Here is a 144179-nt window from a genome sequence, read left to right as displayed (position 1 = left end):
CACGCGCAACGATTTGGCAGTTTATTTAGGAATAGTCCATCTATATTCTGAAAAGAGGAGGGGGGAGACGATTTTTTTTTATAATGTATGCTGTCTGAAAGCCACTGTAAGCGTGAACAATCAATTAAGACCTTAAATGGTTTTTCAAATCTTTCCAATGATTGCTAAGATAGAATCCATCTTCTTGGTTGAAATTGTCTCTGTGCTTGTATATGTGGATAGCCTCATGAACGAATCTCTCATGGAAGCCAGATGGCTTACAAAGAACCTCTGTCTTGGAAAAGTCAATGGAATGTGAGCCTACTGAATTAGAACAATGATCTGCCACGGCCGAGGTGTTGGTCCTACCGTGTTTAAGGTCTGCTTTGTGTTCACGAATGCGGTCCGAGACATGGCGTTTGGTTTCTCCAATGTAACTACTACCACAGAGGCAACTTAGTTTGTAGACACCAGGGTATTGTATGTCCAGAATCACATCTTTTACAGACGGAACCAGATCACGGATTTTATGTAATGTGTTGAAACGGACCTGGATCTTGTGTTTATTCAAGATTTTGGAGATCTTTTTTGTGATCCCCGCAATGTAGGGTAAAGTGATGGTTTTGAAAGGCTCCTCAAGAGGGTTCTTCTTCATGGTTTGAGTGATAGCTTTGCGGATTGTATAGTCGGAGTAACCATTAGCCCTAAGAGCTTGGTGTACGTGTTTGAGTTCACTGCTTATGTGTTCCTGGTCGGATATGCATTGGGCTCTATGATACAGAGTCTTGATGAGAGAATTCTTCTGTGATGGATGGTGGTGGGAATCCGGTTTCAGATAAGCATCCGTATGGGTAGCTTTCCTGTAGACAGAGTGGCTCATTGAACCATCAGGTCTCTTTTTAATTAGGACATCCAAAAAAGGTATCTTGCCATCTATTTCGACTTCCATGGTAAATCTGATGGCTGGGTGTATGGAATTGATGTGGTCGAAGAATTGGTCTAGAGCAGGCCGGCCATGTGGCCAAATGACAAAAGTGTCATCCACGTACCTCTTCCATAAGGTTGGGCGCAGAGTGGCAGTCTGGATGGCGTCAGTCTCAAATTTCTCCATGAAAATGTTAGCTATAACTGGAGAAAGGGGGGAGCCCATTGGGGTGCCCTCAGTTTGTTTGTAGAAAGTTCCATTCCAAGTGAAGTATGTATTGGTTAAACAGTGTCTCACCAGGGGGGGTACCTCAGTGTTTAGTCCTTGATGAACCAAGTCTTCAATGATTGCAATGGTGTCAGGTACAGGAACCTTGGTGAATAAGGAAACTACATCAAAACTGACAAGCAGGTCGTCTGGGGACAGGGAAATACCCTTGATTGTCGATACCAGGTGAGTAGAATTTTGTACCGCAGAGGTGGTCTTTCCAGTGAAAGGACGCAGGATTTCAGACAAAAAACGAGCTAGTTTGTAGGTGGGGGAACCGATAGTAGAGACTATGGGACGAAGGGGTGTATCTACTTTATGTATTTTTGGTAAGCCGTATAATCTTGGTGGCCTGGCAGCAGAAGGTTTCAACGAAAACTGTTTAGATTGATCAATTAATGCGGTTGAATCAGAAATTATTTTGTTGGTTTGTGTGACGAGGGTGTTGGTGGGATCTCTTTTTATTTTTGTTTAACTACCATCGTCGAGTAATTCTTTAATTTTGTTGTTGTATTCTATTTTATCCATGATGACAGTAGCATTGCCTTATGGAAGAGGTACGTGGATGACACTTTTGTCGTCTGGCCACATGGCCGGCCTGCTCTAGACCAATTCTTCGACCACATCAATTCCATACACCCAGCCATCAGATTTACCATGGAAGTCGAAATAGATGGCAAGATACCTTTTTTGGATGTCCTAATTAAAAAGAGACCGGATGGTTCAATGAGCCACTCTGTCTACAGGAAAGCTACCCATACGGATGCTTATCTAAAACCGGATTCCCACCACCATCCATCACAGAAGAATTCTCTCATCAAGACTCTGTATCATAGAGCCCAATGCATATCCGACCAGGAACACATAAACAGTGAACTCAAACACGTACACCAAGCTCTTACAAGCATGGTTACTCCGACTATACAATCCACAAAGCTATCACTCAAACCATGAAGAAGAACCCTCTTGAGGAGTATCTACTTTATGTATTTTTGGTAAGCCGTATAATCTTGGTGGCCTGGCAGCAGAAGGTTTCAACGAAAACTGTTTAGATTGATCAATTAATGCGGTTGAATCAGAAATTATTTTGTTGGTTTGTGTGACGAGGGTGTTGGTGGGATCTCTTTTTATTTTTGTTTAACTACCATCGTCGAGTAATTCTTTAATTTTGTTGTTGTATTCTATTTTATCCATGATGACAGTAGCATTGCCTTATGGAAGAGGTACGTGGATGACACTTTTGTCGTCTGGCCACATGGCCGGCCTGCTCTAGACCAATTCTTCGACCACATCAATTCCATACACCCAGCCATCAGATTTACCATGGAAGTCGAAATAGATGGCAAGATACCTTTTTTGGATGTCCTAATTAAAAAGAGACCGGATGGTTCAATGAGCCACTCTGTCTACAGGAAAGCTACCCATACGGATGCTTATCTAAAACCGGATTCCCACCACCATCCATCACAGAAGAATTCTCTCATCAAGACTCTGTATCATAGAGCCCAATGCATATCCGACCAGGAACACATAAACAGTGAACTCAAACACGTACACCAAGCTCTTACAAGCATGGTTACTCCGACTATACAATCCGCAAAGCTATCACTCAAACCATGAAGAAGAACCCTCTTGAGGAGCCTTTCAAAACCATCACTTTAACCTACATTGCGGGGATCACAAAAAAGATCTCCAAAATCTTGAATAAACACAAGATCCAGGTCCGTTTCAACACATTACATAAAATCCGTGATCTGGTTCCGTCTGTAAAAGATGTGATTCCGGACATACAATACCCTGGTGTCTACAAACTAAGTTGCCTCTGTGGTAGTAGTTACATTGGAGAAACCAAACGCCATGTCTCGGACCGCATTCGTGAACACAAAGCAGACCTTAAACACGGTAGGACCAACACCTCGGCCGTGGCAGATCATTGTTCTAATTCAGTAGGCTCACATGCCATTGACTTTTCCAAGACAGAGGTTCTTTGTAAGCCATCTGGCTTCCATGAGAGATTCGTTCATGAGGCTATCCACATATACAAGCACAGAGACAATTTCAACCGAGAAGATGGATTCTATCTTAGCAATCATTGGAAAGATTTGATAAACCATTTCAGGTCTTAATTGATTGTTCACGCTTACAGTGGCTTTCAGACAGCATACATTATAAAAAAAATTCGTCTCCCCCCTCCTCTTTTCAGAATATAGATGGACTAGCCCTAAATAAACTGCCAAATCGTTGCGCTAACGTTTTTTTATAAGTAAATAAATGCTCCGTTTACAAATAAATTTATGCAAACCAACACACCTGAAGACGACCGTTTGAGTTATGGTCGAAACGTCGTGAGAATTTTTCATTGTTTTATATATATATTATTATTTTGTTGTTTCCCTTCAACGTGACTTTACCGAAAAAACGAAGAATATGTAATAAATACTGTTCCTTGACAACTTTAAAACCCCACTTTAAGGAAATCAACAGTTTAAATGAATATCAAAAGGTCATACAATCCATTTTAGTTTTTGCCCAGTAACAACGTTAGTATTTTACCATTCATATTAATGTGTTTTGGGTTAAATCGCGTAAATACAATTGTGCTGTGAACCCAACACCACTCGACAAGTCAATCGGTAAGGGTTGGTAATGCAGTCACACTCTGGCCTATATGAAAATTAGTGCTCTGCTGCAGCTGAACTTTAGCCCGGCCTTGGGGTGACATGGGTTAAAATTCATCCAGAGCCAAGTTGCAAATAAAAATACAGCCCGTCTATGACATTGTGGGGTGGTGGCGAGGGGTGAGTGAGGAGGGTGATGAGGGATGTGGGAGGGGTGGTGGGGGAGCGATGATAGTGAAGGGTGGAGGTGAATGTTGGAAGGGTGTTAGGGGATGGTCTGCCCAATGTTCCCCTTGGACCTTTGCACTCAAGCAATGCAATCACCGTTTTTTTATTGGTTTGGCTCTGAGCTTGGTCCCAGCCATGATTTATGCTCTTCGAAGGAATATGTTTTTTCTTTCAGAATAATTATTTCAACCTATAATGCGAACAGTGTTCACTCACTTTCAAAGAACGAGAACGACTCGGATGCGTGAGGCGGCACCACAGGCAAGATGGAAGGCAGCCACGCAGTGAGCCAGTGCCATCAATTGCCCAATATTTGCGGTCCTCTATATACTAACGTGTTATAGGTAAATTAATCAGTGTTTGCATCTCGGAATAAAATCACGCATGCGAGTGGGAAACGCCTTACCCCATGCAAACTGAACGTGTGGAGTCCACATTTGTTTTCTACTGCCATCTCCTGGTGAGTCTGAGTATAGCTCCTTAACGGCCACGGAGAGAGTTTGACATTTTGTGCGACCCACCAACCCTTACTGTGTCCCTAGTGCTGGAATCCATGCTTGTGTAGTGATGGTAGTATCACTACTGTGTACACACGCACAAGCGTGACGTCACTATGCGGGGGAGCGTCATGACCACGCGGGTCTACACACACGCATGACGTCATCCCGGCTGGAGGCGGGAATGACGTCAAGGCCGGTTCTGGGCGCGGGAGGCCACGAGGGTGGTGTGAGGCCGTGGCACTCTGTGACCCCGGCTGGACACGTAACTGGACCCTAGTGGGGGCCGGGGGCCTAGGGGGCACCTCGGAGGGCACGTGGACAGCAGGGGGGCTTCGAGAGAGTTCTCGAAGGGAGGCGTGGCCGGGCCGGGGCCCGGGCACGCCGAGGCCCATATAAGCAGCCTCCTCACGAGGGTCGAGGCTGCTCGTATCAAGAGCGAAGATGCATCGTGAAGACGCCAAGAAGAGTCAAGCCTCCAGTCAGCGGAACTGGCAGTAGCCCACCTGGCTGGGTCACGCTAGAGTATTTGAGAAGTATGTGTTAGCTAGAGCAGGTCGGTGGTCACCACCTTATGTGCAGTGTTATATTACTTACCGTTCTAATAAATCAGCGTTGCCTCCCAAGGAGTCGTGTGTGCACCTAATTCGAACCCACTACACTTGTGCCACCATGCGCCTTTTATGAAAGATGTCATGGAGATGGTGCGTGTTGCAGAATGTATTTTGAGTTGTTATACATTCTGGAAGACACGGAATGGTCTCATGGCTATTTTTTTTCATTCAGAACGATATTCCAGAAGAGTAAGACGTCTTTTTTCGTTAAGAATGACATTTGGAAGGTACGGACCCGTTCTACCATTCGTGTTATTGGTCAGAAGACTATTCTGAAAGGTTATTTCCACACTGAATAATCTCCCACTTGTTATTTTGTTATCACAGTGTGTCCCCTAAATAGTATATAGGTGGATATACCGAGTCCCACATATCAATGAGTGCCTGGGGGGGGGGGGGGGCATAAAATGTGACTCGACCATCGGTAGCCGAATGGTTTAGTGAACTAAACGGTTCTGTCTCTCAGCGTGGCAGTTAAAACAATGAGGCGAGCGTCTTCAATGCGACTCACGCAGAACTTGTCCACCCTGCCGTACGAATGGGGTTCACCACAGTGAGGCCGCACTCAGCAGATCGCGTGCGGTGGGGTGAAGTGTGGGTACATCCACCTCTCCCAACGCCTGCTGGCCGGCACGGCAGAGTCGACCCCGGCGCCACCTGGAGGGGCTCTCTCTGCCTGGCGGAGCTCCTTCTGCCAGCGGTGCTGCCCCGTCACCCCGCTCCGTCTCCGACACTCGCGGCGCTGTCGCTCCTCCAGGCGGCAGCGCCTCGCTGCCGCCTTGGAGGTCGGAGGGCTGCGAGACGACGCCGTGGAGACGCCCTCTGGGCTCGCGCTCGCCACGTGACTCGCTCATTGGGGGCTCAGCTGAGGCAACGTTTTGCGACTAAAATAAGCAACGTTGATTATCACGAAATAATCACGAGTTTTTTGGATAAAATTAATCTTAACTGGAGCGAAGAAAGTCACGTAGCAGATAGAAATAAAATAAATCACGATGTTTCAATCGCAACACAAGCGACCTTCATCAGGTGGGACAACCACAGCAAGAAAATGTAACAATTTGGCCTCCGGAATGAAAACCCCCCTCATAGAGGATGTGGCTTAATCGGTTTAAACCGGTTATGAACGAATGCACACTGCGCTTTGCAGCTCGGAGGGCGAAAGTGGAAGAGGCGGCAGTAGCTCAGGCCGTGACGCTAGCGGGCACACTGAGTGAGGTCACTCCGCGAAACGTCTCAGACACAGAGCTGCTGCTGCTGCAGCACGGCGACTGTACGCTGTCAGCACGCGCTGAAACTCCTCAACCATACAATTGTAACATAGACACAGATACTTATATATATATTTATATACGGCTAGGCAATGTATGTGAGTGAAGGAGGCCAATTGTGTGCTTGGGCATCGGTTTTGAAGGGGGGGGGGGGGGGTTGGCGGTAAGAGGGCGATTTTGGAGTAACTCATGCAGCCAGCTATGGCTCTAGGATTTGGTTTTACATGTTATTTAGGTAATTTATTGTAAAAATCCGGTCACAGTCCCTGTGATCACTGTTACGTTGCAATTATGGCTTTATTTTTTGGTGATTTCGAAAAGTTTTTTGGTTTGGACATGTTTGTTTAAATGATTGTAGTACGGAGTTAGACTGAATGCCTTAATGTAAGTGTAGTGCCTTGGAGTCACTCGGACGACAATCGCCTTTCTTCCACCGTCACTTGTATTTCCATCGTTCCGCACACACACACACACTATATAATTTCACACAAACACACACTATAATTTATCCTCTCCGCGCTCCGCCAACTCGAACACTCGAATTCCCCTCAGCACCGTCCGCTCATACTCCTTGTCTCCCCACACAATCTCTTCTTCTCTCACCGCACACACAGTGGTTCTATCTCTATCTCTTCACACACAGGCACTTGTCTATCTCTTCACACGCAGTGACTCTGTCTATCTCTCCACACACACTGACCTGTCTATCTCCTCACACACAGTGACTTCTCTATCTCTTCACACACAGTGACTTGTCTATCGCTAACTCTCCCTGTACCTACCTATACCGTAATCTCCACTCTGCTAACGCTAACTCTCGCTATCGCTATTTATTGTCCTCTGGGTTCGGCTCTCAATCTATTTCCCACTAACACTTACCGGCTTCCACTCTTCGCATCTCTCTCTACCCGCTGCTGTCTCCACTTCTCGCCAACTCCCCCGCCGTCCAAATCACCTAGCGTTTTTATCCCCTTTCCAATCAGCATTAATTAATTGCCACGTGCCTCGCTGGCATTTTCCCGCCAGCTCCGCACCTGTCCAACGGCCCAGACTCCGTGACGCCGCCACTTAACACTAACAGCCTCTCGACCAATCACACGCCTCGTCCCTTGACTCCCTTAATTACTTTGGCTTGTTTATGCCACCCGTGACTTCATTACCTGCCCGACCTTACATGACCCACACTGTTTGTATGTACTGTATATGGCCACTATATCAGAACCCCCCCCCCCCCAGGATGAAAGAACCTAGCCGTCCCCGGCTACGCTATACTCGAATTGGAGTAGTGGAGTGAAGCGGACGGAATGATGATAACATATATACAGAACGCACTCGCAACACATAACCATTTTGTACAACCACCCGACACGTACAACCCAACGACACTCACACAACACCTTTATACAGAATCCCCAAACCCCCCAAAGTCAACGTAGTGTACTTCTCCTGGAACGGGTTCCTGCTGCCGGCCCATCTCCCCTGCACGGGACACCCTGCGGTAAGGGAGGGCCTCGCTCGTCTCGCCAACGAGGGGCGCTCCTGGGCTCCACCCTGCACCCCTCCCTGTCCCAGCGACACTGCTGGAGGGGCTGTCCGTCGTTCCCGGTCGGGACGGACATCGGTCCGGATCTGTGGCCGTTCAGTCGGTGTCCGGTCAGCAACTCTGCCCAAAAGAGGCGATCCTGCAGGCACACGGGGGGCAGATCTCTGGGACACGCGCACTTGTGACCTCCCCACAGGTTCGTCGGACACATCCAATACAGGCCGCTCTCGGATGGGGGGATGACGCGTCATATGGTAACACAAATTTCTTCAGGTGCGATGGGTGAACAAACCATGTCCAACGACCGAATTTTATTCGCACACTCTGATTCCGTAAAACCTCCACAATATCAACGGGCCCCTACCAGGGGCGGTGAAACTTTGGGGACGTTCCCACCGGCACCATGGGGCAGTGCAACCAGGCTTTATCGCCAACACTCCACGGCTCTCGTGGCCGCTGCCTGCCGTACAATCTTTCGTTAGCGGCTTGTCGTCGTGCCGTATTTTTCAATGCAGCCTCCCGGGCTTCCCTCAGACGGTCTAAAGCCACCTGCATTGGAGCAGGCACCGTCGTAAATTTCTCTCGCTTCCGAATTCCCAATTTAACAATAGCCGGCGCTTCTGGTTCCCGTCCATACATTGAAAAAATGGCGAGTACCCCGTTGAGGCATGCGGGGCCAATCTATACGCGGCCAGCGTCGCTGCAACACGCAGGTCCCAATCATCTTGAGCGGTGTTTACTTCGTGACAAAGCATGGACGTCAGCGTCCTATGCAGCCGCTCGACCATCCCGTCAGTCTGCGGGTGGTATGGGGACGTCCGGATTTTTTTGGTCCCCAGCGAATCACACACGTCTTTAATCAATTTCGATGAAAATTTTTTGCCTTGGTCAGTAAGCAATTGTTCCGGGGCCCCGTTATCTAAGACGTACCCTTTCAAGAAAGCCTCAGCGATCGACATCGCTGACTGGTCTACAGCGGCCATGCCATCGGCCAACGAGTTAAGTATTCCACCCCGACGAGTAAATATTTGTGCCCTCGTGGGGTGACAGGGAACGGACCCAAAATATCTAGTGCCACAATTTCGTTCACTCTCGAAACTTGAATCGATTGCAAAGGGACACGATATGGCCGTGTCGGCGCTTTCTTCCGCGCACATTCTTGGCACGCTTTTACATGCTGTTTCACATCATTAAACATTCCCGGCCAGTAAAATTCATTCCCCACTGTCAACGCGGTCTTCTTCTCCCCCAAATGCATCAATTTCTCATGTATCTCGTTAATGAGTTTCCCCCGCAACACCCTCGGGACAACAATACAACATTTTTGTGCTGCCACATCCCAGCGAACAAGCAACCCCTCCGTCAACATCAAAAATGAGCGATCCTCTGATCCCCTTGAACGTGAGGCACGCAGCCTCATCCTGGTCAGCAAGGAATCCTCTACCTGCAGTTGCTTCCACTGTTTCAATGACAACCCCAATAATCCAATTTCTGCTCCAGGACTTATCCCTGGCACTCCCGAACCCGCTGCAGCGACCGTTTGCGGACCCTCCTGCAGCGGCGGGCTGCAACGCAGTGAGCCCTCTGCGCACCGACTCGTCTCAGCCGGTCGCGGCAACCTCGACAAAGCATCCGCGTTTACATGGCGCGTTCCTTTCCTATGTTGGATCGTGAAAGAGTACTCCTGGAGGGTCTCAAGTCAGCGAGCCATGTGCCCCGATGGCTGATCCACGCGCAGCGAGAACTGTAGTGCCGCGTGATCAGTGCGGATCAAAAATTCCCTGCCGTACAGATACGGTTGGTACTGCCGAACAAAATGGACAATCGCCAACAATTCTCTACGCGTCATACAGTATTTTTGCTCTGCCGGCGATAACACCCGGCTGCCATATGCCAACACTGTCTCGACGCCCTCAACCATCTGTGACAAAACCGCACCTATGCCCGTATGACTGGCATCCGTGTCAAGTATAAATCGCTTCGTAAAATCCGGGTATCCCAACGGCAGTGCATCCGCCAATACGGCCCGCAATGCTTCGAACGATTTTTGTTCTGCAATCCCCCATTGAAACTTCACACCTTTCCCGGTCAGCGCATGCAATGGTCGAGCAATCGTGGCAAAATCCTTAACGAACCGCCGATAATACTACGCAAAGCCCACAAAGCTACGCACTTCCCCTGCTCTTCTCGGCACTGGCCATGTTCGCACACAACTCGTCTTTTCCGGATCAGTGGCCACTCCTGACGCGCTAACAACGTGCCCCAAATAATTCACCGATGTTCTTAACAATTGGCACTTCTTTGGTTTAAATTTCAATCCGGCGCGCCGCGCTCTGCCAAAAACGGCGCGCAGTCGTTGCAAATGTTAATCGAAATTCCTACTGAAAACAATCACATCATCTAGATATATCAAGCATGACTCCCACTGTAGGCCCGACAACACGAGTTCCATTAATCACTGGAAGGTCGCCGGCGTGGAGTGGAGTCCCATCGGGAGCACGTTAAATTGATACAATCCTTGTGATGTCCGAAATGCCGTTTTAGGTCTTGACTCCTCATCCAGGGGCAATTGCCAAAAGCCCGACAACAGATCGAGGGTCGAAAAGATTCTGGCGCCGGACAGGGCCCCGGTATCTACAATAACCCATACCATAACACCTTGAATGCATGCCATCACATCCGATGATCCCGGCGCGGCCCCCAACACACGATGTACCAATGCACCCCACGTATCCCGGCCATGCGTACTATCCGAACTCGATGAATACGGGTGAGATAACGCGGATGAGTGATGTGGATAGGGCGGCCCTGTATTGAATGCATCTCGACTCACCCGGGATCCTTGGTCTTGGGGGAACCGCCCACTGTAGTTGTTCAGCGCCCTTGGAGGACCACCTCTCCGTCTCCAGCAGCCGCGGGCAAGATGACCCCTCAGCCCGCACTCATAGGATGTCCGATGCACGCCGTCTCCATACACCCCGGGACGACGCCGTCGTTCTCCGGTCGACACCCCGGCCGCCGCTGCCATCGGCGGCGTCTCGTCCACCACCACCGCCACCATGCTCCCGGCCCCGGCAGGGGTCGTCAGCGACGGCTGCGCCACCGCCGCCGCTGGTCCGTCTCGTATGTCAAGGTTGACTTGTATGTTCCTGCCGATCAGCAACGACGACACGTCGTTGTCATCGTCGTTGTCCGGGAGTGACAAGACGACTTCAGCTCCTTCGCCAGCTGTAACATCTTCTCCTGCAGCAGGGAGTCCCAGCCCTCCTCGTCCATCGCCGGGTACGCAACCTGGGTGAGGGCCAGCAAGGCGCTGCGGAATGCCAGGGGGGACTCCGTGGCCTCCCGTTTCCTCTGTTGAAATCGACGTTTGGCGACCGACCGCGGCTCGTAGACTTTCCTCATTGCCGCAATAGCACCATCCAATGTTTTTCTGACAGCGGCAGGGAGTCCATTAAAAGTCGCCAAGGAGTCATCATCCAATGCCATCGGCAGTGCTCGTAACACGGCACTCTCCGTCCATTTCAGAGACTCATAAGCCGCACGGAATCTTCGTATGAACGCCGTCCAATCTCCCACTTTGGCCTCAAATCGTTGTACGTGTAGCCGTCGTGGCGGTCCCGCCGACCGGTCGTCTTTGTCGTCAGAGTCCTCCACCCGCTCCGGCTGAGCGGCAACCTCCGGCGGTAGACCCGGTACTGGTTGTTGAATGCGGTTCTCCGTCAAAAAGTTCCGGAACTCCTCCGACAACTTCTCCATCCTGGCCTCCCACTGGTTCATGAGGACTCGCCAATCCTCTGGCGATCCCGGGCCCTCAGCACCACCCGAACCGCTGTCCCGGTCAGGAGTACTGCCGGCCATCTGGCCAGGCTGTACATCGTCGTTGTTGCTGTCGCCGCCCGAGTCCACTGGCACATTTGTTTTCTTTGCCGCTTTTTTTGACATCGTGGCGTGTTCAGTACTTTTTCTGACACCAAATGTAGTGCATTGGATTCACTCGGACGACAATCGCCTTTCTTCCACCGTCACTTTTATTTCCATCGTTCCGTACACACACACACACTATATAATTTCTCCTCTCCGCGCTCCGCCAACTCGAACACTCGAATTCCCCTCAGCACCGTCCGCTCATACTCCTTGTCTCCCCACACAATCTCTTCTTCACTCCCCGCACACACAGTGGTTCTAGCTCTATCTCCTCACACACAGTGACTCGTCTATCTCTTCACACGCAGTGACTCTGTCTATCTCTCCACACACAGTGACCTGTCTATCTCCTCACACACAGTGACTTGTCTATCTCTTCACACACAGTGACTTGTCTATCTCTTCACACACAGTGACTTGTCTATCGATAACTCTCCCTGTACCTACCTATACCGTAATCTCCACTCTGCTAAGGCTAACTCTCGCTATTGCTATTTATTGTCCTCTGGGTTCGGCTTTCAATCTATTTCCCACTAACACTTACTGGCTTCCACTCTTCGCATCTCTCTCTACCCGCTGCTGTCTCCACTTCTCGCCAACTCCCCCGCCGTCCACATCACCTAGCGTTTTTATCCCCTTTACAATCAGCATTTACTTAATTGCCACGTGCCTCGCTGGCATTTTCCCGCCAACTCCGCACCTGTCCAACGGCCCAGACTCCGTGACGCCGCCACTTAACGCTAACAGCCTCTCGACCAATCACAGCCCTCGTCCCTTGACTCCCTTAATTACTTTGGCTTGTTTACGCCACCCGTGACTTCATCACCTGCCCGACCTTACATGACCCACACTGTTTGTATGTACTGTATATGGCCAATTTACCCATGTGTATTTTCTACTCCACTACATCAGTTTTCTTGTGGTTGTTGTTGTTTGACTTGCATCCCACTGGGATTTTTTGCACACAGCGTTGGTGTACGGTGCTTTTTTCAGGAATATTTTGCCGTTTTTTTTCATGGATTTTCTGTTTGTACAGGCACATAGTCACTTTAAGATGTTTTTTCTTGTTCGTGTTTTAGTTTTTGTTTGTTTGTTGTGGTTGCACCCAATTCAAGAGCCGAATGGCTCACAGGGCTATACCAAAATAAAGAAACTGAAACTGGTCTCACGCCCAGTCGGTTCAATGGGCGCCGTCGTCGTTGCAGTTTTCCTGCCCTCACGCCTCGACCGTCAGAACGACTCCTCTCCTCGCATTGACGTCCATCAAGCGACTCGAGTCACGGTAACGCGATGGATAACCCCTCCATTTGTTTTTAAACCCCTCGATTGGTTTAATAACAAGTTGTGCACTTACCAACGTAATGGAACGGCTGTCCCTGCGACTTGTTGATTGTGATAGCGAATGTGGGGAGAATGGGAAATCTTCGTCGTCATCGGTGGTGAGGGCCTCGTTCTCTCTCAAGCGTTCATGATATTCATCATATACAGATAGAGAAAGTTGTTTATGTATAATTATCATTTCACATCTGGGAAGACTTCTTTGAAAACGACATTTCGTGTGAATTTTCTGTCGTCGTATTAAACATTTCTGTTGCTTGGGGAGCGATTTAGAGCTCAAAGTTTTAACTGAACTCGGCCCCCTCAGACGGAGCCTGAATCCACGTGAGGCAACGATTGGCGAAGCTTCTGTTGTATATATAGGTGTTATGAAAATTGATGAAAATAATGAAAATTTAATGATATTTGAGATTTGCATAATTTATCTGAAATTATGTTAATCAGTGTAATTATGCGCATGAATTATGCTGATTCGAGAGATAGTCGTATTAATTTATGCGAGTGGGCGTGGTTATGATAATGCAGGTCGTTATGAATTATCAGGTCGAGCGTCGGTGACGAGGATTGTGTTATGAATTGGAATAACGCAATTAATCGTATGCAGTGACGCAGGCGTTGTGAGCGTGAATGAGAGAGAGTCGATTCGACTCTGCTCTTTAATTCCGTATTATCGATAAGGATACGATTACTCTCGATTGAACATCATGAATTATGTGTGTTATGGATTATGTGTGGTGATAGTGTGCTTATGATAGGTCCCCAGGATTCAGATCTCATACGCAGAACAATATTATGCAGAATTTCAGGAAGAATCACACACAAACCTGCTTTGATCAATTTTATTTTCTAGCTAACTTTAATTTTTGGATAATATGAAAACTCAATCTCGGGATGTTGGAATTTCAACACAGCGTTAACATGATACCATCACGATTGCGTTGTTTCACCTCGATAGCGGCACCTGTGGTTAATTCCCGACGCATAACGCAATCGATCGGTTGTTGAGAGAGAGATTAAAAACAAGCAAACTATTCTATCAAAACCTTAACCTTATAATATGCAAACTCGTATTCTTGAATGATTACACAACACGGCACTCGGTCTTTGATTCGTATCCAATCCTTAACACATTCTGATATGCGAAATTATTATGCTTGAAATCGTCAGCACAGTACCACGGCGATGTTCGTTCATTGATTCATCAACGATTATGCAAATAAAGCGTTCGACTGAAATAATTCTGATTGCCTCATCAACGTAACTCAATGGGTGGCGATGTTTTTCGTTATCAGCTAATAGTTGACGCAGTTATCATGAGTCTTGTATGTTTAATGGGAGGGTTGTTGATTTCTTGCGTTGAGCAAACGCCTAGGTTGATTTCCTTGTCAAAAAAATGTTTGTTCGTTGTGTAGCGGTGGGGGAGTGAGGAGGGAGTGTGGGGGAGGGGCATACGAACGACTGCCAGTTTCTGTCCACCGCTGGCTGGATGAGTCAGCACGACGCTCGCCGTCGTCGCGCCGATGGGTGTTGAGTGCAGGGCCGCTTCCCTCTCAGCCCTGGTGACGCGAAGTTGCGCGCTGTAGCACGCTGGTGGCACGCTGTGGGCACGCGCTGGTGCTGGTGGCACGCTGGTGGCGCGCTGTTGGCACGCGCTGGTGCTGGTGCTGATGGCACGCTGGTGGCGCGCTGTTGGCACGCGCTAGTGCTGATGCTGGTGCTGATGGCACGCTGGTGGCGCGCGCTCCCTCTCCTTGAAGATGCGCGAACGCGCCCGTGCTGGTTCGCTGATAGCAGTTTCTCTCCACTGCTGGCTGAGCTGCTGCACGCTCTTGCTTGGCGTTGCTGGCCGCGCTCTTTCTCCTTGAAGATGTGCGAACGCGCCCGTGCTGGTTCGCTGATAGCAGTTTCTCTCCACTGCTGGCTGAGCTGCTGCACGCTCTTGCTTGGCGTTGCTGGCCGCGCTCTTTCTCCTCGAAGATGCGCGAACGCGCCGATGCTGATTCGCTGACAGCAGTTTCCTCCACTGCTGGATGAGCTGCGCCGGTGCGCACTCTTTCCGCTGCTGTAGTATCTGACGCTGCGCTCGCGGGCGACAGGTCAAGTTTTTCTTCTGCTGAGTGAGCCGAGTCGCACGCGCTCTCTTTGTTGAGGTTGTTGGCGGCTCTCTGACAGCAGGTTTCCTCCACTGCTGTATGACTCAAGTCGCACGCGCTTGGTCACTGGTTTGCTGAAGTTGTTGGCGGCTGCTCGTGCTTTTCCGCTGCTGGTTGAGCCACGTTGCACGTGCTTTCTTTGTGGAGATGCTCGAGCGCTCTCAGCGCTGATTCGCTGATACTTTATTGGCGGCTGGCCAAGCTTTTTCTTCAGTTGAATGAGTTGAGTCGCACGTGCTCTCTCTGTTGAAGTGCGCGAATGCGCCCGTGCTGGTTCGCTGACAGCAGGTTTCCTCCACTGCTGTATGACTCACTTTTGTTGATACATCGCGACTCAGCGATCTTCGCTACTCAGCGAGGCTCGGAGCCAGCCGCTCCATGCGACTGCTCGTCCTGTGGACGTCTTGACTCGCTGATCTGTCTTGACTCTTGACTTAACTTCACTGACTTTTGAAAATGCGGCTGACCGTTATATTCAAAGACAATTCTCTCTGCGCAGTGGAAAAGGGGGGGGGGGGCGGGGTCTGTGTGTGTGAGTTCGTGTGTGTGTGTACAGATGGCTCCTGTGATATCGATCTGTTTGCCCTGGTGTGAAATTCCTCTCTCGCACTCTTCGGGAGAGACAAAGGTAGTCGGGAGTACCTATGTCTTTATACTTTCGACTTTATATTTCTCAAATACAATTAGGTCCCATGTTCGCCAAGACTCGTGTTTATAACTACGTCCTCCCGACACCCCTCTTGGGTTACCGAGGTTCACATTGATATGATGGAGTTATTAGAAAGACAAATATTTTTCATCCTGAGTTTAAGAGGTCCGTTTCCAGATTGTTGGAATCCATATCCCTTGGTTCTGTAAGGTTCTATAATGGAATATCGTTTAAGGTTAACACGTTGTTATTATTAATATTATATTGCAATTTTCTTTAAAACTTTGTTTGCCTGGTTGCTGTGTGTGGGGTGGGGTGTGTCTCCTCATCAAACCCGGCTGGCTTTTCCTGATGGCCCCTTGTGATAAGGTGTAATTCCTGCTTTTCCGCGCTGTGATAGAGACAAAGGTGGTCGGGGTTGCTTGGGATATTGTTTAAACTCTTTCGTAAGTTTGCCCGTTCGCCTCATTCCTTCTCGATAACCTTTGATGTGACTCGGTATTTTGTCTCCAAGCTTTGTTTTAACAGTAAAAGTATTAAAGGTGAAAATCATTTGATAGCGAATTAATTATTGGATAATAATTCACTGATGTATCTGGTGGCCTGGTCTTGATTGGAGTGAGCGCAAGGACCGCTAACTTTAGCTTATTCTTGTTATTGCATTTTAAATTTGAACCGTTGTTTTAATGACAAAGGCAAAAAAATATATATGGTTTAACCCGTGGGCGTCCTCGTTTCTGGCTTGCGGAGGGCTTCCCTCTGCGTGACCTCCCTTAGGGCACATCAAACTCTTGTTCATCTGGAGATCTTCGCAGATAGCTGCTAACATCCTCGCCTCCAGAGTTTTATTATTTCTTTATTTTTTAATGGTCTGTTTATGATCGACATCTGGTTTTTCGTGTGCCTGGCTTACGGGTTTTATTGATTATTTTTTTTGTTTGTTTAAAAAAAATATTATATATAACGCAAATGTTGTTAATATCAATCTTGGAAAAGGCTCATATACAACACTTCCCTCCAGCAGTAGACTGAGCATGGCTGCTGCTGGTGATTAATGGGGAGCGGTGGTGCAGCAGTTAGCGCGCTGCGATACGAACCCGGCGACCCAGTGATGATTATCTGAGCCAGGCCTGGTCCTCCCCTAGGTCAACTCGGCCACAAACAAGTACAAAAACATCGCCACGAGGGAGACAAAGGCGACCGGGCGTGCCGTGGCCTCCACAGCCGCTCGCTACGAACATCGCTCACCCCGAGTTTGTTAGTTTCAAGTTTTCAAGTTTCCTGTATTATCTTCTTTGGTTCTTTCGGTAAAGTCACGTAGAATGATAATAAAATAATAAATTGATAAAATAAAATAACACAATAATATTCTCACGACGTTTCGGCCACAACACAAGCGGCCTTCATCAGGTGAAGGGGGCGAGACTGTCTGGTAGGCAGCGCTGGAGTGAAAGAGCCAAGATCGCGCTGGAGTGAAAGAGCCAAGATCTCCAAAATCCTGAACAAACACAAGATCCAGGTCCGATTCAACACAGTACATAAAATCCGTGATTTAGTTCCATCTGTAAAAGATGCTGTTCCAGACATACAGTACCCGGGCGTTTACAAACTAAAGTGCCTCTGTGGTAGTAGCTACATTGGAGAAACCAAAATTCATATCTCGGACCGCATCCGCGAACACAAAGCAGACTTGAAACACGGTAGGACGAACTCCTCTGCCGTGGCAGATCACTGTTATAATTCAGTGGGCTCACATGACATTGACTTCTCCAAGACGGAGGTTCTTTGCAAACCAACCGGCTACCATGAGAGATTCGTTCATGAGGCCATTCACATATACAAGCACAGAGACAATTTCAACCGAGAAGATGGATTCAGGCTTAGTAACCACTGGAAAGATGTTTTAAATAATTTCTGTTCTTAATTAATTGTATTTTTACGATGACCTTCAGACCGCAGCTCTTTCGCCAGCATTGCCTCTTAATACCTCTCACACCACGGTTAATGGTATAGTTTTACAATATGGAGCATACTAGGGCCTCGCAGCTGTCTCTCTCCCCCTCCTCTGTTCCGACCATGGACGAACTCGTCCGTCTGAACGGGACCCGTAGCTATCCGTGGGGCTGAAATTTGAGGGTAAGAATCCACCTATTTTTTCGCCATATAGCATTGTGATATATAACGACTTATTGTTGGTAACTTAGCTGATTGGAGAATATAGAGTTTATTGATAACATGAAGGTAATTTATATTTTAGTTTTTTATTGGTTCACTATATAGTACTGTGAATAGCTCAGATGTGTAGTCATTTCTGTGACCAGTCACTAGCTAATCACTCAGTTGTTTCAATGCTGGATTCGCCTAGTTATTTCAATGCTAAATTCTCCTGTTTGATTTGTACTAAGGGCCTCGGTGAATGTGTATGCTCTGACTTTAACGTAGCTATTTCTGCAGCAGGTACAAGCTAACCACTCAGCTATCTCAATGCTAAATTCTATGCTAATTCCATTGTCAAGATGTGTATGCCTTAACTTAGCTATTTCAATGCTCAATTCTATGCTAATCCCTTTAACAATGGGTGCCTCTGCGGGTGTGTATGCTTTAATTTTAACATAGCTATTTCGGTGACCAGTCACAAGCTAATCATTCAGCCATTTCAATGCTAAATTCTATGCTAATTCCTTTGTCAAGGCGCTTTGTTCCTCTCACACAGCTTAAAGGCCGTATCTGAACGTGGCTCTTTCACTCCAGCGCTGTCCTACCAGACAGTCTCGCCCCCTTCACCTGATGAAGGCCGCTTGTGTTGTGGCCGAAACGTCGTGAGAATATTATTGTGTTATTTTATTTTATCAATTTATTATTTTATTATCATTCTACGTGACTTTACCGAAAGAACCAAAGAAGATGAATCATTGCAGTCACGAAAGCTTTAAATCGAAATTTTCCTGTATTAGGTATAGCCCTGTGAGCCATGCGGCTCTTGAGTCGGGTGCAACCGCAACAAACAAAGTATGAACAGAGAACATCTTAAAGCGACGACGCGCAACAGAAACATCCTGGATAAACCAGCAAATCTTCAAGAAAAAAAAAACACCGTATTACAACGCTGTGTGCAAAAACCCCAGTGTGATGCAACACAAACAATAACAACCATAAGACAATTTAGATTCAAGTTATCAGGCCAACTCCGCACTTCCGCAAGAAACATGGCTTAACCATATGTTTTAGAAATCACCAAAATAAAGCTATAAAAATTACATTTCGTGTGTTAGAGGCTGCATGGTAGGAGGGGGGGTCTTTGGCGAGGGTGAAGTCCACGGCTGGCGAGTGAGGGGCCCTGCTGAGGGTGAAGTCCACGGCTGGCGAGTGAGGAGCCCTGCTGAGGGCGAGGCAGCAGCGCGTCGTGGTTCACCTCACGGAGCCGACGTCTCGGCCGCCCCGTGCAGCCGTGGCCGTGAGTGCCGCACCGAGCCGTGAGTGCCCCACGGAGCTCTCTGTGGGCGGCGTCGTCGTCGTCTTCGTGGCGGGTGCCACCACCCGCGCCTTGGCCATACTTCACCGCGCTGGTCGTGGATTAGTGCATTGTAAAGTTCGACAATATAATTTGATTATTTATGTTCAGCAGTCAGTGCGGTGATGGTGGTGATGTTGTCTCTAAGCTGCGTGCAGTGCCGGGTTAGTCCAGAGGCTCGTGAGGCCCTCTCGCGTTGCTGTGGGCCCAGGATCTCTGCATTACGATGGCATCACTCACGCACGACTTTGCTACAGCTATGAGCTAAACTTGTTTTGTTTGTATGACCTTGAGTCGAATAAATGTGTCAATTTTAACATTGGCAAATACTTCGTTTTTTTGTCCTGTATGTAATGCATACTTAGGCTGTAACCCCCCTATCAGCCTGAGCCCACTCGTTACTTTATTTCGGCCCTGCCTCTGTGAGTCGTCTAATCCACGTGTTCCTCGCTGTGATCCTATGCATGCATCTCTCTGTCATCATCATCGTGGTATATCCACTCCTGGATGGAGATCAACGTGAGGATGGTGTCTCTACCCTGCAAATATAATCGAATCCACGTGTTTACGTCTTTCAATTTAATAATAATCATGGTCTTATCCGCTGGTGGATGGAGATAAACGTGATAAATCTACCCTGTGTGTGTTCTCTACTCTACGTGTTCCTGTCTGTCTCTCAGTGTAATTGTCAATGTGACACCTTTCCACGTTTTTTTGCATCCTTTTCAGCTTGTCAGAGAATCCTGTTCCCACTACCTCATATATATTAAAATAAACTTAAATTGGAAAATATCACCTGTTTAATTTACCATGAATTGCATTTTACTCGATATTGTGTCAAACACTGTGCTGCTGCTTTAATATAGTTTGATTGTTCAATACCTAACTTTATTAAAATATTTGCTTTGGAGTAAAGTGCATTAATAATTTCAATGTACGGTCGACTCTTCCACATAGCGGGGGTTAGGGGCACAGGCCCCCTGCGATGTCCCCTTGGTCTCCTTGGCAAACGAAGCGAGCACCTGCTACATTAATATTATACAGTACTGTACATATATTTTATTCATGTATGAGTTACTAAACTTTTTGTGTGTCGTCTGCTGGCCTTCACATGTCGTCTGCGGCTTTCGCAAAACTCCCAAATAATTCCCATTTTACTTCTTATGCCGACCCCGCAATTTATCGAAACCGCCATGGGGAAAGTCGCGATGCAGAAGGGTCGACTGTAGATCGAGTTCCTCAGACTAAAAAGGTAATTGTGTATAATATTTGTCTGAGTTTGCTTTCCCTACTGATTGAAGCAAGGGTTAGGAACACTGGCTTGGCGCATGTGGCATAAAGTAATGGCCACGTAAACAACAATCAAGGGATGTCACAGGAGATCATCGTGAACGTGACTGGGCCCAGCAGCAGCGCGTTCACCACTTGTTGGGGAGGTTGGCAGTTTGAATCCGGCAGGCCGTCCTGGTCATTACTGTGGGTGTGTGCAATTATACGCTCCGTTTGATTCAGAGTGGACGTCAAAGATCCCCTGACACAAAGCCGTAGTAATAATAATAATATATATTGGTGGGGACACATACCCCCCATAATTAAATATGCTCAAAATGTCACCCCCAGTATATTGCTATAAAATAGATTTCTGTTTATATGATTGTGGTTATGGTTGTACTTTATTAATCCCGAATCTGTACCATTACATACAATGCTGACGTGTATGTATTTGCAGCCTATCACATAGGATTGCCTAGCGCCGACTGACCGGCCGATAGCAAGAGAGATAGACGTAGAACTAGCGTTATATTCTAAAATAGATCCTTGGTTGACGACCGAAAGTCAATATCAGTGTCGGGCGAAACCGAAAATAAACCGAAAGTTAAACATTTACTTTCGGCCGAAACCGAAAGTATGCCGAAAAAGGCCATTTGCCACCTTTCAGCGCTGAAACCAAAACCGAATTTCGGTCGGTCTCTACCGGCTACATTGTCCACATTTTCTAAGTGTAAAAATGTACACTTGCATTTCTGACCAACACCACCTGACCAGTGAATTGAAACACGTACATCTAGCCCTCAAGATGAACGGTTACTCTGACCGTATCATCCGCCAAGCTGTTTCTCCTACCATACAGAAGCAACCAATTGACACTCCGATCAAAATCATCACACTGCCATACATAGCAGGCGTCACTAAAAGGATTTCCAAAATTCTAAACAAACACAAGATCCAGGTTCGGTTCGATACAGTACACAAAATCCGTAATCTGATCCCATCCGTAAAGGATATCATTCCTGACTTAGAGTACCCCGGTGTTTACAAATTGAGTTGTATCTGTGGTGACTGCTATATCGGGAAGATGAAACGACATATTTCTGACCGAATTCGCGAGCACAAATCAGAACGAATTCTTCTGCCGTGGCTGATCATTGTCTCAACACAGCGGGTTCTCATGACATTGTTTTCTCCGATACCAAAGTACTATGCAAACCTTCCGGTTATTACCAAAGATTTGTCCATGAAGCCATCCAGATATACAAACAAAGACACAACTTCAACCGAGAGGATGGTTTTAAAATAAGCAACCACTGGAAAGATGTCATAAACCAAGTCAAAACTTCAGCTACCTTATAAGCGCACATCCTTTTTTACCATTTTTCATTGCCCCCGTGCAGTGAACCACCGCTTCCCCCGAACCCTCAACATAACAAAAGACGGATTAACTTACCCTCGTCGTCGTTCCTTGGTTGGCTCCCCCCCCCCCACCACCTTAACCTGAATATAAGCTCGAGGGTCTCAGAGCTCACCACTTGCTGCAGCTATCTTGCTATAACTGTTCCACCTGAAGACGGAAGCTTGTGTTGCCTCTGAAATGTCGTGATTTTATTTATTTGTTATCTTTATTTAGATTTTGTTTTATCTACGTGACTTTACCGAAAATAACAAAGAGTATGAATCCTTGCAGTCACGAAAGCTTCAAATCTAGAATGTAAAAATGTATCCACAAATTGCACAGCAACATCGCCCCCTGCTGTTAAACTATTGCAGCCTGTGTCTGTGAAACTTTGTGCCTTTGTGATGGCCGTCATGCTTGTGTAGTGACATAGAATCGGTCACGTAGCAGCATAGGGCTGGCAGGGAAGGGGATCTGATAAACCGGAGAGTTATCTATGCGAAAGGTTACGGGAGGGGCACATCAAGAACCCGCTAGTAGGTTCCGCGAGGGGGCGTGACCGGGGGCGGAGCCAGGCCATGCTGACAGTATAAGAGGGGCGCCGGGAGGGGACCTCGGGGCTGTAGTTTGGAGTGGGATCCCGTCATCCTGCTGGAGTCTTCAACGTCATCTCGGCGTCACCAGTCAGGCAGTCTACCAGCTGTCCTGACTGGGAACCATAGTTACCAAGTGTTAACTGTTAAGGCCGTTTTAATAAACAGTGCCCCCTACTCTTTTTATCTCTGAGTCAGTCACTACACATATGTAGTGAGTTCTTATGGAGACTTGAGACGTCTTTTTAGAGGCAACACGGTTTATTGTAACTTATTACAGAACTCCCTTAACTTCCCCCATCTAGGGAGATACAGCCTCCAGGCTAGCGTGTCCTCACACTGGGTAACCTGGCTCTCAGCCCTCCGGCTATCTGTGACCTAGGGGAGGCCAACTGACCCGACCCAGCCAAGGTACGGGTCCCGACCACTGGTCCAAGTTCGGTCCGGCCCTCACAAGGATGTCAAGTTCGAGATCCCAGGGTCCTAGCTAGGGAGGCTATTCTGACCCGACCCAGCCAAGGTACGGGTCCTGACCACTGGTCCAAGCTCGGCCCGGCCCTTACAAGGACGTCGGGCTCAAGGTACCAGGGTCCGAACCTAGCTGCTTTTCAGTCTTCAGGCTTCTGCCTTCGTCTTCCATAGCACTGCCCCAAGCTGTGCTTGAGTTGCCCCTTTTATACACCTCCAGGGGACTCTCCGCCCCCGCTACCGCCCCTTTTCTGGAACCTTCCAGAGGATCCTAGAAGCCCCCCCAGCCCCCCACCTGGGGTAGGGGAGGGGAACCCAGCCTCACAAGGGTCCGGCTCTCTCTCTCTATCCCCTTGTACAGGCTGGCACCCTCTACAGATCTCTGGCTGTAACTGCAGGCAAGTGGATACAGGTGTGTGCATACGCATTTCCGACGCTATAACAACCGCCATTCGCCACTAAGTGGCGGTGACGTCACCACGACGCTTGTGCCACCAGGCCATGTGCACCTTGAGGCCACATGAAGCATCAAACGCCCGCTGGCAGGAGGTCACGGGGCAAACCCAGGTGCCACGGGTCGACTGACTGAGATGCCCGAGATGACTGGCTGATGCACCACCTGTGCCCCCTACTGTGCCAACTTGCTGTGCTTTAGCCACCCGGCGCTCTGCTCTTTGTTGTGAGCATCGCTCCTCCGCCCTCTGTTGCTGTTGGAGGGTGACTGCCTCCAACTGCCCAGTAGCGTCCTTCACGAGCCTCCTCCACAGAGGCCGATCTTGACACCGCTGGTACCAGTCATCGGCAAGTCCACTCAACTCCACATCCTCCTGTACCATGTCACTCCATCTCTTCTCTAGCCCGTGCCGCGCCCGTTTAGCCCCCTCAATCCGGCCGAAAAGTTGATTGGGCATGCGGGCTACATGGCCCAGCCAATGCAGCCTTGCCTGCCTGAGGTGCTCACCGATGGGAATTTGTCCAGATCTTTCGAGGATTTGTGAGCTCACACAATCCAGCCTGGTTAAACCCAGGATTGATGATAGGCAGGCCAGCCTAAATGTTTCTAATCGGCGAAGATGTTCATTAGGGGGGGTCCACATTTCGTAAGCATAGAGAAGGGAGGGAATGACTGTGGCCGAGAAGACCCAAAGCTTCGTGCGGAGCGACAGACCAGGCAGTTTCCACACAGCGTCACGCAACCGATGAAAAGATAATGCCGCTCGACTGATTCGGAGTGAGACCTCTGCTGTTAAACCGGAGCCGGTCATAAGCACACTGCCCAAGTATGGGAAACTCTCCAATCTCTCTACAACTGCCCCATCACCAATTGGGAGTTGTGGAGGTGGAGTGCCCAATGGTACAAAATACCCAGGCAGGTGCTTCGTTTTGGTGGGGCTGATGGTAAATCCCACCTCTTAGTGGCACACTGCAGTTTCAGCAGCAGCGCCTCCAACTCCTCCTCTGAGTGAGCTGCAATTACCAGGTCGTCGGCATACATAATGTGGTTGACCAATAGGGAGCCATCCCTTGACCGCATTCGGGCATCGATCAGCCTACCATTGTATCTGTACCAGATGGAAATTCCTCCGGTACAGCTACTGAAGGCTTCACGAACTACGTGGTCGAAATAGATGTTCAATAATGTGGGAGCCCGAGGACATCCCTGTCGCACCCCAAGGTGTACAGAGAATGGCTCAGACTCCCGGCCACGTAGTTTTACTCGGACCCGCAAACCATCATGAAGGTCCGACGCTCCACATACATAGATTCACACAGATACCCAAAGACTCACACAGATACCCATAGTTTCTTGACGCCCCCGCACCTCCGAGTAATACGGTGGGCTACGTATGGTGCGAAAGAAGTTCAACATACGAACACAACATGCCGTACTATGCTATACAGTACAGAACTACACACTATACTATATATTACACGATATACTACTACACACTATACACTACACTATGCACTGCGACTGCATCCACTATACACTGCACTGTACACTACAACACTTATACAATTCTAGATTTGATGTTTTCGTGACTGCAAGGATCCATACTCTTTGTTTTTTTCGGTAAAGTCACGTAGGTAGAAAAATAAAAATAAAAAATGAAAACAACTTATAATCCTGATTAGTACTGCTACTGCGTGTTTAATTGAATAACAAACTATTTAACGTTCCGTTTCTCGGTATACAGTATTCATTTTCGGACACACCCAGTACATTGCAGTCTATTTAGAGCACCTCCCATGAAATGCACGCGAGTTCGTGTTTGTGTGCCGAGTTCTGACGTCCGTGGATTTTACATTCCCAAACTGGTCCGACCGGGTCCGTAAGGTAAATATTTCACGGTTGCCTGGGTTAAAATGGGTTAGGTTTATTTACCAATTATGCCCAGTTGGCTCAACACATCAAATAAATGAAGTAACACACAGAGAGGGACTCATAGAGACACCCAGCTATGCATAGAGGATTTGTGAAAAGTGGGCTAGTTTTTTCCCAGTCCTGGCCCAGTTCTATCAACAAACTTAATAAGTAAATTAACTAACATAGAGAGACTCATAGAGATACATAGCGATGTATAGAGACTCATAGAGATACATAGAGAGACTCATAGAGATACACAGAGAGACTCATAGAGATACATAGAGAGACTCATAGAGATACACAGACTCAGAGACACATAGCGATGTATAGAGATACATAGCGATGTATAGAGATTCAGAGATACATAGAGAGACTCAGAGATACACAGAGAGACTCAGAGATACATATAGAGATGCATAGAGATACATAGCGATGTATAGAGATTCAGAGATACATAGACTCATAGAGATACACAGAGAGACTCAGAGATACACAGAGAGACTCATAGAGATACACAGAGAGACGCAGAGATACATAGAGAGACGCATAGAGATACATAGCGATGTACAGAGATACATAGAGACTCATACATATACATAGAGAGACTCAGAGATACACAGAGAGACTCAGAGATACATAGAGAGACGCATAGAGATACATAGCGATGTACAGAGATACATAGAGACTCATACAGATACATAGAGAGACTCATAGAGATACAGAGAGACTCATATACATAGAGAGACGCATAGAGATACAGAGAGACTCATAGAGATACATAGAGAGACGCATAGAGATACATAGCGATGTACAGAGATATATAGAGACTCATACAGATACATAGAGAGACTCATAGAGATACATAGCGATGTATGGAAACTCATAGAGATACATAGAGAGACTCATAGAGATACATAGCGATGTATAGAGACTCACAGAGATACAGTGAGGGAACAAGTATTTGATCCCCTGCTGATTTTGTACGTTTGCTGACTGACAAATAAATGATCAGTCTATAATTTTAATGGTAGGTTTATTTGAACAGTGAGAGACAGAATAACAACAACAAAAATCCAGAAAAACGCATGTAAAAATGTTATAAATTGATTTGCATTTTAATCAGGGAAATAAGTATTTGACCCCTCTGCAAAACATGACTTAGTACTTGGTGGCAAAACGCTTGTTGGCAATCACAGAGGTCAGACGTTTCTTGTAGTTGGCCACCAGGTTTGCACACATCTCAGGAGGGATTTTGTTCCCACTCCTCTTTGCAGATCTCCAAGTCATTAAGGTTTCGAGGCTGACGTTTGGCAACTCGAACCTTCAGCTCCCTCCACAGTTTTTCTATGAAATTAAGGTCTGGAGACTGGCTAGGCCACTCCAGGACCTTAATGTGCTTCTTCTTGAGCCACTCCTTTGTTGCCTTGGCCGTGTGTTTTGGGTCATTGTCATGCTGGAATACCCATCCACGACCCATTTTCAATGCCCTGGCTGAGGGAAGGAGGTTCTCACCCAAGATTTGACGGTACATGGCCCCGTCCATCGTCCCTTTGATGCGGTGAAGTTGTCCTGTCCCCTTAGCAGAAAAACACCCCCAAAGCATAATGTTTCCACCTCCATTTTTGACGGTGGGGATGGTGTTCTTGGGGTCATAGGCAGCATTCCTCCTCCTCCAAACAGGGCGAGTTGAGTTGATGCCAAATAGCTCCATTTTGGTCTCATCTGACCACAACACTTTCACCCAGTTGTCCTCTGAATCATTCAGATGTTCATTGGCAAACTTCAGACGGGCATGTATATGTGCTTTCTTGAGCAGGGGGACCTTGCGGGCGCTGCATGATTTCAGTCCTATTCGGTAAAGTCACGTAGGTAAAAAATAAAACAACAAAAATCACGACGTTTCGGCCACAACACAAGTGGCCTTCATCAGGTGAAGGGACTGTACTGTCCAGAGGACAGCGTTGGAGTGAAGACAGCCAAGCCCAGGTCGCGTCCTTTAAGCTGTGTGAATCTGTTTAGAATTCGGTGAGGACACAGCAGCAGAAGTGAGTGTGACGGCGATGGGTATTACCTTGTGGTCGCGGCATCTTTTGAGGAAGGTTAGCGTCTCGATGAGCTGTGACTTCTTGTCTCGTCTGTTAAAAGCTCTAACAGATAGGTGAAAACCCTCCCCGTAGAGGCTATCAATTCTAGATTTGAAGCGTTTGTGACTGCAAGGATCCATACTCTTTGGTTCTATTCGGTAAAGTCACGTGGGTAAAAAATAAAACAACAAAAATCACGACTTTTCGGCCACAACACAAGTGTCCTTTTGTGTTGTGGCCGAAACGTCGTGATTTTGGTTGTTTTATTTTTTAACTACGTGACTTTACCGAATAGAACCAAAGAGTATGGATCCTTGCAGTCACGAACGCTTCAAATCTAGAAAGGATTTCAGTCCTTCACGGCATAGTGTGTTACCAATTGTTTTCTTGGTGACTATGGTCCCAGCTGCTTTGAGATCATTGACAAGATCCTCCCGTGTAGTTCTGGCCTGATTCCTCACCATTCTCATGATCATTGCAACTCCACGAGGTGAGATCTTGCATGAAGCCCCAGGCCGAGGGAGATTGACAGTTCTTTTGTGTTTCTTCCATTTGCGAATAATCGCACCAACTGTTGACACCTCACCAAGCTACTTGTCAATGGTCTTGTTGCCCATTCCAGTTATGTGTAGGTCTACAATCTTGTCCCTGACATCCTTGGAGAGCTCTTTGGTCTTGGCCATGGTGGAGAGTTTGTAATCTGATTGATTGTTTCTGTGGACAGGTGTATTTTACACAGGTAACAAGCTGAGATTAGGAGCACTCCCTTTAAGAGTGTGCTCCTAATCTCAGCTTATTACCTGTATAAAAGATACCTGGGAGCCAGACATCTTTCTGATTGAGAGGGGGTCAAAGAATTATTTCCCTCATTAAAATGCAAATCAATTTATACAATTTTTGACATGCGTTTTTCTGGATTTTGTTGTTGTTATTCTGTCACTCACTGTTCAAATAAACCTACCATTAAAATTATATACTGATCATTTCTTTGTCAGTGGGCAAACGTACAAAATCAGCAGGGGATCAAATACTTTTTTCCCTCACTGTACATAGAGAGACTCATAGAGATACACAGAGGGAATCATAGAGATACATAGAGAGACTCATAGAGATACATAGAGAGACTCATAGAGATACACAGAGAGACTCCTAGAGATACTTAGAGACTGCTTGAAAAGTGGGCTGGGTTTCTACCAAATTCTCACCCAGCCGGCTCAACGAAACTTAACACACTAACGAGCAAGTGTTTAGACGTCTGCTACAGGTTGCTTAGATGGTGGGGTAGCGTGTAAAGGTGGGAGTGGAGGTGGGGTAGGGTGTAAAGGTGGGAGTGGAGGTGGGGTAGGGTGTAGAGGTGGGAGTGCACGTGGGGTAGGGTGTAAAGGTGGGAGTGGAGGTTGGTAGGGTGTAGAGGTGGGAGTGGAGGTGGGGTAGGGTGTAGAGGTGGGAGTGCACGTGGGGTAGGGTGTAAAGGTGGGAGTGGAGGTGGGGTAGGGTGTAGAGGTGGGAGTGGAGGTGGGGTAGGGTGTAAAGGTGGGAGTGGAGGTGGGGTAGGGTGTAAATTTGGGAGTGGAGGTGGGGTAGGGTGTAGAGGTGGGAGTGGAGGTGGGGTAGGGTGTAGAGGTGGGAGTGGAGGTGGGGTAGGGTGTAAAGGTGGGAGTGGAGGTGGGGTAGGGTGTAGAGGTGGGAGTGAAGGTGGGGTAGGGTGTAGAGGTGGGAGTGGAGGTGGGGTAGGGTGTAAAGGTGGGAGTGGAGGTGGGGTAGGGTGTAGAGGTGGGAGTGGAGGTGGGGTAGGGTGTAAAGGTGGGAGTGGAGGTGGGGTAGGGTGTAAAGGTGGGAGTGGAGGTGGGGTAGGGTGTAGAGGTGGGAGTGGAGGTGGGGTAGGGTGTAGAGGTGGGAGTGGAGGTGGGGTAGGGTGTAGAGGTGGGAGTGGAGATGGGGTAGGGTGTAGAGGTGGGGAGTGGACGTGGGGTAGGGTGTAGAGGTGAGAGTGGAGGTGGGGTAGGGTGTAAAGGTGGGAGTGGAGGTGGGGTAGGGTGTAAAGGTGGGAGTGGAGGTGGGGTAGGCTGTAAAGGTGGGAGTGGAGGTGGGGTAGGGTGTAGAGGTGGGAGTGGAGGTGGGGTAGGGTGTAAAGGTGGGAGTGGAGGTGGGGTAGGGTGTAATGGTTGGAGTGGAGGTGGGGTAGGGTGTAAAGGTGGGAGTGGAGGTGGGGTAGGGTGTAAGGGTGGGAGTGGAGGTGGGGTAGGGTGTAGAGGTGGGAGTGGAGGTGGGGTAGGGTGTAGAGGTGGGAGTGGAGGTGGGGTAGGGTGTAAAGGTAGGAGTGGAGGTGGGGTAGGGTGTAGAGGTGGGAGTGGACGTGGGGTAGGGTGTAGAGGTGGGAGTGGACGTGGGGTAGGGTGTAGAGGTGGGAGTGGAGGTGGGGTAGGGTGTAAAGGTGGGAGTGGAGGTGGGGTAGGGTGTAGAGGTGGGAGTGGAGGTGGGGTAGGGTGTAGAGGTGGGAGTGGAGGTGGGGTAGGGTGTAGAGGTGGGAGTGGAGGTGGGGTAGGGTGTAGAGGTGGGAGTGGAGGTGGGGTAGGGTGTAGAGGTGGGAGTGGAGGTGGGGTAGGGTGTAGAGGTGGGAGTGGAGGTGGGGTAGGGTGTAGAGGTGGGAGTGGAGGTGGGGTAGGGTGTAAAGGTGGGAGTGGAGGTGGGGTAGGGTGTAGAGGTGGGAGTGGAGGTGGGGTAGGGTGTAAAGGTGGGAGTGGACGTGGGGTAGGGTGTAAAGGTGGGAGTGGAGGTGGGATAGGGTGTAGAGGTGGGAGTGGAAGTGGGGTAGGGTGTAGAGGTGGGAGTGGAGGTGTTGAGGTAAAATAATTCCGCCACCTCTAAGGAAGTTGACTCCCCAGAGCAGAGTTCTGAGAGACCGCGCATAGCGAGCAGGGGACTCAGGTGGGTGGCGTTCTCCCTCTTCGGTGCACGGACATGGGACGACATTTCCATGAGGATGATGATCATAGTGCATATGCCCAGACACGGGCCCACGGTTGTGTTTTAGTTGACAGCCTAAATAGTTGAACGTTTCAGCACCGTCCTGACTGCGAGGATCGTGCTGAGGTGGCACTGCATGAGTGGTGTACTCTGTGGGTGTACTGTACTCTGTGGGTGTACTGTACTCTGTGGTGTACTGTACTCTGTGGGTGTACTGTAATCTGTGGGTGTACTGTACTATGTGGGTGTACTGTACTCTGTGGGTGTACTGTACTCTGTGGGTGTACTGTACTCTGTGGGTGTACTGTACTCTGTGGGTGTACTGTACTCTGTGGGTGTACTGTACTTTGTGGTGTACTGTACTCTGTGGGTGTACTGTAATCTGTGGGTGTACTGTACTCTGTGGGTGTACTGTACTCTGTGGGTGTACTGTACTCTGTGGGTGTACTGTACTATGTGGGTGTACTGTACTCTGTGGGTGTACTGTACTCTGTGGGTGTACTGTACTCTGGGTGTACTGTACTAGGTGTGTGTACTGTACTCTGGGTGTACTGTACTCTGTGTTTGTACTGTACTCTGTGTGTACTGTACTCTGTGGGTGCACTGTACTCTGTGTGTACTGTACTCTGTGGGTGTACTGTACTCTGTGTGTATGTGTACTGTACTCTGTGTATGTATGTCTATTGTACTCTGTGTACTGTACTCTGTGTGCATGTGTACTGTGCTCTGTGTGTACTGACTGTGGACTCTATATACTGTGTGGTCTACTGTGTGTGTACCGTACACACTCTGTGTAGTCTGTGTATACTGTGTGGTGTAGTCTGTGTGTACTGTGTGGTTTAGTCTGTGTGTACTGTGTGCACACTGTGTATACTGTGTGGTGTAGTCTGTGTGTACACTGTGTGTACACTGTGTATACTGTGGTGTAGTCTGTGTGTACACTGTGTGCACACTGTGTATACTGTGTGGTGTAGTCTGTGTGTACACTGTGTGTACACTGTGTATACTGTGGTGTAGTCTGTGTGTACACTGTGTATACTGTGTGGTGTAGTCTGGGTGTACTGTGTGTACACTGTGTATACTGTGTGGTGTAGTCTGTGTGTACACTGTGTATACCGTGTGGTGTAGTCTGTGTACTGTGTGTACACTGTGTATACTGTGTGGTGTAGTCTGTGTGTACACTGTGTGTACACTGTGTATACTGTGTGGTGTAGTCTGTGTGTACACTGGGTGTACACTGTGTATACTGTGTGGTGTAGTCTGTGTGTACACTGTGTACTGTGTGGTGTAGTCTGTGTGTACACTGTGTGTACTGTGTGGTGTAGTCTGTGTGTACACTGTGTATACACTGTGTATACTGTGTGGTGTAGTCTGTGTGTACTGTGTGTACACTGTGTGTACTGTGTGGTGTAGTCTGTGTGTACACTGTGTATACACTGTGTATACTGTGTGGTGTAGTCTGTATGTACACTGTGTATACTGTGGTGTAGTCTTTGTGTACTGTGTGTACACTGTGTACTGTGTGGTGTAGTCTGTGTATACTGTGTGGTGTAGACTGTGTGTACACTGTATACTGTGTGGTGTAGTCTGTGTATACTGTGTGGTGTAGACTGTGTGTACACTGTGTACTGTGTGGTGTACTCTGTCTCTGCATCGTGTGCATACTATGTGTACACTGTTTATACTGTGTGGTGTGCTGTGTTTGTGTGTACACTGTGTATACTGTGTGGTGTGCTGTGTTTGTGTGTACACTGTGTATACTGGGTGGTGTAATCTGTGTGTACTGACTGTACACTATTTATGTTACATGGTGGACTGTATGAGTGTATATACTGTGTTTACACTGTGTATACTGTGTGTGCACTGACAATGTGTACACTGTGTATACAGCGTGGTGTACTCTGTGTATGTGCTGGCTGAGTGTACTTTGTGTATACTGTGTGGTGTATTGTGTGTGTGGACTAATGTGTGCACACTGCATACTGTGTGGTGGTGTACTCTGTGTGCATTGACTGTGTTTACATTGTGTAGACTGTGTGGTGTACTCTGTGTGTATTGACTGTGTTTACACTGTGTAGACTGTGTGGTGTAGTCTGTGTGTATTGACTGTGTTTACACTGTGTAGACTGTGTGGTGTACTCTGTGTGTACTGTGTGTACACTGTGTGGTGTACTCTGTGTGCATTGACTGTGTTTACACTGTGTAGACTGGTTTATTATTGTGTGAACTGACTGTAAGTACACTGTATACTGTGTGGTGTAATCTGCGTGTGTGTACTGACTGTGTGTACTGACTGAGTGTGGCATACTAACAGTATATATTCTGTGTGTATTGTTGTTTTGTATTGTTGTCGATTTAATTCTCTGATCCATAACTCTTTACTGGACATCTGAAACAAAGAGCTTCATAGCTCCATCCGGATTACTCCTTCAGTTGATAAATACAGATCCTCACATTGTCTATAACAGCGGCGCCAACCCGATTGGTCGCGTTAACCAGTAAACCCAAGGAATCATAACCTGGCCAACAATTACGTGGCCTTGAGGGGGGTGGTGGCTTTGACGGCTTCTTCGTTCTGTGGCAGGGTCAGATTTCGGCCTCGGCTAAGTGAGCTACAGATAAGTCAGCCTAGCATTAATTAACGACGGGGGCCCTCTTAAGTGTGAACAAAACTTACAATCGTACACACGTTCTACTTTTTTTTACATGGCCCGTTGAAAAATAGAGATATCTTAGGGCCCCAGCATTGTCATAAATCGCCCATGCTTGGGGCTCTGCGTATCTCCACTTCATGGTAGCTACGTAGATGTTGACTACCTCGCCCGGGATACAGGAGGTCGTGGGTTCCATCCCGACCCTGACGATGCCTGCTGCTGTTTATTTGTAATTTTTGTCTCTCCCCGTGGTTGTCACTGCGTGGATTTTTCTCCGGGTTCTCCGGTTGTTCCCTCACCTTCAGAATCAACGTGATGCGTTTAGAGTATTTGGCTGCAGCTTTAAATCTCCACATAATGGTGATGATAATGAGCCACTTCGTTGAGCTATAATTTGTGGTGGCCAGGTCGCTTCTGAAAAAGATCTACACAGCTCAGTGGACCTTACCTGGTAAAATTAACATAGATTAGTCTATATGTATCTCTGCATTTCTATGCATCTCTGTGGTGTCTCTATGGGTGTCTGTGTACTGTATTTTAATTCCGATATGATGGGGCCTCTTAAGCTCGACGTAGCTTAGGGCCCCAGCATTTTCATAACCTGGACCTGTTCCAGGGTGACATCGATCAATTAATCAGTCTTTGTTTTATTTGCTAATCTCGCCCTCAAGCAGGCACCAGTGCAGATTTCCCCGCACCTCCATGTAGCATGGTTGGCTATTTACGGTGTGAAATAAGTTTAATAAACATGCATATAAACCTGTATGGTTCTCATTGCCTATCTGTGCGTCTCTATGAATCCCTAGGCATTTTGATCACTGTAAATTTGGACGTGATGATAAGCTACTTCTTTGAGCTATAATTTGTGGCCTGGTTGCTTCTAAAAAATAACTACATAGCTCGGTGAGCCTTACCTGTTGAAATAACGAAAAAATATAGTTTAGTTGAAATAATTTTTAAACGGGAAATGAAATAAATAAAGAAGCAGATACAGGGTAGACGAGTCTGACCAGGTGCGTCTTGCACAGAGCACGGGTATTGAGCGCGATGCTCGACACGTTTTGGATGTCGCTATTGCAGATACGCAATTGCCCTTCGGAAGAACAAGTTTGATCTAAAGTTCAGCCATTCCGCAAACACCCTCGTGCTCAGCTGTTGTCAAGTCGCCCCACTTTTCCGGAGGACAGAACACAACGCAGAGATACACCTACTCAAAATTGTCTCCAAACTTTATGATTTTGTTGTTGTTGTCTATTTCGACCACCTGTCCCACCTCGTTAGGATTTGCTGGAGCAGAGGGACAGCAGACCGGATCGGCTCCACTCAGCATGGCAGCGGCGGCAGCAGCAGGTGGCCGGGACCGGGGCCTGGAGGAGGAGCTGACTTGCTCCATCTGCCTGCACCTCTACGTCGACCCCGTGCTGCTGGGCTGCCCACACACCTTCTGCAGAGAGTGCATCGTGAGCGTGTGGCGCGACGGTGCCTGCGCCTGCCCAGAGTGCCGCAGGGTCTTTCCCTTTGGCTCCAAGGAGGAGATGCGGAAGCAGCTCGAGAAAAACTTCAAGCTGGCCAGCATCGTGGACAGGTTCTGTTCCCGGGAAAAGATAGTTAGTTGGTTAGTTGGTCGGTTAGTCCATTGGTTTAGTGAATTACATTTGTTGAGCCAGCTGGCTCGGATTGGGAAAAATTTAGCCCACTTTTCACCCAGTCTCTGTCTATCTCTATGTGTCTCTATGTAACTCTGAGTCTCCCATGTGTCTATATGTATCTCTATGAGTCGCAATATAGCTCTATGAGTCTATGTATCCCTTTCTTATTCTTTTGTATGGCATTTTTGGGGACAGCAACAGATAACAAATTGATTTCGAGATTTGATATTGATTCGACTTCTCCAGGAGTAGCTGCATGTATTTGTTTCAGATCGCCATTGAATGATCTGATATGTTGCACGATCTGAGATCTTGGACCACAGTCACAAGTGTCCACATCTTCCACAGAGTGTCCGGATCTGATTCAAGGAGGACCAGATCTTCTCGGTAGATGAGATCCTGTTTGGAGGATTTCAGGGTCGCTGATGATGGGTTTCTGCAAGATTTTGGTGTTTGTCCAGGTTTCCTCTCATCGTGCTTTGGTGGTCTTGTCATCATCATGTATGTTCCTTGCATATTGCCAGAAAAGTTTTCTGGATTTGAGCCTGTGTGGTGGGGTCATGGAGATGTCTTTGTTTATTGGGAGGTTTGGATTTACGATGGCCTTGCAGTACTCCGTCATAGATGCAGCATCGCGACAGAGCTGCGTAGGATCGATATTTGCGAGGACCGAAAGCCACTGCAAGTGTGCTCTTTAGCATCCCTGAGATGATCCTCATGGATGCATTTACCTTTGTGTCCACCACCTTTGTGTGCACGCTTTTGTTCCAGGCTCAGGCACAATATCCTGCCGCAGAGAAGACTAGTGCTGTGGGGGCCGTCCGGAGGGTTGTTGCAATTTGCTCCCCATGTTGTTCCGGCCAGTTTATGAACGAGATTAACTCGCAATTTTGTTTTTACAGCAGTATTCTGCAGGTTTTGTGGAAGGTGAGGCTGCTGGCAAGAGTTACACCGAGGTATTTGATGTACTTGTCGTGCGCCACAGAAAGTGACGGCCAGTTTCTGGTCGGCGCTTGCATTGTTCTAGTGGAATAACGTTACAACAGTTTTCCTTGGGTTTGGGCGGAGCCTCCAGTACTTGAAGTACGTTTCAAGTTTCTTGAGGTCTTCGCACAGGTCATTTTGCACCTCAATTTTGAGTTGTTCTTTGGACGGCAAGTGCTAGGTAATCGGCGTAGCCAAATTTCCGGCCGACGGTGACAGGGAGGTCACTTATATCTATATGTTAAAAGTGCCACAGCAAGCACTGATCCTTGTGGGAGCCCGTTACTGAGGAAGTGGGCTCTGCTGACAGTGTTCTCTAGGTGGACACGGTATGGCCGGTTGGACAGTAGCGATGATAGAAGTCTGAGGGTTTTCTGGGATCTGATGACCTTAGCTTTAGCATGAAGCCTTTCCACCATACTGTGTCATAGGCCAGTGATTGGTCGATGAAAGCGGCCCCTGTGATGTTTTTGCACTTGTAGCCAGCTTTAATGTGTGTGGTGAGTTACAACACTTGATAGCAAATGCTGTGGCCAGGGCTGAAGCCAGCCTGTTCAGTTGGTATAGTTTCCTCGAAGATCGGTGACATACAGGTCAGTAGCATCCTCTATAGAAGTCTGTACACTGTAAAAAGCAGAGATATGGGGCAGAACTTATTTGGGTTTGCGGTTGATTTCCAGAATGGCAATGACCTTCATTTGTCGCCATTTTTGGGGAACTTGCCTAAGGACATAATGTCTGAAAACAATCTGGCCAGCCAGTGGCATCCTTTTTGGCCAAGGTGTTTAAGGAACTCGGGATAAATCCCATTTAATCCTGTGGCCTTTCCTGATCTGGTGGCTTTCATGGCATCAATGACCTCTTCTTCATTGAAGGGGGATAACAAGGCTGTTGTCGGTGCACATTCCGCTATTAATTGGTGGAGTTTTCATTTCACTCGCTGTCTTGTTTGCCGATCTGTAGAGATCTTTCCATTCAATAGCATCTGTGTGGCGATGGCATTGATGGGTACATTGGCGGTCTTGTTTCTCGGTGGTGGTGCCGCTCCTTGGTATCTCAGGAGGCACCAGGCTTTATGGCTTGAAATCTAATGACTGCATCGCTTCTGTCCACCTTTGGCTCCTGGATTCATTTAGGGAGTCCAGGAGAGCTTTTCCACACTCTGGGCTTCCTGACTGTATTTCTGGAGCAGGAACTCGCTTTTTCCTTTCCAGCATGGAGTGTATTCTGCCCAGTAACCCCATGGAATTTGTGAGCGGGCTGCTTGAGGACAATCTTGGTGAAACGTTCATAGTTTTCTGACTTTGGTGGATTCTGGTAGACAGTGCACACGATGGCTTCAATAAAAGTTTCCCAGTTGCACTTTCTTAAGTTGCATCGTGGCACAGGGGTGGACGTGATCATCAGAATTTTGACCCTGATATGCACCGAGCCTGGCCTGTGCTAACTGTTCGGGAATTGTCCAGAACCATTCTGGAAGCACACGGCAGTTCACCCGAACTTGAACACGACACAAAGCACAGGTAAAGGTTTGAATTCTTCCTCCATCGTGCGGAATGGATGGTGCCTTCATCTTTAGCGTCAAACAGAATGAACAGGTAACTAGTTGCTGCCCAGTCGATGACCTATTCACCGGCGAAAACCGCGGGATTGGTCACAGCAGGCAGCATGTTTGGGCTCCATGTGGCTCTTGGAGGTTTATATACATTTATCACAGATACATAATTGATTTTGACGATGATGATGGCTGTCAGTATGTTGTTTTCTGCGTTCATTGTGGTGAGGTCCTTGAAATGGAATTTCACGTGACGTTGGTAGTCCCTGCTTAGGATGGTGGTAGCTGGCTCTCGTCGTCGGCTGTACAGGAAATTATTGGAGCAGGAGCGCGTCGAACCATCTGGATTATGAGGAAACGTCCCAGCAAGTCGCACTTGGGCCTTGATAGGTGCCTCTACGTTTAGATGGCAAACACGTAGTGACGGCCCTATTCTGCGGTAAGTTTGGCCATGAAAAGGATCTTTGGTGTTGTAATCCTGATCAGGAGGGCCATTTTGGCATTCAATCGCTGGGATGATAACATTAGTTTGTGACAGGCACGTAACAGTGCAGACCATGGGAAGATTGCCATCTTATCCACCTATATATCTCTTTTAGTCTCTATGTATCTCTTAGTCTCTGTATCTCTATAAATCTCCTATGTGTCCCTAATGAGTCTATATGTCTATGAGTCTATATGTATCTCATCTCTATGAGTCTGTTTAACACGTAGGCTTTCGCGAGCAATATCCTCCATAATACATGTTTTTTGGGTTAGATCATGTAAATATATAAATGTGTCGTTAAACCCGCCACCACCTGACACAGCCAATTTAGTAAGGTTTTTCACGTAGACAGAACATGCCAATTCGTTACTAGTACAGCACACAGCATTTACAAGCTGAGTACTCAGATTGTCAATGTTGTGGTTTTGCTCTCCAACACACCGGTGTGCTGTATTAGTAACAAATTGGCATGTTATTTTTAATTGACAAACCTTACTAATTGGCTGTGTCGGGTGGTGACGGGTTTAACGACATATTTATGTATTTACTCGATGAGTCTCTATGTATCTATAAACATCTCTATGTATCGCTGTGAGTTTCTGTGTATGTCTATGAGTATCGAAATATCTTGATCTCTGCGAATCGATACGTATCGCTACGTATCTCTATGAGTATGTATCTCTGTGGCTCTGAATCTCGATGTATCTCTATGAGTCTGTTTGTTCATTAGTTTATTAAGTTTGCTGAGCCAGCTAGCCAGGATTTGGCAAAACCCCATCCCACTTTTCACCCATAAATCTGAAGAGCCGCACATACTAAGTGTTACTCACCTTACATTAAAACTGACAACATTTCAGAATAAGAGTTAAAATTAAACAACATTATTTCCTATCATATGTTAATTCGAAATAGAAAAATGGAGGACCCGGAGAAAAATCCATGAAATCACCATGGGAGAGGGAGGCAGACTCCAAATATACAGAAGCAGCCATTGTCAGGGTATGGGATCGAACACGACCTCCTGCATACCAGGCGAGGTACTTAACATCTCAGCACCGCGGTACCCCAGTGTTTATTATAAATGCAGAGGAAAAAAACTTGACAACAAGGGAAACATCCATAAGATCACAGGGAGAATGAACACCCACACTCTAAATGTATAGCAGATATTGGGGTCGGGATCGAACCCACGACCTCCTGTGCACCAGCCAAGGTAGTTAACATCTTGCCACCGTGGTGCCCCAATGTGGACAAGTGAACTACGGGAGATCCGGCCACTATTCACGGTCGCTCAGTGAATTCGGTTTGTACCCATAGGTTCTCAAGTCTCAGCACGGAAGGGGAACGGCCGCTGAAGGAGCTCAACCCGAGCTTGGCACGAGTGAGGCTCCTGAATCTGGACCTCTGTGCTCAGCATGGCAAGGCACTCGACATGTTCTGCCGGGAGCACGGTGCGTTTGTGTGCGCTGACTGCGTCACGAGTGGTGCGCACCAGGGCCACAAGCTGATGTCAGCAGAGGAAGTTGGTCGGCAGGCAAAGGTGAGGTGCTCTGAGCGCGGCGACCGCGTGGTGATGGTGGTGGTTGTGGTGATGATGGTGGTTGTGGTGATGGTGGTGGTAGCAATGGTGATGGTGGTAGTGGTGGTGATGTTGGTGCCGGACAGTAAAGCTATGGTGAGCAGTGCCATGTGGGCAGGGCGAATTTACATTGGCCATTCCCCTCATCGCGTTTGTAGCCACCACAGCATCCAAAGTGTGCTCTAGACAGGTGCGAGGGGCTGGTAACCCCTCCACCTTCAATTATCACTAATCCACGAAAAAAATATACAGCTAAGCTTGTGCCGGAGGCCCCGGGGGAATAGTCATCAATGATGTCTCCTGGCCAAACGACATTTGGCGGAGCCAGGAGATTGAATCCTTACCCTCGGGGTTACTCCAGAAACAGCAAAAAGCCACTACGGGTAGCCACGTGGAATGTTCCAATGCTCACTGCGGAGGAGAGGCTGTCACTCCTCTGTCGGGAGCTCGACCAGTACCACCTGTATCTCTGGTATTCAGGAGGTCCGGTGGACCAGCTCTGGGTCCTGCCACCATGAGGGGTAGACAGTCCTCTTCTCGGGGCAGGAGACTGCCAAACAACAGGCAGTGGCTCTTCTTCTGAATAAAATAATGAAGGAGGTGTGGGAGCGTGGCGGTGAGGTGTGGGAAGCTGTAAGCCCCAGGCTACTTTGGGCTCCCCTTCCTATCAACCAGAGGCGAGGAGTGGTGGTCGTGGTTACTTATGCCCCCACCGAAGATGAACATTAGTGGAGGGATGCAGGCAAGGCCGATGAGTCAGATGCCTTTTATGACCTCCGGTCACAAGTGGCCCCTCAGGATAGTCATCCTGTTGGGTGACTTTAATGCCCGAGTTGGTCATGATGCTGGCACCTGGTCTGAAGTGATGGGAAGGCATGGGCCGGATCAGCTCAATAACATTGGTAGGAGGCTGCTGGCTTTTGTGCAGCCCATGATCTTGTAATTACCAAGATGCTTCTCCAGCATCGGCACATCCACCCAACATCATTGATGCACACCTGGTCAAAGCAAGAACTTCTGCTGGACTATATAGTGACAAAACAGTGGATGCAGATCCATATCCTTGGCACCAGGACCCACTGTGAAGCTGATCTGCCCACTGACCATCGACTTATCATCTGTAAGATGCACCTGCCATTCTTCCACTCCGCTTTTGGGTGGATACCCAGGACCCCATTCAAACACACAATGGCCTGATCTGAGATAGCTGATGAAAGTTGCAAGCGAGAATTTCATCATTGTTTGCAGCTGAGGTTGACCTCATCCCGGACTCCTCATGATGCTGAGAGGAAATGGGTGAGATTTAAGACTGTGGCTCATGCAGCTGCAATGGCTGCTTTAGATACACGGTCCAAACCTCCCAGAGACTCTGGTGGACAGAGAAGGTATTCAGGCTGGCTGATAAAAAGCGCCAGGCCCACTCTCACCATCTATAGCATCCCACATCAGAGAATGAGGAGGCTTACCGCAGCTTTCACTCAGAGGTTCGGAGAGCCGTGAGGAGCTGCAAGGACGGGTGGTGGTCGCGGGTTGCTGAGGAGATGGAGTCTGCCTCAGTTGCTCGTGACCACAAATCACTCTAATGCCATCAAAAACGTCATTTGCAGTGCCACAACTATCACCATCATTAGGGGAAAAAACGCTGATCAAATTCCGACCCCTAGGAACAGGTTTTCAGATTTGCTGAACATTTCTGTGAGGTCTTGGGGGAGAGGAAATCCCTCAGCCTGGAAAACATAATGGGGCAAAGTGGGGATGACCCTGCTCAGGCTGCAGTGTCTTAAATATTGGAAGACGTAGTCACCCCCTGTGAGTGGCTGGCTGAGGTGCCATCTGTTAAAGAAGAACAGAAGGCAATCCAGAGTCTGAGACCGGGAAACGCACCAAGCAGAGATGATCTTCCAAGGAAAATGCTGAGGGAGGGTTGCGTTTGGGCACAGACTGCCCTTCATGAAATCATAATAACAAACGGGATCACTGGACAGGTTCTACAGGATTGGAAGGATGCCCTGGTGGTCCCTCTCTTTAAGAAGGAGGACCACACAGACTGTAACAACTACAGGGGCATCTCACTCCTCTGTGCTGGGAAAGGTTCTGGCAAGGATTATTCAACATCGCCTTGCAAGTCATGCTGAGGAGAGGCTTGCGGAGCCCCAATGTGGTTTCAAGGCCTATGATATCATTAAAAGGCTAGGGCTCTGGGCTGTTCTTCGTGCTTTCGGAATCCCTTAGTCTCTGCTCACAATCATTAAGGACCTTAATGATGGTGAGCGAGCCCCGGGTTAAACTACGTGGTCGGGAGTCGGAGCCATTCCCTTTTCACCTTGGGGTGCGACAGGGATGTCCTCTGGCTCCCACATTACTTAACATCTATTTCGACTATGTAGTTCGTGAAGCCTTCAGTAGCTGTACTGGAGGAATTTCCATTTGGTACAGATATAATGGGAGGCTGATCAATGCCTGGGTTCGGTCAAGGGATGGCTCCCTATTGGTCAACCATGTTACGTATGCCGATGATCTGGTGATTGCTGCTCACTCAGAGGAGGAGTTGGAGGCACTGCTGCTGAACCTGGAGCGTGCAACTAAGAGGTGGGGCCTTATCATCAGTCCCACCCAAACTAAGCACCTGCCTGGGCATTTTGTACCATCAGATACTCCACCCCCACAACTCTCAATTGGTGATGGGGCAATTGTGGAGATAGTGGAGTGTTTCCCATACCTGAACAGTGTGCTCTTGTCCGGTTCTGGTTTGACAGCAGAGGTCTTACTCCAGATCAGTCAAGCGGCATTAACTTTTCATCGGCTGCGTAACACTGTGGAAGCTACCTGGTCTGTTGCTCCACACAAAGCTTTGCGTCTTCTCTGCCACTGTCATGCCCTTCCTTCTCTATGCTTGCAAAACGTGGACCCCCCTAATGAAACATCTTTGCCAGTTGGAAACATTTAAGCTGGCCTGCCTACGATCTATCCTGGGTTTAACCAGGTTGGATTGTGTAAGGAGCTCACAAATCCTTGAAAATTTTGGACAATGTCCCAATGGTGAGCTCCTCCGGCAGCTCACCGGTGGCTTTTGGTTAGGCCAGCTAAACGGGCACCGCACGGGATAGAGAAGAGATGGAGTGATGTGGTACAAGAGGATGTAGAGCTGATTGGACATGCCAATGACTGGTACAAGCGGTGTCAAGATCGGCCTCTGTGGTGGAGGTTCGTTAAGGACGCTACTGGGCAGTTGGAGGCAGTCACCCTCCAGCAACAACGGAGGGCAGAGGAGTGACGCTCACAACAATGAGCAGAATGTCGGGTGGCTAAAACATAGCAACTTGGCATAGTAGGGGGCACAGGTGGTGCATCGGCCAGTCATCTGAGTCAGTCGACCCATAGCACCTGGGTCTGCCACGTGACCTACTGCTGGCGGGTGTTTGACACTTCACATAGCCTTAACATGCACATAGCCTGGCACGAGTGCCGTGGTGATGTCACTGCCACTTAGTGGGAAATGGTGGTTGTTGTTGTTGGTGGTGGTGGTGGTGATGATGATGGTGGTGGTAGTAGTGATGGCCGTGGTGTGGCTCAGAGGTCAGATTGGAATCTGGGTTTGGGCCAAGCATGGTTGTGACTGGCCTCCTCAATTGATGCGACTTCGTGGGATGAATGTGGTCGCGAAGCAATAAAACGTTGGAGTTTTGCACTCGAACTTTGTTTTAAACTCGACTTGTGAATGCCCACTAGTACACGCAAAACTAAAACAAAAAAATCCACGTTGAAAATAAATAACCTTGCCAAAATCGACAGTGTTGCTTTGAACACTCCTCGCGATGTTTCAGGACTGTGTGCATTTAGTAAACGATAATCTAACAAAAACTACAAGCTTTTTTTTATTTTACCAGGAAAGGCCCACTTAGCTTATACAGCTATTTTTCAGAATCTACCTGGCCATCACAAATCATAGCTGAAGCAAATTGCATATCATTTGGATATTTATAGTAGCAGTGACACACTCTAAACAAGTGATGTTTATTCTAAATGTGGATGGAAAACTGTAGGACCCAGATTCAAATCCACACGACTGTGGGAAGAGAAAGAGGGAGAGACACGCAAACTCCACATATACAGCAGACGTCATGGTTGGGATCAAACCCCCTACCTCCTGTATACCAGGCGAGGGAGATAAGACTTCCTTGCCATTCGTGAGTAGGCTGTATGAATCCTGGTCTCCTCCCGCTCCTCAATGAACCATTCAATGAGGGATTTGTCGATCGCTCATAACGCAAGACCTTCGGGAGAAAGCGTTGGGAAATCAGCGGAGGGCTTCCCATGGGTAAATTATCATCACGATCCATGGGACAGATAGCCCGTAGTAGGTGTCCACTGCACTTTACGTCACTCATTGCTGTTTTCACTTTCGTTTCTCTGTCTTGTAGTGCCAATATGGCTCACGTTATTGGCACATCTTGGTCGTGTAGTATATCGTGTAGTGCATAGCAGAGTGTATAGTAGTGTAGTGTATAGTGTAGTATATAGTAGTGTAGCATATAGTGTAGTGTATTTTAACATAGTGTATGGTAGTGTAATGTAGGTATAATGTAGTGCAGTGGTTCTTAACCTTTACTGCAGCCTTGCACCCCTTTGGTTTTAAATCGTGAAAATATCTCTTCTCTCTTCTTCGGGGTTGTCCATTGTATCCGATGATGACCTTCCACCTCTGCCTCTATTTGTGGGATTTTGTGTGACTGTGAAGTTCAATCCTCAACCCACAGCGTCTGCTACAGACAGAGCAGGCAAAGTCGCTGATTGGAGGTGTAGGTATGGTTCTGGCTTCACGTCTCTTGAGACGCTTCCTTTTCCGTAGCTCACTTCGGTCCTCTTCGAGCTTCGACACTCTTTGCTGGCACAGCTGGCTCCAGATGGAGCATTCTGCAGTCATGTCCTCCAGCTGGCTAGGGTTCAGGCTGCACTTTTTCATGGCCGTCTTCAGTTGGTCCTTGTAGCGCCTTTTCTGGCCCCCTGTAGAGCGGTGGCCTAGGTGCAGCTGGCCATACAAGACCTTACATACAAGATGCTCCGTTGGCATCCTGATGACGTGACCGAGCCAGCGGAGTGTGTGCTGGATGATGGTAGCCTCCATAGTGATGCAGTTGATTTTGCAGAGTATCTCAGTTTGGGGCACTCGGTCACACCAGGTTATCCCCATGATGCATTGAAGACACCGAATATGGAAGGCCTCAACCATAAAGATGTGGCGACTGTACAATGCCCTGGTCTCACAGCTGTAAAGGAGTGCTGTGATGACCATTTCCGGGTAAGCAGATATTTTAGTGTGTAGGCTGAGGTCCTTGTTCTGGAATACCCTTTTTCTGAGCCTGCCAAAAGAGGATGACACCTGCTTTACTCGGTTTTGTATTTCCCTTTCAATGCTGTAGACGCCAGACAGAAAGCTGTACAGGTACATAAAGGATACCACTATTATGAGTGGTTTCTCAAAGATGGTGATGGTGGGTGGATAAGGTGGATTAGTAGATGCCCACTGGCATACTACTTCAGTCTTCATGATGTTCACCAAGAGACCCAATCTATGATATGCACTTGCAGCAGCTGTAAGCGTGACTTGCAGGATATCTGGTGTGTTGGCCACGAGCGTGCAGTCATCAGCATACTGCACCTCGATGACAGGCTCGGATGTTATTTTTTGGCCAGCTCAGAGCCTCCTGATGTTAAAAAGTTTGCCATCCAGCCTGAAGTCCACTGTAACACCACTATTCTTCTCAATCTCCTTGTGCAGTAGCGTGTTGACACATAGGAGGAAAATGTTGAAGAGTACCGGAGCAAGGACTCATCCCTGGCATATGCTGGTGCACACCCTGAAGGGCTCGGACTCCTGGCCTCCTATGGTCACCCCTGCCATCATCCCCTCATGAAATTGACGCAGGATATTGACGCATTTTCTTGGACAGCCAAACTTCAGCAAAACGTCCCCCAGAAACTCCCTGTTAACTGTGTCGAAGGCCTTCGTCAGATCGACAAAAGCCATGAAGAGGTCCTGATGCTGCTCTCAACACTTCTCCTCGAGCTGCCATGCTGTGTTAACAGGAGCACTGTCTACAGTGCTCCTGTTTAGCCTGAAATCACACTGTGACTCAGGTAACAGCTCCTCTGTCACGCTCTGCAACAGTCTGTGGAGCGTTACTTTGGCAAGGACCTTGCCAGCAACAGCCAGTCGTGAAATGCCACGGCTGTTGCCACACATGGACGTATCACCCTTGCCTTTGTAGATGGTGATGATGTTTGCGTCCCGCCATTGCTGGGGGATGATTTCATGCTCCCAAACTTGAGTGATGAAGAGGTGTAGTGCTCGGATGCAAAGGTAATCTCCTTGTTTGAAGATCTCCGCAGTGATTCTGTCAGGACCTGGGGTCTTGTTGTTTTCAAAAAACTTTACTGCTGACTGTACCTCTGTGAAGGTCGGTGGGAGATCCAGGTCTTGAATAGTGGGGCAGTCAGGTAGTTCATCCAGAACAGAGTGGTCTGCAGGGGAGGGTTGGTTGAGAAGGGCTTCGAAATGTTCGGCCCATCTCTGTGTGATCTTTTTCTGGTCCTTTATGAGGGTCAGGCCATAAACCGATTTCAGGGTAGAGACAGAGCAGTTTCATGGGCCATAGATGGTTTTCACTGCACCATAAAAGTTGTGCATATCATTTTTGTCGGTGTAGGATTGTATTTCGTTCACCTTCGATACCCAGCACTCGTTCTGCAGGGCACACATTGTAGACTGCACCTCCTTTATTAATGCTCGCCATCGCTGCTGAAATGTGTCTGATGTGGGGTTGTTGATTATAGCACTGTGACCTTTGTGCATATCTTTGAGTAAGAAAGTTATTGATGCAGAGTTTTAATCGAACCAATCCTTGTGTCTTATGCGCTTGTGGCTGAGGGAGTTGGCTGCTGCCTCATAGAGCCTTGAGCTGATAGAGGACCACTTTCCATCAATGGAATCATCTGCGCTTAGGAGAGGCTCAACGTCTTCCAATTTCTCAGCCAGAGATCATCAAAGGTCGTTTCGGACCACAGCATTTCAGAGCCGGGCACAGTCAAGTTGCTTCTTTCCTGACTTTTAGAGACAGGAGGGCGCACTCTCACCTGTAGTTTGATCGTGATAAGTCTGTGATGTGTCCAGCACTTAGCACCTCTCATTGCACGGGTGAATAAGACATTTTATATCAGAACGTCTCACAATGATGTAATCCATTAAGTGCCAATGTTTGGAACGTGGGTGCTTCCAGGATGTCTTATATTTGTCTTTTAGTTGAAATATGGTGTCCGTGATGGTCAAGCTATGTTCAGCGCAAAGGGTCAATAACCTCATGCCATTTTGCATAAGCTTGCGCAATGCCATGCCTACCAATAACTCCACTCCACACCTGGTTGTTTTTTCCCACTCTAGCATTGAAGTCACCCAGCAAAAATATATCTTTGCTGAGGATGTGACGGTGGGCCTCATCTGGTGCTTGGTAGAAGCGATCCTTAACCTCGCTCTCTGATGGTAAAGTCGGTGCATAGCCACTTATAAGTGTGGCATAGCGCTTCTTTGGTAGCGAGAAGCATACCGTAATGAGTTTCTTACTCATGCCAATCAGACTCTCTGTGAGATTGGGTAGGAGACTGTTTTTTATTGCAAATCCCACACTATGTCGATGTTGTACTCTTTGGAGGTATCCGTTCCAGAAGAAGGTATAACCCTGGCCGCCCTCCTTCAGGGAGTCTTCATCCAGGAGTCTTGTTTGGCTAAGTGCAGCAATATCAATGTTTTATCGCTTAAGTTCCGCTGCAACTACGGCAGTTCTTCGATGGGGTCTCTCAGTGTCCCGGTCAGCATCCAATAGGGTTCTTACATTCCACGTTGCCAGTTTAACGGAGATTATTTTCTTATTATATTATTGGGTCTTTCAGTAAAGTCACTTAGATAGGTTCAAAGAAAATAACCTATCTACGTGACTTTACCGAAAGACCCAAGAATATGAATTCCAGCAGTCACGGAAACTTTAATTCAAGATTTATATTCTTATTGTGTTTTCGACTGCAGACTGGAACAACCCTATAGGTGCGGTTACCTATCCACATAAGTTTGAGTTTGCAATGTTTAGGCCACCTTTTCAAGGCCCCTCCCCATGGGTGATCAGTGCGGATCCTATATAGGACTACTCAGTCACACAGAGGTCTGCCGAGAGCAGCTGCAACTCAGCCCCAGCTGCTAGTGACCAAATGCCCTGTGCCGCTGGCGTGCAGGGGTCTGACTAGGAGCTTCGGATATGTTCGTACCTACTCCCGTCGCCACACCACTCAACGCCGCCAGACTTTTGTCCAGTTTTACAGATGCTCGATTCACAGAGGCAGAAGTGGATACCTGCGCAAAGAGTATATTTAGAGTGCGGTTGAGGGTGCGTAAATCCCAACAGCACTTCTTCACTGCAATAGGGTGGAATCCAGTGCAAAGGGAGAACCCAGGATGACTGGCCCTCTTCCACAGTTGCAGGAGGCTGCCGGAGCTCCAGTCTATCGGAGGACCGCCTTTCGCGCGCCACCAGCACGTTGCTTTAATCTCAGGGTGTGCTCCCCTAGCTTTTGTCTTCCCAGACTTATCCACAAGGCAGTGGGAACACGGCTATAGACACAAAGACAGATACAACATTTTTTTAATAGTAATAATGTTAATAAATACATAGGTTTGAAGAAATAAAGTAGTGGGACTTGCGTACCTGTGCTTAATTTGTGTTCAACGATTTAGCTTCTAAAAACATCTGGCATGTCTCACACCCCCAGAAAGGGCATCTCGCACCCCCAGGGGGTGCGTGCACCCCAGGTTTAGAACCACTGGTGTAGTGTATAGCGTAGTGTATAGTGTAGCGTATAGTCGTGTCATGAATAGTAGTGTAGTATATCATCACGATCCATGAGGCAAAATAGCCCGGAGTAGGTGCCCACTGCACTTTTCTTCACTTGTTGTTTCCACTTTCTCCTCTGTCTTGAAGTGCAAATATGGCTCAAGTTAGTGGCTACATCTTTCTGGCACCAATCCCCTGATGACGCTTTCTTCAAGCCATAATTTTCTGTGTTTGGTCTTCCTCTCTTTCTGGTTCCTTACATTTTTTCTGAACAACAACAACAACAACCCTTTTCATTTAATGGGTAAATATCGTGTATGATTTAAATCGTTTTGCTATAGGCTTTTTTTGTTTGGTTTGTTTTCTTTTTCTTAAAACAGGAATCCCTATCGCGTTCACTCCAACAACTTATGACACATAATGGGAAAGTTGCAGCAAGATTGAATATACTGAAGAACACGGAAGCCAATGTAGAGGTGAGACCCAATGACACAATAACACAAATTCCCATGAAATGAAGATGATTGATGATACAAATAATCGGCTTTATTACCCTTCTTGGCAATAATAATAATTATGGAGTAGGTGTTTGCGATGTTCAAACAGCAAATAGACACCAATTATATAATTCACTGTGTAACAAAATTCGTTTTTTGTTCCTGGGTAGTAAGTAAGCAAAGTTTGTGGGGAATAATAGCCATTTTCTATACTTTTGAGGCATAAGCAATTAGAAAATAACACTACCCAGGAACAAAAATCGTGTTACATCGTGAATTATCACGACAAGGCATGATCAAGTCTGCACCAACCACAACATCACACTTGTGGTAAAAGGTAAAAACAAAAGTGCTTTGATAGTAACATACCCACTAGCTTTGAAACAGAAAAAAAGGCAGTTATATTGGCCAACCCGAGCTATTGATACTTTGATATTTGCATTGTCATCGTGCTGTGTTCGCCTTTTGGCATTATACTTTGGTATAACACCGGGACCCATTTTTTTACCAGTATCACTGATTGTCGTGCACCAATATCAGGATGATCACCTTGATACATCTGATGGTCATCTTGAAAAATCTTGATTCTGGTTGCAGGTCAATCAGTTCCAAGGAGAATGCCTACTTTATAATCAAAGCAGTTTTTTTTTGCATATTTTACCACAAGCATGGTGTGTGGTTAATGCAGTCTTGATTAGGCCTTGTAGTGATAGTCGCTGTCCATTTCGGTTTTTGGGTGCCCTCGTGGCTAGGAGATGTTATCTCCCATGCCTCGTATGCAGGAGGTTGTGGGTTCGATCCCGACCCTGACGATGCCTGCTGCTGTATCTTTTGAGTTTGGTTCTCTCTCTCGCTCTTCTCATGGTTGTGTGGATTTGTCTCCAGGTCCCCTCTTTTTTCCGTACACATTTAGAATCAATGTCGGGCATTTAGATTATTTGACTGCTGCTTTAAATTTCCACCTGATGATAATAAGCTATTTGGTTGAGCTATCAAAAAATATGTTTGAACATCTTAACACCTCGTATTCTTATCAGAAACAGTAAAGCCTATTCTTACGTAATTCTGTCCTTCCTCCACGAATTCCTTTGTTTAGATCAATACCTCATATGCTCATTTTCGTGCTGCCCTTTGATTCAACACATTAATACCGATTCCACTTAATGCCGATATCAAACCGGCCACCACCCGACATAGCCAATTAGTATGGTGGTTTGTCATGCCAATAAAACGTGCCAATTTGATATTTGTTGGAGAGTAAAACCCCCCACAACATTTGCAATTCATATACTGATGTTTCGCCAGTAATTATAAACAACCAGCCATATCAGGTGACAGCCAGAATTGTGGAGAAATCCTCCTGTTTCGGTCTTAAATATAGGAGAAATAAATGTGATGTCAATTGTGAACCAATCAGAAGAGAAGAGGGGGGGTTAATATATTAATATAAATTGCAATAGACATCTGCTATTGGTTGGGTTTTTGCAAGCTGCCGTCATGCTGGTGTGGCGCGTTGCTGATGCTCCTACCAGCTAACTGTTGGCGAATTGAGCAGCAGCTCCGTCAATTGTTCTTTCTCGCACGCCACAGCATTGTCAATGCCCCTTCGCCTCCGCCAACCCACACTCTCATCCACGTGGCGAACTTTGGACGAATGACAGCTCGCAACTCACGTGGGTCATGCTCATCCATGCAGCGGTGGTACTTGTAGCTAAAACTGTAATCTTTTCACGCGGAAAATTTTATACTCGTCCCATTTCAGGGAACGTCGGCAGCTTTTGACAAATCCATAGACGACGCTTTTAACGCTGCAATCAAGTCCCTCGAGGAAGAAAGGGCCACACTCAAGCAGTTGGCGCATGCAGAGCAGAGTAAACTATTGGGCCTAATCCATGGCCAGATGGCGCCCCGAGAGAAGATGGTCGCTGAGATGGTGGCTGTCACCAAAGAGGTGCAGGCGGCTTTGCAGGAAACGAATCACGTGCGGGCTATCCAGGTACGTGGAGAACAGAGGGCACCAGTAGTGTGGAAATCGTCAATAGCACCTTCTGCTACTGCTGCTGCATTGGCTGAACGAATACAGTGTTAAAAGGTCGCGTTCATGACACACACACACACAAAGTGCCTGCCACGAATGAACCACACAATACTTTTGGTGATCTCGTCAAGGAGCTGTATACCACCATCACGCGAACTCCTGTCATCCTCGCAGCAGCAGCAGCGGCGGTTATTGGCTCAGCCGTCGAACAAAAGCGGTCAACTCTTCATTTCGTGGCATTTTCAAACACGCTGCTTCTGCGGCCATCTGGGAAAATGTTTTCTTCTGATATTAGGAAGCCACTGAGAGCTACGATGCACCTTTACATCATCTAGATTGACAAACCCATTTCTTTAGTTTAACACGTAGGCTTTTTTTGTTGAAAGAGAAACCCTATTTTTGACTTAAAACCATTAAATTTGTATTTCAATTTTTTAAGTAAAGTCTTAGGCTCGCAAACCAACTGACCTGGAAGAACTAAAACATGGTATTGTGAATGCTGAGTCATCATGCGTGCCTACAGCTGTGTTTTAATTTTTTTTTTCTGAACGATGGGCAACATATACAAGTTTATTAATAATTCGAGCATATCTAATCAATACCATAACATTAAATAAACGAAAACGTAAATGTCTATTACGTGCAGCATTCATATTAAATTCATATCAGCATCTCGAATGACAATACAGATATTCTTGATTCTTTCGGTAAAGTCATGTAGTAGGGAAACAATTAAATAATAAAAATATAAAACAATAAATTCTCACGACATTTTGACTGCGACACAAGCAATCATCATCAGGTGTGAAAACCTTCTACGTGACTTTACCGAAAGAACCAAGAATATGAATCCCTGCAGTCACGAAAGCTTTAAATCAAGACAATACAGATATTCAACTTTTTTTTGGTGTAGTATTCATTTTGGTACACTCCGTATATCAACATGAGATGAGGTTACCCTGAGATGGTGACCAGCTTACCAATGGATGTCTCACGCGTGCACCCCTGTCCCTCTGTCGCAGGTGAGCGGTGAGTTGGAGAGAAGGTAGGTCGGACACCTTCACGTCACTCCACCGCCACTCAACTCCCCAATCCCAGTTTAATTGAACATTCAAGATCCATGTTTTACTGGTACCACGATGGTGAATAAATAATATGCTCACTTTATCCTTCCCCGCAATGATAACACCGGAGTTGTATTAATATGTCGAGACACCTACGATCACAAGGCCATCATCAAGTTGTGTTCACCCGCACATCATGCTTGTAGTGAAATGTGCAAACACACTTCCATCATAATAATCTACGCATTGTCCTTGGAACTGATTGGCCTACACCAGAGCTACAGTCTCCTTTATGGCCTTGTCATGAAGGAAGCTGTATTATTGCCATACTTTTATTTATCATCATCATGATAGTACCGACCCTGACGCCTGCTGCTGCATATTAGGAGTCTGCATGTCTCTCTCTGTCCTGGTGGTTGCGTGGATTTTTTCTCCGGGTTTTCCCTCCACATTTAGAAACATGCATCTAGACTATTTAGATTTTTTTTGCTGCTGTAACCGTCACATTTCTAAGCCACTTTGTTGAGTTATCATGTGTGTCCAGGTAGCTTTAAAAGAAAAGTTATTACCTCGGTGGGCTTTGCCTGCTAAAATCGGGTTGGTTTTGTTTTATTTGTATGTGTTTGGGTCATTTGTTTTTTACCTTTTTTGTACTTTTCACTGCGATCATGTATTTTTGTATTGTTTGTTTTAACGTTGTTACCCGTGCCTACTGGACATCTGTGAAAAAGAGCTTTATACCTCATCGGATTCCTCCAGGAGGCTGTTGCTCTGGTGCAGGCCAATCAATTTTGAAGACAATGCATACATTATTATTATTATCAGTGAGCGTGGTGTGGTTCACGCAGACGTGATGATGCCTTGCAATAAAGGGTGTGTCTATTTAGTGTTTGAACATCTTAACACAACTCCTGTATTATGATTCTTATTCTTACCGGGAAGGGTATTGCAAGCCTATTCTTTGTAATCATCTTGATACTGGCCAACAAAGGTTTTCCCATAGATCCACGATGTTCTTATTCCTTATTTGTTTCTTCCACGTTCAGGATAACGGCCGCGATGATGAAGAACCCGCCAAATGACAACATCGTGACTAGAGACCTATTTTCATCCTTGCATGGCCTGCTGCAGAGTCTCTCCCCCAGAATCTCCAATTGGAAGACAGAAAACGCGATGCTCAGAAGTAAGTTTGTGTGCGTGCATGCGGTGGCACAGTGGTTAACGAGTGGCTGCGTTGCGAACCAGGCGACCCAAGTTCAATTCCTGCTCATGGCCACCAACACCAGTGATGATTATATGAACCGGTCCTGGGCCCCCAGCCCCCACCCCAGCTCAACTCATCCTCAAATGAGTACCTGGTGTGGTGTGTAGTATACATCGCCACTGGGGAGACAAATGTGCCTGGGTCTGGTGATAGCCAACCACCCCCTCGGCGCTGCTCGATAACAACACTTGCCCCTGCAGACTGCTACCGGCTATACAGGGGATATTTTTATTTGGCATCAAAGTTGTGGAATAGAGAACACACTTAATAATAATATAATGAATAATAATTTACAATTGTAAAGTTCTGCATTTAATCTGTAGATCCACCAATGCGCCAAATTACCCATTCACTCACCCACCTCACTCACCCACCCACCCACCCACTCACCCACCCACTCGCTCACCTACCCACCCACTCACTCACCCACTCATTCACTCACCCACTAAATTGCTCACTCACCCACTCACCGAATCACTCACCCACCGTTCCTGTTATCTATTTTGATAACGATGAAAACGCTAATAAGTGGTACATCTGATGATCGAATCTAATTAAACACGTATATTTATATAGCCCTTCACTCCAGGCGCTTGATGAACATGGCTTACAACATGGTGACACAGAATGGAATGGTGTAGTAGCGGGCTACCAGGTGGTTCTACTCAGGGGATCACGAAAGGGACTACAGGGGAGGGAAGGAGTGGAGGGGTGAGGAGGAGGGAAGAGGACGAGAATGGGCAATGGAGAAGAGGTGTTGAGGCTCTAACCACCCTCCTGCTATCCGGAGGCTCACTGCCATGTGGGGGAAGTGGGATGCCCAGATCGCGTGCTGACTGAACACGGCAGGTGCAATCAGCTATTCCGCAAATGGAAATATATAAATGAAGGGAGTTACCAAATGCGTCAAACACGAATCTCACATTAATGTGACTACGTCTATGTGACCACGCCATCCAAAAACAAAGGAAAGCTTCTGCCGCCTATGAATTCAGAGTTTGGGAACGAATGACTGTGACGACGTGAAGAGGCGCAAGAGAACGGGCGGCAGCGGTCCCGGCGAGCTACAGGAGGGAGAGGGGTGTTCCGTCAGCACGCAAACGACCTGCTGTGGAACACACCGAATCACAAGCGGGGGGTGGGGGGGGGACGCTGGTAGACAACTTGAATGGACACTCGAATGGGGCGCAAGTGAGCGTGGAGAGGTCGCATGCATAGAATTGCACTGAGAGACAGAAAGGGTGCCGTACGCATTACAGAGAAAAAATGCAAAGGTTAGTGGCATCATCTTGACTTGGCAGGGAAACTTTTAGGGGGTTTGGGCAGTTTACGTCGACTAGCAGGACCGATGGGTGATGTTGCAGACGAAGAGACAGAATGGCAGCCCAAGGTGGAAATGCACCTAAAAGGACACTCTCGCATGGAGATAGAGTGATAAGTTATCAGTTTGTGTGATGAAAAAAATTATATGCATTATTACCCTTTCTGTAAAAAAAGAATAATACTACAGGAGGTGTTAAGATGTTCAAACACCAAATAGACACACCTTTTGCAAGGAATCATCAAGTCTGCATGACTCACACATCCTGTTGGTGGTAAAACATGCAAACAAACACGCTTTGATGATGTACACGCTGTCCTTGTGTATATAGTTAAGAGACAACCCAACGGTTATGTTTTTTGGCGATCGCACTCTTCGTACACCCCCCGAGTACCCGGTGTAACCACGGGCAGGTGAAACCTCTACTTAAACCCAAGATCTGAAAGGTGGCAGTGCAGCTGTTTGGGATTCTCCAGCACCGTTGTTTGTCATTGTATCAACAACAGCAGAAGCAGTCCACCAGCTAAGGGAGCCGATGACTAACCGCTGTCCTTTCCGCGTGCGTTCTATGACCGAGAAGATTTCAGGAGCCCAACCCTTGATGAAGATACACTCCACTACCAACTGGACGCCGACGACTGTGGCAAGGCCCTGAGCCTGTCTCGGCCCCTCAGGAGGCGGCGGGACGTGACGGAGGGCTGTGAGGCGTTCTCCTACTGGAGGCAAGCGCTGTGCGAGGAGGGCTACACCTCCGGGTTGCACTACTGGGAGGTGGACGTCAGCGAGTGCGTCGAGTGGTGTGTGGGCGTCTGCTACGGGTCGATGGAGCGGAGCGGCAATACCAGCGATGCGGAGCTGGGTGAAAATGCCGAGTCGTGGTGCATCAAATACAGAGACGATGATGACGACGACGACGATGGAAATCTGAGTGCCTTTCACGATGCAGAGCAAACCGACATTGAAATCAGCTGCGATGGTGGCCGTAGTGGCTGGCACATCGACAGGGTGGGCATTCTGCTGGACTGTGACATGGACCGACTGTCATTCTATGATGTTTCACAGGCACGGGTCCACTTGCACACCTACTACTTTGTGCAATACGATGGTCCACTCTTCCCTGCGTTCAAAGTGCTAGACGGCAGCATCACAATAGCCACGTGTCCACGCTCCTGCGCTGGCCTCTGCTAGGCTTCTCAGGAGAGGTGACGTGGACCCAGCATCAGAGCACTCTGTGAGCATTGCTGTTTAGGTTAGCCGTTCTGGCACTGTTGCTCCCCTGGTTGATTACTGTCATAGATGTGCACTGTTCACGTCACCGTTGAGATAGATTTCTATAGACTCGCATAACTATCCACAACCTTAGTTCAACACAAATAGACTCAAATATCGACCTATTGATACCCACAGATGCAAATAGATACGCATAGACTCACATACATACTTATAGACTTGTATACGTACCCACAGATTCACGTACAAATCTACAGACTAATATAGATAAGCAGATATTTAGATGAACCCATATACTCACATAGATACCCACAAAATCACATATAAATTAATAGACTCAAATATAGACCCATATTCTCGCATAAATAACCACAGGTTCATGTAGAAATCAATAGACATACATAGATACCGATATATTCATATAGATACCCATAGACTCGCATAGATACCCATATACTCACATAGAAAACAATATAAACTCATGGCGTCATACAGAGCCTCATATACCTACGTGGGAAGTTGTGCTTATATGGTTGGAATCTCGGTTCCCAGGGACAATTATATTACGTGTGTTTGTGGACCTAATGGAATGTTTCGTTGTGGATGAGAGGCTCCCTCTCCTCTGTCATGAGATGGACCAGTACTGCCTGGACCTCTGAAATACAGGCGGACCGGTGAACCGGTTCTGGCTTCAATAATTATGAGGGGTCGACAGCTCTCCACTTGGCGTAGGAAACTGCCAAACAACAGGGATTGCCACTTCTTTTGAACAAAATAATGAAGGGGGTGTGGGAGCGTGGCGGTGATGTCTAAGAAGCTGTAAGTTACAGTGTTGTATATATAGGCCTTTTTCCAAAATTGATATTAAGAATGATTTTGCCAATATATATTTTTTTAATCATTGATGGTGTCGCTTGGGGGCGAAAGGGGGTGAGATAAACCCCCCCTCCCCTCACAGCAGCTGCCTCTCACACTGGAACCAGGCAGCCGGAGATAAGCCATAAAATATAATAAAACCCAAAAGAAAAGAGAAGGGGGGGAATTACTAATGAGACACGGGGGAAATATACGTAGCCTCAAAGGCCCCCGTTTTAAGAGCACAGACAACCAGGTGCCACGAAGGAACAGGCAAATTCTACAATAATGTGCCTTTTCGTTTCTCTTAATACAACGGTTAATGTTCAGAACTTAGCGACAAAATGAGTCGACATAGACTGACAACACAATCACTCCGATTAAAAACAAGACTACAGTCTACATAGTGGATTATTACTTAATTCTATTACCTTTTGCCGTCTACATGACTTTACAAAAACCAAGGGATATTTATTCCAGCAGTCAAGAAGCTTAACTGAAACTTAGCTATACCTCTAACCTCAGGACATCAAAATATAACTCGAGTTTAACAGCACAGATCCCTGGATACACATGGGGGAACAAACGTTAATAAACCCTATGAACACACGTGAAATGACAATGTTAAATCACGAACGTGGAAAACATAAACCAAATAATGATTATAAAGAGTTAAGCCAGGGGTCATCCAGGGGAGATGGGGCGAGGTGGGTCGATCACGTGACCAAGAGAAAAGGATTCCATAGATGAAGCCTCCCGGCCGCCTTGTCTCCTAGCAGCATGGGGCAGCAATAAAACCACAAAGGGAGAGACCACGACCCCCATTGAGATAGACAAAGGTGACACCCGACCGCGAAGGAAGGAGCCAGGCCTTGAGGAAACAACTTATCACCCCAATAAGTAGAACAAACATAAATACCCAGACGAGGGATGACAAAAACTCAGCAACAAGAATATGCAAACATTATAGACTGCCAAAACACTCACTCCGATTAAAAACCAGACTAAAATCTACACAGTGGGTTATTCTAAAACATATTATTAATACTAATGTTATACTTGGTTCTTTCTTTCACGTAGAAGGGAAACAATAACATAATAAAACTGTATGTCCAGAATCCCTGGCGTCTACAAACTAAGTTGCCTCTGTGGTAGTAGTTACATTGGAGAAACCAAACGACATGTCTCAGACCGCATTCGTGAACACAAAGCAGACCTAAAACACAGTAGGACCAACACCTCGGCCGTGGCAGATCACTGTTATAATTCAGTAGGCTCACATGACATTGACTTCTCCAAGACAGAGGTTCTTTGCAAGCCATCTGGCTACCATGAGAGATTCGTTCATGAGGCTATCCACATATACAAACAAAGAGACAATTTCAACCGAGAAGATGGATTCTGGCTTAGCAATCATTGGAAGGATTTGATAAACCATTTCGAGTCTTAATTGATTGTTCACGCTTATGGTGGCTTTCAGACCGCATCCATTATTTTCGTCTCCCCCCTCTTTTCCGAACATGGATGGACTCGTCCATCTGAACAAACTGTCAAATCGCTCTCCGTGGTGCTAACGTTAAAAAACGCCACTTTTTTCAAATTTTCTTGCTGCGGTTTTCACACCTGATGATGATTGCTTGTGTTGCAATCGAAACGTCGTGAGATTTTATTGTTTTATATTTTCATTATTTTATTGTTTCTCTTCTACGTGACTTTACCGAAAGAACCAAGAATATGAATCCCTGCATTCACGAAAGCTTTAAATCAAAATACTAATGTTATTCACCTTAAATTCTCTTACATCTTGCCGTCTACATGACTTTACAAAAAAACAAGGAATATGAATTCCAGCAGTCAAGAAGCTTAACTAAAACTTAGTTATACCTCTTAACCTCAGGACATCAAAATATAACTCTAGTATAACAGCACGGATCCCTGGATACAGACGGGGGAACAGAACTTAATCAAACCCTAGGAACATACGTAGTAATACAATCTTAAAACACGAATCGTGGAAAACAAACCAAATAATAATTATGAAGAGTTAAGCCGGGAGTCATCCAGGAGAGATGGGGCGAGGGGAGTCGATCACGTGACCAAGATAAATGTATTCCATAGAGGAAGAGTCTCCCAACCACCTTTGTCTTCCAGCAGCACATGATAGAATTGCATACGCAGGCAGAGGGCATCTCTTATAAATAAAAATCAAATGCCACGATGGAAGCACTGTAAACACTGCCACAAACATACCTTGAGTCACGTACAGAATCATAACTATAAAGTGGTACGGTATCAAGCTATAGGAGGTCAAATAAAATGTTTAACTTCAAAAGCCTCAACACACCCCTTTGTGAGAGGCAAAAGAATGTCACACCTGGAGGGAAGAGAAAAGGGGGGAGGGAACTCCACCAGACAGGGGAACCCCCCCTCCTTCCAGATTAATTATTGCAGAGGGTGGAGAAGAAGGACGCACTCGGGAGCAATCTGGAGCATCTGTTTCCCTTTGATGGTGGGATAGCTGAGGAGGGGGACAAGAATCAAGCCAGGGTGAGACTTAGCCAATGGCTTAATAAATGAGAACACACACACATGGACACACGTACAATCCTACCCCCCCCCCCCCCCCCCCCCGCAGCATAGAGTGAAATCAAAGGAAGTTCCGGTCCTTTGGGCGAGCCAGAGGAAGAAATTTTGGCATAAAAAACAGACACGAGCCATACATCGCTATCACAGCTACCAGTGGCAGAAGACGGCGATCAACTACAGAAGATGACCAACCACAGAAGATAACAGCCAGCCACCGAGGGCGATCAGTCACCGAAGAGTTCTGTGACGGCGGGAAACGTCAAGCAATCAACGTCGAGAAAGGGCGGAAAGCGCCAGGCATCGACCAAGCCAGCATCGCAGAGAACCAGCTGCACGCGCAATCGACACTGCCAGAGAGACGGAGCAGGAGAGAGCACACCGCAGCGTCACCAGCGCCACCAAGCAAGGGTGTCAGCTGCCAGCGGACGAGCTGCGGGTGCTACCTGACGACAGGATCATCGCGCACCGATGGCGAGCGTCGTGCCAACTCTTCTACCCAGCTGTGGACAGAACTACTGTAGACCTGAGGAAGAGGGAGAGCCAAGCTGCCCGTATGATACACACACACCCACACATTACAACGCAAAGAATTGATCAAGAAGACAAACCAACCACACACAACACATACCCGGACTAATAGTTAGAAGACTCATGATAAGCGCGTCAAGTATCAACTGATAACGAAGAACACGGCTGCCATTGGGTTACGGGGAAACGGTCACTTAGAAGTATTTTAGTAGTTATTTTTCTTTTGATTTGCATAAATATTATCAATGAATTCATCGATGAAAACTAAACCTTTAGAAACCTAGGTTACGAATCTACACACTCACAGGGAGAATATTGTGTTGAAATCTTTCTTTTGAGCACAGAATCTGCCCGCGAATTTATTGAAGCCTTAGCCAATTGATAAGTATTTGCTGGAGCAGGCATACTGCCGCACACCATTGTTCCAAATATTTCGTTAATTATGTAATCTTCCCCATGAATTCATTGCCGTATATGTTTTGCCTTTGGGACATGTTTCTTTATTGCCTTCGTATGAATATCGTTGCATGAATTTTTTTAAAGGACTTTTTCCTCTCACCGTGTATGCTCGCTAACAGTACAATCGAAGAATAATCGATCGTACTGTTACCCAGTTAACAAACGTGATCATTGAGGGTTAAATGTATGGATCAAATTAAGAGAACATCTCCAGGAGTACTGTGTTGACAATTCCAAGCATAAGAGTTCACATATTAGAGTGTTAAGGTTTTGTTTAGAAATTTAAATTGCTTAACACAGAAGTGTCTGCGTGGTGCCTTCCTAAGTTCATGCATAATAATCTTAATTATTAGAACTGTATCCTGCGGTGAGATTAGAATTTGGAGACCTGACATAAAAACACTAAGACATAATCAGTAAATGTTAAGCGAGAATAATTGTATTATACAGATTGATAATACGAACCTAGACAACGAAGCCAAGCTTAATCTAGCATACTTACAGCACACCTGAAAAACTGCATACAATTGTATGATCCCGATTTATAATACTACCCTCGGCAACGAGGCAGGGCATAATGATCATAACGGTGTGCATTAGCATAATCGCAAACTTCATACGATGATACATTTTGAATTAGCATTATTTATGCACATAATTACATAAATTATCATAAATTAGGATAATTACGCATTTCCCCAACTTTATTTTTGGATTATTTTCAAATTTTTAAGACCCGGCATATACAACAACAGGCTACTGTGGACTCGCCTCCCTGTCAACAATAGGTGAGAAATGGTAATGGTTACTTACGCCCCCACCAAAAATGAGCATCAGTAGAGAGATGCAGACAAGGCCGATGAGTCAGATGCCTTCTTAAACCTCCTGTCCAAGGTGCTAGCTAAAGTTCCCCCTCAGGATGGAGTCTTCCTGTTGGGTGACTTTAATGCCCGAGTGGATCATGATGCAGACACCTAGATTGGAGTGATCGGAAGGCATGGGCCAGATCAGCTCAATATTAACACTAAGAGGCTGCTAGACATCTGCGCAGCCGATGGGCTTGTAATTACCAACACCCTGTTCTGGAATCGGCGCATCCACACAACATTGCGGATGCACGCCGGGTCCAAGCAAGAACATCTGCTGGACTATATAGGGCCTACCGTGGAGCTGATCTGCCCACTGACCATTGGTTTGTCATCTGTTAGATGTGCCTGCCAGTCACACACAGTCGCCTGGTATCAGCTAGCTGAGGATAGTTGCAAGCGGCAATTTCAACATCGCTTGCAGCTGGGGTTTGCAGCTGGGGTTGGCAGCATCCCCCATCCTGATGCGGAGGGGAAATGGGTGAGGTTCATGACTGTGGCTCATGACTGGCTCATGCAGCTGCAATAGCTGCATTGGGTATGCAGTCAACACCTCCCCAGAGACCCCAGCTTAAGAAGGAAGTGTTCCAGCTGGTTGAGAGAAAACGACAGGCTGACTCCCGTTGTCTACAACATCCAATATCAGAGAATGAGGAGGCTTACCGCAGCCTTAGCTCGGAGATTTGAAGAGACATGCAGTGCTGTAAGGATGAGTGGTGGCTGCGGGTTGCTGACAAGATGGAATCTGCCTCAGTAGTCCGAATCACGAATAACTAAATCCATCAATAAATTAATTTGCAGCACCTCACCTATTACTATCCTTACGGGAAAGAACGGCGATCCAATCTCTGACCCCTTTGAACAGGTCTGTAGGTTTGGAGAGCATTCCTGTGTGGTCTTGGGAGAGAGTAAGTCCCTCAGCCCAGACAACATCATGGGACGAGGTGGAGATGACCCTGATAGGGTTGCGGTGCCTAAAAAATTGGCCAAATTAGCCACCCCTTCTGAGTGGTTAGCTGAAGTGTCATCTGTGGAGGAAGTACGAGGAGTGATCCGGAGTCTGAGAACAGGAAAAGCGCCGGGCAGAGACGATCTCCCAAGTGAAACGCTGAGGGAGGGTGGCATCTGTGTGCAACTGCCCTACATGACATCATCACAAATGTGTGGACCACAGGAAGGGTTCCGCAGGATTGGAAGGATGCTCTAGTTGCCCCCCTCTGGGAAGGATTATTAATCAACATCTTCCCAGGCACGCTGAGGAGATGCTTGCAGAGCCCCAATGTGGTTTCAGAAAAGGGTGGTCCTGCACAGATGCCATATTTTCTGTCCGTCTGCTGCAGCAGAGGCGTAGGGAATTCCCACAAGACCTACATCTCTGCTTTATTGCCCTGGTCAAGGCCTATGACACCATTAAGAGGCCTGGACTCTGGGCTGTTCGTGCTTTCGGAGTCCCTGACTCTCTGCTCACAATCATTAAGAGCCTTCATGATGGTGTGCAGGCCCAGGTAAAGCTGCATGGCCGGGAGTCAGAGCTGTTCCCAGTACACCTTGGGGTGCGACAGGGATGTCCTCTGGCTCCCACATTATTTAACATCTATTTTGACCACGTAGTTCGTAAAGCCTTCAATAGCTGTACCGGGGGAATTTCCATTTGGTACAGATATAATGGGAGGCTGATCGATGCCCGGTTTGAGAAGCTTTATATGGCTGTACCAAAGAAATTTCAATCTGGTACAGATACAATGGGAGGCTGATTGATGCTCAGGTGTGGTCGAGGGATGGCTCCCTATTGGTCAACCATGTTATGTATGCCGATGATTTGGTAATTGCTGATCATTCAGAGGAGGAATTGGAGGCCCTGATGCTTGACCTGGAGTGTGCTACTAAGTGTGCTGCTAAAAGGTGGAGCCTTACTATCAGCCCCAGAAAACACTAGGCACCTATACTCTTTGGTTCTGGGTATTTTGTGCTATCAAACATTCCACTTCCTCAGCTTCCCATTGTTGATGGGGCAGTTGTGGAGAGAGTGCAGAGTTTTCTCTACTTGGGCAGTGTGCTTATGACCAGCTCCGGTTTGACAGCTGAGGTCTCACTCTGAATTAGCCAGGTGGCACTATCTTTTCATCAGCTGCATAATGCTGTGGGGAAGCTACTTGTTCTGTCGCTCCACACAAAGCTTCGAGTCTTCTCGGCCACAGTCATGCCCTCTCTTCTCTACGCTTTTGAAAGTGGACTCCTTTATTGGAATATATGTGCTGGTTAGAAACATTCAGCTTTCCTGCCAACGATCCATCCTGGGTTTAACCAGGCTGGATTGTGTGAGGGGCTCACAAATCCTCGAAAAATCTGGACACATTCTCATCAGTGAGCTCCTCTGGCAGGTAAGGTTGTGTTGACTTACGTAGTCCAAATGCCCAGCCACCGCATGGCCAAGAAACTTCTGTTTGACCAGATAGAGGAGGCTCAACGAGCATTTCACGGCCTGGAGAAGAGATGCACTAATGCGGTTCGGGATGATGTTGCACTGATTGGACTTGCCAAAGACTTGTGCCAGCAGTGTTAAGATCGGCCTCGATAGAAGAGGCTAGTGAAGGATGCTATTGGGCAGTTGGAGGCAGTTGCCCTCAAACAACAACGGAGGACAGAGGAGCGATGCTCACAACAACAAGCAGAGCGCCGGGCGGCTTAAATGCAGCAAGATGGCACAGTATACATCTTCCAATTATCTCAGTCATTCAACCCATGGCACCTGCGAGCCTTCAACACTTCACGTGGCCTTACAGTGCACCTGGCCTGGAACAGGCGCCATGGTGACATCACCATCAGTTTGTGGCGAATGGCGGGTATTGGTAATAGTATAACAAACTGTGGGGAGCGGTATTGTAGCGGTTAACGACCTAAATTACGAACCCGGCGACCAAGGTTCGATTCCCGCTCAAGGCCACCATCAGTGATGATTATTTGAACTGGTCCTCGGCCTCCCGTAGGTTGACGCAGTCTCAATTGAGTACCTGGTGTGGTGTATAAATACTTCCACCAGGGAGACAAAGGCGGCTGATGTGGTGCTCACCCACTCCTTCATGTGCCGTGCTTGTCCTCATGCTGGTCCTCATACGTGCTACTCACCAACACCACTTATCCCAACAGTCTGTTGAAGGCTACACGGGGTCTATTTGTCTTTGTAATGGACTAACTACCTGTGATACAACCGCTGCATTCAAGCTCTCCGAAGAGTTTTTGTTTTGTTTTTCACTCATTTTTTTAAGCACGATGTTAAATTTTGGTTTTAATTCCAAGATTATACTCTCACGACCAGTGCTGTATTGTGATTCCAGCTTAACCAGTTTATTGTGGGTGAGATCTTCTTGTGTAGATATAAAGTACAAAAATAAGTTAAACTATAACCCTCCATCGCCACCCGACAGTAGAGGAGATCAAATCAAGGAAGTTGTTGGCCAACTTTAAACTAAAACTATTTTCCCAGCTAAGGGACACTGAGCTATGTAGCTCTTTTTTAGAAGCTACCTGACCACAAATGATAGCTCAACCAAGTGGCTTATCATCACGTGGAAGTTTATAGCAGCCAAATACTCTGAACGTGTAATTTTGATTCTAAATGTGGAGGGAAAAACCGGAGAAAAATTCACCCGACCACAACAGGGACAGGGAGAGACACTCTCGCAAACTCGACATATACAACAGGCTTCAGGGACGGGATTGAACCCACGACCTCCTGCATACCAGGCGAGGGAGATAACATCTACCTTGCCACCGCGGCGCCCCAACTGGGATTTTTTTTTTTATTCCCCACGTTTCGTTGGAGATTGCACACGGCATAATGAGACATACACAGCAGCTCTTTTTCGCGTGAAACAGCTTCCAGATCCACGTCAGTCAGTATGTGCCATGACGTCACAATGACAGCCATGTGGTACATTCTGATCTATTTTTATCAATGCGTCACAAGTCAGGGCCTTGAATAATCATGATGTAACTTTTATTATTATCTCCCGTTTTATCTCAGATGCCAGGCTACCTCATTCCACGAAGCACCGTGATGAGCTCACTAAAATAAAATTTCCTTCAGCAGATCGGAGAAAAAGGAACTCTATCCTCTCTACACAATATTGAATATGATCAATATTTTGTTGTCATCTGGAGGGAAAATTTACCTTCCATTTGTCTTTCCCATTATCAATGGCGTTCAAGGTTACTGCTTTTAAAGTGTAACCATTTTCTTTACGATATTCAGTTGGTGCCTCACGGTGCTTTTAAAATTAACTAACAATAATAGCCAACTTAGGCACTGCAACAACAGTGGCCCGGATAGATTTTGGGGACCATTAATGAGATTTAAGAAAAAGCTATTTTATTTTTGATGTTCAACCGTATATGCTGTTTATTGTCTCTGAACTGTCATTCTTAAACATGTTTTCTAAGTTTTGATGTTAGGTTAGTAACACGGAGTTAGTCTGTTCTGCTCTCCAGTTTCCTTGGTGAAAAGTGTTGCCCAATCCTGGCCATCTGGCTCAAAAACTTGCTGAAATAACGAACAATAATCAGAGTTGATTGCTGGCTGATTGGCTGTGATTGGCAGGTTAGGTTAGTGGTTTGTGATTATATTGAAGTGTATTGTTTGTTATAAAGCTGACGTTTTAATGCCAGTATGACTTTAGTTTAGTGTTAATTGGTTATTAATAGGGTTAATTTAATAATTGCTTTGGTGATTATCATTGAGGGATGAGTGATACAGTTTTATTGAAGAGGTTGTGTTTCTTTGCTATAATACACGATCAATTGATTTATCTAAAATGGCTGGAGTTATTTGTTCCCATTGTGAATTTAGTGCTGAATATTCTCGCGGTTTCGTGCCAAGTTTATCGAGGTACAGAGGTCGGCCAATTGCACCCCCTGTGGCGGCTCGACCATTGACGGTTGACCGCGAGATTTGTGGGTGCTACCGTCCCCCGCCATCATCGAATTGTCGGGGCCGTTGTCTCCCGACTTCCCCGCTACATTCGTCCCACTACCCCCCGGCTGTTCTGTGAGGTCCGGGCTACCGGACTCCACTTCCTCACCCCCCTGTACCCCCGACTTGGTTGCTGACCGCGTCGGCATGTTTCAATCGGTGAGGCTGCCTGCTCTATGCTTACAACGCGCTACGCTGTTCAGTGGCGGCGTGCCGTGGTGAGCGCACTCGCAAAGTAAAACCCAGTCCCGCACGTGAACAAACAGGTATGGCGCGCCGATGCGTGATTCCCTCACACACACGCTCTACGCGCTCAGGCAATAACAAACACGACGCTGCTACCTGCCGAGTCCCATGCACCAATCACACGCGAGGGAGTGGGGAGTCGGGGGTGGGAGGCCACTGGTGTCTGCCGTGCGCGTGCTGCTGATTGGAGGGGGTCACTTCGCTCCGATTTAAAGGGCCGTTTAAACAGCCGCGCGAATACGCGCACGCCAGGCGCTTAGCTCGCTACCTCGCTATAGACAATTGCGCAGGCTCGCGACCGCAACACAGTCACACAGGCACGCGAGCGCTAAGTGCTACTGTAAACAATCGCACAGGTATGCGAGCGCTAAACACTACCGAAAACAGTCGCGTAGGGACGCGAGCGCTAAGCACTACTGTAAACAATAACACAGGTATGCGAGCGCTATATACCACCGAAAACAGTCGCGTAGGCATGCGCACGCTGAACACTCCGCCTCGTGGTAAACAACCGCACATGCACGCGAACACCAAGCACGCTCTACCCTCCTCTTCACACTCCCAAAGACCACACGACACAGTTTATCCCCCTACTAGTTATTTTATTTACCGCGAGTAACCCGTTAAACTATGTGTGATTGTGTGAGTCAGTAGGCCCTCCTAGCCTTATCCTGCCTATCGCTCCGCTCTTTACCCTCGATTAAATCATTCACACTCACCTCTCTCTTACTTATGCTTACTTCCACTCTGCTGCGCTGAAAGCTGTAGACGGGCGAGGCTGTGGGTCGTCTCCGTAGGGGGTTGAGCCTGGCTGCGCTGAAGCTCGTCACACGGACGTCTCGAACGGCTGCCTCTCCTGCTCCGTGGACCGCGATGATTTGAAGAACTCTGCCTCCGCATTTTATCCACCCTATCACGAAGGCATTCCGTGGTGCTTGTACTCGCCCACCCGTGCCCTTTCATATTCGGGTCTATAATCCCACCTATGACAAAAGGCATTCAGATGCTTCCGCACCCGTGCCACCCTGTCCATTCAGAGGCTTGGCTATTCTTGTCCCTTTGTTATCTAGATCCCTAATTCTGCCTAGAACAAAGGCGTTCCACTGTTCCCACAACCCGTGCTGCCCTGTCCATTCAGATGTCGGAATGCTCCTGTCCCGTTGTTATTTGGATCCGTAATCTCACCTATAACAAAAGGCATTCAGATGCTTCCGCACCCGTGCCGTCTGTCCATTCAGAGGCTTGGCTATTCTTGTCCCTTTGTTATCTAGATCCCTAATCCTAACAAAGGCATTCCGATCCGTGTGTGTGCGGTTTCACTCGCGGTGGCTCAACGGCCTCTGCCGTGACCACGTAACTTTAATATCAGGTCACGGCGCTGCGATGCATGTCAGCCTCGGGGGTAGATCGCCCAATTGCCCGGCCGCAGGAAACCATGAAGGCTTTCTTCAATTAGCTCAGAAGAGGCGACTCTCTGCTCCCACTCAATGTTCATTCACACGTGATGGAAGGCATATGGGTCAAAACGTTGGACATTGTGCAATTCACAAACTCATACTGGAGAGCTGCACAGCACAGCCACTGAAACCTGTGCAGTTGTAATGGCTACATTGGTTGAAGTATCCTTGCTGCACCACATGAGGAGCTAAAAAGTTGCCTGGCACGCGTTCGTATCAAGCCGGCTGTCGACTGCAGGCCACGGCGCACTGGAAGTTTTTGGGAGCTACCGGAACGCCATCTTTCCTGCAGATGCTTATCCTGGATCCCCACTCTGGCACGACCCAGCCGGTTTATACCGGTGTCGAATCCGGTCCTCCCTTGAATACCTTTCTTTTCTCCCCTAGTCCATCATCATCATTGTCCTCCTGCTGCTACTACCACTCTCTGCCCCCGGCTCCCAGCTATGAACAGGCCTACGCCAACCCCTATCACTACCCCTACCACACTCTCTATGATTACCCCTACTCTTATAACACACCCTATAACTACGCCAACCACTATCACTACCTCAACCCCGATCACTACCCCAACCCCTATCACTACCCCTATCACTACCCAAACACCTATCACTACCCCTACTGACACTACCCAAACCCCTATCAGAACCCCTACTAACACTACCCCAAACCCCTATCACTACCCCTACTAACACTACGCAAACCCCTATCACTACCCCTACTAACACTATCCCAACCCCTATTACTACCCCTACTAACACTACCCAAACCCCTATCACTACCCCTACTAACACTACCCCAACCCCTATCACTACCCCTACTAACACTACCCCAACCCCTATCACTACCCCTACTAACACTACCCCAACCCCTATCACTACCCCAACTGCTCCTTAACCACTCCTGCCTGTTCTCCTGTCACCATAACCACACAACCACCACTTGTAATCCCCCGTATTTATTATCTCAACCACTATCATCTAATGTACAATTTAATAACTGCTGTAAAACACCTTAGATTAAGGCGCTGCTATGTAGTCATTAATATAAACTATAAGAATAAGGGGCTGCTATACATAAATTGTGGTATTCCAGTAACTTATATAGCAGCACCTTTTTCTTATATCCTCTATATATGTCAGTGCCTTATTGTTATATTTATATATTTATATACAGCAGAGCCTCATTCGCATATCTTATATAGATTGATATATAGCAGTGCCTTATTCTCAGATCGTTTATATATTAACATATATCACCGCCTTATTATAGCTTTTAAAGGTTTATATATAGCAGTGCCTTATCTTTATACCCTATACTGTCCAGCAATTATTGGTTTAAGGGTTATAGCAGAGAAAGCAAAAAGAGAAAAAATAGGCTCATTCACATCTGTTTCAGAGATTTACAGAAAGCATTCGATATGACTAAATAAGATAAAACGTCGGCAACACTAATATGCATTGGAGTTTATCAACAAGATCTTATATCAATAGATAAATTAACCTTGATATGGTATCCTGAATTTGAGTTTTTTTATTATAAAGTTGTCATGCACTGAAGCGTTTCATGCTTCATTGGACTAAGACTTATTTTTACTCCCCCCCCCCCCCTTGACAATTTTCCAATGTAGAACCAATTCACCCTTGATTTAAAGCTTTCGTAACTGCAGGAATCCATGCTCTTTGGTTCTTTTGGTAAAGTCACTTAGTTAGAAATAAAAGAAAATAAAACAAATCACGATTTTTCGATCACAACACAAGCGGTCGTCATCAGACAAAGGAGTCAGCCTCTAAAGGCAAACTGTTTATAAGGGTTTGTGGATGGGCGTAGCCCAAGTGCACCAACAACAACAGCAGATGCACGGGCGGTGCACGAGTGCCAATGCAGCAACAATGCCAATGCAGCAACAATGCCAATGCAGCAACAATGCTAATGCGGCAGCAATGCCAAGCGCTGGGGATGCGGGGGGGGGGGGGGGAATTAACTCGGAAAAACAGACTAGTACCCAGCAGATATGATGGAACAACCATAAACAGTTAAGGTTTGACCTGGTTACTAACACCCTTCCAATGATTGCTTAATTTGTATCCATCTTCTCAGTTGAAGTTTTGTCTATGTTTATATATCTGGATGGCTTCATGAACAAATCTTTTATAGTAGCCCGTAGGTTTGCAGAGTACCTTGGTCTCAGAAGCAGCAATATCATGCGAGCCCACAGCATTATAACAATGGTCAGCCACGGCAGAGGTATTGGTTCTGCCGTGTTTCAGATCTGTTTTGTGTTTGCGAATACGGTCCGAGACATGTCGTTTCGTTTCCTCAATGTAACTGCCACCGCAGGTACAACTCAGTTTGTAACCAACGAATGTGTGGTACCACCGCGGCGGAGCAGCTCCGTCGGAGGCCGTATTCACCACTGTGACACCGCCACCGGGGAGTGACGACGCCGACGCGGAGCGCCCCTCGCCCCCCCCCCCCCCCCCCCCCCCACATGTATACACACACACACCCCACGTAGGGCCGGGAGGGAAGGTCACCTGGCCGACGGGTTTTTATCCAGAAGCCCCTAATGGGATCAAGCTTCATGGTTTCCCGCGGCCGGGAAATTGGGCGATCTTCCCCAGAGACTGACACGCACCACGGCACCGTGACCTGACATTAAAGTTGCGTGGTCACGGCAGAGGCCGTTGTGCCACTGCGAGCGAAACCGCACACACACGGCACGGGGCGTGGGAACCGCGATATGCCTGTGGTTATAGATGGAATTAGGAACTGAATGCCTGTTGTTATCGATGGAATTAGGAACTGAATGCCCTTGATTATAGGTGAGCTCCCGGGTCCAAATAACAACAGGATAGGAGCATTCAGGCCTCTGCATAGACAGGGCGGCGTGGGGCGGAAGCATCTGAATGACTTTTGTTCTAGAAAAGGTCACGGATCAGCATGTGAAAAAGGACGAAAATAACTCAGCCTCTGAATGTACAGGGCGGTACGGAGCGTGGGAACCATGGTACGCCTTTGTCATAAGTAATATTACAGATATGAATATGAAGGAGCACGGGTGGGCAGGCGCCAGAGCAACGGAATGCCTTAAGGGTGTATAAAATACGGAGGCTTAGTGTAGCAAGAGAGAGTTCCTCTTCAACATCATCGCGGCCCACGGAGCCTTGGAGCCGGCCGTTCGGATCGTCCGTGTGACGAGTTTGAGCGCAGCCAGGCACGATCTGCTACGGAGACGACTCACAGGATCGCCTTTCTACAGCGTTCAGCGCAGCAGAGTGGAAGTAATCGTAAGTAGAGGAGAGGTAAGTTTGGGCTATTTAATCGAGGGTAGAAAGCGGAGCGATAGGCAGGATAAGCTGAATCTGGGATCCTCAAGGGATAGGCTAGGAGGGCCGGCTGACTCGCACAGACACACGTAGTTAGCGGGATACTCGCGGGGAACAAAACCGCTAATAGAGGATAAAACTGTGTCGTGGTCGCTGTGAGTACGAGGGAGGCGGAGTGTTTTTGTGCTCGTGCGCATACGCGGCTGTTTGCGGCGAATACGGGAGTGTAGCGTCTGGTGATCGCACGCACGCACGGTTGTTTACATCGAGGTGGAGCGCTTAGCGTGCACGTGCCTACGCGCCTGTTTACGAGCGTGCTTGGTGTTCACGTACGTGCGCGGTTGGTTAACACGAGGAGGGCTGTTCAGCGTGCGCGTGCCTAAGCGACTGGTTTCGGTGGTGTTTAGCGCTCGCGTGCCTGTGTGACGGGGTGGCGGTCGCGCACCTGCGCGATTGTCTAAGAGCGAGGTAGCGAATTAAGCGCCTGGCGTGCGCGAATACGCAGCTGTGTAAAGCAAAGTAATCGCGGCGTGTTTGTTTTTGCTTAAGCGCGTGGAGCGTGGGTGGGAGGGAATCCCACGGTGGCGCGCCGCACCTGCTTATTCGGGGGTTAGCGGTATGAATGGAATGGGGGAGTCGGTGGGCAACGGCCCCGACAATTCAGTGATGGCGGGGGACGATAGCCCCCACAAATGTGACATCCATGTACATCCTGAAATTGATCATCTGAAGTAAACTTAAACAACAGAAAATGTAAAATATTCTGATCACAGATGCTTTCCAACTTTAGCTCAAAGGACCACTTAACCACTATGGTAAAATCAGGAATTGAACCCTCAACCACTGCGCATCATACCACTTCAACAATTAGTCCGATAAGATGATCACGTTTATGTGGCGAAGTCTCCACAAAAACTACAACATTGAAGTGTCAGATCTTGATACAAAACACCACAAGGAAACTAATGACAAGAATAAACATATTAAAACAAGGTAGGACACCCACTTTGGTAGTTGTGCGATGAAGACAAAACTTAGTACTTTCCATCATACACACCACACAATATACAGCCCCAATTAACCAATTAACGCACTAAGCAGAGGTAAATCTTAGTTTCCCCTAAAGACAGCCCCTGCAGAAGTCAAAAGAAAAATGACGATGTCAACACGGTGTTCAGCATTCAAAAAATCACTCTTGCTTGGACATAATTGTTACATATTACTTGATCTAACAGACACGAACATACACATTCTAGAAATTCAACTTTTAACATATCCACTCAATATGGCTTAATAGGTATAACCACACGCAACATTATTTGTTCCAGTTCCCCCATACTTTATGTTTGACTTTTCAGCCACTACATTACATCCAGCCATCTCTTGGGATCCAAATGCATGGGATCAAAAGTAGAATTTCTTCAGCAGTCATTACAGCACTTTGAATTTACTATTTTGATTTAACATCCCTATCATTCTGTACCGTATGATATATGTGAATATGCAATGACGGTGCTAATGCCTTCGAACGCACAGAACGATTTAACGGCTTATCACCCGTGTGTGTTCTCTGGTGTCTGTGAAGATGGAATACAATGACTAATGGGAGAATTCAATGACAATCAGCAAGCAAATCAGCTACAAAATCAAACTGAACTTCTTAAGAATTTGTGTATTCAGTACACCTTTGTATGCCTGCGAGATTTGGACATTAAAACAGATTGGCAGAGATAGGATATTGACACACGAAATATATTGCTACAGAATGATACTGCATCTAAGCTGGAACCAAAGAGTGACAAACGCATATACTTATACTATACATATACCAGCACAGTGTGATTCTAATACGACCACAATATGATTCTAATAATTCTAATACAATCCTAATCCCTCAGCCCTTAGTTCACATATCCGTCCCCGGATTCGCATATACACATGTAGTGTTCATACTTACGTGATCCGAAGATATAAATACTTACATGATCCAAGGTTAGGGTGGGAGGATGACGTCACTAGGGAAAAGAGAGAGATGGCGGGGCAAGAGAGGGAGAGAGAACACTCAGAGAGAGAAGGAGATGTCACCGGAAAAGGCGGGGTGAATGGGGCACTTCTTGGTGGGAATTGGAGCAGGGTGGACACGTATGCTGTGAGCTCGTGAGAAATAAAATATAGTGTTGCCCCTCTGACTTCGATTGGTCGACTCACTAAAACTGTTGGCAGCGGTGGGATCATATGATGCCTCGACGCGGTAACAGGAAGGACCCCAACAGAGACCCCAGCGAAGAAGGGGAGGAACTTGTCTCTACTCCAAGCGCCCCGGACGGCCGTGATCCAAAGACAGCACAATCTGCAGGTGTGGTCAGAATGGCCCCCCGAACCGTGAGAAGATGGTGGTGAGCGAGGAATGACATATCCGAGAGCCCTCGACCCCATGACGGAAGGGAGCCCTGGGTGGACTGGGTTGATCAGTTAACAGAGGCAGTCATGCTACTCCTGTAACAGTTGAGGGAGGACAAGGTGGCTGTGTGATGCCGCCGCCACGGAGCCGATCGGCGGGTGGCCCACCTGCGATCTCGCCGCCCCGAGCGGCGAGGCCGACATTGCTCCACCCCACCACCTCCCCCCCCCCCCTACCGGAACACACACGCACGCACTCCCCCCACCATTAGAGCGCGTGGGGAGACACCCTGGCCGACAGATTTTCACCCAGAAGCCCTCGTAAAGGGATAATTTTCACGGTTTCCTGCGGCCAGGGAATTGGACGGTCTCCTCCGACGCTAACACCCACCGCGGCGCCGTGACTTTGGTTGTAATTACATGGTCACGACGGGGTTGCTGAGCCACCGCGGGTAGAAAGCACACACACCACACACGGGTCAGCAGGCAGGTAGGAGGGCAGAGCCACGAGCGGCGGGAAAGCAGGGTCGCCCTCCGGCTGGAGGGCCGCTGAGCAGGTAAATTTAGATGCAGACGTCGCTGAAAGCAACGGCCCGGGGGATGCTGGGATACAGATGGGCCTACCGATTGGCGGGTGATCCCAGCGAGCTGATTGGCCCGCGAGTCGGCACTAGGTAGCCCCTTTGATGTAGAAAGAATAAAGCGGGTCAGGGCGAAGGGAAAAAGTTCTCTGGCTACTCGAGTCAACCCCAGGCCCGTCAACTCCCGAGTCCAGCCGCGCGAACGTCCGTGGGACGTATCGACGCGCCGCGAGGACCAGACGGCAGTGACGACGAACCGTGAGTAAGAGAGAGAGGGAGTTGGGACTTAGCTTAAGAGCAAAACCGGAGAGGGTAAAGGGGAGAAGGACAGGTAGAGTGTAGTGCCGACTATCGAGAGATAGATTGGTCCTGCCCCGCTGATCCCGACTGACTCGGTTAAATAAGGGCTCACCGACGCGGTGGAATAAATCGTCGGCGGTTACATAACGGACTGGTGTGCTTTTTGCGGAAGCGTGGGTGCACTTGCTGTCGCGGTGGTCGTTACATAACAGACTGGTGTGGTTTTTGCGGAAGCGTGGGTGCGCTTGCTGTCGCGGTGGTCGTTACATAACAGACTGGTGTGGTTTTTGCGGAAGCGTGGGTGCGCTTGCTGTCGCGGTGGTCGTTACATAACAGACTGGTGTGGTTGTTGCGAGGGTGTGGAAAGAGAGCGGAAACGTGGGTGCGCTTGCTGTCGCGGTGGTCGTTACATAACAGACTGGTGTGGTTTTTGCGGAAGCGTGGGTGCGCTTGCTGTCGCGGTGGTCGTTACATAACAAACTGGTGTGGTTTTTGCGGAAGCGTGGGTGCGCTTGCTGTCGCGGTGGTCGTTACATAACAGACTGGTGTGGTTGTTGTGAGGGTGTGGAAAGAGAGCGGAAGCGTGGGTGCGCTTGCTGTCGCGGTGGTCGTTACATAACAGACTGGTGTGGTTTTTGCGAGGGTGTGGAAAGAGAGTGGAAGCGTGGGTGCGCTTGCTGTTCTCGGTGGGTGGAGCGGCGCCGCATGGAGGGTGTGCGCTACAAACCGTCGGCTGCGGACTCCCACGCTGCGAGCGGATACCCGTCTCGCACGCATGCCCATCGCATAGCCCTTTAAACCCGTTTAATCCAATCACCCCAATCGTCGGAGTTAGCACGAACGACGTCGCTTACCCTCCGACCTTTAACCCCCCTGTTACCCGCGTGTGATTGGTGCGTGGGACTGCGCGGGCGGGGAGCGTCGCGTTTGGGTGCCGGCGAAGCGCTAGCGGGTCCCAGGGCAGTCGAGTGTGATGCCCCACCGGCAGGAAACCCGGACTCGGGGGGGGGGCAGCACAGGGGGGGGAACAGGAGCCCGACGACCTTTCCCCGCCCGGGGAGGGGTGCGGCGGCGGCAGCTCCCACACTAGTGGAGAGTCTGGGAGCGTCGGTACTTCGCGGACAGGGTCGCAGGCAGGAGAGATCCCGGGGGCCGGCGACCCTAACATTATGGTGTCAGAGGTGGTACGATCCCCCGCACGCCCAAGGGAGAGAGGCGCCCCACCCCAGGCTAAGATAAAATGCACGTTCACGGGCAAGGGGATTCCGTCATGGAAATCGTCAGAGGTGCGAAGAATTTTAATGGCTGGACGGACGCGGAGGCGTTGCAGCAGCTGGAGATGCACTTGGATGGGCGGGCAGCCGACTTTGTAGAGGCTTTGCCCGCAAGCGCACAAACCCAGTGGGGGGAATTAATGCGCCGGCTTGAACTACGCTTCGGCACGCATGATGAGGAGGAGGCGCAGGCGGCCTTAGAGGCGCGCCGCCGCCAACCCGGTGAGGATCTGCGAGATTATGCCGAGGACGTGCGCGCACTAACCCGGATCGCGCACCCGGAGTATGAGGCGAAAATAATTGATGACCTCGCCGCCGGGAAGGTACAGCGATATTTGATGCGTACCCCGTGGTGGCAACCAAATGTAGACGGGGCGCGCCTTCCCTTCGACACCCTTGTCGAGCGCGCGCGTAGGTGTGAGAAGCTCTCCGGTGAGCGCACGCAGCCGCGAGGGCGGGGACGGGAGTGCGCCGTGGCGAGCTTACTCTCCGACGAGGAGGAGGAGCTCGCCATCGCGGCAAGGGGACAGGCAAGGGAGCCCCCGAGACCCCGGGAGGCAATGCTCGGATGGGTAGCCGGGATACAGACCAGCCTCGGGGGGATGGAGGACAAAATGGACCGAAGTATGACCAAGCTGCAGTCCTCCGTAGGGACCATCCAGTCCGAGATGGGTGAGATGCGCTCCACGGTGGGGGGGCTAGCTGGGAGGATAGCCCGACTAGAAGCAGAGTCTGGGCAGCGGCGCACTGGGGGGAGAGGGGGTGGGCAGGGTGCCCACTACGGAGCCGCCACCCCCCCCCCACCGGGCGTGTTATATGTGCGGCCGTCAGGGGCATCTCATGAGAGACTGCCCACAGATCGCCCGCGCTAGGTATACCGAAGGGTTAAACGCCAACGCCCCCTAGAGAGTGGACCACCTAGGGGTGCAATCGACGCGGTCCCGACACATATCCACGACAGTGGGAATAATGGCGAGCGAGTGATCTTCACACAGGTTCCAGCGACAACGCCCGTGGACGCGGTGACTCCTGGCGACTGGCTACGGGCGCTGGTGGCAGGAATCACGGGGGCCACGTCGCTGGTAGAAGGGCAGGTTAACGGAATGCACACCCGGATCCTGCTGGATACGGGGGCGGTGGCCTCGCTTTTGAGCGCGGCGCACTGCAGCGCGGTCGGGGTCGACGTGAGCCGCCTGCAGGCCCCGGACCGCGCACTGCACATGGCGAGCGGAGCCGGAATGGGGCTCCTGGGGAGGGCCACCCTGGAGGTCCGCGTAGGCCACCAGGTGTGCACCCAGGAGTTCTACGTCTCGAGTGTGCTGTGCCACGAGTGAATCGCAGGTACCGACCTCCTGGAGAAGCTGGGGCTCAACGTGCAGCCCCGACAGCGGTGCGCCACCGTGGAAGGCAGCGGGGAACGGATTCCCTTCCTGGGACGGGAGCCGAATCGCCCCCGCTTCACACCCGTGGCCGCTACCCTGACGACGGCCGTCATCATCGGGCCGCTCGCCGAGATGCTGGTGCCTGTGGCGACACCCTCCACCGACCCTGCGCACCGACCATCGGGGGAGGTAATGCTAACTCCTCACCCGGAGTTGGCAAAACGATACGGGGTTGTGGGGTCAGCCACGTTGGTAAACGCCGATGGGGGCCGATTGTTTATGCGTGTGTTTAACCCCCACGGCACCCCAGCAATACTACGACGGCGCACCACAGTAGCCACCGTGCACCCCCTACACGTGCGCCACTCCAGCGACTCGGTATTCGCACTCTGGGCGGAGGACCCCGGTCGCCCCGAGGACCAACAGGACCTGGCCTGGCGAGTCGGCCCGACTCCCCACGCCGAGGTCGTCCCCCTTCTTGACGCGGTACACGTACCTTGGGCAGATTTACCCAAGGGAGAGGCCGATCAGCTACGCGGGTTACTGCGGGAGTACGCCGACGTGTTCAGCGAACACGATTCAGACGTGGGTCGCACAGATCTCGTTAAGCACCAAATCGACACCGGGGTCGCCCGACCCATAAAGCTCCCCGCGTACTGCGTGGGCGCACCCGAACGCGCCCAGATCAAAGAGGCGGTCAGGGACATGCTCCGCGATAACATAATTCAGCCCTCGGCGAGCCCCTGGTCTGCCCCGGTGGTACTAGTAACGAAAAAGGACGGGTCAACCCGTTTTTGCGTCGATTACCGCAAACTAAACGCAGTCACCCTCGGCGACGCCTTTCCCATACCGCGTATCGACGACACCTTTGACAGCCTCGCCGGAGCGTGGTATTTTTCCACCCTCGATCTCGCGTCCGGGTACTGGCAGGTGGAGATGACGGAGGAGGATCGGCCAAAAACCGCATTCACCACCCCGATGGGACTATTCGAGTTTCGAGTACTCCCGTTCGGGCTCACCAACGCGCCCGCGACGTTCCAGCGGCTGATGGAGTTGGTGATGCGGGGCTTGCAGTGGGAGCAATGCCTGATTTACCTGGATGATGTGATCGTGTTCAGTAGATCTCTGTTTGAGCACTGGTCCAGGTTACGGGAGGTGTTCCAGCGACTGCGAGCGGCTCATCTCAAGCTCAAGCCGCGTAAGTGTTACATCGCACAGCGCGAGGTGGGGTACCTCGGACATCGCGTCAGCGAGGCGGGGGTGCGCACCGATCCGGACAAGGTACGCGCCGTAGTGGATTGGCCACAGCCAAGAAACCTGTCGGAGATAAGGTCATTCTTGGGGCTCGCCACCTATTACCGTCGATTTGTAAAGGGATTCAGCGAGATTGCACGCCCCCTCACCCAACTCACTTCCCCCAAGAACCCCTATCAGTGGACGGAGGCCTGCCAGACGGCCTTCACCACCCTCAAAGACCACCTCACACACACCCCCACACTGGCTTTCCCCGATTTTACCACCGACTTTATTTTGGACACCGACGCCTGCAGCAGCGGGCTGGGTGCGGTGTTGTCGCAGGTGCAGGAAGGGGTGGAACGGGTGATTGCGTACGCCAGCCGGACCCTGAGCAGGGCCGAGCTGAACTACTGTGTGACCCGTCAGGAATTGTACGCTGTGATCTTCGGGTGTAAACAGTTTCGGCCGTATTTGTACGGCAGGAAATGTCGAGTGCGCACGGACCATTATGCTCTGCAGTTCCTCCTCACCTTCAAGGAACCGCGGGGGCAGATGGCCCGATGGCTGGCGCAGCTGCAGGAGTACAACCTGCAGATCGAATACCGGGCGGGGCGGACGCATGCAAACGCGGACGCATTATCACGGCGACCCGCGGTGTGTGCCGAGACGAGGGCGGAGGAGGCCTGCCCGTGCTTCACGGGGGGACGTTGCCGACAGGCAACGGACCCCCGGGAACCCGCTGAACCTAACCCCCCCCCGGCGAGAGAGAGTGCGGTATGCGCCACAGAGACCCCCACAGGTGGAGGCGCGGACCCAGTCGGCCGCCCGGCGAGCGCAGGGCCCACGACTCGGGACCCAGCGGACCACCCCGCCCCGATCGGACGGATCCAGGAGGACGTCGGCTGCGCCTTCCCGGGCCTGAGCGACGAGCAGCTGAGGCAGACCCAGCAGCGGGATCCGGATCTGGCGGCGGTGGAAGCGGCCCTGCGGGAGGGGAGAAGCACCCTACCAGGGCCCTGGAGCGGTTTGTATGCCCGGTTGTGTGTGCAGAACGGGGTGGTACGGGAGTTAACCGAGGCCGGCCAGCCGGGGTGCATCTGTGTTCCCGCCCAGGTGCGACCCCAGCTGCTACGGCTGGTACACGACCACCCGCTCGGGGGCCATGACGGGGAACGGCGCACTCGGGAGACTCTGCGTCGCCAGTATCTCTGGCCCAAATTGACGCAAGATGTGGCTGCCTGGGTACAGGGCTGCCGCGCTTGTCAACAGTGCGGACCGAAACCGGCACGATACCAAGTACCCCTAAGGCCGTTCCGCGTCAGTCGGACTAACCAGCTGGTCGGCATCGATCTCCAGGGGCCGTTCCCACGATCCCACCGGGGCAACCGCTATATCCTCGTAGCGGTGGAATACTTCACCCGCTACCCCGTGGCGGTGGCCATCCCCGATAAAACGGCCCTGGTGGTGGCCCGGGCGTTCGTGGAGCACTATGTACTTAAGCACGGGATCCCGGAGCGAGTCCTTACCGATCAGGGTAGCGAGTTCGAGGCCGAGTTGTTTCAGGCGCTGTGCCGGGAGTTCGGAATCCAGAAAGACCGAACCACGGCGTACCACCCCCAGGCGAACGGTATGGTTGAACGTATGAATCAGACTCTGGCCGGAAAGCTCAAGCGTATGGCGGCCGCAAACCAACGGGATTGGGACGAACACCTCCCCTACGCCCTGTTCGCCTACGCCACCACGGTGCACACATCGACGGGACAAACCCCGTTCCTAATGAAGTTTGGTCGTGAGTCTCGTCTACCCGCAGACTTGCTGTTCGGCATTCCTCCACCCCAAACGGAGGAAGGGAGTCGCCCCGTGGAACATCTGATGGAGACCCTACGAGGGGTCCGGGACCGGGCCTACCCGCAAGGGGAGGCCGTGCATCGGCGACAGGAACAGAGCACCCGACCCCGCGTGGAGCCCCACCTTTTCTTGACAGGCACCAAGGTGTGGCTACACACCCCTCGCGTCGGGGCCGGATAGGTGGGGAAGCTGACCACCTACTGGCGGGGACCCTGGACCGTGGTACGGCAGATCTCTCCCTGGACGGTATTAATCCAGGGTGGAGAGAGGGGCCGAGAAACGGTGGTTAACGTCCGCCGCTTAAAACAATGGAGGGCAGCCCCGGCGAGGGAGAACCTCGCTGCCCGAGTACCGCGAAATCCCGGTGCCCCTGCGCCACCCGTGCTCGGGGGCCTCGCGCACTACATGGGCCCCGCCGGGCCCCCAGCCCCGAGGCGTCCCGGCCCCGCCAGAGGACGGCGGGGACGCCGCCCCTTAAACCCCGCTGCCGCGGAGTTTGTCCCCCAGCCCCCAGGTGCCGAGGGACAGGAGGAGCCACTGGAGTGGAGAAGGAGACCGCTGCAGGAAACCCCGAGGACGGAGCCACCTCCCCCGAGGCCAGCCACGAGATCCGGGCGGATCCCCCGGACCCCGCAGCGCTACCTCGTGGGCGCGGCCCAGGTGAGGTGCTCCAGTCAACCCGGGACGGGGACTGGCACCTCGGGGGGCTATGTGATGCCGCCGCCACGGAGCCGATCGGCGGGTGGCCCACCTGCGATCTCGCCGCCCCGAGCGGCGAGGCCGACATTGCTCCACCCCACCACCTCCCCACCCTGCCCCCCACCGGAACACACACGCACGCACTCCCCCCACCATTAGAGCGCGTGGGGAGACACCCTGGCCGACAGGTTTTCACCCAGAAGCCCTCGTAAAGGGATAATCTTCACGGTTTCCTGCGGCCAGGGAATTGGACGGTCTCCTCCGACGCTAACACCCACCACGGCGCCGTGACTTTGGTTGTAATTACATGGTCACGACGGGGCTGCTGAGCCACCGCGGGTAGAAAGCACACACACCACACACGGGTCAGCAGGCAGGTAGGAGGGCAGAGCCACGAGCGGCGGGAAAGCAGGGTCGCCCTCCGACTGGAGGGCCGCTGAGCAGGTAAATTTAGATGCGGATGTCGCTGAAAGCAACGGCCCGGGGGATGCTGGGATACAGATGGGCCTACCGATTGGCGGGTGATCCCAGCGAGCTGATTGGCCCGCGAGTCGACACTAGGTAGCCCCTTTGATGTAGAAAGAATAAAGCGGGTCAGGGCGAAGGGAAAAAGTTCTATGGCTACTCGAGTCAACCCCAGGCCCGTCAACTCCCGAGTCCAGCCGCGCGAACGTCCGTGGGACGTATCGACGCGCCGCGACGACCAGACGGCAGTGACGACGAACCGTGAGTAAGAGAGAGAGAGAGAGGGAGTTGGGACTTAGCTTAAGAGCAAAACCGGAGAGGGTAAAGGGGAGAAGGACAGGTAGAGTGTAGTGCCGACTATCGAGAGATAGATTGGTCCTGCCCCGCTGATCCCGACTGACTCGGTTAAATAAGGGCTCGCCGACGCGGTGGAATAAATCGTCGGCGGTTACATAACGGACTGGTGTGGTTTTTGCGGAAGCGTGGGTGCGCTTGCTGTCGCGGTGGTCGTGACATAACAGACTGGTGTGGTTTTTGCGGAAGCGTGGGTGCGCTTGCTGTCGCGGTGGTCGTTACATAACAAACTGGTGTGGTTTTTGCGGAAGCGTGGGTGCGCTTGCTGTCGCGGTGGTCGTTACATAACAGACTGGTGTGGTTGTTGCGAGGGTGTGGAAAGAGAGCGGAAGCGTGGGTGCGCTTGCTGTCGCGGTGGTCGTTACATAACAGACTGGTGTGGTTGTTGTGAGGGTGTGGAAAGAGAGCGGAAGCGTGGGTGCGCTTGCTGTCGCGGTGGTCGTTACATAACAGACTGGTGTGGTTTTTGCGAGGGTGTGGAAAGAGAGTGGAAGCGTGGGTGCGCTTGCTGTTCTCGGTGGTCGCCGCGTGGGTGGAGCGGCGCCGCGTGGAGGGTGTGCGCTACAAACCGTCGGCTGCGGACTCCCACGCTGCGAGCGGATACCCGTCTCGCACGCATGCCCATCGCATAGCCCTTTAAACCTGTTTAATCCAATCCCCCCAATCGTCGGAGTTAGCACGAACGACGTCGCTTACCCTCCGACCTTTAACCCCCCTGTTACCCGCGTGTGATTGGTGCGTGGGACTGCGCGGGCGAGGAGCGTCGCGTTTGGGTGCCGGCGAAGCGCTAGCGGGTCCCAGGGCGGTCGAGTGTGATGCCCCACCGGCAGGAAACCCGGACTCGGGGGGGGGCAGCACAGGGGGGGGAACAGGAGCCCGACGACCTTTCCCCGCCCGGGGAGGGGTGCGGCGGCGGCAGCTCCCACACTAGTGGAGAGTCTGGGAGCGTCGGTACTTCGCGGACAGGGTCGCAGGCAGGAGAGATCCCGGGGGCCGGCGACCCTAACAGCTGCTAGCCCGGCGGCGCCGACGCCACCCATGAGGTCCGACCGGGAAAACCTACTGTGGGGACGTCGTGGGCAACAGCGACGGTGGGGTTGGTCACCGCCCAAGACAGACCGCTGGAGACGACAATACCGGGGATGGACGAGCCAGTGCCTCTAATGGGTGAGAGCATGGCACCACGACCAATGGGCTCCATTCTCACGGGGCCAGCAGGTCCATCGGAGGTTCCACGATTTAAATTGGCAGCGTCGGAACCACAGAGAGTTACCTCAGTAGGATTTTAAGTCAATCTTAGTGGGTCTGACACCGCTAGCTGCCATTGGAGGAGCGGCGACAAAACACCCCCTTGGCCCAGCGGTAATGACCGCTACAAGCTTTAGGGGTGGAGCATTGGAGCCATGTGGGGAGGTGCTGGTACAATGGTCAGAGGTGCACGGCATCCATAGCCCAGGCGCGGAATTTATTCAGCCTGGGGGATCAGAACGGTGACGAGGGGAGGGCTCCAATCGACCACGCAAGTTAGGCAATGGTCAGAAGTTTGTGGCTAAACGAGGGGACTGGGGAGCATTTGTTCGCCGATTTGAGGCCAGCTTAATAACCATTGCTAAAGTCTACATCATAGACTGACAGTACACTCACTACGATTAAGAACCAGGCTACAGTCTACATTAGTGTTTTTTTTGTTTTAGAATGGATGGAGCACGAGGCACTGAAGGCTCTTCCCATGGCCCTTAGTGACGATGCTTTAATTATAATATACTCCTCCATACCGGCGGAGAAAAAACAACACCCTGCAAGCAGCTTACCGAGAGATGGAGTGATTTTTGACCCACTATCCAGCGCTAAAAGATTATTCCAGAACCGTTGGCGGGAGGAAGGAGAATCAGCTTTAGGCCTACAGAAGCTCACTCATGGCCCGAGCACCATCTGCTTTCCCAGGGCTGGACGTGGGGGCACTGCCTGCCCCCAATGTACGTGGCACATCTGTCGCAGGCAACACTGCCCACAGGTCCCCTTGGGGACCTCGCCCAAACTGCACCGTCCATGGCAAGCCCTGTAAAGGCCCCAATGTGTGTGGGTCCAATTGGGATGCCGACACTGATATCTACATCCCACCCGTCTAAAGCTGGACCGGTCGAGGCCTAACATGGACGTGGTACTCCACCCGCAAGACCACCCATTACATGCTCCAAAAACCGTGTCACCGCGAACATCTACACCTTCAACAACAACCGCCATTCGCCACTAAGTGGCGGTGATGTCAAAATGACGCTTGTGCCAGGCGATGTGCACATTGAAGCAACGTGAAGTGTCGAACGCCCGCTGGCACGAGGACATGGGGCAGACCCAGGTGCCACGGGTCGACTGAGACGACTGGATCATGCACAACTTGTGCCCCCTTCTGTGCCAACTTGCTGTGCTTTAGCCACCCGGCGCTCCGCTCGTTGTTGTGAGCGTCGCTCCTCCGCCCTCCATTGTTGTTGCAGGGCGACTGCCTCCAACTGCCCAGTAGCGTCCTTCACGAGCCTCCTCCACAGAGGCAGATCTTGACATCACTGCTACCAGCCATCGGCAAGTCCACTCAGCTCCACATCCTCCTGTACCACATCACTTAATCTCTTCTCTATCCCATGCCGCACCCATTTAGCCCCCTCGATCTGGCCAAACAAAAGCTGTTTAGGCATGCGGTGGCTGGGCATGCGGGCTACATTACTTAGCCAACGCAGCCTCGCCTGCCGGAGTAGCTCACCGATGAGACTTTGTCCAGATCTTTCAAGGATTTGTGAGCTCCTCACACAATCCAGCCTGATTAAACCCAGGACAGATCGTAGGCAGGCCAGCCTAAATGTTTCTAACCGGCAAAGATGTTCCATTCGGGGGTGTCCACGTTTCGCAAGCGTAGAGAAGGGAGGGAATGACTGTGACCGAGAAGACCTGAAGCTTTGTGTGGAGTGACAGACCAGGTAGCTTTCACACAGAATTATGCATCTGATTAAAATATAATGCCACTCGACTGATTCGGAGTGAGACCTCTGCTGCCAAACCAGAGCCGGTCATAAGCACACTGCCCAGGTATTGGAAACTCTCCACTCTCTCCACAACTGCCCATCGCCAATTGGGAGTTGTGGGGGTGGAGTGTCCAATGGTACGAAATACCCGGGAAGGTGCTTAGTTTTGGTGGTGCTGACCGTAAGGCCCCACCTCTTTGTGGCAAGCTCCAGGTTCAGCAGAATCGCCTCCAATTCCTCTGAGTGAGCAGCAATTATCAGATCACCGGCATACCTGACGTGGTTGAGCAATAGGGAGCCATCCCTTGACCACACCCGGGCATCAATCAGCCTCCCATTGTATCTGTAACAGATGGAAATTCCTCCGGTAAGCTATTGAAGGCTTCATGAACTGCGTGGTCGAAATAAATGTTAAATAACGTGGGAGCCAGAGGACATCGCTGTTGCACCCAAAGATGAAAAGGGAATGGCTCCAACTCGCGGTTACGTAGTTTTACACGGGCCCGCTCACCATCATGAAGGTCCTTAATGATCGTGAACAGAGGGTCAGGAACTCCAAAAGCACGAAGGACAACCCAGATCCCAGACCTATTGATGGTATCATAGGCCTTGACCAGGTCAATAAAGCAGAGATATAGGTCTTCTTGAAATTCCCTACACCTCTGCTGTAGCAGACGGACAGAAAATATGGCATCTGAAACTGCATCTGGGCTCTGCAACCCTCTCCTCAGTGTGCCTGGAAAGGCGATGTTCAATAATCATTGCCAGGACCTTTGATGGCACACTGAGGAGTGAGATGCCCCTGTAGTTGGTACAGTCTGTGCGGTCCCCCTTCTTAAAGATGGGGACCACCGGGGCATCCTTGCCATCGTGCGGAATCCGTCCAGTAGTCCAGATTTGTGTTACGATGCCATATAGGACCGCCTGTGCACAAATGCCACCCTCTCTTAGCATTTCACTTGGGAGATCATCTCTGCCCAGTGCCTTTCCTGGTCTCAGACTCTGGATCGCCTTCAGTACTTCCTCAACAGATGGCACCTCAGCCAGCCACTCACATGCGGTGACTTCCAATATTTGAGGCACCGCAGCCTCAGCAAGGTCATCCCCACTTTGTCCCACGATGTTTTACAGGATGAGGGATTTCCCCTCCCCCAGGACCTCACAGAAATGCTCAGCAAATCTGAAAATCTGTTCCTTGGGGTCGGAGATTGGTAATAGGTGTGGTGCTGCAGGTTACTTTTTTGATGGAGTTAAAGAGTGATTTGTGATCGTGGGCCATTGAGGCAGACTCCATCTTCTCAGCAACCTGCGACCATCCTTGCAGTGCCTCGCAGCTCTCCAAACCTCCAAGCGAAGGCTGTGGTAAGCCTCCTCATTCCCTGACGTGGGATGCTGTAGACGATGAGAGTGGGCCTGTCGCTTTTTTGCAGCCAGACTGAACACCTCCTCTGTCAGCCAGGGTCTCTGTGGAGGTCTGGACCGTGTACCACAAGCAGCCATTGCAGCTGCATGAGCCACAGTCCTAAACCTCGCCCATTTCCCCTCGACATCAGGAGTCGGGGAAGATGCCAACCCCAGCCGCAAGCGATGATGAAATCTCGCTTGCAACTTTCATCAGCTAGCTGAGACCATGCCACTATGGGTTTGAATGGGGTCCTGGGTGTACACCTACCACCGGAGTAGAAGAATGGCAGACATCTTACAGATGACAAGTCGATGGTCAGTGGGCAGATTAGCTCCACGGTAGGTCCTGGTGTCAAGGACATGGGCCTGCATCCGCTATTCCGTCACTATGTAGTCCAGCAGATGTGCTTGCTTGGACTTGGCATGCATCCATGATGTTGTATGGATGGGCTGATGCCGGAACAGCGTGTTGGTAATTACAAGTTCATGGACTGCACAAAAATCTAGCAGCCTCCTGCCGTTGTTATTGAGCTGATCTGGCCCATTACTTCCAATCACTCCAGACCAGGTGCCAGCATCATGACCGACTTTTGGGTATTGAAGTCACCCAACAAGATGACTTTATCCCGAGGGGCCACTTTAGCTAGCACCTGTGACAGGAGGTTATAGAAGGCATCTGACTCACCCGTAGTGGTTTTTTGTTGATTCTGGACGAGCCCCGAGAGTAAGGATTCAGTCTTCTGGCTTTGCCAAATGGCATTTGGCCAGGAGACGTCATAGACGCCTGTCCCCCCGTGGCCTCCGGCACAAGCTTAATTTAAGTTTTAAATCGTGGTTTAGTAATAATTAATTGAAGGTGGAGGGGTACCAGCCCCTCGCACCCGTCCAGAGCCCCTATTTGGCCGCTGTGGTGGTTACAAACGCCATGAGGGGAATGGCCAATCTAAATTGGCTCTCCCCCAACGGGACTGCCCACCACAGCGTTGCTGTCTGGCACCAACGAGGAGGTAGGAGGTTGTTTTTCCCGGACAACCTACACCTTCACCTCTTCACTCCCCTTCATGATCACTGCCGAGGTCGGGGAAGTCACTTGCCATGACGCCCCAACCTCAAGAAGGATTCCATCCTTTCCCAGGACTGCCGATGACGAGGGAGGTGCAGCAGCATCCGCTGTTGCCACAGCTACATGGCCCGGTTGCCCGGGCATGGGTCTGGGCGATGCTTCCATGGTGATAGACAGCCAATGAATGCAAGACAACGGGACCGCGTATAAATATGACACTGTCGTTTTTTCACACCGGAGGTTGTTCGTCGGTTGTTCACATTTTAAGGTCCGATTGACCCTTTGTATGTAGTCTTGTCTTACAAGTTATTCATTTACTATTATCTTAAATACTGTTCTGTATACACACATTTTTAATCCCTACACAAACACAAAGTAACAGTTCTCTCGTTGAGTTTGACATTGCTTGTTTATTGACCAAAAATAGTGTATTTTTCTTTCATTCCGTTGGATTCGTACAGGATGTGGTTTAGTCGAGGATGACGTTTTTTTCAGGGGGGAAGGGGGGGCGTGATGTAGTCCTATTTCTTACGTGATCCGAAGGTATAAATAATTACATGATCCGAGGTTACAGTGGGAGGATGTCGTCACAATGGAAAGGAGAGAGACGGCGGGAAGAGAAAAAGAGAGAACGCCCAGAGAGAGGGGGGGGGCATCATTTGAAGAGGTGTGGCGGATAGGGAAACGGAGTAGGGTGGATGCGTCCAACGTGCACCTCACAATAAATAAAGTATAGTGTGGCCCCTCTGCCTTAGAACGGTGGATTCTCTACACATACATACATATAACATGCCTACATACGAACATAGTGAGAGTCTAATACAGGAAGTCATAGAAGGCATCAGACTCATCGACTTTTCCTGCATCCCTCCACTGATGTTTACCTTCGGTGGAGGCATGAGCAACCACCATTCCTCGCCTCCGGTTGATGGGGATGCGAGCCCACAGTAGCCTGGGGCTTACAGGTCCACATACCTTACCGCCACGTTCCCACACCCCCTTCATTCTTGGTGAGCCACTCCCTGTTGTTTGGCATTTCCCTTCCACGGGTAAAGTACCATAAAAACAACCCCCGACCTCCTCAGCGGTTCTGCATGGTAACCACAGCCGCCCACGCGGTCTCGAGATGAGTGCGAGGGGCTGGTTACCCCTTCACCCTCAACGCAATTACCGTGAAAACACATGAAAAATATTTCACACATACACACTTGCGTACATAGACACACGAGTGTACATGTAGTGAATAACTCGGAGACGATAAGACTTGGAAGCACTTCTTTATTAACGAGCACCATCGGGGTTAACAAACTTAATATTTAGTCCGTCTATTGTCGGCGACGCTACTCAGGCAGGGCAGTTGGTAGGCTGCCTGATGAGCGGCGCCCCGAGAAGGTAGAGACAGAGACGACGACGAGAAGAATGGTGAAGACGAAGAGAAGAATGTCGACGATGGACTTCAGCAGCACGACAGGGATCTCACTCCAACAACAGCCCCGAGGTGCCCCACAGGGGCCCCTCTTATACTGTCAGCGTGGCCTGGCTCCGCCCCGGCCACGCCCCCTTTCTGTAGCCTAATAGCAGGTTCCTGGTGGGCCCCTTCTGTGACCTTTCCCCTAGATCCTTGTCTTGTGTATATCCTGGCCTGCTGACGTGAGGACTGCCGTACGCCCCAGATCTCCTTTTCTGCCAGCAGACAGTGCTATGCCGCTACATACATACACAGCAGTGTACAATCAGACACATGAGTGGACATACACACGGGAGGCCGTCTGCTACAGCCTGGAAACTGATGATCATCTTTGCTGTCTTACGGTATTATAAACCACGCTTTCAAGATATACCATTCAGATGATTATGTAACGTTCATGACAGCAATTATAATAATTTTGGTTGATTGAATATAACAAATCACCGTTGGTGTCGAGATGCACCCTTATCAACACGAGTGTCCTTAAATAAATTGATGAAACAACGTCGACACAACAGTTGAATGCAAAGTGCATGAAAGGCAAAATTAAGAATAAAGGATATATGGATCCTATGGGCGAGTATGAGAGATATTTCACAAATGAGAATGAGTATCCGAACCAGTGTGCTGTGGTAAAGGCAAACAAATGGATGTACGCCCTTGAAAAAGGCGTGATGCACATTAATAAAACGAATCCATTCACAACACTCATTGAACACACGATGCTCCTTGATCTTCAATAACGTGTACCAAGAATTATCAAGCTGAACTTGAGGCCAAGCTGAGCATGAGGCCAATATTCTCAATATTATAAGTAACGAGCTAAGTTATCCGGCTTCGCATGGGTCTCAGTAATCAAATGTAAGAGTAATGTCTTGGCATGTTGCCTTAGAATGATTTAATGCTGCAAATGAAGTCGGTAAACGTGTATTTTGTTACGGTTGTTTTTATTGTGTGATACAGTCACATAACTTGTTTGTTTGATATGAGGACAGCTTTAAAATGTGTTAACATTGGAGAGCTTCAGGATATACAATATTGGATGTATTGTCATCTAGTGCCAATATGAATTTTTTTCGCATTGCCAACTCTGGAGCGACCAACATAGAGTTGGAATGAGAGAAACATGGGCTTATCAGGCTTAAGCTAACAACTTTGAGTGATTGACCCTGTGCCTTGTTGATGCTTAATGTAAAACTGAGCTGGACAGGGAATTGAAGGAGTTTAAATTGAAAGAGCAGGTCAGAGGTAATGGCTGGAATGCGTGGAATTAGTCCTGCTGCATGGTCAGTCATGATGGTCGATTCAATTACACGGGGCATCATTTTCTTCACAGATAATCGCGTACCATTGCAAAGTGTTGGTGGGTCTAGATTCCTAAGAAGCATGATGGGTGTGCCAATATTGAGGTTGGGTTTGTGTGGAGGCACACCAGGTGGTTGCAGAGAGTTGAGAAATTCTGTAGGGTATTTGGCTGTCTCATTAGTGTCCAGTACAGTGTCAATTGACCTGTATGTATGAGAAATACCTGGTAATTCAGAAAAGAGGTCGTTGTTAGTGATATTGACAGCGTCATTTTTTGGTGCGAGGATGCCTCTTTTGCATAGCCAATTATGGTCATGTAAGTGGCGAAACATCACCAAATACAAGTTATACAAGTTACTGAAGTGTTGCAACTGTTGTGCCAATGTTGGTCATAGAGATACTTCTATCTGCATTGTCATTGCCCATTTTGAGCAGACTTACAGCAAACTGTGGCTTTGCCAGTGGTCCTGGTAATGTTGCAGGTAGGTGCCTCTGCGTTATCCAAATTAAAGTTCAATTTGAAGACAGATTGAGCTGTTCTTCAATCCTGTCAATAGTGACAGCAATGTATAATAATGCAACTGTATTGGAGATAATGTTGCTCTGCCGGATTTTGGCCAAAAGAAGATTTATAAATAAAGTTTTGCCAGAAATAAAATGGCACCACCGGCCGTGAAAACAGCAATAATAATCTTGTTGAAGCCTTCTCTTTGGCTTGGAAGCAGACTTTGCTCATGCAGTACGATGTATTCAGTAAGCTGCTACTTGTTTTAGTTGGGTTCTCGCAAAAGGCTATGTGGCACATTATTATCTTTGTTTTGTTCTGGTTCAGGAAGGGCAAAAGTTTAGAGGCTAGCTCCACCTAAATCATGAACTTATCTTCAATGATAATAAGAGCCTGATTGAAAATGGCATCATTGTAGTGATGTAGCAGGTTTGGATTTTGCACGTGCCTGGTGTAGAATGTCCTCTGCCAGATTCTCCTTGTAGTCGTGCCATAGTTGCAGAGGATTAGACACGGCACATGTGTGCAGCATCATGGCAAATAGGTTCCACACCATTGCTGGTGACAGAGTTGCAGCTGCCTCGTCCAAAGTGCTGTTCCATTGCTCATCATCCTCTAGCAGTCCTCGGAGTTGGCAAGCATATTGGTAAGTATCACAGATGGTGCCATCACCTATTCGCAGCTCTTCAAATGACTTAGGCCGTTTGGCCTCATGTAGAAGCAGTCTGAGGTACAAGCATTTAAAATTGTTGGGATGTAAGTGTAAACACGGCCAAGTGCTTCACTGTTTTTTGTGGGTAATTTGACACATTTTGTCCAATATTGCGGTGCACCTACTTTTCTCACAACATTCCATGTATAGCACTTGGGTACCTCATGATGAAGCAGTGTCTGAGCAAAGCATCATCCCTACAGTGAAGGAAGAAAGCAGTGAGAGTTGTGTGTTGTGGGACTTGGGCTCACGTATGTGCATGTGTCCATGAAGAAGACTCTTTTCCTATTCTCAAGGTGCACGCCGAGACAAAACACAGTGGGATGTCGCTCGTGAATGGGGAAGTTGAGGATTCTCAATATGGCTTCATTGGTGCTGATGTGTCTACCAATTCAAAGTTGTTGAACCTCATGATGCACTGTGCCATCTGTTGTGAGGCCCAAGATAGCTATGTCAGATCCTTTGTTGACATACTTGCACACAAGCTTACCCCGAGCTCTCAATACTGATGGTGCATTGTCTTTGAGGTGTGCGCCTTTTGGCGTCATCTGGTCCAACACCATGTGAGACTGGGTACTAAGAAAAGTTGTCTCGAGTGTGTACCAATCAATTGCAAGGACAGTGCATACATTATCAGTGTTGTCTTTTTGTTTGCATTTTGACCGTAAATGTTGCGGTTAATGCAAGCATGATCCCTTGTAAAAAGGTATCGGTTTTGTTGCCAGATAAAAGGGTAAAAACATATTATATCTTGCTCCTGGCAAAGGTCTCATAATAGTTTTATTGTTCAATACCTAGCTTTATTAAAATATTTGCGTTAGCGTAAATTGCCTTCATCATTTCAATGTACATCGAGTTTCTCAGACTAAAAAGGTAAATGTGTAAAATATTCGTCTGAGTTTGCTTTCCCTACTGATTGAAGCACGGGTTAGGAACACTGGCTTGTCACATGTGGCATAACGTAATGGCCATTTAAACATCAATCAAAGGACGTCACAGGGGATCATCGTGAAGGTGACTGGGCCCAGCAGCAGCGCGTTCACCACTTGTTGAGGTTGGCGGTTTGCATCCGGCAGGCCGTCCTGTTTATCACTGCGGGTGTATGCAATATTACGCCTCGTCTGATTCAGAGTGGACGTCAAAGATCCCTGACGTCATTAGAAACGAGCCAGCCATTGTGTCATGTAATTCGAGGACAATGTAATTCAATCGACCTTTCTGCATCGCGACTTTTCCCATGACGTTTTCGATATATCGCGGGGTCGGCATAAGAACATTTTATGGGAAATTTTGGGGAGTTTTGCGAAGGCCACAGACGACACGCGAAGGCTAGCAGACGACACACAAAACGTTTAGTAACTCATAAATGCATAAAACATATGTACAGTACTGTATAATATTAATGCATTTGATCTTTTAATACCATAAATATACCCACATTTTTTTAAAGGAATATTTTGTAAAAGTTTAAGTTTGCGAAAAGAACGCAAAAGCCAGTAGACGACACGCAAAGGCTGGATATGTAGAGATATCTTAAACCCCCCGGCAGGAGGTGCTCGCTCTACTCACCAAGGGGACCAACACATTTTACGTGTTTTTTTCTAGATCGCGGGGGGCCTGCGCCCCCTAACCCCCGCGATGTGGAAGGGTCGACTGTAGAAGTGAGGGAATTTCAATGGCCCTACCACAATAATAGGTAATTTGCAGCTCTGCAATGTATTGTCAAAAAACCCTCACGAGGGAAATATTCAGAGTTCCAACTTGGGTGCATTGTTCACAAACTCTTCCATATTGATCCCGCTGCACGCGACTTGCTGATCGACTGTGGTGCACCTGGTTTATACTGCTGATAATTGAAGCTACCATTTTACCTAGGAATGGAATAGAACCCATGCCCCTTGGATTGGAAGTCTAGTGTACGAACCATTGCACAACAACAGTAACATTTTGACAGCAACTTCATTTACCCAATGTAGCTGCGATGAACTGCCAGCAGGCAGTGACGTGGCCCAGCAGTCGCGGTTCATGGCCTTGTTAGAGAATTGCAGATTGAGCCGGGCGACCTGCCAGCATTATAGCTGCAGTGTTTATAAACCGTAAATACGACTCTGTGCCGTCCGCTTCCCTGGACATTAAAGATCCCCTGGTATCAATCAGGAGCAGATCACTGTGTGCCGGCTGTATTGTTCACATTCCAAGTCTAAAAATTACCAAAAAATTACCAAAAAATTACACAGTAACATCACCCCCTGCTGTGAAAATATTGCAACCTGTATCTGTGAAACTTAGTGCCTTTGTGATAGCCGTGATGTGTGCATGACAAGTGTACTAAATTTCTTCTGCTCAACTTATCCCCAGTCAAATCTTGACTTAAAGCTTTCGTGACTGCAGGAATCCATATTCTTTGTGTCGCTTGTGTTGTAATGACAAAACGTTGTAGTTTTTAGTTGTTTTTTCTTTGAACCTATCTACGTGACTTCACCCAAAGACCCAAAGAATATTGTCCCCAGCCCTGCTAAGGTCAGAAGTGGGCAGCATTGAGCCTCTCAAGATGGCTGCTTCTGAGTGTCCACCAACAAGGTCAGCAGTTTGCCAATGCAAAATAATCGATTACCTCTGCAAAGTTATGACGATTTATGTACGTGGATTACATCTGCATCACAACCCAAGCCTGTGATTTTGGCAGCCTTGAATGTACCTTGATTAGTCACCTGGCCATGGTAGCAGACTACAGTACTGCAAGAAATTGACACGTCGGCCAAGCAAAAGCAAGACAGTTTCCAGTGTGTTTCACCTACACAACGTTGAAGACAACTACGAGCTCAAACTGCATCTGAATGCCCGGTTGCTAATGTATGATGCAGAGCCTTTCTTCCTTGGAGTTATGTTGGAAAGGAGTCTGGCATTCCTTCAACAGCTTAAGGTATCCAGAAAGTTGTGCTCACGGCACAGTCTTCTAGCACGGCTGGACGCGTCAATCTTCGGCACTGTCGCCCACACACTACGTAGATCAGGTCTCATGATGGATTTGCAGTGAGTCCACCTGAGTCGCAGACCTTGTTCCATAGAAGCACCACATTTATCTGTAACACGTATACACAAAGGGGTAACTGCCCCTTTACCAGATACAGCCTAGGTTGGTGACCACCCAGGCAACTACACTATACATAGGAGTTACAGCTACGAAGGGTCGGACCCTCACTCGGGCCCCCGACCACGTGTTGAAGCCTTGTAGGATGTAGAGCTTCCAGCTTGTAGAATGCAGCGACCCCAGTCCCTCGGTCCCATCTACCTCCCGGGTCAGGGCCGGCTCCGCCCTCGGTCCCATCTACCTTTGCGAGCATTCTAGCTCGCTCTTAATCCCCCTCGAGAGCTCTCCCCGAACACGTGATCACCCTTAAGCCCCCCACCTGGGACCCTCTCTGTGGACACTCAGGATCACGTGTCTACGGGGTCAACCAGAGGGCCATGGCCCAGGGCAACCCTGTCCCGACATTCTCCCGCTCCCCCTTGTGATTTTTGCGTGGTGTCTGCGCTATCCCAGCGCTCACCAAGCCCCGCTAGGGCTGGTACTACACCCACCTATGGGGTGTACGCCATAACGGTGCATCGCACGCCATGCTCTGCTAGAACCGGCCTCACACAGCCACCCACACGGTCCATGATGTAGGAACATCGTATGGGACGGCCCTTCTGGGCCAGCACCATACAGTGACATCCCCGATGTCACTACATATTTGTAACGGTTTGTACAAGAACTTGAGTAAATAGAAGATGGTGGGGTATTCCACAGACAGGTAGTGTGAGGGAAAAAAGATTTAAACAACATTGGGTTAAAAATTCCATGGGTAACGATGTGCTCTAACTACTGGACCACATTTTTCCTGCACCCCAGTTAGAATTGCTCAAAAATGTCCTTCAATTGTGGGTAGGTTTCACGGAGATCCCACAGCACCTTCCAGAATTGTTTGACATGTCTTTTCACGCCAACCAGCTCCAGCACGTATTCAGTCGCCTTCTTGCTGCCTCGCCACTGCTCCTTTTCTTTCACTTCCTACACCGACACAGGCACAAAGCGTGTTGCTTAGAACAGGGCGATGTTCCAGGCATTAGTAAATTTTCAGATCCACTGCCAGGCTACTCTGTGTGTGTTTCAGTTAAATGGCAGTGCTAATGGCAAAGGTTTGACTTCGTTTGATGCTTGTGCATCGATGACAACACAATCCGTTGATGATGTTAAAATTATCCAACTGGGGGCACAAATCAATGTGAGCAAGAGTTTATTATAAAGTTTTGCTGCTATTAGGGACTCGTCTTGAAGGATGTTGGCCAAATTGATTAAAAAGTCACCATAGAGTTGGAGGCAGCTAGTGCCAAAAGGCTTCACTTTGCATCTGGCCTCGCTGACAAGGCACCTCCCCGTTTGCGATCCAATGACGTCATCATGCGTGAGGTTATCTCAGAATGTTAACCATCATGTTCCGTGTGAGGTTTTTTTTATTCTGCAGATAGGAATGTGATGTTATTTTTTATAATGAAATACTTCCGAGGACAAACGTTAGACATGTTCATAGAATACTTGGATCACCTACATGGAACATGTTAATGAGGGCCGTCGTATCTTCATGTTAAGGGCAGACTGCACACCATTCTACACTCTCACCTTGTAATTTAACATTTTCAATTTGATCCTGATCCCCCTTTAATTACTACACCAGCCCATGGACATACCTGCACATTCAAGTCAGTGAATATATTTCGGCTCTGTAGTTGAGACAGCAGGGGTATCACGTTGGAGTGCAGTGCCTGGATCAGCTCCCGTTTATAAGATCGAAATTTTTCTTGCAGCGAATAGTTGGTATACGTGTTCAGAAACAAGCTCGTCTTCTTGCAAAGCCTTTTGAAAAACACTGCAGTAAAAAAAGACAAAGTTAATGCTGTTTCAGCCTTAGAGATGGACAAGTTGAGGTTGGAGTGCTTTTGGAGAACGGAACTCAATCCTGAAAAGTAGCACACATTTTCCTGAAGAATAACAATTTAATTAATTGTACATTACCTGACATGACATGGATCTGACACATGGACATAGACAGAAAGTGGAACACATGTATGCATATTCTTGGTTCTTTCGGTAAAGTCACGGAGATAGAAAATAAAAATAATAAATGTAAAATAAAAAAAAATAAACTGAAAATAACAAAAGCTGTGTATGGTCTGAAAGACGTTCAACATACATGTATGCGTATGGTCCGTAAAAAGTTAAACATACATGCATACAATTTTGGAAGAAGATGCAATGTTTTAGACTGCTGAGAAAATTAATTAGGCTTTGTTGAGACAGGTCACTAGGAGGATTGGGAGCCTGGTGGTGGAGACTAGCGATGGAGTGGCAGACAGAGGAGGGAATGCACCAAAGGGTGTGCACAGCGTTGAGTTGGAGTTGAATTGGCTAAGGTTCTGGAGCTATATGGAATGTATCACATGACTATGTGGATTAACAGTGGCTTGGGGATGCATTCATTCAGCAGTGGATAGAATATAGGTGAGGATGCCTCATAGAAATCGATTACAGGGCTATTAAGCAGGGTTAAAACTGTCGACTCGTTGACAACCGACTCCTTCGTGAGTGTGCTGACCACTTGGTCACCCAGTATTCAATTGGCCGTTATTTACATAAAAAAGCAGGAAGGCGTTTGAAATGTAGTAATTTCTCACCAAGAGAGCCCAGCCACTGCGTGACTTCAGGATACTTGTCCTGCACGGCTTGCAGAGCAAACAGCAGCTGGAGGCAGTCGTCATTGCCTCTGGATATGAAGTAGTTGAGCAGTGCCTCTGCAGACTTCTCACCATTATTCATGCACTTGGCTTGAGTCAAGATCTTATTGGGAATTTGTCCTCGAATCATCAGCTGCAGCAGGAGATGTCGGGGGTCTTTAGCGATCCAAAACTTCAGATCCAACTTCTTCTCTTTAATGGACCGCACGGACTCACCTGTGACAAACATAACTTTGGATGCATTTTACATTTATCTTTTCATATGCATTGTCTTTTCATTTAACTATCCTGTTATTCCAAAATGTGCCAAAAGAATAAAGGAGCAGGCAACATTTTTTATTACAGTATTCAACCATTTTGAAAATAAACATTGGAAAATTGTACAGTTGTACAGTATCCGTGCATATGCACGATGTATTATTAGTGTGGATCATACCGTGCTTCTGAAACCAGCTCTTTAGTGGCTCGTAGTTCCTCCTCACATAGTAGAGACCTTTCCACAGTTCCCACAACGCCGTCTCTTCTTGGTTAAAGAAGTGATCTAGTATAACATCCACACACTCCTCTCCATGCTTGTTCTTGGCTGCTTGGCAAACTTCGTGTGGAATAGAATGTGATTCGTCAAAAAATTTCAGGAAGTGCGATGTATCCACTCCAATCCATTCCCTGAAATTCCCCTTGTTTTCTTGGATGAGTTTCAATGTGTCACTCTGATTGTGGTCGTGAATTAGAGAACATGGGAGTTAAGTTTGTTATTTATATATGCAATGGATTCCAAAGCATGCTTCATCCTAAGCATATATACTAAACAAATGAAGAGTGTTCAATGTGCATGCAAACTGCATCTAGTTTACCTGAATTCCATTTGAAAGCACATCAACACGTGGCACACTGATTCCATTGCTCTTTGTTTTGGTACTACCTGTGAATAAATACAATACTACTAGGTTACCATTGATTAAAGTGGACAGTTGGTATGGTTAAATATTTTCTCACTTCATAGCAGCAAATTACCTTATTAGAACTGAATAATAATGATGATAAACACAGAATGTGAGACACTGAGATGAGAGTGATGGAGGATATTTACATTACAAACTTTATAAAATGTTCTACAGACATGAACAGGAATTTAGTTTGAACAATTGCAATAAAGATCAAGATGTCTCTTGATGCTACCACGCATCCCCAGTACATTCAACCCTCTGCCAAATCATGCAGTTGCTACACAGTTGATAAGCGACCTCAAGATCTGCTTAAACTTTATCTCACTATCTACACGTCGGTCTTCCCTTTGTTGTTACACTTCTGGAGACCACGCCAATGCCTTTCTGAACGATTGGCCATGACCCATTGTGTGCACACGTCCCACTCAGCGCAAACGTGTTTATCTAACGATATATAAACCGCTTACAGATCATGTTCTCTTGCCAACTAATGCATTGCTTATGCTATCTTTTCAATACCTTTCTAGAATCACTCGTACATTTGTGATCAAATTGCAACATAATCTTATTTTCAAACTGGAAGTAATGTTTGTCATCACTATCATGGTGTGGTTGCTGGGACATGGCATCACGTGGTAATTGCTCCTTTTCCATTGTGTGCACGTTCCATTGGCATCTGAATCTCATCTGCCTCTAGTAAGCCACATTACCAAGGCTCCCAGTGCCCTGTTGTGGACAACATTGTCTCTCGTGATCATTATCTGTATGAAGGTAGAGTTAAGACTACACAAAATGTCCCACACTCATGAAACCGATCTCTGTAGCCATCACTTCCAGAAAGGTCACTCATGATGTTGCCCATCTTCCACAACAAGGACATGGAGTTGTTTTTCTGGAGAGCAGAGCATTCTCAACGACCAAGGAAATCTCACTTCTAGACAGTGCTAAATCCAAGTTAAACATAACTAAAATAGAAGTGTAGCTAAGCACTGTCTCAACAGGTTAAAAGATACTCAAGAATATGCTAGCCTGCAGAAGTATATTATTTGGGTCTCTCGGTAAAGTCACGTAGATACAGTAGGTTCAAAGAAGATAACAACAAAAATACAAGATACTACGACGTTGCGATCACAACACAAGCGATCGTCATCTTTTTTTTCCTCCTGATGACAATCGCTTGTGTTGTGATCGAAACGTCGTAGTTTTTTGTTATTTTTATTATTTTCTTTGACCATATCTACGTGACTTGACCAAAATACCCAAATAATATGAATTCCTGCCGTCACGAAAGCTTTAAGCCAAGATTTAGCCTGCAGAAGGATAGCGTTATATGGTCACTAAAGCTTTAAACTAAGTGTTACAATTGGTATAATAGATTTGTTGAATATTACACGGGATTTTCACATGTATATATGCCAAGCCACACTTAACTTATCAGCTCAAATATGTATTATGTACATTTTATCAATCTCAATGTGTGCATTAGATCATTTTTGCAAGTAAAAAAAAATGTTTGGATAAAACTACCACGTTCTTAAAGTCAACGTTGTGTCATTCATCCATGATTAAACCAAAGAATCAAAACTTTATAGGATCTATGAATGACCAAACATCCACAAACTTCATGAGTAGTTGTACTGCATAAGTATAATGTGGGTTTACTCTCCAACACACCGGTGTGCTGAAGTTGTAACGAATTGGCATGTTTTGTAAATGTGACAAACCTTACTAAATTGGCTGCATCGGGTGGTGGCAGGTTTAACGGCACATTATATCTAGATGATCTAACCCAAAAACCTCTTATGGTCATGATACCTAGCTGGATAAGGTGACATTGTGTGTATGACTTCCCGAACATTGTCTTGATGATGTTTGCTGTTTTTTTAATAATGTTAAATCGAATTGATGAGTTTGGTCTTGAGGATTGCTTTACAACTTTTCAGTGAGATGAATCAATAATAATTGGCATATTAATCGCTAGTACACAGATCTAACGACACAGATTTGGTGCTATTATTCCGTGGCCCAACCAAAAAATGAATTATGAATCATGATGTTGCAAAAACCTACGTGTTAAGATTACAGGGCTGCTGTGGCAGAGTTACGATTGTCTGCTTGTCCTCCAAATTATCATCTTTCCCGTTGTTTACATGAAAGAGGTGTAAGGCATTTTAAATAAAATAATAACTTACCAAGAGAGCCCAGCCACTGTTTGACTTCAGGATACTCATCTTGCACGGCTTGCAGAGAAATCAGCAGCTGGAGGCAATCATCATTGCCTCTATTGATGAAGTAATTTAGAAGTAGCTCTGCACACTTCTCGCCGCCATTCATGCCCTTGGCTTTAGCGAAGACGGCATTAGAGATGAATGTTTGACTCTTCAGATGCTCTAGAAGATGGTGTGGGTCCCTACTGATCCACAGCTTCAGAGCTGACTTATTCTCTCGAATGCACTGCATTGCGTCACCTGTGATTGACAGCGTTGAATAAATGTCACGGCCATTTTTTTCATTGCTCTTGACTTTTACCACAAGTGTGCTAAAAGAATCAAGAGGCGAAGCAGAGATGGGTTCATAATTGTACTCAAGCATTACGGCATTTAACATGAAGCTGTTCAGTCACATGCCACTTGGTGAGTGCCATCTTGTTTTGTGGCACGGAACATAACTGATTAATTATTTGAAAGGGCAAGCACAAGCTGCAAAGTTGTACGGAATACAAGCATATGAATGACTTTTATTCCTTGTTCATTGTGTAGTGATGTTAAATGGATCACTATGGCGCGTAGCGCCGAGTGCTGCAGAAATGGGCACAGAGCCTCACACACCATGCAGTACCACTCAATGCGCCAGGGGCATGGTACTGGGTGCTAGCAGAAGGAAGCCAGATGAGTACTACCGACAGAGTAGGGGATAACAGCCTCTGCCAGCGCCGCAGGTAATCGCCACAGAGTCGGTCACTGGGGGAGTGTGGTGGGGGTGGCTGGCGGCAGGGGGGGGGGGGGGCATGCGAGGACGAGTCACCCCATCAGCGGGTTAAGCACGTGATGGGCTGGGGTGAGGAATGTGGGCCAAGGGTGAACGACGGGACACGGAAAGAGGAGCTGAGAAACGTCTAGAGCAGTGGTTCTTAACCTGGGTTCGATCGAACCCCAGGGGTTCGGTGAGTCGATCTCAGGGGTTCGGTAGAGCCCCCGCCACGGAGGTCTGGACACACTTGAATTATTGTGTAAATTTGTGATGACACACACGGCCCGCTTGGCCATCACTGGCTGCAGATGATCATGCTACACTGCTTGGCCAATCAGCGCTGCGGGGAATTTAGTGCATACTCAGTAGTCAACGTGTGACTGTTGTTGTCGTACGTCGTGTGATTTCTTTAATATTTTATCCATACTAACTATGTCGGGCAAAAGAAGAAAGTGGTCGGACGAATATGTACAACATGGATTCTCATGTATCATGGAACGTGATGGGAGTGAGCGTCCTATCTGCATGATTTGCAACGCCAAGTTGAGCAACTCTAGTCTTGCACCGGCAAAACTAAAGGAACACTTCTTGAAGCTGCATGGAGACGGGGAATACAAGAACACAACACTTGCTGAATTCAGGGTGAAGAGAGCCAGATTCGATGAAAGGGCCATTCTGCCTGCTCTTGGATTTGTACCTGTTAACAAACCGATCCTGACAGCATCGTACGAAGTTGCTTACCTGATCGCAAAGCAGGGCAAGCCACACACCATTGGTGAAACACTTGTGAAACCAGCTGCATTAAAGATGGGGAATCTGATACTCGGAACAGCGGCCGAAGGTAAATTATCCCAAATTCCCCTTTCAAATGACACCGTCAGTGACAGAATAGAAGACATGAGTAAAGACATCTTGGCTCAAGTAGTCGCGGATCTGATTTCAAGCCCGGCAAAATTCAGCCTTCAACTCGACGAAACCACAGACGTTTCTGATCTAAGCCAGCTTGCTGTTTTTGTACGCTATGTGAAAGACGACATGATAAAAGAAGAGTTTTTTATTTATTTTGTAAGCCTCTTATAACAACAACGAAGGCAGCCGATGTGAAGAAGCTTGTGGATGACTTCTTCAGAGACAACAATCTTTCATGGGATATGGTTTCTGCAGTTTGTACGGACGGAGCTCCAGTCAAGCTGGGAAGAAAGTCTGGTTTTGGTGCGCTAGTAAAGGCTGATGCACCACACATCATTGTGACGCATTGTATTCTGCACAGGCATGCGTTGGCAACAAAAACCTTACCTCCAAAAATGGCAGAAGTATTAAAAACTGTGGTGGAATGTGTGAACTATGTGCGAAAAAGTGCTCTGAGGCACCGCATCTTCAGTGAGCTGTGTAAAGAAATGGGCTCTGAATTTGAGGTACTTCTGCTCCATTCTAATATTCGGTGGTTATCCCGGGGACAGGTGCTGAATCGTGTTTTTGCCATGCGTGTGGAATTAGCCCTGTTTTTGCAAGAGCACCAACACTGCCATGCAGATTTCTTCAAAAATCCTGAGTTCATTCTCATTTTAGCGTACATGGCTGATATATTCGCAGCTCTCAATCATCTCAATCAGCAGATGCAGGGTGGTGGAGTCAATATCATGGAAGCGGAAGAACACCTGAAGGCTTTTCAAAAAAAGCTACCGTTATGGAAACGACGAACAGAGAACAATAACTTCGCAAACTTCCCGCTTCTGGACGACTGTGCAAGTAAGATCGAAGATGTGTCTGGAATCGGAGATATTTCTGTATCCACGGAGCTGAAGCAAACAATTGCCACGCACTTAGATGAGCTTGCAAAGTCTCTCGACGGATATTTCCCTACAAGAGAGTCATATCCAGCATGGGTGAGACAGCCGTTCACGTTTGCTGTTGAAACAGCAGATGTCAATGATGAATTCCTCGACGAAATCATTGAAATTCAGCAGAGCCAAGTTCAACAGCAACTCTTCAGAACAACAACGCTCTCAACGTTTTGGTGTCGACAAATGAACAAGTATCCAGTTATTGCTAAGAAAGCCCTGGATTTGTTTATACCATTTGTTACAACATATCTTTGTGAGCAATCCTTTTCGAGGATGCTGGACATAAAAACGAAGAAAAGGAACAGACTTTGTTGTGAAAATGACATGAGAGTGGCACTTGCCAAGGTGAAGCCACGCATATCTGAACTGATCTCTCAAAGGCAACAGCAGAAGTCACATAGATTTCCAGGTATGTAATTTGTTGTGAGTTTATGCATTGTGTTGGTTTTATTATTTGAACAAGGTAATGTTCATGCACGGCTCATTTTGTGTACCAGTAAAAAACATATCTACGTCTTGAATTTGAAAAAAATCACATTTTATTTTTCACTAAAGAGGGGTTCGGTGAATGCGCATATGAAACTGGTGGGGTTTGGTACCTCCAACAAGGTTAAGAACCACTGGTCTAGAGAGTTCCCGAAGGGGGCGTGGTTAAGAGCAGAGCCAGAGAGGGAACAGGTGTGGTGTAATTCCAGAGGTAGGCGGGGCCGAGGGTGGAGCCAGGCCGCGCTGGGAAGGATAAAAGGGGAGCTCTGATCGTATATCGGGGCTGTCTGCAGGTAAAGTGGAACCCAAGTGATATATCTACGTCTTTGTCTTCGACATCGTGGGTCAGGCAGCACGTTGGTTGCTCTGACCCGATTATAGTTATCCTGTATGTGAGAGAAATAGGTGTATTGTGGTCCTATGTGTAACAAGAGAGATAGGTGTATTTAGTCTCGTGTGTAACGGTGTTGCACGAAGTGTAGAATTAACGTTGTTGCATCATAAATCGCGTCTCTGAAAAGATTCACTACAATTGTAACAAAAGCCATGCAAAATCAATTCACTGCCAGTACGCAACTCTTGTTATAATGAACGTGGGTCATACCTCGGTTGTGAAGCCACCTCCACAGCTGCAAATAGTGCTTCCTCACAAAGAAGAGTGCTTCCCACAGTTCCTTACAGCCTGTGTCTCCTTTTTTTAAGAAGTGGTTCAGTATGTGCTCCACACACTCCTCTCCATGCCTCTTCCTGGCTGCGTTGTAAACGTGGTGAGGAATCCACTCATAGTCCTTGAGATGCTTCAGGAGGTGTGAGGGATCTACTCCGATCCAGGCCTTGAGATTCTCTTGGTTCTCTCGGATGAGTTTAATTGTTTCACTCTTCTGGCTCCCCTGTAGTGGAGAACACGGGATCTGATTAATGAGGGATGAAGCCCACAGCTGTCCTTGTGAGTAAGCCTACACAATGAATAATGAATGTTGGAGTCAATGTGTAAACATGCTGCGTTCATTGTACCTGAACTTCAATGAACACAAGAGCAGCAAGTTCTTCGCCTTCATCATTATTCTTTCTATAAGTAGTGCCTGTGAAATAAATGCCGTAAAATTAAGTTACAAACGATTAACTTAATACTTCATATGGTTGATAATTTCCTTCTGGTAGCAGAGCAAAACATTCAATTATTGGAACCCATATTCAATTCAAAGAGGTCATTTATACTACGAACATTTTAATACTGTTTTGAAAATGTCACAAATAAGTGGCTGCAGTGTTGCCGAATGAAAAGTAGTATTGAACGTTAGTGTCCAATCAGAAGTAATCAGTAGAAAACAACTAAAATAGAAGTGTAGCAGAGTGCTGTGAAACTGCAGACCAAGAAAGCAGCAAAGTCGTTCCCCACATTGTGCTGATGGACGCTAATCAGTGTCCCGGTGTTAAAAAGCATTTTTAGTGTCTCCACCACAAATTGATTTTCTCCCGTTCCCTTGCCGTTTCCACTCGACTCCTCAGCAATGATCTACGTTCATCATTCCCTGTAGTAGCCTTCTGGCTTATCTCTACACCTGCCACTGCTGAACAGTTCTTCCGAATATGATATTCCTTGTATCTTCCTAAACAAATATTAATCTCACGTTATTGCAAGCATCATATAACCATCTTCTTTTCTACCGCAATTCCATGATCTCTTAGTAAAGGACAAGTAATAAATATAACCTCATATAATACGTCTAAGCGGTTTATCTGAGCAAATGTGTAAAGGGTTTTTTTTTAAAGAACAAAGCCTGTTGAAAAATATGGATTTGGGAACCTCTAACATGTTGTCAAAGGTAGGAAAATTTTCGATGGCCACCAAAAATCTCAGCTCATAGTCAACAAACATAGCTGTCCATAAAAATAATTTTGGGTTAGATTGATATAAATGTTTCGTTAAACCCGACACATGACACAGCCAATTAGCAAGGTTTGTTAAGTTCACAAAATATGCCAATTAGTTACTAATTCAGCACACTGCTGTGTTGGACCTTAAACCCACAATATTTACAATTTGAATATGACGTTTCGCTGGTGATTACAACCAGCTTTGTCAGGTGATCATCAAAAATTGTGAAGAAGTCTTCCTGTTTCAGTCGTAAAGAGAGTAAATGTGAAGCCATCATTGTGAGCATATCAGGTGCCAAGACTATAGGGGGTTTAATGTAGTAATATAAATTACAATGGATCATGTTAACCTGAGAATATGCATTACCAATTATTAATTGGGTTATTCACAGGTAACATAGTGGAATGAGTTTATGTTCACGTTGTTGTCCCTCCCCGAAACCTATGATTAGGATACATTAGATCTGAGATTATTCATATTGATCGGGAAAGCCTACGTGCTGCTAAAATGTTTATATTGAAGGTTAAGGCATTCATTTCCTATGAAAACAAATATTATTTATTGAAGAAAAATGTCCAAATATATTGGAGGCACAGACATTGTAATTCCGGAACACACATGTCATAGTGGCAGAACGATAGACAATTACAATTTTCATAATATCTGGATTTGCAAGTTAGTAACATTTTAAAGGAAACGTTTATGATGGAAACATTAGTCAAATTGTAATCTCATCTAATATTCTAGGCCTTATTAGATTCCTACAAGTCTCCAATACATGAAGTGCTCTCTCAGTTTGCATCTGATTCTTCATCAGATCCTGCATCATGTTACTATTTATACTTTCTCTTGTTCAACACTATCACTGAGCGTGTTTGGTAGAGGTGCGCTTGTCTATTGGAGTGATGAACAGTTCCCTCAAGGTGAGCTGTGATTAACTAGACGCTGATCAAGAGTTAACTGCATTTGTTTTGAAAGCGTTTAACATCGTAAAAAATTCTGGTAATTTCATTGGCAGAGTATTGAGTGAGATTCATGTATTTTGATTTAAAGCTTTCGTGAATGCAGGGATTCATATTCTTGGTTCTTTCAGTAAAGCCACGTAGAAGGGAAACAAATAAAATAATAAAAATAATAAACAATACAATTCTCACGACGTTTCGACTGCAACACAAGCAATCATTTTGCTGTGGTTTTCACACCTGATGATGCTTGCTTGTGTTGCAGTCGAAACGTCGTGATAATTTTATTGTTTTATATTTTTATCATTTTATTGTTTCCCTTCTACGTGACTTTACCGAAAGGACCAAGAATATGAGATTCATGTCGTTGACTAAACTACTGATTGTGAATATGCACGCATTAAGAACTCAGGATTTGGAGTCTTGTTTTGTGGCACGAAATTGAGATTAATGTTGCAGTGGCTGCAAATATACAACAATTAAACTGATGCAAGATGGCTCATTAAGTTCTGGTCTCGCATAATGAGATAGTAAAGTACATGAGTATTGTGTATTTTAACAATCAAATATAGGGAACACCTTACTCATTTGTGTCAAAATATGTATGGTGAGAAATGACTTAACAATTATCTTAATATGCAACAGTTTGTCTCTGAATATCATTACTTAGAGCATGCACCTGGAAGATCTCAAGCGGTGTCGCCATGGTAGCATAAGAATACATTTTTATAGATTCATCCCGTTTTGGATATAATAATGGAACACTATACTTACCATAATGCTCCGATGTTTTTTTCAAAGTCAGCCATTTCCGTTTTGTCTTGAGTAGAAAGAGACTAAATGCAGACAGTACCAGTCCAAGGATAGACCCCAAAACTATAGCTGCTGCAGGTGCAGTGTAGTTTCCCAAAGGATGAGAAACAAACATCTGTCAAAACCAGAACATTTGAAGTCTAATCCACACCTGCTGATGACACATATCAGATCACATTATGTGTACATTTATTATTCGCACCATTCTTTTTTTGCAAGACTCTCATGAAGGAAGGTGCGGTGTTTCATAGACACTGTCTGCAATACGTTCTCAATAGGGAGCGAAGCTGCTATGTGGCTTCATGCACTTAACTCAATTGTGGGTACAGTAAACACTCACTATTCGCGAGTTCTGAATCCGTGGGTTTCGCGAGTAACTAAATGTATAATGACAATAAAGCCTGCATGCGGTGTGAGTGGACTATTGGCCATGGGAGATAATGACAGGGGAATCAGCCTACAGTGTGAATGCACTGGCGGCCACGGGAGGTAATGACAGGGGTATCAGTTGAGTGTGAAGGGACTGGTGGCTACGGGAATGATTGAGAAGGGAGCATGGTCAGGTCACGAAAGAGGACAGTAGAGTCTGCTGTGGAGCTAGCATCCAGAGTGAGCGAGAATGATCGAGAAGGGGGGCGTGGCCTCGGTTGGTATATAAAGGAGATGCTCAGGAGACTCGGGGCTGTTGCCTGATGTCAAGTGAACGTGTCTTGAATAAAGTCCCATCTCAAGAGAAGTGTGCCAAGTCGTCATTACAAATGTGTAATGGGTTCAACTGAGTCGCAGATGTAGACTTTGGAGGCAATACATTTATCTAGTTCCAACACATGGGATAACTTCCCCTTAACAGAATAACAACCTTATGTGGTGACCACCTGGCTAACTACACTCATGATTACGTAACTGCTACTATGGACCAGGACCAACGACTTCGGCCCGGGTCCACGTGTTGGAGACTCGTTGGATGGAGATTGTAGATGAAGGGTTTTTTTCCTGGATGAACAACAACCCTGATCCCTCTTGGGACCCGGCTTATATTCTCTGTGTCATGGCCAGTTTCGCCCTTGGCCACGTCCACCTTCCAGAATTATTGGGAGGTTCTGGGTCCCAACCACGTGACCCCCCCGAGGCCCCTCTTGGGGACCCTCTGTCAACTTAGCCGGTCACGTGTCCTCCGGGGTCAACCAAAATGCTATGGCCTCACACAACCCTATCCTTCAGTCGGCACCCACACACCCTATCCTGCAGGGTTGGCATTGCACTTAAAGCGTGGTGCCATCCAGGGCTCTTATGCAGCACACACCGTGCTCCTCTAGGGCCGGTACTGCACCCACAGCATTGAGACATCCAGTAATGTCACTACAAATGTATACTAATTCCCTATTCGTGACCCACTGGACTTCAGTATTTGCGAGTGTACATGGTGCCAGACCACCAATACCTCCTCGGCTACCCACTTAGTCCTCAAGTCATGCAGTGATCCCACTAGGAACTCGCTATTGTGCAGGTTTACTTTATACTTACAATCCACTCGTTTATACATTTAGGTATGAACAAGTCGACTGAGTTGCATACAATTCAGGAAAGTGTTGTGGCTCGTGTTCTCCAAAATGATAACTGTGCATTGCTATCAAACACCTGCATCTATTGAGTCATCCTCCTAAGCTCATCAACATCACCACCACCCTCCATCAGAGTAAAATCATCATCCAAGGTAGTTACAAAAAACACATGGTTGTTTATAACTATTTTTTTTCCAGGTAAGGCCCACTTGTCAGATATGACTTGGCCACAAATGATAGCTCAATGAAGTGGCTTATCGAGGGGTAATTTAACGCAGCCAAATCATCTAAATGCATGTTTCTAAATGTGGAGGCGAAAAACCTGAGTACCCAGAGAAAAATCCATCTGACCACGGGGAGAACATCCAAACTCCAAATATACAGGTGTCTGGGTTGGGATCGAACCCCCGACCTAACGTATACCAGGCAAGGAACCACTGGGGTGACCACTCGTACAATGAACGTCACCCCATTTTTCCGATTGGAACTAGGTTTCTGCATGAGCGAATTCTGCAATCGGGTGCATTATCAAGAACAAATCCCTCGTGAATAGAGAGAGGGTTTTTCTGTGTACCTCAAATTTTGCGTAATTGGAAGCCAACACACTTGGCACACTCTTTTAGGAACAATATCACGGATCTCTAATGTTCAGTGTGAACAATATGCAATGTAGTATTTATGGATAATATACCCATAATATTAATTAATGTGGTTGCTGGATTCGAACCCTGAACTTCTGCAACGACGCATTACCACTTAGCCATTCAAATTAAGATTGACGTGAGTTGGTGAGGAGAGGCGGTGATGTCATGAGACGTCGGGGTGGTGAGTAGAAGGGTTTATGACGCCACGCGGGATTTGGGTGCAGCAGGGAGAGGGGGTGAATAATTGTCATTTCTTTTCCGGATACAGTTTAACAGAGATAAAAATCTATATTTCTGTATGAAATAATCAGTTTACGAAATCATCAGAGTCTGTACATATTTGCCATCTTCTTACCATAGACATTCTGCGGGTTCCTAATAGTTAAATAATAGCAATGCTCACCTGATTTAAATAAGGCATTCAATACCCAGCGTATGCCTGAGGTCGCTGCATTTTGGTTCCACTGATTCTGCTACTGATAGTGATAAAGACGATGCTAGGTATGATGATGATGCTGTCTCAAAGTTGTGAGTTGTAAATGAAACGTGCACAATGAATCCTGTTTTGGATTTCACCTTTCAAGAAAGATAATTTTACAGTTACTCTTGGTCATATTCACATTCAAACACGAGTCTGTATTTTGCCTTCATTCCTATGCAGCGAGCGTCTGCTATTTCAGTTACCAGACTGTTGTTGCTTTGACTGTCAAGATAACAAATCAACGTCTCTACTGCATAACTGATGGCACCGGTTCCAGTGGCTGGTTAGCTCACCTGTGTGGGGATTTTCATGGAGACAAATCCCTGAGCCAGGGTCTCTCTTGAGCCCCTGAATGCACTGACACACGGTGTCCTGGGCCACGGAGCAGGCGTGAGCCACCTCCTCATCTGCAATGAGAAGCATCACATCAAACCACTAACCTCTCCATTCAAACCAAAGTCAATTTAATAGTTTTGTTTTTGCATCATCAGTCACTGAATGAGAGAAAACAATGGTTGCCAGTTTGCTGCACATATAGAAATATCTATAACAATAAGCATACCATTTAAGACTGGGAAAGAAAAGTAACCACTGCTGTGTAAGGTTAGCACACTGAACTTGTAAGCCAGAGGTCACTGGTTACATTAATAATTATCATTGTGTAATTAGAGAGCGCCATCTAGGAGGTTACAAGGGGTTCCTGCATGGCCACAGCTGGGTAATCGGTATCTAATCCTAAGCGGGGATTCCATCTGGGCCAAAGGTAACGGGCAGAGTTGGAGAGAATAAACGGGAACCATTGGGAGGGTTCCACGAGGGGTCGTGGCTGAAGGTGGAGCTTAGCTCCGCCAAGAGGGATATAAGCGGAGGCAGGAGAGGACTCGGGGTCGGTGTGGGAAGCGTCGGGTCAGGACTGCATCGCTGCTCAACCTCTCCTCGCCGACGACCATGTGGTGAACTCCCAGCGAAGCAGCCGCTCCTCCCGGCACGCCGACAGCCAGCGGCAGTATCGGAGAGAGAGGGAAGCGTGCCACGACGGAGGACATAGAACGGCTCGTCAACGGCAGTAGAGAGAGAAAGGGAAAGGAGAGAGGAAGAGAGAGTGGAGATGTGCAGAGATTCTATAAATAAAAAGACGCCAATCAACAGTTGTCGTGATAGTGGTTTATTACAAATGTAAAAACAAAATGCCTCTGTCCACCCCGCACAATGCCATGTATCGTGAGACATCAATATATTCTCACATTGACTATTCAACTTAAGAAAAATTACTTATTAAAAATACAAAACGTAAAATAGTTAAACTGATAGGCTGGTGTTTCATGCTAACACCCTTGGAGTTACCATTGAGAGATGGAATACCTCTTCCAAGACGTCTGGGCAGTGTGGCAGTCGGCCAAATACCCTCTAGAGGGGCTGTCGTGGGCAATAACAAAATAGTATGCTAACCTCTTCCAAGATAGCTGGTCTTCTTGGAAGAGTAGGCCACATATCTGGTAATTAATTGCTAAAATAGTTACCAGTTTTGATTTGACAACCCTTGGCGGAATGCAGACGACTGTGATTTGACCATTTTCAGAGATTATATTCATGTTATCCAATATGTACCTGAGAAAACATCCAAGAAATATAGTCCTCTTTGTCCCCTGTTGAGGTTGTTTGTTCATACTTCACCACACAGAGCAGGTTGGTAAAGGTGAGGAACATAGATGTAGGAAAATACTACAGAAAATAATACAGTCCAATTGATTTTGCTGCACTCCTCAGTACGTAGCCCTGTAGCGGTCTATATCACGAGTTCTATGCATGGTTGACCCCCACTTAAGCACTTTCCAACCTCAAACTTGTTTAGCTTCTGATATCTGATGAGATCAGTTACATACCCGAGAATGTGTCATTGGCAGGACATTATTAATTGCTACAGATTCACAAACCAGGATATCAGCACTGCTGGTATCTTGGTCTGTTTGATATCCTGTTTTGTTTCTTCACTGTACACCCCAAATATAACTTATCTGCCTTATTACAAGATGCTGATGGCACTATTGGAGTATGATGCATACAAAGAGATACATTTCAAAAACACACAATGCAGATATGGCAGTAACCTACTTGCTGTGCTGTCATTTACCTTGTCCGCAACTGCTGCACGGTGCACACTTCTCCTCATGGTTGACTCTGCTCATGAAGCTGCCCTCAGGGCATAGATCACACCTCGCTCTCCTTTTATTAGCTGCACAGTCGAACATCTTGTATGTCCCTGGAGGACAACGCAGCGTGAGCAGGCCAAGACAAAATACCTCACTTTTGTATTGGTGCTGGACTAAACGTCCAAGCAGGAACTGATTCTTTGGGAGACAGAGTGGACAAACTTTAAGCACGCGCCTTTTAGGAACAATGCATCAACTCGATGCATATTGTTGTGTTTTTTTATTTATTACAAATTAACCCGTCTGGTGGGGCCACTGGAATGGCACAACCAATTGGAGTTCCTTCACACATCTGTAGTGCGTCAACCTGGCCACCAAACAGGCACCTGAGTGCCATGCTTTTTGTTTCACACAGCAGTAGGGGTAGGGCAACGGTTCTCAACCTGTCTGCAAAGTCATGAAAAGTTATCCACGGACTTCTGCTGTTTTCATTGTTATCGTGACAATCGAATGTCAAGGGGAGGGAAGTGTTATGACCCTGGATGGCCACGTCTGTGTTGCTTTACCTGCAGGGCACAGCTCACAACAGATGCCTCGTTGTGATTTGTAGAATCCATCACCGCACTCCTTGGCAAGAGACAATTTGTGCAGTAAAGAGATCTGCAGAACGGATCCATACAGAATGATTGGGCAATCAGGCGGAGGAACTGAACAGCAATACGATCCAGCTAAATGAATCATAAATATGCGCCGTCTGCTTCACTCATATTAAAGATGCCCTGACATTCGCACCTTCAATTAGCACGGTTGGATGCGTAGGGTGTAAAAGAAGTTCAACCAACATACGTAATTTGAAAGGAGCCAGCCATTGTATGACGTGCCACAATCTAAATTTGCCAAATGTAAATTACCTGCTATACTCAATTGGGGAAAGCACCAATCATTGCCCCCGACTGACAGACTAATGCCCATTTGTAGGCCAGGTGCTGAGTTACCTTGTGATGTGTTTATGTTGCCTATAATTTGCACTCCTGTCATGCTTTTTTATATCTTGCAATTTCACGCCTGTCCTTGTCACGGCTGGTGGAAGGGCCTCACCTACTGGGAGCTCCAGGGGGTATTTGTCGACTCTTCCATGCTCACCAAACGTCTTAGAAGAGGTAGGGGAATTCCCAATTCAACCCATCACATCATCTTATCCTATCAAGGATGTGTATATATCGTCTTATGAATAACTTGAGACCTGACGATCAGACTTAACTGCGATGAACTCATTTACACTGCTGGGTGGACAGAGGTGGTGGTGTAGATTTAAATTGAGGCACAGACCACTGTATGGAATGTTCAGTGTGCTCACGACTACACCATGACAGCCCCCTTAATTTATCAGTTAAAAAAGTACAAATTTTCGTGCCCTTGACATTTATATATTTGTTGCAAAGTGACAATCAGTTATTTTATGTTTTAGCAGTTACCAGGAATGCAACAAATACCCTAATTTCCCTCACAAATTCAGCAAATATATTAAGATCCATCAGCCTGTTGGCTCTTCAGACAAATTATATCCTTTTAAAGCTTGACTGCAAGGATTCATCTTCTTTGGTTCTTTCAGTAAAGTCACGTAGAATGAGAATAAAATAATAAGATAAAAAATACAATTCTCACGACGTTTCGGCCACAACACAAGTGGCCATCTTCAGGTGAAAGGAGCAAATCCATTGTAGCTCTGTCGTCCCGACAGGTTTGCTCCTTTCACTTGAAGAAGGCCACTTGTGTTGTGGCCGAAACGTCGTGAGAATTTTATTGTTTTATTTTATTATTTTATTCTCATTCTACGTGACTTTACCGAAAGAACCAAATAAGATAAATTCTACCCAGTTGTATTTGTTAAAGCAAGAACACTGTGGAGCGGTTTTGAACTTCTGGTTAACATAAGCAGGCAGGCTTTTTAACAAATGGAGCAATATACTACATATAAACTATTGGGCCCTGGTCAACACAATAACTAATGAAGTGTATACCCTCATCATGAATTGGCATGAAACATTAAAGATAAACGCAACGATACACAAAGCTACAATCTCTTTTCACATAGATGTTAAACTATTGTAACGGTTTAGTCTATTGGCCTATTGGCTTTCCATACCAAGTATGATTGGTGGATTACACAGAGATTGTTGTGTGCAGAGAGACAAACTTGCTGGGCTCTGAGGAGCCACATTATTTTCTGACCACTGAACATTGCACTCATGCAGCATTGTCTAGATCCACTGCCTGCTGAGACTCTCATCCATGCCGTTATTCTTGCTTGGACTACTGTGACTCCTTCTTCCATGGTCCAGGTTACAGATGATTCAGAATGATTCTCTAAAGCTCCTCAACCATAGACACAAACGTGGTCGCATCACGCCAATACTGCATTCTCTCCACTGGCTTTCTGCCAAATCTCAGATTCACTGAAATATTGCAGTGACTGTTGTTCTATTCGTCATGATCTTTCCCCTGTCTCTTACCTCTCCCCTCTCATCTCACTATTTTCATCGCCACGCACTCTCCCACTCGTCCCCTCTCATCTCATCATTTCTCCCCTCCATGCAGTCTCCTACCTCCCATCAAACCACTCTCCTACCTCTGCACTCCCATCTCTCTTCCTGAAGTTCACAAACTTAACACTGAACGTAAAATTTACTGTCTTGCCATATGGTACAAGAACAAGCCAATAGGTATTACATCTCAGTAGACCGTCTCCTAGATGTACGTCAGCTCTCTCTATATTAGCCTAATTAAAATCAGTTATTTTTCCATTACCAGTAACTGGATGAATAAAAAAGTTACTGGATTACCAAACGCATAAATGTCTTGAAAAATAATCAAAACAGTTTTACTTTTATAACCGACAATTGAAGGAGCTACCGTGGTGTAGTGGAAACTTATTGGCCATTCACAGGCGGCTGTGTGGTGCCATAAATTTTTAATAGCATGCAATCAACTCTCAATTGCAATGTACAACGCGTTGATAGGGTGGTGGTGCTACAAGTTGATGTAGGGTGGGTATGGAGACATTTGGGGACCGTATGGGAGGTCAGTGGTGCTGTGGTGGTGAGTGTATGTGACTGGTGGGGTGTGGAAGAGGGTGTTGCTGTATGCTAACGAGTGATGGGGTTTAGAGGTGATTGGTGCTGTGTGGAAGGGAGTGGTCATGTATGGAGGTGAGTTGAAAACCTGGTTTAGTCACAGTTCAGCCCATATTTGTCTCTATGCGAGTCGGTGCCTCTGTATAATTGTATTCCTCTGTGTCACTCTCTGAGTTTATGTGACTCTATGTCACTCTATGGGTCTCCATAGCAGGGCATAGGTCTCCGTGCGAGTATGCATCTTTGTGTGAGCCCAAGCATTTTGTTGTGAATCTTTGTGTCTCTGTGCGAATATATGGATCTCAATATAGAAATACAGATTTCGATATAAGTCGTTGGTGACAGGGCTTGAGTATCCGGTTAAACCGCAGGTGGCTGAAACCTTGATATGAACCCAGGACCTCAGCGACACGTGAACCCTTTAACTGACAAATGACTGAGACAATGTGAGTGGTCGTCCTCACCATGAGGAGAAGTTTTACTCCGATCGTGAGCCCCGTTGGGTTTCTCCGCGAGGTCATGATACTCCGCTCTCCACGCCGCAGATGCTCAAACTCCTCCATCGCTTGTCCAGCTCGTGTCCAGCTCAAAATGTGAATCCAGACAGTGCGACCTTAATTTACCGGCCTCGACGTTTTGCTGCATTCTTTGCAAGCATCTGTTGAAAATAAAATCACTCTGGATTATTATTTCGAATTATTGGATCAGGTCAAGACAATGCTTGATGGTGGTTGCAAATGAAGTAGTTTTAAATGATTGTGTTGTTGAGCACACGCCCAATATCCCAATAGGTTGCCAGCAATACCATAGTGAGACTGTAATTTGTTGATAACTAAAGGGGGATAAACCATGCCTCCTCAGTCAAGGATTCATGGTTGGGTAGCAGAACGCCCAATAAAATAATGAAAAAGAGTAATAGAAGGAAAGTTCATCCGATGAGGCGACTATAGATCATTGGCAAGTCTATAGGTACATGGAATCAAGTCTAGATTTGAAGCTTTCGTGACTGCAAGGATCAATACTCTTTGGTTCTTTTCGGTAAAGTTACGTGACTTTACCGAATAGAACCAAAGAGTATGGAATCAAGTAGCCAGAGGGCCCAGATGAATGGGCTAGCAAAGACTCAATGCTCGTAATGATGGTTAATATATTTCAAAATTACATCGTGAACACGACGTAACAGATGTTTCATCTATGGTCATGACATCTGCCTTGAGGGGGGCGTTGAGTGAGTGTGACCTGCTGCAGTGTGGTGATTGAAGAGAGAACGGATGAGACAACAGGGGCATTCTGGTAGACCGAGACCTCAACATGGATGGAAGGATCGATGAGTGAAGTTCACGGGAACACTAAAAATGATAGTGGTAGCGTTAGAAGAGTGATAAGGAGGTGACTGACGAGTGAAGCAGGAACTGAGTGCTCCAACCCAAATGTGACAATTCAAAATTTGTCCGAATTTGTACGTTGTACAGTAATCATTGTTTCCGATTTAAAAAAGAATGTGGCACGGAAAAGAAAGGCTTTGTTGCCTCGGATATGAGTATGTTGAACTTGTTTTGCATCTTATGTAGCCAACCGTGCTCAATCGGAAGCAGGATTGTTGTGTCAACCATATTAGAGGATATGAATATTATTATTAAACATGATGGATGGGACTGTAAATTCTGGAGTTGCGAGTATTGCATTATATCATTGACTTTACTTGATATTGTTGCCATTTATATGAAACTAGCGGTAAGTACCCGGCATTGCCCGGGTGAAAAAGGCAGACACACACATGGACTTATACACAGACATCGACACACACACATAGAAACCCATCGACTTACACGCACACACACACACATATGGACTCACACACACAGACATCGACTTAAGAGACACACATTTAGTTACACACACAAATCGACTCACACACACATGTAGACTTACACGCACATATGGACTCACACACACATACATAGGCTGACACACACATTGACCTCCACACACATATGGACTTACAAAGACACACATATCGACTAAAAGACACATGGACTTACACGCACACATGGACTGACACACACACATTGACTCACACACACACATGGACGTACACAGACACATATCGACGCACACACATATGGACTGTCACACACATACTCACATTGCCATACACACATCGACTGACACACATAGACTCACACACGCACATAGAGCCACACACACACATGGACCGACGCACACACATCGACTCACACACAAACATCGACTCACACACACACATAGATAGACTCACACACACATGGACTGTCACACATACACACATTGGCGTACAGACATAGACTGACACACAGCCTCACACAAAAACACACATCGACTAACCCACGCACATAGAGCCACACACACATGGACTGACACACACACCGGGACTTACGCACACACACGTGTACGTACACACACACAACAACAACAACAACCGGCATTCACCACCAAGTGGCGTTGATGTGACCACGACGCTTGTGCCAGGCCATGTGCACCTTGAGGCCATGTGAAGTGTCAAACGCCCGCTGGAAGGAGGTCACGGGGCAGACCCAGTTGCCACGGGTCGACTGACTGAGATGACTGGTTGATGCACCACCTGTGCCCTCTACTGTGCTAATTTGCTGTGATTTAGCCACCCAGTGCGCCGCTTATTGTTCTGAGCGTCGCTCCTCCGCCCTCCATTGTTATTGGAGGGTGACTGCCTCCAACTGGCCAGTAGCGTCCTTCACGATGCTCCTCCACAGAGGCCAATCTTGTCACCGCTGGTACCAGTCATCAACAAGTCCACTCAGCTCCACATTGTCCTGTAGCACATCACTCCATCTCTTCTCTAGCCTGTGCTGCGCCCGGTTAGCCCCCTCGAGCCGGCATGTGGTGGCTGGGCATGCGGACTAGAGGGCCCAGCCAACGCAGCCTTGCCTGCCGTAGGAGGTCACCAATGGTACTTTGTGCAGATCTTTCGAGGATTTGTGAGCTCATCACACAATCCAGCCTGGTTCAACCCAGGATGGATCGTAGGCAGGCCATCCTAAATGTTTCTAACTGGCGAAGATGTTCCATTAGGGGGGGTCCAAGTTTCGCAAGTGGGCGAGAATACCTGGAGCTTCGTACGGAGCGAGAGACCAGGCAGCTTCTACACAGTGTTACGCAACCGATTAAAAGATAATGCCGCTCGACTGATTGGGAGTGAGACTTCTGCTGTTAAAGCGGAGCCGGTCATGAGCACACTGGCCAGGTATGGGAAACTCAGCACTCTCTCCACAACTGCCCCATCACCAATTGTGAGTTGTGGGGGTCGATTGTCCGATGGTAGAAAATACCCAGGCAGGTGCTTAGTTTTGGTGGGGCTGATGGTAAGGCCTCACCTCTTAGTGGCAAGCTCCAGGTTCAGCAGCAGTGCATCCAACGCCTCTTCTGAGTGAGCATCAATTACCAGATCATTGGCATACATAATGTGGTTGACCAATAGAAAGCCATCCCTTGACTGCACCCGGGCATCGATCAGCCTCCGATGGTAATTCTTCGGGCACAGACATTGAAGGCTTAACGAACTACGTGGTCCAAACATATAAGAAAGAATGTGGTAGCCAGAGGACATCCCTGTCGCACACCAAGGTGTAGAGGGAATGGCTCTGACTCCCGGGCACGTAGTTTGATGCGGGGCCGCTCAGCATCATGAAGGTCCTTAAGGATCGTGAGCATAGGGTCAGGGACTCTGAAAGCACGAAGAACAACCCAGAGCCCAGGCCTACTAATGGTATCATAGGCCTTGACCAGGTGAATAAAGCACACACATGTACTAAGACGCACACATGGACCGACAGGCATGCAAACAAATGGACTTATACTGGCTAACATGGAGCCACGCACACACATGCACATAGACTGACACACACACACATATTAGACTGACACACATATATGGACTCTCACACACAGACATATACTTTAGATACACACACATGGAGTTACACACACATATAAACTCACACACACGCATTAACTTACACACACATCGAGTGACACGCACACATGTATAGACTTACACACGCATGTGGACTAAAACACACACACACACATATGGACTCACACACACATACACATGGACGTACATACACACATTGACTGACACACATAGACATACAAACACACATTGACTTACACACTGACATGGAGCCATGCACACACATCGACTAATACACACAGAGCGACTGATACACACACTTGGACTGATACACACACACAAACACAGGGGTCGGGAACCTATGGCTCGCGAGCCAGATGTGGCTCTTTTGATGATTGCATATGGCTCGCAGATAAAACAAAATATTCTCACTTGTTTTAATCCATCCATCGATTTTTCACTGCGCATGTCCTGTTCAGGGCTGCAGGAGCAATTGTCCATTATTTTAATTGGATGATACTGGCCTACGTTTGCCGTTGCTGGGTAAAACAGGTAAACACCCCCTTTTGAATCAGTCTGAGACTGCGTCTGCTCGGTCATTAGCTCAAAGCTAACCCTTCGACGAAGAAGATGGCGAAAAGAAAAAAAGACGACGAGTATCGTACATTTCAGGACGAATGGACCGAAGAATTCGCCTTTGTGGAGAGAGCAGGTTCTGCGGTGTGTCTAATTTGCAATGACAAAATTACATCGTTGAAACGGTCGAATGTAAAGCGGCACTTCGACACGCGTCACGCTACCTTTGCATCAAAATACCCTGCGGGAGACAGCAGAAAGAAAGCGTGCCAAGAACTTCTGAGCAGGGTGCAAGCTAGCCAGCAGCAACTCCGCGTATGGACCCGGCAAGGTGACTATAATTCGGCTAGCTTTGCTGGTTCTTTAGCAATAGTGAGGAACGGAAAACCATTCACAGATGGCGAGTATGCTAAAACGTTCATGCTGGATGTAGCCAATGAACTTTTTGATGATCTTCCGAACAAAGACAAGATAATCAAACGGATACAAGACATGCCTCTGTCGGCAAGAACTGTTCATGATCGTACCATCGTGATGGCAAACAAAGTGGAGGAAACGCAAGTGAAGGACATAAATGCAGCGCCGTTCTTTTCTCTGGCTTTGGATGAGTCAACAGACGTGAGCCATTTGTCGCAGTTCAGCGTGATTGCAAGATATGCTGTTGGTGACACACTGCGCGAAGAAAGTCTTGCTGTTCTGCCATTAAAAGGGTCCACAAGAGGTGAGGATTTATTCAAGTCTTTCATGGAGTTTGCTCAAGAAAAAAGTCTACCTATGGATAAACTTCTCTCAGTGTGTACTGATGGTGCTCCGTGTATGGTGGGGAAAAACAAAGGATTTGTGGCGCTTCTCCGTGAACATGAAAATAGACCCATCCTAAGTTTCCATTGCATTATACACCAGGAGGCACTTTGTGCTCAGATGTGTGACAGGCAGTTTGGCGAAGTGATGTCGCTGGTCATTCGTGTGATCAACTTTATTGTTGCCCGAGCCTTAAATGATCGCCAGTTTAAAACACTGCTGGATGAAGTTGTAAATAACTATCCTGGTCTGCTTTTGCACAGCAATGTGCGTTGGTTGTCAAGAGGGAAGGTGCTTAGCCGTTTTGCGGCTTGCCTGAACAAAATCCGGACATTCCTTGAAATGAAAGGCGTCAGGCATCCTGAGCTAGCCGACACCGAGTGGCTCCTCAAGTTTTACTATCTCGTAGATCTGACTGAACATCTGAACCAGCTCAACGTGAAAATGCAAGGCATTGGAAATACAGTGTTATCCCTTCAACAAGCTGTATTTGCTTTTGAAAACAAGCTGGAGCTTTTCATCACGGATCTTGAAACAGGTCGTTTACTACATTTTGAAAAACTGAGCCAATTTAAAGATGCATGCACAGCAAGTGAGCCCATTCAAAACCTTGATCTCCACCAGCTAGCTGGCTGCACATCCAGTCTCCTACAGTCCTTCAAAGCACGCTTTGGAGAATTTCGTGAGCACACTCGTCTTTTTAAGTTCATCACCCATCCAAACGAGTGTTCACTGAACACAGCCGACCTGAATTACATCCCTGGTGTCTCCGTCAGAGATTTTGAAGCAGAAGTGGCTGACCTGAAGGCCTCAGACATGTGGGTGAATAAGTTCAAGTCACTGAATGAAGATTTGGAAAGAATCACACGACAGAAAGCGGAGTTGGCGAGCAAGCACATGTGGACAGAAATGAAAAAACTCCAACCCGAAGACCAGCTGATTCTCAAAACTTGGAACGCGCTTCCTGTCACATACCACACACTGCAGCGTGAGTATTGCTGTATTGACCATGTTTGGATCTACGTATGCATGTGAGCAGTCATTCTCACATCTTAAAAACATCAAGTCCAACCTACGATCACGTTTAACGGATGAAAGCCTCAACGCTTGCATGAAGCTTAACCTCACCAAGTACCAACCCGACTACAAAGACATCAGCAAATCCATGCAGCACCAGAAGTCGCATTAATGGTGAGTGTTATAACATTATTTAAAAGAATAAATTCAGAGGCTTATTATACTGACATTTAGTTGAATTCACTTTTTAAATATATTATATGGCTCTCACTGAAATAAATTTCCAAATTTTTTGCTTTCATGGCTCTCTTAGTCAAAAAGGTTCCCGACCCCTGCACAAACACATTGAGGTACACACACACACATCGTGTGTGTGTGTACACACACACAAACACATTGGGGTGGTGGGGGGGAGAACGTTACACTTTGATGAATTTACCTCAGCGTTGTGTGTACATTTTTTGGGGGATTTTGAACGCGAATGAGAAATCCCCCCCACTCTCCAGTGACGGCTTGTGTGCGTTGCCAGGGGCAACTCTTGTCAGCGTTTCGCGCATGCGAAAAAGTGTGCTTTGTATCGCGCCGGGCGGCACAACTAAGTAAATAAATAAAAATCGCACAAAAACGCGATTTTAACTTCTTTAAAGTTTAGGGATGGGAAAAAGGAATAGCCTATTCCCACCATGAGGCTTGGGACGTGCCGCCCGGCAACATTTTTTCGTCGTAAACCCCACCGTCCTAGAGCCAAATCCCTCGCAAGGACACGTACACAGACGGACTGAGAGACAGAGGGACAGACAGACAGAGAAAAAATGCCTTCTATAGGTAAGATTAGCTTATATACCAGGGCCCAAAAAATATGTCAAAACTACTCTTAAAAATCTAACAGCAGTGCATACCGACTGTGGTGGTACCTGATATCACTACAGTAGTACATGCTGACTCGATAGCACAAAGTACTCACCTGACAGAGTGGCGTGATGAGGTTTAGTCCCGTGCAGAGTCTCCGGCCTCGCCTAGATTGTCCAGCCGGCCGAGGAGGCTGGGGCTGGGCTGCTACCCGACCCCCCCCCCCCCCAGCCACGATCTCCCTGGCCCCTCTGCAGTAATATCTTCGGCCTATAGTGGTAGCGATTTAGTGCGTTTTTTGTGCGCTTCCCATCTATTTATTTATTTATTATACGTGCCCGCCCATACCAACTCACGTGCCTTTGGTGGGGGGGATGGCTCATGCCAAGTTGCACACCTTCGGTGGGAGTGAGGGGGACATTTTCTTTCGCGTTAAAAATGCTATAAATGTCCCCCCCACCACGATGCGTGCCGTTATTACTACTATACAGTCGCTAGATGCTACCACTATAGGCCATAGATATTACTGCAGAGCGGCCGGGGAGATTGTGGCTCGGAGTGAGGGGGGGGGGGTCAGGGGTAGCAGCCCAGCCCCAGCCTGCCAAGGTGCCACCTCAAAGCAGGTACCACCACAGTAAGCACTGCTGCAGTGAAAGCAGGTACCACCACAGTATGCACTGCTGTAATCATAGCAGGTACCACCACAGTATGCACTGCTGTAATCATAGCAGATACCACCACAGTATGCACTGCTGTAATCATAGCAGGTACCACCACAGTATGCACTGCTGTCATCATAGCAGGTACCACCACAGTCAGTACACACTGCTGTTACGTTTTTAAGAGTTGTTTTGAAATATTTTTAACACCCGGGCAACGCCGGGTACTTCCCGCTAGTAGCTTTGCGGAGCTTCTCCAGACAGCGTCCTCGATCCTTGCCGAGCTGCATCCCCTATCTTCAGCAGCGAAGAAGGGAGTGGCGGAGTCGTCGGGATGGAGCGACTCGGCCACCATTTCACAAAAGGTGGGAACGTCGACGGCGCAGCCCGCGCTCACGGCAGCCATTTTATCAGAGCGCAGTGCCCGCCAAGCTCGAAGCGGAGCCATCCTCGCCGATGGACATCCCGTCTCTCCGCCATCTACTGCCTTCCATTAAATAATTAGTTGCCGCCAGCGTCAGCTGGGCGGCGTTTGAGAGGCGATTTCTCACCAATGCCGACTTGGCGGGATGGACGGAGGCGGAGGTGTTGAGAGCGCTGCAGGCCGCCCATGACGATGATGCCTGGGCAGCATTCCTCGCCCTCCCACCGTCTGAAAGATCCACCCTCACGCAGGCATTCGACTAGATGGCGGCTGTTTTTGAGCCCCCGTTGAACACCCGTCAGAAGTTCACTGTAAGACAAAAAGGGCAGGGCGAGTCGGATCTCGCCTACCGTAGCGCGCTTTTGGCGCTAGCAAAGGCCGCGTTCCCTGAGATGGACCATGACGGTCTTGACGCCTCGGTCCTCGAGAAGATGCTGGGAGTCGCGAAAGACCTCCATACTGTGCTTCCCGCCGAGGATGATGAGGTGTCTTCACTCAGGATCACCAGGTGCATCCAGGCGCAGCAAACCCTGCGGCGTGACAGGGTGTTGGTGGCGTTCACCACATCCTCCACAGAGCCGGAGGCCCGTGCAGATGCCAAGCCTGCTCCTGCTCCTGCATGCTCACTACACCGGCGCGGTGGCAACCATCGCGGTGCGGACGATCGGAGGAGGGACGACCGGCGACAGGCGAGGTCTTCATCATCCCAGTCCAGGAGTGGCCAGCTCGTCTGCTACAACTGCGGTTTTGCCGGGGCATGTCCAGTCAGGTTCCTCGGCGGCGGCCTCCAGCACGTCCGCTTTCCTACGAATCTCTGCTTCTTAAGGCACTGCACGATTGATCCTCTCACGCGGCGGCTCATGTCGGCCTCGCGTGCTCTGGACATGGAAGACCCGACGGTCTGGCCTACTGCTCTTCGTGAGGAGCCGGTTTCGTCTGGTCGATTATTCATTCCCCTGGGGCTATTCAGGGCTGACAGACCCAACCCGCCTGGAGGCCCGGATTCGTGGACTTGCTCAAAGACTCGGGTTGCATGATCCCCGCATGTTGCACACTCCCATGCCGTCATAGGTTGTTGTGCTCGCGTGAGTCATGGCGAGTATTTGGTTGATCCTGCTCGCCATTAAGCTCACGAGTGTTGTTACATGTTGCGGGTAGGAGATGTTGATTGCGGGGACTCTGCACATCACAGTTGTTGGTTTATTGTTCGGTGTTGCATTTTTTCTCTCTGTCTTTAAATTGTACAGGTGGGTTTGGGTATTTATTTGGTTGTTCTGTTATTATTGGAGCACACGTTGCATTATGTTGCGTACATTTGTTCATCAGTTGCTTCATTGAGGGGGAGTTGGCAGCCGGGACGGCTGAGTGCTACGGAGGGGGGGGGGGGGGGTGTAGTGACTGGGAATGTCACTGTGTGGTGCCGGGCCTGCAAGGCCACAGCTGGAGTTATATTGTTGTGTGTACACCCTGGCCGTGAGGTGTAGTACCAGCCATAGTGGGGGCGTGGGTGAACGCTGGTTAAGTGCAGTGGCACCATGCACAGCGTGCGGTGCGGGCTCCCGCTGAGAGAGCGATAGTGTCAGCCCGGCTGGGGTTAAGTTGGGGGCATGATGCTCTGGCTGACCTGGGAACACGTGACCAGATAATACTGGTGGGGGGCCACTAATGGAGGGGGCCAATGGGTGGTCACATGGTCCGGGTAGAACTTTCGAGAGCCTTCGGGCAAGGGCGAGAGAGATCGAGAAGGTGGGTGGGGTGAGAAGCAGAGACAGCCCCAGCCCGGCCCAATATAAGGGGGTCCCTGAGAGGGGCTCGGGGTTCTTACTGTTGGAGAGACAGGAGATCCACGTCCAGCTTGAAGAAGCCTCCAGCTACGTGGTCCAGGACCCAGCTTGTGGTCCGGACCAGGATTGCGAACCCATCGAGGTGGTTCGCCGTAGCGTGGTTAGTTGGGTGGTCACCACCCTAGAGTATGTTGTGTTGATAGCTTAATAAAAGTGTTGCTCCCTCAGACAACGTCTGCGACTCAGTTGGACTCACTACACATGTACACAACATTTTAAGATGCACAGTTAAGTAACACAATGCGCATCATAGCTGTAACTCTGAAACAGACACCAATCCCCTGAATTCCATGTTCAGGCGAACATTCTGCTACCAAATATCTACGTGCAAACTGCAAAGGAGTGTACACGTTTTCTTGCCAATGACCACAAATTTAATATTAGGAGTGATATTGTCTATTTTGAGTGTCATAGCTCCTTGTAAATATGTACGCATTCCCTGCATACTGAAAGTCGGAAAAAATCTAATGACGAAGCCAAACAGCACCAGAATGTTCTTGTAAAGGCGTAGAATATTTTGCTTCCCAGGAATTAACCCAAATCATGTAGCAGAGGGGGGACACGTTAATGGCAGGACAAAGAGGATATAACCCACGCTTGGGCAAGAAGTGACCCAGGAATATTTCTGAGAGAGAAATTTATGGGCGGGGTTTGGCATCAGCGTCTCCAACAGGATGCAGAAGGAAGGGCCAATGGCAAAACACCAGATACCGCTGCCCACAAGAGGGTAAATAAAGTGCAAAGAGACAAGAATGTCCCTTGTCGTTTTAACGACTGTCTGAATTAAGAAACCCTGGTGCCTGAAAAGTTGAAACGTTGAAAATGTCAACCACAACATATGAAAAATCGTAATGAGGATCCAACCAAAACCATCACTTTACCGTACATTGCAGGGGATACCAAAAAGATTTCCAAAATTTTAAACAAACACAAGATCCAGGTTCGTTTCAACACAGTACACAAAATCCGTGATTTAATCCCATCTGTACAGGATGTGATTCCTGACATGCAATACCCTGGTGTCTACAAACTGAGTTCTGGTTGTGGCAGCAGTTAAATTGGGGAAATACAGCGACATGTCTCGGACCGCATTCGTGAACACAAGGCAGATCTGAAACACGGTAGGATCAATACCAATGTCGTTGCCGATCATTGTTTTAACGCTGTGGGCTCACGCAAAATTGATTTATCCAAGATGGAGGTACTCTGCAAACCTACCGGCTACCTTCAGAGATGTGTTCATGAAGCCATCCAGATACATAAACACAGACACAACTTCAACTGAGAGGATGGGTACAAACTGAGCAATCATTGGAAGGACGTTATTAACCAGGTAGTCTTAACTGACTGTAATGCTTCCATCCTACCTACCTATGTCAGCTGTTTATTTCCGACTCTGTGTCTCTCTCAATGCCTCTGTCTTAGATATATCATGCTCACATGTCCTTTGCATTGCACTCTCATGTCTTTGGATTGCACTCTCATGCACACATGTCCTTTGTATTTGTGGTACTACATGCCAATCTAATGATCGGATGCATGTTTTTATCAACATCCAATTATCCATATATAATTGCCATGATGTCTGGGTTAAGCATATATATTTTATAATGGATTATGGAAGTTCGGATTGGAGTATTTACCCGAAGGATCATTCACAATAATATAAATAATGCAAAACATACCAATATTCTACAACCAAAATTTTTATATTTATTAAAAGGATAAAACCAGAGCCATGCCTGACTGCATTTGTTTTAGCAGTGACGATATTTACATACTTCACCAGGTATTTATATTCATTCCAAGTCGACCTAGTGCGGGGGTGGGGAGGCGGCCCTAGACCATGTTCAGATAACTGCCACCTTGTTGATTGTGAATGGGAATTTAGCTCAGAAAACCAGGCTCAATAGGAGAGGGGACAAACAAACACATTAACACCCAGATAGAGACAAAGGCCGTTTCACAATGAAACACACTGGCTAAACACACGCACACAAACACCACATCTCGGGGCTAACTCGTATGAGAAGACAGACATCACAGGGGGCAATTAAGTGGGTCTGTGTTTGCACAAGTCTTGGGATGACTATCTGAGGGAGTATGATAGGGGTTATGACATCAGGTGCCAGGATATCTGCTGATCCAAAACCAGGGACGACGTCAGGCTGTCACAACGGATGCACCACGTGTGCAAGAGGTGGGACGAGATTCGGGCCTTAATGTGTTTTAGAGAATTAATAAAATAAGCTAGAAATTCCTAAAAAACAGCACACAAAATCATACAAACCAGTCCTGCAGAGACTCCGGGATTTGCCCTCGTTACTGGCAGTAGAGTTGAGTTTTTGATTAGGCAGGCTTCCAGGATCGCTGAAAGTGTTATTTTACTTTTTCTTTATATATTTTGATTCACTTGCAGAGTCAAAGACTTAAAGAAGTTGTCCTCAGAGGTGTGATCGGTTACGTGGTTGAGTAAAATTGTTGATAAGAGTTGCTGGTGGCAAGGGACCTTGGACAGTAGTCCTCATGCTATTGTTCTGCGAAGGAATGTTCTATAGAATTATTTACTTAGCCAAGATATCAGAGAACTGTCAGCAAAACGCTTGTGGCGGCAAAAAAACAACTTTCCCACGTGGAAACTTGAGTTATACACCAAAATAGAGTGTGCATCAAATATTATCCAAGCTATAGACTGGAACAGTTTTGTTCATTCTCAATTCAACCTGACATGGTACGAGGTGTAGAGAGGCGAGGATTGTGAGCAGAGTCACTTGCAGGCTGCTGCATACCCAGCAGCGTGGCCGCCAGCTCTGTACCACTACACCTTCTCTACTGCTGTACCACTACACCTTCTCTACTGCTGTACCACTACACCTTCTCTACTGCTGTACCACTACACCTTCTCTACTGCCATACCACTACACCTTCTCTACTGCTGTACCACTACACCTTCTCTACTGCTGTACCACTACACCTTCTCTACTGCTGTACCACTACACCTTCTCTACTGCTGTACCACTACACCTTCTCTACTGCTGTACCACTACACCTTCTCTACTGCTGTACCACTACACCTTCTCTACTGCTGTACCACTACACCTTCTCTACTGCTGTACCACTACACTTTCTCTACTGCTGTACCACTACACCTTCTCTACTGCTGTACCACTACACCTTCTCTACTGCTGTACCACTACACCTTCTCTACTGCTGTACCACTACACCTTCTCTACTGCTGTACCACTACACCTTCTCTACTACTGTACCACTACACATTCTCTACTGCTGTACCACTACACCTTCTCTACTGCTGTACCACTACACCTTCTCTACTGCTGTACCACTACACCTTCTCTACTGCTGTACCACTACACCTTCTCTACTGCTGTACCACTACACCTTCTATACTGTTGTACCACTACACCTTCTATACTGCTGTACCACTACACGTTCTCTACTGCTGTACTACTACACCTTCTCTACTGCTGTACCACTACACCTTCTCTACTGCTGTACCACTACACCTTCTCTACTGCTGTACCACTACACCTTATCTACTGCTGTACCACTACACCTTCTCTACTGCTGTACCACTACACCTTCTCTACTGCTGTACCACTACAACTTCTCTACTGCTGTACCACTACACCTTCTCTACTGCTGTACCACTACACCTTCTCTACTGCTGTACCACTACACCTTCTCTTCTGCTGTACCACTACACCTTCTCTACTGCTGTACCACTACACCTTCTCTACTGCTGTACCACTACACCTTCTCTACTGCTGTACCACTACACCTTCTCTACTGCTGTACCACTACACCTTCTGTACTGCTGTACCACTACACCTTATCTACTGCTGTACCACTACACCTTCTCTACTGTTGTACCACTACACCTCTACTGCTGTAACACTACACCTTCTCTACAGTTGTACTACTACACCTTCTCTACTGCTGTAACACTACACCTTCTCTACTGCTGTAACACTACACCTTCTCTACTGTTGTACCACTACACCTTCTCTACTGCTGTAACACTACACCTTCTCTACTGCTGTACCACTACACCTTCTCTACTGCTGTACCACTACACCTTCTCTACTCCTGTACCACTACACCTTCTCTACTGCTGTACCAGTACACCTTCTCTACTGTTGTCCCACTACACCTTCTCTACTGCTGTACCAGTACACCTTCTCTACTGCTGTACCAACACACCTTCTCTACTGCTGTACCATTACACCGTCTCTACTGCTGTACCACTACACCTTCTCCACTGTTGTACCACTACACCTTCTCCACTGTTGTACCACTACACCTTCTCTACTGCTGTACCACTACATCTTCTCCACTGCTATGCCACTACACCTTCTCCACTGCTGTACCACTACACATTCTCTACTGCTGTACCACTACATCTTCTCCATTGCTGTACCACTGCACCTTCTCCACAGCAGTATAAAATATATAGTTAAAATGCATATGCACGCATCCTTTATTCAACCCCTGAAATGTGCTTATACCCAAATAAATAACGTGCTGACCCATAACGTGCTGACCCATTACAAGCCAATTTGTAAGGGTTGTCACGTAAACAAGGCAATTCGTCAATAGTACCACACACCGGTGTGTTGGAGAGCCAAGCACAACATTTACAATCCGAGTACAACGTTTCGCCAGTAATTACAACTATCTAATCTGGGTACTCCAACACACCGGTGTGCTGTACTAGTGACGAATTGGCCACGTTTTGTTTCCGTGACAAACCTTACCAGTTGGATGTGTCGGGTGGTGGCAAGTTTTAACGACGCATTTATATATTTATGCCATCTAACCCCAAAAAACCTCTATTATGGATGATATTGGTCGCGAAAGACTACGTGTTAAAACGTGCTGCCCCATGTCACTCCAACACGTGTCGTGCTAAGAACATGAGACGTAACATTAACCATCACATGCCATGAGCGATCAACTGCTGGATGAAGACTTCCCCGAGCCATAACCATCTCTCACGTATCTGCGACGCGAGAATCCTCCCAGTACCTGCACACGGGATTATTTCATCGCTCCATCTCCTCTCAGACTTATTCTGTTCTTGGTTGCCTCACGTACTTTGGAGTTGTACGGCACTGCAACACTCAAGAGAGCCTCGCATTGCAAAACGCTGCTGCTGCTGTGTAGAGAGGCGTCGAGAAACGACTGACACCTCTCCCTTTCAACGGCCAAACCGGTTCTGTGGGATTTTTCCCCACATTGCATGAGGGTGTGGGCGAGTGCCGATGGGTTGCGTAAATATTACACTGGTTCTAGATTTGAAGCTTTCTTGACTGCAAGGATCCATACTCTTTGGTTTTATTCGGTAAAGTCACGTAGGTAAAAAATAAAACAACAAAAATCACGACGTTTCGGCCACAACACAAGTAGCCTTCTTCAGGTGAAGGAACAGAACTGTCGGGACGACAGAGCTTCAATGAACACTGCTAAGATTCGTGGCGTCTTTTTAAGCTGGGTGAGAGAAGTGAGGCACTTTGACAAAGGAGTTTACATATCAAACAGGAGAATTTAGCATTGAAATAGCTGAGGGATTAGCTTGTGACTGGTCACAGAAATAGCTATGTTAAAGTTAAAGTTTACACATCCACAGAGGTACCTAGTACATGGACGCCAAAGGGGCTGTGCTACCCAACTATCATACAGTAAACCGATGTAAAAAACTAAGTCTAAATTACATCAATATAATAAATGTACTCAATATCTTCTTCAATAAGCTGAGCTATTAACAGCAACTGGGTATACACTTCGATGGTGTGAAAAGGGAATTTTAAGAGCTGCGAAAGTTTGGGGTACCACTACTTGAAAAAAAATATATACTGTACCATTGAAAATTAGTTTACTGTTTGGTTCGATTTAGAATATCTTTCCAATGGTTGCTTAATTTGAAACCATCTTCTCGGTTGAAATTGTGTCTGTGTTTGTAAATCTGAATTGCCTCGTGAACAAATCTCTGATAAAAACCCGTGGGTTTTCAAAGAACCTTGGTATCGGAGAAAATTATATCGTGATCACCCACAGCGTTGTAACAGTTGTAGCGCCGTGAATTCACTCGGACGACAACCGTCCCTTTTTTCGCCGTCACTTTTATTCCATCATTCCGTACACACAGTAATTCTCTCCGTGCTCCGCCAACTCGGACACTCCGATTTACTTCAGCATCGTCCGTGCATCCCCTTCCACACACAGTGTTTCTTCGCCGATCTCTTCACACACAGTGTCTTCCCTTCCACACACAGTGGTTCGTCTTCTATCTCTTCCACACACAGTGGTTCGTCTTCTATCTCCTCACACACAGTATCGCCGCTATCTCTTCACACGCAGTGACTTCCATCTATTCACACACAGTGACTCTATCTCCGCTAACGCTGACTCTCCCTATCGCTATTTACTGTCTTTGGGGTCCGGCTCTCTATCTATTCTTCCATAACATTTCCAGCTGTCTTCTTCGTATCTCTTCACCTCTCGCCAACAAGTGCCCAGCAACGACTCTCCAGCAACAACTCCCCAGCAGCAACTCTCCAACAGCAACTCCCCTCCGTTCAAACCACCTCGCGTTTTATCCCCTCTCGCATTAGCCTTAATTAATTGCCACGTGGCTCGCTGGCCGTTTCCCGCCAGCCCGCATTTGTCCCCTTCATCAGACATTCAGACGCCACCACTTAATGCTAACAGCCTCTCGACCAATCACAGCCCTCGTGCCACGACTCCCTTAATTACTTGGGTTTGTTTACGCCACTCGCGACTCGACCACCTGTTCGACCTCGTGTGACCCGTTCTCCTTGTCTGTCTGTATGTAGTGTAAATGGCCAATTCCTATGCGCATTATCTACTCCACTACACAGTGATCAGCTACGGCAGAATAATTCGTTCTGCCGTGTTTCAAATCTGATTTGTGCTCGCGAATTCGGTTAGAGACATGTCCCTTAGTCTCCCCGATATAGCAATCGCCGCAGGTACAATTCAATTTGTAAACCCCCGGGTACTGTAAGTCAGGAATGACATCCTTCACGGATGGGATCAGATCACGAATATTGTGTACTGTATTGAACCGGACCTATTTCAATGCTAAATTATCCTGCTTTGATACGTAAACTTTTTGTCAAGACGTTTCATGCCTCTCAACGAGCTTAAAAGACACTCATTATATAGTTTAGTGTATACCCATTTGCTTTGTGATTAATAGCCCAGCTTATTGAAGAATATATTAAGTACATTTATTATATTGATGTAATATAGACTTAGTTTTTTTCATATCGGTTTACTTTATGATAGTTGGTAGTTGGAAGCCTTTAGCGTCCATATACTAAATGCCTCTGTTGATAGGTAAACTTTTACTTTAACATAGCTCATTCTGTCACAAGCTAATCCCTCAGCTATTTCAATGCTAAATTCTCCTACTTTGATACTTAAACTCCTTTGTCAAGACATTTCATGCCTCTCACCGAGCTTAAAAGACACTCATTATATAGTGTATTGTATACCCAGTTGCTTTGTGATTAATAGCCCAGCTTATTGAAGAATATATTAAGTACATTTATTATATTATGTAATATAGACTTAGTTCTTTTCACATCGGTTTACTGTATGAAAGTTGGGTGGTTGGAGGCCTTTAGCGTCCATATACTAAATGCCTCTGTTGATAGATAAACTCTGACTTTATCATAGCTATTTCTGTCACAAGATAATCCCTCAGCTATTTCAATGCTAAATTCTCCTGCTTTGATACTTAAACTCCTTTGTCAACAGGTTTCACGCCTCTCACCGAGCTTAAAAAGACGCTACGCATCTTACCAACGTTCATTGGAGCACTGTCGTCCCTACAGTTCTGTTCTTTCACCTGATGAAGGCTACTTGTGTTGTGGCCGAAACGTCGTGTTTATTTTATCGTCTCATTTTATTTTATTATTATATTCTCATTCTACGTGACTTTACTGAAAGAACCAAAGAAGATGAATCCTTGCAGTCACGAAAGCTTTAAATCGAAATTTACGTCTGTCCTGTTATTAGTAATATTATATCCTATTCTCCTCTTGAATAAGATGACTCCTAAGGCTCCAAGTCCATTTCCTATACATGTCTTCAAGTTTGCTGTAAACTGCAATCTCGTGGGAGTTATTGAAGCTAAACACAAAGTCTTCTGGAAGCAATGCATTCCACAAATCTTGGATACGATTTTTCAATTCTGATATTTTTAAAACCTGATTTTTTGTCTTTATGATGCTGTCTTTAAGTTTTTTTTTACATGTTGAAAGTAGCTTGGATTTGACGGAGCCATTGGAGGATCGTCTTCTCAAAAGTGAGAAAAGAAATGGATCTGAGAGTTCACGTCGAACCCAATCACCTCGTTAAATGATATAGTTTTGTACTGCTCCTGTTCTGCAGCCGTGCGAGTCATCTCGTCTAACGTATCCTGGAAGAGTCTCCTTCCATCCATGACATTTTATTTTACAGTCACATCCCCGACGTTTTGATGGACAAACACACAGCTTGGTGACAACTTCAACTGCTTCATTTTCAGAAATGCCTGCACAGCGATCTGTATTATGTTGTGCATCTCAGAGGGATTCACTCCAAAAGTATTGATCACGGTCATGTTTGCAAGGCCGATCACAAATGTAGCCAGTTCATTGTCAAGAGTGGGTGTCGCATTTGATAGCTCTGGGGCACAGAGCCATTCTGTGTCGACTATCAACACAAAGTCATATCCCAGCTCTTTGCTGAACTCTTCGTCCACCTTCAACAACTGCATGTGGACCCCTCGGGTGCATCTCCCAGCACCCACAGGGAACTGGAGACCGAACATTGCATTCAGCAGCGTGGACTTGCCACTGCTCTGTATGCCCAGTATGGAGAGGACAAAGAGTTTTTTGTTCCCAATTTTTTCAATAACTTCGTCCAAAACTGAGCAATTCCAAGTGATGTGGACATGTGAGGCATCACCGTCCATTAGTTCAAGAGGGATCCCAGAGAGCATCAAATCTGCTGCGATGCCTGGCAAAGCAGCCGAGGGCTTGTCAGCTGTGCGCGGTGTCTGTGACGCTTCAAAGATCTGCCCAACTTCCCTGAAAAGGTGATGGATTCCAAAAGAGGATGCCTCATGTTTTTCTGATATTCGTTCCAGCTCTGCTTGTTGTATAGACAGTAACCTACTGCCAATAACTGTTCTCCTGGACTCAAGTATTCCTTTCGGAGCCTGGTGATACTCCTGATGAAGTTGTGATATGCTACCTGCAGACAGGTTATCTAAATAGATTTGTAGCCAATGCAGTGAGTATTGTTTTACTGAGTCTGCATGATGCCCCATATTATCAATGAACGATCTCATTAATTTATTGAGAGGAGATGCTTTGTGAAGCTGGGCTTCCCGTATTGATTGTTTTTCAATTGCAATGTTGTCCCTGTACTCTTCCACGCTTTGGTCCCCCTCTACTCTCAAGCGAGCGAATTCTTTGTCTTTCTTGCACCACTCGTGCCATAATTTACCTTGAAGAGGCAGAAAAGTCTCCTTCATGGAAGACAATGGCTTGTCCTTCAGAAGACTCAATAAGACGCCTGCCATAGACTTGCCTTGTTTACATTGTTCATCATCTTCATCAACACTGAAGCCGCACTGTCTAGCGATGTCGAGCAATCATTAATTACAACCGTTTGTTTTGATTTGGCCAACATATATTTGAGGGTTGACTTCAATTCATCCATTAGTTCAGCCTCATTTCTATTCTTGACACCAATTTTTACCTTTGTTTTATAATGTCCACCCAAGATTCGTTCTTTGTCAGCCCAAAGGCAAAGTAAAGGCTTTGGAGAATTTAGACAATCTACCAAAATGCTTTTAGCTTCATCATTGTTATCACAATCTGACATTAATATCACGTTGACAGTGGATATCTCGAGGAGAAACTGCACCTGCTTTTTGTGCTCTCTCGCATCTCCATGGAGATTTGTGAACGCTATGCAGTCATTAAAGACGTCATTATCCCTCCCACCTGGACAGTACCAGGCGATCTCTGTGACTCCTTCCATTAGGAGACCATTCTTGCTGCTGCCTCTGCAGTGTCTATGAAAGAAAACTTCATTCTTTTGCTTTCCAAGCAGAGAGTTCAGCATCTGAGATTTCGATGCGGGTGATTCACCAAACCTAATGAATGACACTAGAGGAGTGTCAGCGTTAACAATCGCACAGAGGTTGGTTTGCTCTGTCTCAGTAGATGCAGCACGGGATTTCCAGCTCTTTTTAATCTGTCGGAATGCCCATAGAGGGAATTCTATTTCTGAGCTACAAGGATTTGGAACTAAAAGCGGCAGTGCAAACTGGCAAAACGAGAGTTTGGTGTAAATGTACTGCCTCACAAAATTGTCTCCACAATGAAAAATTGCCATTTGCAAATCCATTGGGTGAACATGGCTTCGAGTTTCTGTCGTAGACCAATCTTGACTACTCACAATACCATCATGGTTAAAAAACTTTTCATAATTAGAGTTTTCATTCTGCATGGTTTCATTGTTTTCATTTTCACCCAGAACACTAACATACCGTGCTTCGGAGTCAAACATCATCAGTTTCTGCAAATAATGAAGAACAAGTTCTTCCTCTGTGATTGGGGCTTCTTTAAGTATTTCTGACTTAACAACACACATATGCTTTGTGTGCATTTGTTTCGGGTAGTATTCTTGAAGCCCAGTATGTTACACAGATTCATAAACGTTTTCATCCCCTCTGTTTCACTCTCAACCTTCGATGTCTGCGAAGGAGCCAATGTGATAGTCAGTGTCCCAGCAACAAGAGATTTCAAAGTTTCCTCGAGTCGGTTCCAATCAATGGGGCCTCCATCATAGACCAGCACCACGTTTGATACTTCGGTGCAGATGTTTGCATCCAAATAGGATTTCATGAACGTCAGATGTTCCTCTTTTTCCAGGGGGGTCCGTGAATTAGACTGTACTCCTGTAGTCAAACCGTTCAAGAGGACATACGCCTGAGCCTTGAGAGCACTTTGAGATTTGAGAGCTGAGTACTCGCTGTGTGCCGCGTCCACTTGGTGCTGAAGGCAGTTAACGTCTTCATAGTCGAGGAGGCGATCGAACGATCTCTCCTTTGTACGGAACCCTGAAGCAGCAGCACAAGAAATGAACAGGAGCTCCTCCTCCATCCGCTCCATTTCTCGGAAGCACCGGCAAAGGGAATTGAGGGAAAATGTGATTTCATTGGTTCCCTTCACCTTTCCTTCATTCAGTGCAGTTTCAAAAGAAGTCGGTGCATCCATCGCTTCTTTTAATTGTTTCTTTGTTTCTGTAAATGTCTTGCCAAGGGCATTTAGCTCAGCATCAAGAACCCTGACTGTATCAGACCCATACACCCACTGCGTTATCGAGGAGCGCTTGGGGAAGTTCTCCACTGCATAGATGTTGGGTTCCAATAGGTACCGCATTTTTATTTTTATCCAATCGGTTTCGTCACAAGAAGAGTGCTTGTATGCCGATACAATCCGCGTCAAGAATTCCTGAAGGGCTGGGTGTGAGAGACACGTGTCAATCCAGCTACTGTTAGTTTTTGTGCATTCATACAACTTCTGTTTTAGATCCGCCAGCATTTCCAGATGAGTGTCATTGTCAGATTCTTTCCACTGCTTCGCATCTTCCATTATCGATTGCGCTTTGACATTTATGTCAGCCAATTCATCCTCTGGATAATTATGTACTTCTTTTTTTGTTAAAATGGTGTAAGCTTTTTGAAGATCACTGGCCAACTTCAGGACATCTTTAAAATCGCATTTATGATTGGACCGGATGATGTAACATACTGGTATAAACCTGATTCCTCGGTCGATGAGAGACCATGTCCTATTGTTGACAACAATAGCAGATTCCCACTGAGGGAGATTATGTACATCAGGATTACCCCCTGTTGTGGTTACCGTCATCTGTATCACATCGGTGAGCACCGGGCTGTAATGTCCAGAATCACTTGGAGCTGGCTCAGTTGTCATTGCAGTACCTGTATCAGTCGTTGTACTACTGCCGCAGTCGGCACCAATGTTTGGTTCGAATAACTCAGACAAGAGCAGTTTTATTTCATCTTGCTGATGTAAACTGAAACCTTTAGCTGATGCCTTCCTCCAAAAAATTCCTCCAAATTGGAGAGGACCCTCGTTTGCGTGAGAGCCAAAATTGTGGAAGAATTTGCAGCTCATGCTGGAAAACACGTTGCTTTTAAAATCTTCCTTTGTATTTTCCAACGTATTCTCAATCATTTGTAGCTCCTTCAGGGCTGCTTCAGACAGCCTGAGTTGTGCCATATGAAGATTACCTGAGGCTAGGGGCAGGTACGTAAACTCTGTCCTGGAAAGATAGGAATGATCAGTCTGAGTATTTTGCATTTCCTTAAGATTCATTGATTTGACTTGCATTAAGGCTGGTTTTCTACTCAAGGACGAGACGCATCCTTTCTCGGAGACAGTGTTGCTGAAGCCCATGACTTCCATGGTCTTCCTGAACATGGATTCATCATTGAAAGAAATAAACTCGTGTTGTTTTGTCTCTGACCTGCCGACCAGACCCACGAGCCGGAATGTTTGTGGGCTCGTCAAGAGTTTTCCTCTCTTTTCTAATGCATCCTCTAACTTTCCACTCATATAAACCCCCTCTAGAGCAAGACCCCCTGATGCGTTTTGTAAAATCTCTGTATCTGACAAACAATGTGTTGAAACAGATGGACATATTTCTTGGGCAGGCTCGTGAATTCTCTCAGACACGACAGAAGGCAACAGATTATCAATTTGTATATGTGGAGCCAAGCTCACTGCCTTTTTAGCACTGACAACACCATTAGCAGCAACAATTCCAAGCATTTTATACAATGCCCGCTTTTCCCACTCTTTACGGAAATGTGAGTCCAGTTCTCTGCTGTCCTGCTGGTCGAGGTGAAGCAGGGCCTGTGCATTAGAAATCAGCAGAACCTCACGCAGTTTCTGTTTCCAGTAAACTGTGTCAAGACCCACATCTCTGAGCTTTTGTGCAAGTTCATCGTCAGCCTGGCTTCTGCATTCCTCTTCGTCCTCTCCAGACATCGCCTAGGGAAAGGCACGTTATTACAATTACAATGTTTTACAACAAAAACTTTAAAATGGTAAAAAATATAAGAAACTCGTCAGAGAAGTGCGTTGTAAAAACATAAATGATAAGTGCATGCACATCATGGCAAGGGTACACAGTCGCTGTACCTCTCGTTGCCCAGGAACCAGATAAATAACATTGTGAGCACATACTCTTTGGTTCTATTGGGTAAAGTCACGTAGGTGAAAATAAAATAACAAAAAATCACGACGTTTCGGCCACAACACAAGCGGCCTTCATCAGGTGAAGGGACGAGACTGTCTGGAGGACAGCGCTGGAGTGGAAGCTTTAAATCTAGAATTGTGAGCACAATGAGCCATCGATCAGCCTCCCATATGTACATTCCTGTGGTACAGCGATGGAAAGCGTGTACACTGTACGACGTACAACTGTCTTTGTCCATTAAGTATGTATGTGTAATGAGTCCACCGGATGAAAGTTGAGATGAAACACTCCTCTTTATTTTCAACATCAGCTCACGCTGCGTGTGACCACTCAACTCAAAATCCCAACAGGAAGCGCCCCAATCGCCCTGCCTCTTTCAGTGACGTCACCACTCCCCTGCTGGGCGTTTCTCTCACACTCCGCCTTCTCTTTTCGTTCGTGACGTCATTTTAACAGTAACCTGGGATCCTCCAGATCGTGTAAGTGTAATGACTGAAAATTACCCCAAGCCAAGGTGCAGCCTAACGGCTATTAAAAAAAATGAACCAAAGTATCAACAAGGTTAAATTTTGATTTAAAGCTTTCGTGACTGCAAGGATTCATCTTCCCTGGTTCTTTCGGTAAAGTCACGTAGAATGAGAATAAAATAATACATTGATAAAATAAAATAACACAATAATATTCTCACGACGTTTCGGCCACAACACAAGCGGCCTTCATCAGGTGAAGGGGACGAGACTGTCTGGAGGACAGCGCTGGAGTAAGAAAGCCACGCTGAGATCACGACCTTTAAGCTGTGTGAGAAGAAACAAAGTGCCTTGACAAAGGAATTAGCATATAATTTAGCATTGAAATGGCTGAGTGATTAGCTTGTGACTGGTCACAGAAAAGGCTATGTTAAAGTTAAAGCATACACATCCGCAAAGGCACCCCTTGACAAAGGAATAAGGATAGAATTTAGCATTGAAATAGCTAAGTTAAAGTATATACATCCGCAGAGGCACTCCTTGACAAAGGAATTAGCATAAAATTTAGCATTGAAATAGCTGAGTGATTAGCTTGTAACTGGTCACAGAAATAGCTATGTTAAAGTCAGAGTATATGCATTCACCGAGGCACCTAGTACAAATCAAACAGGATAATTTAGCATTGAAATAACTAGGCGAATTTACCATTGAAATAACTGAGTGAATTAGCTTGTGACTGGTCACAGAAAAGGCTATGTTGAACTTAAGGCCTACACATCTGAGCTATTCACAGTAACTGGGTATACAATACAATAAATAATGAATACTATATAGTGAACCAATAAAAAATATACTAAAATATAAATTACCTCAATGTTATCAATAAACTCTATATTCTCCAATCAGCTAAGCTACCAACAATAAGTCGTTATATATCACAATGCTATATGGCGAAAAATGGGTGGATTCTTACCCTCAACTTTAGCAACACGGATAGATACGGGTCCCGTTCTGTGTTGCTAAAGTTGAGGGTAAGAATCCACCCATTTTTCGCCATATAGCGTTGTGATATATAACGACTTATTGTTGGTAGCTTAGCTGATTGGAGAATATAGAGTTTATTGATAACATTGAGGTAATTTATATATTCTAGTATTTTTTTTATTGGTTCACTATATAGTATTCATTATATATTGTATTGTATACCCAGTTACTGTGAATAGCTCAGATGTGTAGGCCTTAACTTCAACATAGCCTTTTCTGTGACCAGTCACAAGCAAATTCACTCAGTTATTTCAATGCTAAATTCGCCTAGTTATTTCAATGCTAAATTCTCCTGTTTGATTTGTACTAGGTGCCTCGGTGAATGTATATGCTCTGACTTTAACATAGCTATTTCTGTGACCAGTTACAAGCTAATCACTCAGCTATTTCAATGCTAAATTCTATGCTAATTCCTTTGTCAAGGAGTGCCTCTGCGGATGTGTATACTTTAACTTAGCTATTTCAATGCTAAATTCTATGCTAATTCCTTTGTCAAGGGGTGCCTTTGCGGATGTGTATGCTTTAACTTTAACATAGCCTTTTCTGTGACCAGTCACAAGCTAATCACTCAGCCATTTCAATGCTAAATTATATGCTAATTCCTTTGTCAAGGCGCTTTGTTTCTTCTCACACAGCTTAAAGGTCGTGATCTCAGCGTGGCTTTCTCACTCCAGCGCTGTCCTCCAGACAGTCTCGTTCCCTTCACCTGATGAAGGCCGCTTGTGTTGTGGCCGAAACGTCGTGAGAATATTATTGTGTTATTTAGTTTTATCAATTTATTATTTTATTCTCATTCTACGTGACTTTACCGAAATAAACAAAGAAGATATCAACAAGGTCTCAACAGGGATTGGTCAGGAGGCAGGCTTTTGAAGTGATTGTAGGGAAAGTTTTTAATGAGAATAGGCAGGAAACAAAGCAGAACCCAGAGGCGACGGTTTGGCTCCATTAGAGGGAAAGTTCAGGGATTTGCCGAGAGAAATAGGATGAGGGAACATTTGAGAAAGGGGGCTGAGGGATATATAAGGGGAAAGCACGAGGAGTAGGGTCGTTCGGAGGAAGACACAAGCTGGAAGACACCAAAGAAGCCAAGGGTCCCTTATTGTGTAATTCCGTAATAGGGTTCCTTATGATGTCAACTCAATAAAAGTGGCTCTTCTTATTCCTAGTCGTCGGAGTCATTCAGTAAGTATTACCACTACATATGTATGTATAACTTATTTTGCACCATATGTAGCCTACCGTGCTAATAGACGTGTTGATGGACAACTAACCACAAAAAGCAGTTCTAAAGAAATCAGTTTTAATCTATATTTGAAAGTGCATAGCTCCAGTGGCTTCCTAATATTTGAACGAAGGGCGTTTCAGATGACCACAGAAGCACATCTGAAAGCACACAATGCAGTGACCATCTTTGTTCGATCACTCACCAAAAGCCTCTTCGAGGATGACTGGAGTTCGAGTGATTAATTAGGTTCCTTGACAAGCTCCGAAAGGTATTGTTAATTTATGGCAAGCACTTTGTGTATAATGAGTGTGACCTTATTTATCATTTCGGCAACAGGAAGCCAATGCAGCTCGGCGTGCACTAGATGGACATGGTCGGATCTTATAGTACCCATCACAACACGTTCGAATGAATTCTGATTTTGAGCTCTAAATCGCCCTACACACTTTCGCCACGGATGACACATTATCCAACCAATCGCAAGGAGTGGCTGCTTCCGCCAATATTTGATGCAGAATATGTACTGTGTGCGTCAGTTCGTATGCACAGTCGCTGCTTCTCGCAGTGCTGCAGGCCGACGCTGCTCGGCCTGAGCCGACGCTGCCCGGCCCACACAGTCGCTGCTCCCTGCAACACTGCTCAGCGAGGCTGCTTGGCCTGCACAGCCACCGCTCCTGCAGCACCTGAGTGGTGGCCATTCCCGGCGGCACCGTGGGCTGGCGCTGCACAACCTGGATGGGGGCTGCTCCCTGCACCACCACTCGCTGAACTGGCCCAAGCACTTGCTGAGCCACCGTGGCCACCAGCTGAACCACTGTGGGTGCTCGTTGGCCGCAGTGGGCCCATGCTGGGTGAGCAGGCCGGCTGGAGCCAGTCGGGGAGTTCACGGCCGGTGGAGGCAGCCTCTATGCGGACCTTCAGGGCTGCGATAGAAGTCGATGGGTGGAGGGAAGGGGAGGTGCTCCAGGTGCTGCCCGCTGCGCTGGGTGGCGATTTCTGGTTTAGTGTGGAGTGGGGGTGCTCTTGGGCCTGCGGGTTGCCGTGCCAAATAGTGTTGTAAAGAGGGCCTGAAGACATCTGCCCCAGCAAGGTGCTGCTACTATGCTCTCACCCTCTCCTCCTCAGACACGGCCACAATGGAGATAAAGGAGGTTCTGCCGGTTTTGAGTTCTGGCAGGATGGGGGTGTCGGGCGGACTCAGGGTCATCCAGGCATGCGCTGGGGAGCTGTGTCACCAGGACAGGCATACCGTTTCAACCACACGCGGGTGGACTAAATGCATAACAATTTTGTGAAGGCAATGCACCTGGTTGTGTTGGTAGGTTGTGCATGGGTGTTTTCCTTAATTTGGCACTCAGCGCAGGGGTAATCTAATTTAGTTGGGCTTGCGAAATGCAGTCCATAATCAGCCGTGGTGCCTTTTCCCCTTTTCGAGGGCCTGTGTTTGGCATTGACCAAGGATGCTGAGAGTTGAATCTCATCACTTTTGGGGGGTTGAATTCCATGACCCCTGGCCTTGTAGCCTTGTGCTGTTTGAGCCTTTTTGTACTCATGCTTCAGGGTGAGATACCCCGTGGCAGTCAGGGAGAAGTCTTCCTTCTCTCTTGTGCATGCCCATGGCCCAGGGGCTTATCAATGTCTTGCGTAGGTCCAAGATTGTTGTCTTTAAAACAGTTATTGGACGTCCTATATTATAACAAGCGTTTATAGCTAGAATCTTGGGCTTATGGCGGTTGGGGCTTGCAGTAACCGTGCCTCAGGGTGAGCAATCCCATGGTGGACAGAGAGAGAGGTTTCTTCTCTCTTGTGCATTCCCATAGCACACAGGCTTATTCATTTATTGCGTTGGGCCAAGACTGTTGTCTTAAAAACAATTGGACATCTCCTACCATTGGAGGAAATGTTATAGCCGGGACGTCTGTTTTTTCGCTGGGGGGACGGGGGTGATGAGAACCGTTACACATAGCTACTAAATATTTTGGAAATATAAATAACAGGTTTTGGAAAGATTATTAATAACACGGGTGGCTGGATGTCTAACATCCGGAGATGAACGAACCTGTCGCAAGCGACTACAGATGGTAGCTAATTAAGGATGGGGAGAGAGATATAAAAAGGGAGCATCGCCAAAAGTTGAGGCGCTTGCCTGGGACGAAGACGAGTTGGTGGCTACGCTCGATTAGTACTCGTCGAAGAGATTTGAACTCCCACACATACGAAAATAAAGATCATAACTTCGTCTTCATGAACGTCTCGTCGGAGCATCTTTATACATGTTTATGTACAATTAGATATATATTGTATTCGTGTGTACATCCGTGGATGCAGGCAAGGCCGATGAGTCAGATGCTTTCTATGACCTCCTGTCACAGGTGCTGGCTAAAGTGGCCCCTCGGGATAGAGTCATCTTGTTGAGTGACTTCAATGCCCCAGTTGGTCATGATGCTGGCACCTGGTCTGGAGTGATTGGTAGGTATGGGCCAGATCATCTGTAAGATGCACCTGCCATTATTCCACTTCAGTGGTGGGTGTACACCCAGGACCCCATTCCAACCTAAGGTGGTCTGGTCTCAGCTAGCTGATGGAAGTTGCAAGTGAGAATTTCATCATCGCTTGCGGCTGGGGTTGGCATCGTCCCCCACTCCTCCGGTTGTCGAGGGTAAATGGGCGAGGTTTAGAACTGTGACGCATGCAGCTGCAATGGCTGCTTTTGGTACGCGGTCCAGACCTCCCCAGAGCCCTGGCCGCAGAGGAGGTGTTCCGGATGGTTGAGAAAAAGCGACAGGCCCACTCTAATCGTCTACAGCATCCCATGTCAGAGAATGAGGAGGCTTACCACAGCCTTCGCTCAGAGGTTCGGAGAGCCGTGAGGTGCTGCAAGGATGGGTGCTGGTCGCGGATTGCTGAGGAGATGGATTCTGCCTCAATGGCCCGCGATCACAAATCCCTATTTAACGCCATCAAAAAAGTAACTTGCAGCGCCACACCTATTACCATCATTAGGGGAAAAACGGTGATCCAATCTCCGACCCCCAGGAACAGGTTTGCAGTTTTGCTGAGCATTTCTGTGAGGTCCTGGGGGAGGGGAAATCCTTCAGCCTGGAAAACATCATGGTACAAAGTGGGGATGATCCTGCTGAGGTTGCGGTGCCTCAAATATTGGAGGAGGAGGTCACCCCCTGTGAG

General features: G+C 47.4%; 3 protein-coding genes across 9 annotated transcripts; 1 reads left to right on the top strand and 2 right to left on the bottom strand.

Annotated features, from left to right (window-relative positions):
• Positions 1-30537: 30537 nt before the first annotated feature.
• Positions 30538-60481, top strand: LOC142907805 (tripartite motif-containing protein 14-like). Of its 2 annotated transcripts, XM_076057616.1 has the most exons (8): positions 30538-30632; positions 34607-34910; positions 39318-39540; positions 48836-48931; positions 50715-50948; positions 52013-52035; positions 53101-53237; positions 55220-60481. In XM_076057616.1, exons 2-8 carry the CDS (start codon positions 34654-34656, stop codon positions 55825-55827), a joined length of 1578 nt encoding a protein of 525 aa, XP_075913731.1. In that variant the 5' UTR covers positions 30538-30632; positions 34607-34653; the 3' UTR covers positions 55828-60481. The 2 variants fall into 2 exon arrangements, with proteins under 2 accessions (XP_075913731.1, XP_075913730.1); XM_076057615.1 differs by lacking the exon at positions 30538-30632 and having other exon boundaries at positions 34384-34910.
• Positions 60482-88444: 27963 nt separating this feature from the next.
• LOC142907803 (uncharacterized) lies at positions 88445-130176 on the bottom strand. 6 transcript variants are annotated; one of them, XM_076057609.1, is made up of 15 exons: positions 129966-130176; positions 115286-115479; positions 112254-112347; positions 111669-111797; positions 110468-110590; positions 109831-109944; positions 106812-106922; positions 104211-104278; positions 103801-104086; positions 100089-100364; positions 97804-97871; positions 97386-97659; positions 96890-97165; positions 95906-96084; positions 88445-95228 (listed from the first exon to the last, which is right to left on the bottom strand). In XM_076057609.1, exons 2-15 carry the CDS (start codon positions 115382-115384, stop codon positions 95070-95072), a joined length of 2256 nt encoding a protein of 751 aa, XP_075913724.1. In that variant the 5' UTR covers positions 115385-115479; positions 129966-130176; the 3' UTR covers positions 88445-95069. The 6 variants fall into 6 exon arrangements, with proteins under 6 accessions (XP_075913724.1, XP_075913725.1, XP_075913726.1 ...); XM_076057610.1 differs by lacking the exon at positions 129966-130176 and adding an exon at positions 122108-124047; XM_076057611.1 differs by lacking the exon at positions 129966-130176 and having other exon boundaries at positions 106812-106919; positions 115286-119914.
• Positions 130177-134389: 4213 nt separating this feature from the next.
• On the bottom strand, positions 134390-138799 carry LOC142907804 (interferon-induced very large GTPase 1-like). The gene has a single exon (XM_076057614.1). The coding sequence runs from the start codon at positions 135627-135629 to the stop codon at positions 134517-134519; it is 1113 nt and encodes a 370-aa protein (XP_075913729.1). The 5' UTR covers positions 135630-138799; the 3' UTR covers positions 134390-134516.
• Between the last annotated feature and the right edge of the window lie 5380 nt (positions 138800-144179).

The sequence above is a fragment of the Petromyzon marinus genome, chromosome 83 (genome assembly GCF_048934315.1).
Source record: "Petromyzon marinus isolate PM22_M1 ecotype Great Lakes invasive population chromosome 83, UKy_Petmar_22M1.pri1.0, whole genome shotgun sequence".
NCBI lineage: Eukaryota > Metazoa > Chordata > Hyperoartia > Petromyzontiformes > Petromyzontidae > Petromyzon > Petromyzon marinus.
Note: the sequence above shows the minus strand (reverse complement) of the source record. Positions and strands in the feature narration are given on the sequence as shown.

Excerpts from the sequence above, each read along its gene's own strand:
- LOC142907804 (XM_076057614.1), bottom strand. The coding sequence starts at position 135,629 with ATGCACACAAAGCATATGTGTGTTGTTAAGTCAGAAATACTTAAAGAA.
- LOC142907805 (XM_076057615.1), top strand. The coding sequence starts at position 34,558 with ATGATTTTGTTGTTGTTGTCTATTTCGACCACCTGTCCCACCTCGTTA. Across the intron at positions 48,932-50,714 it reads ACACGGAAGCCAATGTAGAG|GGAACGTCGGCAGCTTTTGA; the intron begins GTGAGACCCAAT and ends GTCCCATTTCAG. Across the intron at positions 50,949-52,012 it reads ATCACGTGCGGGCTATCCAG|GTGAGCGGTGAGTTGGAGAG; the intron begins GTACGTGGAGAA and ends CCTCTGTCGCAG.
- LOC142907803 (XM_076057609.1), bottom strand. The coding sequence starts at position 115,384 with ATGGAGGAGTTTGAGCATCTGCGGCGTGGAGAGCGGAGTATCATGACC. Across the intron at positions 110,591-111,668 it reads GTGCAGCAGTTGCGGACAAG|CCGTTCTATGTCCTCCGTCG; the intron begins GTAAATGACAGC and ends GCCGTTGACGAG. Across the intron at positions 97,872-100,088 it reads ACAGTGGCTGGGCTCTCTTG|GTAGTACCAAAACAAAGAGC; the intron begins GTAAGTTATTAT and ends ATTTATTCACAG.